Consider the following 144,179-nt stretch of genomic DNA (forward strand, 5'->3'; position numbering starts at 1 on the left):
AATTCATGATATTACCTAAAGTCGAACAAAATATAATTCTATATTAAAAAATCTATTTGTTAAACGGTCGTCTTCAGTTTTTGGTCAAGTGCATCCTGCATTTTCGGTACCAAAATTTTCATTCTGTACACCACCTACATTGTACCCAAACTGTCCCAGTCCTGCTGATGGGAAATCTGATGCTGACCCACAGCACAGAGGGTCTTCACTGGCAGCTCCAGCTGCACTGTTACACCCTGATAAGCCGCATAGCTTGCAGGCCTGCTCCATGCACTGCTTGATAGAAGATGGGTAGCTGATAGCAGCCACCTTTACCCTCCCTATGGGGGGGGGGAGTCATAGCAGCCACCTTTTACCTTCCTTATTGGGGGGGGGGAGATCATAGCAGCCACCTTTACCCTTACAGTTTGTGCTTTTGAAGTGCTTACAGACGGATTTTACAAAGCATTTGTACAGTTTTGAGCAGCTTTGTGGAAGCATTTAACCAGCTTTCTCTTATATTCACCGACTGGCACAGCTTCTCTATTTAGAGGACTAGGCATTACATGTTAACATGTGATAATAAAACTAGAACTTTCTAGTTCCGCCCAAGGGGTGGTCCCTTAGCTGACAACCCCTCAGCATGCTACTGCAGCCTTCGTTTTAATTTGCCTAGTGAAGGAGAAGGACCTAGGAACCCTGACTGGCCCATCGGTCTGTATTGTTTCTATTTTTTATTTTATTTTTTTTCTGCAGAAGCTGTTTGCACAAGATGATCCTGTGATCTGCTATAAACAGCTGGCTGGGTGACAGGCTGGATACCCTTATCCTTGTAGTCTCCCTAGCCTGGCCAGCTAGCGTGTGCAGGTCGCAGCTACGTGCTAGGCTGGCCACAACATATCTCAGCTCCAGAGGTGGTCATGAACTTTTATGCTCTGGGGTGCGCACATATGACCGGGCTACTGATGTCTGCATCACAGTGTGCCGAGGCCAGCAGCCACCCTGTACTGATCAGAGAGTGGGTCTGTGATGGAATGTCTCCCAGCTCTTCAGGACTGGCAAGTACAGCTCTCCCTGCCTCTGTGGGGCTGGGCATTCCCTGGGAGGTCGATTTGGTGGTCCCTCTCTTCTCTCCCTGTCGCTATCTTCCCACCCTGTGGGGGATGCTGCTGAGCTGTGTGTGTGCCTTTACAGGGGCTCTCACCCCTTTGGGGGCTGCGCTGGCTGGCTGGCTGTGTCCGGTGATGTGTGTGTGTGTGTGTGGTGTGTTTTTTTTTTTTTTTTTTTATATTTCCCTGGAGGTGCCTGCGAGGCTGTGTCTGTGATCTCTGCAGTGCTGATCACTGCCATTTTCAGTCACTGTACCTCATGGTTTTTCAGTGTCAGTGGCCATCTTGGGTATGGGCAAGGGGCAGCATGCTCTCCTGTTTCTTGGCGGCTATTTTCCCTGTGGTTTTGTCCTTTATACTGGACACCCAGCGGCCATTTTCTCAAAGCACGTTTTTCAGCATTCTCTAGAGACAGCATGTGTCCCTGTAGGCCGGCGGCCATTTTCTCAGCGCTTTATGTCCTTATGCTGGATGCTTGGCAGCCATTTTCTTTGAGCCCAAGCACATTGCAGAGCGGTTTCAGCCCCATAAGCAGCAGCTTTGAATGAGACAGAGCGAATTCCTCTGCACCTGGGAGCTGTCAGAACACGGGCACTACTTGCTGGACAGCGCAGAATCTGTCAGGGCGGCGAGTCCTGCGGGAAAGAGCCCCTCAGCCAGCAGCAGTAAGGAGGATGGGACAATCACTGAACTAAGTCCCCCAACAGGTGGCAGATAGGGTATGGTCAGAATGGCTTCAGAAACGGGTGTTTCTTCCCCCGAAATTAAGGCAATTGCAACCGGTTCGCCTGCAGAATGTGCAGTGCCCCTGGGCGCCTTGTCGGCGGTCCTCAATTTGTTTATTGCCAAGATGGAGGCGGTGCGTGAGCTCAAGGTGCTATAAAGCGTCCACCCGGAGCTTCGAGCCAATGTCCCCAGCCCGACATGGATGGCTTCTGAAGGACAAAAGTGTCCCTGGAACCACAAGCCTGCGAGCAAAGGTGCTACCGCACGGGGGGTCGCCTTCGGGAGTTTGCAGCCCGGTGGTCCTCTCGGCTGTCCGACCAATGGGTCTGCGATCTGATTTCCTCCGGCTACAGGATGGAGTTCCTCTCTTGGCCGCAAAACAGATTCTTCCCCTCCAACATACCTGTACTCCCAGAAAAATTTAAAATTACTGCGCTCCTAATCTAAAAAAGAATAATTCACCTAACTTCATATAGCTGCAGCTACCAAGATGTGATGCACATCCAAAATATCAGTAAACGCAAAAATGTGTAGCTGCGCTATCTAAATGCTCCCACCCGGCTGAATCGGAATTACTGATGTTATCACAACATACAAACCATCACCATGATAGATAAATTAAATAAAAATAAGTGACTGTTTTCCCAAATTTATTCATCAACATATAGAAAGAGTAATAAAGTATTACACTAAATTCATGAATGTTACTAATAGTGAACGATAAGAGTAGAGAAATGGTGAATAAATAAAAAATTGCACAAATTGATAAACAATACTGATATGTGACAAACAATGAGGGTGAAAAAAGATGACTGAATCAATCTAAAAAAGGGCACCAATACATAAAAAAAGTGAAACAGTAACCCACAACCCAAAGTGAAACAGTCCACATAAAAGTCCTTTCAGTGAGAGGAATGTCTCCTTCAAATGATATCAAACGTGTAATCCTCCTTCACCAACAAACTGTGCTGATCACCAATAAAAATGCATGCTTACCAGAGGGAAGCCTGTAAATCATGGGTCTTCAAACTACGGCCCTCCAGTTGTTCAGGAACTACAATTCCCATCATGCTTAGTCATGTCTGTGAATGCCAGAGTTTTACAATGCCTCATGGGATGTGTAGTTTCGCAACAGCTGGAGGGCCGTAGTTTGAGGATCCCTGCTGTAAATGCTCGCTAAATATGCAACTGGGTCTGCTGGATGGCTCGCAAAATCCCCACCAATTCTGACTGGAACCTCTCCTGGGGAAACTCGCATGTACGTAGATGGTAACTCCAAATGGTGAAGATCTCAGAAGCGGGCAGGTTACATTTTAATTGTGGGCATCTGAAGCCCTCCTGTGTTTATTTCCTGGCTTTCTGTGGAGCTGACTACCCAACATGCACCTCCAGATCTTGCACATTCTCAGTAATACCCGTACTCCTGGCTCGCCGGGAGGCACTCTTGGGGGGCGGTAAGAGCTGCTGACTCGTGGGGTGATAGTACCTGTTCTGGAATCGGAACATTTCCAAGGGTTCTACTCAAACTGTAAGTAGTCTACAAGAAGGAAGGGGTACGTCCAATCTTGGACCTAAAAGCCCTCAATCACTTTGTAAAAGTACAGGGGTTCAGAATGGAATCAGTTCACTCCGTAGTCGCTGCACTCCATCAAGGGGACTCCTTGGCGTCTTTGGACATCCAGGATGCGTACCTGCACATACCCATATGCCTTCAGCATCAGATTTCTGCGATTTGCAGTCGGGAAAGCCCACTACCAGTTTGTGGCTCTTGCCTTTTGGTTTGGCCCCCCAAGTCTTTACCAAGGTATTCGCTCCTGTTTTGGTGCTGCTGCTGCGACAACGTGGGATTGCGATCGTGGGTTACCTAGACAATCTCCTCCTGAGAGCATCTGCCACCTCCAGAGTTAGGAGGCGATCACCATGCAGACCCTGCAGGAATTTGGGTGGCTATTGAACCTAAAGAAGTCGATGATCATTCTGATTCAGCGTTTTTGGAGTACCTAGGCTTGTTGCTGGACTCCATGGAAGCGAGAGTGTTTCTCCCTTCAGACAAGCTGCAGACTCTCAGAGCTGCTGTCAAACTGCTGATGAACCGCAAGTGGTTGTCGCTACGCTTCTGCATGCGAGTCCTGGGACTCGAGGTGGCCTCCTTTCGAGGCAGTACCATATGCCCAGTTCCACACCAGAGTCCTGCAGAAGGAGATTTTGACAAAATGGGACAAATCTCCGTTGTCCCCGGATCGACAGATGTTAGTGGTGTTAGCGGCGATTCAGAAACCACCATTTGAATATATCAGATTCCCCTGTTGACTCTTTCCCAGAAAGTGGCGGCCTTGTCTTGCAATTCGCCCTATCTGGTTATCCACAGGATAGGGTGGTGTTGCGTCCGCAACCGTCTTTTCTGCCAAAGGTGTTTTTGGCGTTCCACATCAATGAATCATTGTGTTTCCATCTGTGTGTCCTAAGCCAACACATCCTAAGGAGGTGGCCCTCCATTCCCTGGACGTGGTTCGGGCTCTGTGGGGTATTTGTCACGGCTCCCTTCCAGAAATCAAACTCCTTGTTTGTTTTTGGTGACTGGTCTAAAGGCATGGCGGTCTCGACGGCCACTTTTTTTTTTTTTTTTTTTTTCCAGGTGGATTAGACAGATTATAGTACAAGCCTACGCCTTGAAGGGCCAGGTGCCCCCTTTCCGGTCACAGCCCATGCTACAAGGACAATCGGAACGTCTTGGACCTTCCGACATCAATTGTCTGTCACTCAAGTGTGTAAAGGGGCGACTTGGTCATCACTTTTACAAGGTAGATGTCAGTGAATCGGCGGCTGCCTGTTTTGGCTGCAAAGTTTTGCAGGCGGCTGGTATAATGGCAATTGCACATACAATATTTTTTTTACCTATTTTTTATTTTTTTTTTGCTTTTTGCCACTGCTTGGGGACATCCCAATAGTCTAAAGAGAGAAGCTTTCAGTCGGTGAAATATAAGAGAAAATATAATTTTTTTTTTTTCTTTTTGTACTCTCCATAAAAACCTTTTCTCTGTAATTCACCGTCTGACACAGCACCCACCCCTCATATTTTTCTTTATGTTATACTGCTTGTTGTTGATGCACTGAGGCTGCAGTAGCATGCTGAGGCATTTCTACCCAAGGGCAGAACTAGAACATGTAATGCCTAGTCCTCTCATGAAGGTGGCGTAACAACCCAATGGTCTAAAGAGAAGCTGTGTCTCTTGGTGAATTATAGAGAAAAGGATTTTACTTTTTGTTTACATTGCAAAAATAAAAATGTATTTATTTGATTTCTACAGAGGCCCTAGAGAATAAAATGGTGGGTTTTGCAATTTCATGTTGCACAACATTTGCGCAAATACTGTGACATAAAATTGCAAAACCCACCATTTTTATTTTTTTTTCTCTCTAGGGTAGTGATGGCGAACCTTGGCACCCCAGATGTGTTGGAATTACATTTCCCATGATGCTCAACTACACTGCAGAGTTGCATGAGCATCATGGGAAATGTAGTTCCAAAACATCTGGGGTGCCAATGTTTGCCGTCACTGCTCTAGGTCCTCTGCTATAGATAGAGATAGAGAATTGTACATGTTTGGGTGTTCTAGCTTTCTAACAAAAAAAGGTGTTACGCTGAGTAAATAGATTCTGAACACAGCACGCTTCAAAATTGCAAACGCCCATGCCACAAACTAAATTCTACTATACAATAATGCTTTAGACACCTTTTACAGGTTACCACTTAAGCTTTACACAGGAGGTCTGGTGCTAGAATTGTTGCCAGTGATCTGATGTTCACAATTATACCTCACATGTGGGACAAATGGGATCACCATAATTGTCCCAAGGAATGCAAACCTGCTTTTGTGACAGGTCCTCTTTATGGAGAGATGTGGGGTCTTTGTGTGGCTCTTCGGTCATCCGGCTGATCGATTGGGACTTTTGGTGGGACAGGAGATCCCAGTAAAGCCATTAGGAGGGAGGGTTCTTGTATAAAGCAATACAGCGGCTAGTTTGCAGCTACGATTGCTTTTATTTTACAAAAGAGCGGACTGCCGACTCTAAAGAAAAAAATAAAAAAGTTTTGGGAGCTGCAGCCATCATTCTGGTATAACCACTCGTACGTCACTGGTCGTCTCCCTTCAGATCTACTTTGAGGATATTGACCTCTTCGTGCTGAGCCAGTGCAAACATACACACCGTACCTTGGTGCAGTGCAATAGAGCTGTGCCGAGAGCGTGCTCCTGGCACAGTTACTGGCGGCTAACTGAAAGCTCTCTGCTGCAATCGGAAGCTTTTCTGATTATATGACCACCAATCATGGCGGTCACATGACTATAAGCCCGACCTACCAGCATTCTGCAAACCTAAAGGGCCAGCAGGCGCTGGCTCAAAGGGGTTAAACACAGATTTTAATGGGGAGTGTGTGGTGTCACTGATCTGCCAGCAGGCATAAAGGACTGATCTCTGGAAGCGGTGCCTACAAGTCTGAATCAAAGCAATGGGACTTCAGGCCTTTTCAGAAGATCAATCAAACCAAATAAGGGTATAGAAGCAACCCGAGGGTGCTGGCTTTAAAAAGATTCAGCCTTCCCCTTCTATCTTGCACAGTTGCACCAGCTCCTCTCCTACTGAAATGGCTTGCTCTGATTTCACTGTACACTGTGAGCTTCTCACAATGTGCATTAGATGCTGCAGCAAATCAGCTTGCCTCATGTCCTGGCTGGAGGACGCCCAGCATCCTTTTCCACTCCAGTCTGACTCTGGCCCACCACCTTCATTGATTGGATTTCAGTTATGTAGGGTTAGCATCACATGTGGGTGTTGTCTTGGGTGGTTTACATACAAATGCAGCCTGCCTAGGAGCGCCCAGGCTGGCATCCACCCATCAAGGCTTTTTTGATATTTGCAAAACTATAGATACTTGTGCCTTTGCCCCAGAGCTTGGAGTGGCAGGTCATGTACTAGGTATGTGAGCTGGCGCAGTGCGGCTGCATTGTCACATTAAATGTACAGTGGGCGGTCCACAAGGGATTAATACATAATGTAATTTCGTAAGTGCGGTGTAAGCACCTACATTTGACTTGATATTTCTCTTGCCATGCTGTGTACAGCAGGGCTTGGACGCATAGAGGGAGAAGCAACACAAGAAGCTGATTGGCAGCACTCCTGTGGTAATGTGCTAATGCTAGTAGGAGAGGGCAGATGCAAGAGCTTATCCTGCTGCTTCTCCTTTCACTGTGCAGTCACAGGCTGGGGGAGGGACAAGATCTGCCGGTTTTAGGTGCAGCAGAGAAAGATCCGATTTACTAGACGGGGCTGTGTAAAAGTTAAGACTGAATGGACAGAAATACAAATCCCTTGGTCAGGTACAGTTGCTCCTGTATAATTATTAGTTTGCCTGCAGTTGACTTTCTGCTGATCCTATAAGTATATAACATTCTTTTCTGCCTCCTCCTAGGTTGACCTACGGTTTCCTTCCTTCCTATCCGAAGGATCCAAAGACCTCATCGGCAAGCTCTTAAAATACAACCCGTTACACCGCCTGCCACTCAAAGGCGTCATGGAACACCCGTGGGTGCGTGCCAACTCTCGTCGGATTATGCCCCCAAGCTTTGACTCCGTTGTGGCCAAATAGCCCCCCGTCAGTGATGTGTACATTCTCATACCTGTAACCTGGTCACATGACACAACTCGGCTCCTGACTTCCATCAAATGTATATACTGTTGAATGGAGCGCTCTGATGGGTTGTGGGGTGTGCTGCACATATTACGTGTATATGAGTTGGGGTAATATGGGGCCAGCTATTCATGTTTATAGGGAAAAGATGGTGTGCTGTATAATACTCTGGATATTTATATATATTGGGCGCGCAAGTGTTTTTTTGTTTTTTTTTATCGGTGAATGAGCAGAATGATTGCTGGAACAAGTCTAACACCTTGCTGGCTTGTGACTGCTGCAGAACTACATATCCCAGCAAGCCCTGGTGGCATCTGGCTGTTAACACACTGGGATCAGTTGTTCTCCAGCTCAAGGGGTGGAGAGAACTAAAGACCTTTTTACATGCAAAGCCAAGTGAATTCTCTTTTTTATTTTTCCAATGTGAGTTTTTCAAGCTTGAATCTCCTCCTTTTTTCTGTATCTTTAATAGGTTTTGTCTTGTTTTTAGTGTTCTGGTTCTGGGGCACTGTGTATTACCTTTTTACTGTCACATGTAATGTTTTTTTGGTTTTGTAAATAAAATCATATGTTTTTTTTTCTACATAAAATGAGTTTTTATTACTTGTATAGCGAGGGTTGACCAAACCTCTGCTCAGTGCAACCTCCTTCTTTTGGTCCTGGGTGTGGCTCAACCAAAGAACACGCTGACTTTTGGCATTTTAATGGGCTGGGATTTAAGTTGGCCATACACCTATAGATTATCTGCAGATTTTCTATGGTTAGATGGAAAAGGTGCAACAGATTTGTCCATGTATACTAAATTGTGGATGTAGGAATCTCTCACTTTTTCCATCTAACCATAGAAAATCTGCAGATAATCTATAGGTGTATGGCCAACTTTAGAGTCCTTAAGATTTCGTCACAAGTGTTGTGGGTTTATTCTATTCAGTATAGTATAGAGGGGTTGAAATTAAGGCTGTCTTTAAAGCGGAGTTCCGCCTAAATTGTTTGTGTGTTTTTTTTTTTTTTTTTTTTTTTTTTATACATATGACTTTTAAAATATGGAATCTTACCTGTCCAGGGCACCCGCGATGTCCTCACCCCGAAGCTGGGTCTATCTCTCGGGTGGAGGCGCTGCCATCTTCAGCAAGGGAATTGGAGAGTGAAGCCTTGTGGCTTCACAGCCTGGTTCCCTATTGCGCATGCACAAGTCGCACTGCATGCCCTCACTGGTCCCTGATATCTTCTGGGACCTGTGTGTCTCCCACAAGACAGCGGGGGGGGGGGGGGGGGCGGACGGAGGAGGGGTCGGACATGGCGTAGATCACCGGGGAGCCTGTAGTGATCTATGGCCGGAAGTGGGAGCTAATGCCTGGATTAGACAGGTATCTGCTCCCCCCTGAAAGGTGCCAAATGTGACACCGGAGGAAGGGAGGAATACGAAAAGCGGAAGTTCCATTTTTGGGTGGAACTCCACTTTACTATTAGACCCTGGGCAAACTTTTTATTTATTTTTCTTGGGGGGGGGGGGCCCCCCCCCCAATTCCATTTTTACTCTCCACCCCAACATCCCCCATCATTGCACAAGACCCCCATAGTACCCCATCATTGCACAGTATTTCCCGTCCCATACCTACCCCCATGATTACACCATAACCCCCTCCCCATACTACAGCCCATTATCGCACAGAATCCCCATAGTACCCCCAACATTACACAGTACCCCCCCCCCCCCCCATACTACCTCTATCGTTACACAAGACCCCCATAGTACCCCTATCATTACTGTGTCCCCCCCCCCCCCCCCCCCAAATATTACACACAACCTCCATCACACAGTACCCCCCCTCCCCTTATACTACCTCTATCGTTACACAAGACCCCCATAGTACCCCTATCATTACTGTGTTCCCCCCCAAATATTACACACAACCTCCATCACACAGTACCCCCCCCTCCCCTTATACTACCTCTATCATTACACAAGACTCCCATAGTACCCCTATCATTACTGTGTGCCCCCCTCCCCATACTACCCCCAACATTACACACAACCTCCATCGTTGCACAAGACCCCACCCCCATCATTGCACAGGATCCACCTCTCCAGACCCCTGTATTGCCCCAACCCCAGCAGTCTCGCCTTGATGGTGTCCAGAGGATGTCGGGCAAACATCAGGCACATCCCACCGAACCCTCCAAAGATGTTTTTCAGTAGGCTGATAGTCTGCGGCTTGTTGGACATGGTGAGGGAGAGGGATTGGTCTGACTGTACCCGGGACTGACGGGCACTCTTCCTGGATAAGGTTTACCTTACCAGGCTGGCCAATCGCAGCATAGACCCCCAAACAATCACCAGTGCCCCAGCTTTCAATTCCGCCCTCATCTCCTGAGTGATGGCCAAATCAACTTAACTATTTTCGGGCAGCACAAGCTGAAGGGGCAGCTCGACTGCTTTGGGCCCAGGGCAGCTTCTCATTTTGCCCCACAATAAAGACTGCTTTGGTTATAACCTATGTTTTATGCCATCTGTGTTCAATGGGGAAATTCTCATGTGCTGTAGACGCACAAGGAAATGTGAAATCTCTCCATAATAAGGGAAATCATCTATAGACAGCTGATGCAGGAACAAGTGTCCTTGCTGGAAAATTTCCTCTATTGTGAATCTTGGATTCTTCCCTTCCATATTTTGGATATATATATATATATATATATATATATATATATATATATATATATATATATATATATATAATTTTTTTTTTTTTTCTCCAAAATATGGAAGGGAAGAATCCCAAAATTCACAATAGAGGAAATTTTTTTTTCTTTGGCTAAAGGATGGATACCAGAGTGTGGTTGTATATGGGGTTCATTGGGAACAGAGCAATCACTAGTGAGGTGCCACAAGGCTCTGTACTGGGTCCTGTTCTATTTCATTTCTATGTAAGTGATATAACTAAAGGTTTGTAGGGTAAGGTATGTCGTTTTGCTGATGACACAGATGTGTGTAAAAGGGTTGATATCCCTGGAGGTGTCTGTATGTGATTTGGCATTGCTGGAAGCAGTGGAGACTGCATTTCAATGATTCTACATGTAAAATAATGCACCTAGGGAGAAAGAATTCCCTGGGAGAGTACATTGGGGGAGCAGTGTTGGCCAGCACTACAGAAGAAACATATTTAGGGGTACTTATTTCAGGTGATTGCAAAATGAGCAAACAGTGGGAAAAGCAAATATAATTCTAGGATGCATCACTAGAGAAGTCACTAGCAGGAGGAAGAAGGTCCTGATTCCTCTATATAGATCTTTAGTTATCACTAGAAGAGTCACCAGCAGGAGGAAGAAGGTTGTGATTCCTCTATATCAGCCTTTCTCAACCTTTTCAACACAGAGGAACCCTTGAAAAAGTTCTCCATTCTCGGGGGAACCCCTCCTTAAAATTAGAAATCTACAACTTATGATACGTTAGTGTGATAATCAATGGGAAGAATGGTCCTTACACTTGTGGTCATTGGGAAGAATTACCTCCTTTACAGATAGCTAAAAAGATCAATAGTGTAAGTGGGAACTTGTGCGAGAGGCAGAAATGGCCTAATGCTAAAGGAACCCCTAGCAACCTCTGGAGGAACCCTGTTTGAGAATCACTGCTCTATATAGTTCTTTAGTTATTACTAGAGGAGTAACCAGCAGGAGGAAGAAGGTCCTGATTATTCTATATAGATCTTTAGTTATCACTAGAGGGGTCACCAGCAGGAGGAAGGAGTTCTTGATTCCCCTGTATAGATCTTTAGTTATCACTAGAGGGGTCATCAGCCGGAGGAAGGAAGTCCTAATTCCCAGTTATAGATCTTTAGTTATCACTAGAGGGGTCACCAACAGTACATGTACTGTGACATACTGAAGCAGAGCATGATCCTCTGCCTTCAAAGACTGGGCCGCAGGGCAGTATTCCAGTATGATAACGACCCCAGACACACCTCTAAAATGACTACTGCCTTGCTAAAGAATCTGGGGGTAAAGGTGGTTGACTTGCCAAGCGTGTCTCTTGACCCTATTGAGCATTTGTGGGGCATCCTCAAACGGAAGGTGGAAAATAATGGTGGCCACACAAAGTATTGACACTTTGGGTCCCAATTTGGACATTTTCACTTAGGGGTGTACTCACTTTTGTTGCCAGTGGTTTAGACATTAATGGCTGTGTGTTGAGTTATTTTGAGTGGACAGAAAATTTACACTGTTATACAAGCTGTGCATTCACTACTTTACATTGTAGCAAAGTGTCATTTCTTCAGTTTTGTCACATCAAAAGATATAAAATGACTTATAAAAAAATGTGAGGGGTGTACTCAGTTTTGTGATTTACTGTAGATCTTAGGTGAGACCTCATTTAGAATACGGTGTCCAGTTCTGGAGACCTCACTTACAAAAAGATATTGATAAGATAGCATGAGTCCAGGGACAGGTAACAAAGACGATGAAAGATCTGGAGGATAGAACATATCAGGAGAGAATTCAGGAACTTAAAATGTACAGTCTGGACAAAAGAAGGGTAAGGGGAGACATGATTGAAACATTTAAATACATCAAGGGGGTTAATAAGGTTTAGGGGGGAAGGATTTTTAATACGAAACCAAAATCAAGAACACAGGGACATGACCTCAAACTAACTGGAGGAAAGTTTAAAACAAATCTTCTTTTACTGAAAGGGTAGTTGATACTTGGAACAAACGTCCAGCAGAGGTAGTGAGTCAGTCAACAGTAAATGGCTTCAAACATGCTTGATCTATACTCAGACAAAAAAGTTAAGGAAAAAATAAAACAAAATACAAAACATCTTAAAAAAAATGGGCAGACTCGATGGATTTTCTGCTGCCACTTATGTTTCTATGAAGCACTTCACACTAAACAAACATGAAAGTAGATATAAAACAGCAAATTGCAATAATGCCAAAAAAAAAGTCCTAAATAAAATCCCAAATGCCACACATGTGAAATATGAAGTGATTAAAATGGAATTTTAGTCAGAAAATGTAATCCTGCTAGATCACTTCAGTCTGGCCCCTTTTATGGGTATATCTATGTAAAACAATAAAAATAAGTGCCTATACTATTTAAAATACACTAATACACTGTCTCACCCTGCTCTGCACATGCTCGGTTGCTGAGTTTGTAGAGGCCGATCTGCTGACAGCCTTAAAACAGAATTAAACCCTCCTATTCTTTACAGCCAATGAAGCTGCTTCTGTTTGATCTGCAACTGCCATGGCGCTGCATATGTGATCAGTTAGTACACCAGTCATTTGATAGTTTGACAGTCTGTTTAAGGCCCGGTTCACACCGCTGCGGGGGGAGATCCGGATGTGATTCGCACAGCAAATCACATCCGATCTCCGTAGCGATGCGAGTTCAGCCATACAGATAGTATGGCTGAACTCGCAGCAGTCCCGCAGCAAACTCGCACGGGACCCTTTTTTGGGTCCGCAACAGAATCGGATCGCATGGGGGTTCACACCATGCGATCCGATTCCTGTGCAAGTCGGCAGATCGCACTGCGATATGCCGACGGATCTGGGGGTGTCATTAACATAACATTGACACTCCCAGCCGTCCGCATAGGGCAGTGTGAACTGCCGGCGGGAGGTGTGCGATGCGGGTAAACGCCGCGGATTCGCGGCGTTCCCGCATCGCTATAGTGTGAACCCGGCCTAAGGAACACAAGCAAATGTGACAGCGATCTCAGAATTCCAAACTGTTAAATCGATGAGTTTAGTTCTGCTTTATGATTTACTGCTGTCCAGGGGCTCTGGGCTTCAGCAAAATGGCTACCTCAAGCAAGAAGAAACAGGAGCAATGCTGGAGGCAATTTACAGCAAACACTAATGTTGGTAACATAATTATTAATGTGGAATGTATGTTCCCTGCTAAAGAACATTATTTTTTATCAAGTTGTTATGGGTAAAGTTCCACTTTAACCACAAAAACCTAGCCTTACTCAGTCAACCACAAGAGCAAACTTGGGGGCGCACAAACTCCATTAGAATCACATGACTGTTGGTGAACGAACAGAAGCTTCAGCCACAGTTCCCACATCTTGACTACGTCTTTCGTATGGAGTAAATGTGCTCCTAAAGAGGCCGGCATCTACTGTGGGAGGAGAGCCGATGGAAGGGTGAGCAAGAGGCTTTTCAGTGGTGCTATCTTTTGTATATAGCCCTAATGAGTGCATTGACTTAAACACTTGTCTGTGTTGCTGAGCTATGCAATGAACTAGGTTTTTTTCAACAAAGAAAAGAAAAGGTGGTAAAGAAAAGCCAGACAAATTTAAAAAGGAGGCATACAGCACCACCTGCTGGCTAATAATAAGAATACAGGATAATACCACACCATATTTTGTACTTACAGTACATGTTTTTTTTGTAATAAAAAAGAAATGTATACACTATATATTTTCTTTAGAACACGCAATAATACTAAATGGTAGCTGTAAGGGGTGCTAGTTTTCATCTAGAGGCCCTCTACTCTTCTCTTTGGCCACTGGATAGTGCTGCACATAGAGCAAGTACTGTATATGATCTGTAGCACTGATAGAAAAAAACATATCCTAGAGATGCTGGGATGTCGTCATTCCCAGAACTCTCTTCTTTCATCTCCCAAGAGAGCAGCCATGACTCATTTGACAACAACTAATTATTCTGGTAGTCTGGTTAGTGGGAGAGCTTATTTGCATTTTGAGGACTTGACTAGATCTCAACAGGTATAAAAATATTAGTATATCTGTGCATGTTTAACGCATTGCTATGTATATATATATATATATATATAAAGATTTCTTTAACACCTAGACCCCGGTAACCTGTAGACAAACCTTCTCCAGCATGCTTTACCATGTTGAGTCAGAATGTTATTACATTATATTTTGGAGCTGTCACTGACAGCTTCTGCTCTATATGAACATCGATGAACTGTCATCACTGTGGTTCCCGAACATATGATCATCATGTCAGCCAATCATGCTGATAATATGGTCTTTGCATCTCACAGAGATACAGTGACAGCTGAAGCCAGAAGGCTCCAGCTGTCATCATTAGACATGTCAGTCGTGACCCCCGGTTTGGTTTGCGGCAGAACTTTCGAACATCGCAAAAGTTTGGAACCAAATATTGAAGTCTATGGGACCCAAACTGGAAAGATCAAAGGTGCCCATTTTGAAGGCTTATGTGCAAATAATTGAGCATACAATGGTTATGGGGGTCTGGGTACTGCCCTGGGGACATGTATTAATGAATAAAAATATTTTTAAATAAGCAGTGATTTATTGATGCTTAAAGCGAAACCATAAAAATGAGAAATAACAATAAAAATGAAAATTTCCTTTAAATATAGTGCCTGGGAGTCCCCTTAGTCTGGCTGTAAAGTAGCACATCTGTACCATGTATAGAACCTGCTGCAGCAATAATGACATTTATAAAGCGAAAAAAAGACATTTTCCCTGCAAGCTTTCTTTATTTTGTAAACAACGGCACAAATCTAAACAGCCTAGAGCAGTGATGGCGAACCTTGGCACCCCAGATGTTTTGAAACTACATTTCCCATGATGCTCCACTACACTGCAGAGTGGATGAGCATCATGGGAAATGTAGTTCCAAAACATCTGGGGTGCCAAGGTTCGCCATCACTGGCCTAGAGAGTCTTTCCAAGATTCTAGATCCAGAAAGCACTTAATTAGCAACATCAGCATCAGAGGTTTGATAGCTGCTGCTAATCTAAGACTGATTCATTTTGATAAATGTCAGCCGGCCCATGGAGTCTGTGGACAGACGCACTCTCTTATCTGTCACAAAACCTCTGGCAGCACTAAATGCCCATTCAGAAAGCTTGCTGGATGAAGTTCAACCCAACAGCTCAACTGCATACTGGGGAAGTTCTGGTCAGTTGTCTATTCTCATGACAGAGTAACCTAGTGGATCGTCAACTGGAAAGCTTTCCATGTCTGTTCTCGCCCCTGGGCACGGAGGACTAATTTTTTTTTGAAAAGCGTTATTAAGCGGCCCTCTTCTCCACCGCTCCTCTTTTGACCAACAGAAGCCTCAAAACTACATTTTCCATGAGACTGTACCCTACCAGAGTCTGAGAAGGCGTTACATAAACTCCTCTTTAAGGTGTCCTCAAGAGATTTCATCTTCTGCTTCCTCTGTGGGGACAGGATGAGTTCAGAGAACAGTGGTCAAGGAGGTTTGCCAACCATGTACTACTCCCAAGGGTTCTGGGGATGGAAAACCATCTTTTAAGGGTTGATGTATGTCTTCCTCTGCTTCTATGCCTCCAAAACTGCTAGAATCCTCACCCTCCTCCCTCTCCTCTTGTGTGTTGTGTGTCATCGCAAGAATGGTGTTTGCATAAAGTGGGCCTTGAGAGTAAAGAAAGTCCTCGTCTTCCTCCCGCTGCTCTGCCTCGAGTTCCCTGTTCATAATGCCATGCAGAGTCTGCTCCAGGAGAAAAACAACAGGGATTGTATCCCTAATGCATGCATTGTCACGGCTCATCATCCTTGTCGTCTCCTCAAATGGTGACAGTACAATGCATGCATCCTTAATTAGAATCCATTGGTGTGGGGGGAAAAAAATCCAAGCTGGCCTGTGCCTGTCATTGTGCCATACTCACACAGGTACTTGTTGATGGCCCTCTGCTGCATGTGCAGCCGCTGTGGCATTTCCAGAGTCAAGTTCCACCTGGTGGGCATGTCACAAATCAGACGGTTTATGGGTAGGTGAAATTCCCGCTGAATTTCAGCCAGCCGAGTACTAGCTGTGTATGACCACCTGACAGACTCTTCTGGCCCGTTTTAGTAGATCTTCCAACCCTGGGTACCTGTTTACGAAATGCTGCACCATCAAATTGGGGACATATGCCAGGCATGGCACATGTGTCAACTTTCCTTGTCTAAGGGCAAACAGGAGGTTTGTGCCATTACCGCACACCACCATTCCTGGCTCCACCTGGCATGGCGTGAACCACCTCTGGGCCTGCCCCTGCAGAGCTGCAAGAATCTCTGCTCCGGTGTGGCTCCTGCCCCCTACACAAACCAGCTGAAGCACTGCATGGAGCCTTTTAGCCTACACTCATTGAATAGCCCCTTGAACGCTTAGGGGGTACTGTAAGTCATAGGACAATTTAGCAGAGGAGGAGGAAGAGGGTGGAGCTGACAAATCTCGCATCATCACTAGTAGCTGTATGGAGATGTGGTGGCACAACAAGCTGCAGCACCAGAGTTGCAAAGCCAACAGCTTCGACAAGCTTGAAGTTCGACGAAAGGTATGTGGGTGGCAGTGACTATTTTTTTTCTTTTTCGCTGCAGCAGATGGGGCAGAGAAATTTGCCTGCTATAGTCTACAGCTGGTGGTGTGCTACTGGCAGAAGTACCTGGGACACCCTGCGCCAAACCATCATCCCAGTCAGTGGAGGCTGCTGAAAGGTCATGAAATATAGTGGGGGTAGACCGGAAAGGTGAGGAATGAGTTGGAGTAGAATTGCGTCCCTTTTGTGTGACTTTCAGGTGCTCTTGCCAACGGAAAAGTGGTGGTATGTTAAATGCCTTGTCAAACATGTGGTAGCTAAATGGCTGGTGTTTTTGCCACACTTGATCTGCTTGAGGCAAAGTTTGCAAATGGCAAAAGTGCGATCGGCTGCACATGTGCTAAAAAAGGTCCAGACAACTGAGCTGTGGGAAGTGGGCCAGGGAATAACAGCTCCACAATCTGGTGGAATAGGGTATCTGCTCTCTACTCTTCCATGATTTCTGCCTTGTTGGGGTTGTGCCTCACCCTCACTTTCCTCCTCTGCTCTATCAGGCACCCAAGTTACGTCAGTGACCTCATCATCTCCTCCATCCTCATCATCACTGGAGCCAACTTGGTGATACGTTGTGGCTGGGGGAACGTGACTGCCAATTTGTTGTTTACCACTGTTATGCCCTCTCTGTAGGCTCATGTTCCTGCCTTCCTCAGCCTCAGAACCAACATCTGAATCAATTAATGGCTGTGCATCGTCAAGTGGCTGACACTGTGTTCAAATAAGTCAGCTGACTCCTCCATGCCTGATACTAGGGCTATGGCTGGAGTAGCTGTGAACAAGGAGGCAGAATAAACTACTCACTTCTCTGCCAGTGACATTTATACAGTAATCAGTGGCTATTTTAGCTCTGATCACTGTATAAATGTCACTGGTCCCAAAAAAGTATCAAAAGTGTCCGATCTGTCTGCCGCAATGTCGCAGTCCTGCTAAAAATTGCAGATCACCACCATTACTAGTAAAAAATATATATATTTTTTTTATAAATCTATCCCATAGTTTGTAGACGCTATAACTTTTGTGCAAACCAATCAATATACGATTATTGCAATTTTGTTTACCATGGATATTTATTGTAGAAAAAAGTTAAAAATATTGTTTTTTTTCTCTCTGCCTCCGCCCAGCCCCCCTCCTTCCCTGCTGGAATGACCTCCAAAAAAGTACCTATGCAGCAGCCAAAGTAGGCTGGGGACAGCCTCAGCTCACAGCGTCTTACATCCGCCTATCACTCAGCCACAGACAGCGTGGTCATACTCCATTCGGCTGCTCAAGCTGCTCTGTCTGTGGCTGAGTGACAAACCCAGCCGGGAGATCGTCCTGTGCTCGTGGGTGCCCAGGAGCCCGCAGCCAAATGCAGGAGACTTGAGATGTCTGAGGTCCTCTCTGGTGGGGAGGGACAAGATATGGCGTCTGATGTCCTCACCCCCAAAGAAGTCAGGCACTTCAGAGCCTTTATCTGGGGAGGCAGGGGAAGCTGATTCACTCACAGACCCTGGGAAGCTGTGGTCTTCTGGAGCTGAGCTGCAGCGAGCTGGGAGTATTTTTGTATTTTCTTCTGGGCCTTCCTGGTCGACGCCATCTTGGAAGCCTCGCGGCCTTGCTCACAGGTCCCGGGGAAGTAGGATTCTAGCTGTCGCTGCCTCGAGCGATCGGTCCGTGACAGCTGCGAAGAAAGCCGTTGTCCCTAGGACATTGGAGGAGCCGTTGGAGGTAAGAATCCCCCTTCAGAGCTGTGCTGTATGCGGCGGTGGTACGGAGCTGAGGCGATACATGTCCTCACTACTTCATAGCCAGGACAGTACCCCATTATTAGAGCATTTGCATGAGTACAAGTACTCATGCAAATGCTTAGTATCGGCACATCCTTTCTCCTGTGATACCAGACTAGATGTCCACGTTACAGCCCCTCAGTCAGCTCTCTGCAACTCCAGCCTAGCCTAGCTGAGGCCTCACAAACAACAAGCACATGGTAGGGCTGTCCACAGGGCAGTAAGCCCTACAGGTACAGGCTGGACTTTACCTCTCTGGGACAAGACTTTACTGCTGTGTCTCAGAGAGAGTATTTATACAGACTCCCAGCGGCCTTCAGGACCACCCTTCCTGGGACTGGCCAGGGCTGTGTAAATATTCATACTGCTCATTTGTCTTGCTCCACACCTACAGTGGTGTGAAAAAGTGTTTGCCCCCTTCCTCATTTCCTGTTCCTTTGCATGTTTGTCACACTTAAGTGTTTCAGAACATCAAACCAATTTAAACAATAGTCAAGGACAACACAAGTAAACACAAAATGCAATTTGTAAATGAAGGTGTTTATTATTAAAGGTGAAAAAAAATCCAAACCATCATGGCCCTGTGTGAAAAAGTGATTGCCCCCTAAACCTAATAACTGGTTGGGCCACCCTTAGCAGCAACAACTGCAACCAAGCGTTTGCGATAACGTGCAATGAGGCTTTTACAGCGTCCTGGAGGAATTTTGGCCCACTCATCTTTGCAGAATTGTCCTAATTCAGTTACATTAGAGGGTTTTCGAGCATGAACGGCCTTTTTAAGGTCATACCACAACATCTCAATAGGATTCAGGTCAGGACTTTGGCTAGGCCACTCCAAAGTCTTCATTTTGTTTTTCTTCAGCCATTCGGTGGTGGACACGAGGAGTACACGAACAGATGGTCGGACATTCTCCTTCAGGATCTCTTGGTAGACAGCAGAATTCATAGTTCCTTTTATCACGGCAAGTCTTCCAGGTCCTGAAGCAGCAAAACAGCCCCAGACTATCACACTACCACCACCATATTTTACTGTTGGTATAATGTTCTTTTTATGAAATGCAGTGTTCCTTCTACGCCAGATATACTTGGACACACACCTTCCAAAGAGTTCCACTTTTGTCTCATCGGTCCACAGAATGTTGTCCCAAAAGTCTTGGGGATCATCAAGATGTGTTGTGGAGAAATTGAGACGAGCTTTGATGTTCTTTTTGCTCAGCAGTGGTTTTCTCCTTGGAACTCTGCCATGCAGGCCATTTTTGCCCAGTCTTTTCCTGATGGTGGAGGCATGAACGCTGACCTTAACTGAGGCAAGTGAGGCCTGCAGTTCCTTGGACGTTGTTGTGGGGTCTTTTGTGACCTCTTGGATGAGTCGTCGCTGCGCTCTTGGGGTAATTTTGGGCGGCCGGCCACTCCTGGGAAGGTTCACCACTGTCTTCGCCATTTGTGGATAATGGCTCTCACTGTGGTTCGCTGGATTCCCAAAGCTTTGGAAATGGCTTTATAACTCTTTCCAGACTGATAGATCTCAATTACTTTTTTTCTCAATTGTTCCTGAATTTCTTTGGGTCTCGGCATGATGTGTAGCTTTTAAGGATCTTCTGGTGGACCTTACTGTGTCAAGCAGCTCCTATTTAAGTGATGCCTTGATTGTGAACAGGTGTGGCAATAATCAGGCCTGGGTGTGGCTAGAGAAATTGAACTCAGGTGTGGACAACCACAGTTATAGTATGTTTTAACAAGGGGGGCAATCACTTTTTCACACAGGGCCATGATGGTTTGGATTTTTTTTCACCTTTAATAATAAACACCTTCATTTACAAATTGCATTTTGTGTTTACTTGTGTTGTCCTTGACTATTGTTTAAATTGGTTTGATGTTCCGAAACACTTAAGTGTGACAAACATGCAAAGGAACAGGAAATGAGGAAGGGGGCAAACACTTTTTCACACCACTGTATGTTCCAGAGAGATCCAAAGTTCTCTGGAGAGCAGAGGAAGCAATCAAACCTGCAGCAGGTGAAACACTGAACAGACCTAACTAATCACATGCAGCAGTACTGATTACAGCAATCACAAATAAATGTACCGTATATACTCGAGTATAAGCCGAGATTTTCAGCCTCTTTTTTGAGGCTGAAAGTGCCCCCCTCGGCTTATACTCGAGTCATCGCTGTCTGCCCGCTCGATCAGCGTGTCGAGCAGACAGACAGCGGCCATTCTATTCAAAAGCCGCGCCTCCGGCTCCGCCTTCGCCTGTGATAGGCGGAACACTGAATTTCCCAGCAGCCTGTGTTCCGCCTATCACGGACATCGTATCATCCTCGTACTACGGACGAGGATGATACGACGTCTGTGATAGGCGGAACACAGGCTGCTGGGAAATTCAGTGTTCCGCCTATCACAGGCGAAGGCGGCGGCGCAGCTTTTGAACTTTACAATGGCCGCCGACGAAGAGGGCACGGGACGGCACGGCACGGGACGGGACGGGACGGGGGCAAGGCAAGGCACGACACGGGACGGATGCAAGGAGGCAAGGCACGGCACGGGACGGAGGCAAGGAGGCAAGGCACGGGACGGAGGCTCGGGACAAAGGTAGGCTGGACACACACACACACACACACACACACACACACACACACACACACACACACACACACACACACACATGGATGGAGACACACACAGGGATGGATGGATGGATGGATGGAGACACACACACACAGGGATGGATGGATGGATGGAGACACACACACACACAGGGATGGATGGATGGATGGATGGAGACACACACACACAGGGATGGATGGATGGATGGACACACACACACACAGGGATGGATGGATGGATGGACACACACACACACACAGGGATGGATGGACGGACACACAGGGATGGACGGACACACAGGGATGGACGGACACACAGGGATGGACGGACACACACACAGGGATGGACAGGCATGTCTCACCCTCGGCTTATACACGAGTCAATAAGTTTGCCAGTTTTTTTGGGGGTAAATTGGGGGCCTCGGCTTATATTCGGGTCGGCCTATACTCGAGTATATACGGTACCTAAAAACAAAACAGCAGCTCCACTGAATACACTGAGCCAAACTACTTTTACCTAATCCTAGCACCTATTATTATTATTATTAATATTATACAGGATTTATATAATGGAAACAGTTTGCCGTGCTCGTTAGAGCTTACAATATAGGAGGGAGGGTCAAGTGATACAAAAGGTAATAGCTGTGGGGGAGGATCTGATGGAGAAAGTAAAAGTACAGTTGTTAGGTGTGGGCAGGATAGGCTTCTCTGAAGAGGAGTGTTTTCAGGGACTGTCTAAAAGCAAGCAGAGTAGGAGATAGTCGCACAGATTGGGGTAGGGAGTTCCAGAGGATGAGAGAGGCTCAGGAAAAGTCCTGGAGGCGAGCATGGGAGGAGGTGATAAGGGAACTAGAGAGCAGGAGGTCATGGGAGGAATGAAGGGAATGAGTAGGCTGGTGTTTTGAGACTAGGTTAGTGCAGTACCCGGGGGCCACGTTGTGGATGGCTTTGTAAGTCATTACACCTATCTAGGATGGTGCTACAATTATTTAGGTGGGCAAATTGGTCACACAGGAAAAGTCATAGACGGCTTGAATTTGCCTGCCTACTGCGAAATTCAAGCTGTGGGTGGCCCTGACCGAATAGTGACTGCATCCAATCAGATGCAATCACTGTTTGGGTGTTCTGACAGCACAGATGTGGGCTATCAGAATACAATGGCCGTCAGGAGAGATTCCTCCATCCACTAGCTCTTTTGGCACATTTGCTTCAGACATCTGGTCATTAGGGGTCAAACTATGCTGAAAAGTATAAACTCCGTCAAAAAAACTCCTTGGACCACCTTGAGCAAAGTCTCCTCTCCCAGCTTGATTTTTGAAAACCAGCAGATCTTTGTATATTGGTGTAGCGGCCACAACCTTTGCTGTGCGGCCTTGACTTGTTGGGCTTACCAGTTACCTTCTCTCGGCCTGCTCTTCCACGTCTAAACATCTAGGGGTTCCCAGGGTTGATACCCAACGACTTGAACACTGACACAGATGAAGTCCTCTTTAAAAGGTTTTATTTTGCGATAATAACTTCCAAACAACACAGTCTCTTAGGGAACAGAGGCCACGGGTGAAGAACTCAGGCACACTGAACTGCAGGTCTAGCAAAGTCTCTAATTCCACCCAGAGAGTAGCCACTTGCAGCTGGGTATTTCAAAGCTGAACAGATCTCTAGCCAGAGATCATGGCAGTCAGCATGTTGACTCAAAACTTGAAACAGTCCCGTGAACGTAGACAAATTGTAACTAAAGGTGAACAGGAACCTTTTCTTCAGTAACTGGAACGTTTCCCATCTCCTCAATGGTACTAGAAAAGCGTGAATTTGTCAATGTCCTTCCCAACTCAGTAACCAGGCACTTCCCAGGTAGGGATGAGCTCGGTGTTCGACTTGAACGCATGTTTGACTCGAACATCGGCCGTTCGTCTGTTCGGCGAATTCAGAACTTTTTGGACCGTTCACACCAAATTTGTGTGTTACGAACGGCCCACAATGCACTACGCCATCACAGTGCACTGCTGGCTCATGATTGGCCAAGCATGCAATGTGACCCCGCATGCTTGGCCAATCACAGCGCCGGCAGCGAGGAGAGCCATAATTGGCCACAGGCAGGATGCCTGTGGCCAATTATAGCTCAGGGGGTTTAGTACACGCCCCACACTATATAAGGCCGCCAGCGCGGCGGCCTTGTGTAGTGTGTTCTGGCGTGCAGGGAAACAGCAAGATAGGCAGGGACAGTGTTCTTTTTTTAGGCATTTGCAGGAGTTAAAGTGGGTGTTGTGTGCCTCCAGCACAGTATACACCTGTATCTACCCTTTTATGCTGGTGTTCTCTAATACAGGCATCTGCAGGAGTTAGTGGGTGTTGTGTGCCTCCATCACAGTATACACCTGTATCTACCCTTTTTTTTTGGTGTTCTCTAATACAGGCATCTGCAGGAGTTAGTGGGTGTTGTGTGCCTCCAGCACAGTATACACCTGTATCTACCCTTTTTTGCTGGTGTTTTCTAATACAGGCATCTGCAGGAGTTAGTGGGTGTTGTGTGCCTCCAGCACAGCACAGTATACACCTGTATCTTCTACCCTTTATTGCTGGTGTTCTCTAATACAGGCATCTGCAGGAGTTAAAGTGGGTGTTGTGTGCCTCCAGCACAGTATACACCTGAAGACACCCCTTATTTCTGGTGTTGTCTGTTGCATATCTTGCATATTAGCCTTTAAAATGAACACTTTTGATTTCAAACGTTCGAGTCCCATAGACCTTAATAAGGTTCTAAAGTTCGTACGAATTTTTGGTCCGTTCGAAGGTTCTGGTGTGAACCGAACCGGGGGGTGTTTCGGCTCATCCCTATTCCCAGGATGACACTTGCCGGCCCTCCTCCAAAGAGTCCTCCCCCGGTCACTTCCACGAGCTGTGGTGCCTCTCCAAGCCAAGAGCACACCCAGACACCTTGAATCCTCCCTCAGTTACTGCGCCTTGGACCAGTCGGGTCCGAGACTCGGGAATAGACGGATCCCTACCCCAGACCAGACGGGTCTATCAGGGGCCTGTTGCGGGGTATTAAACACCCCGTGACCAGGACCCCTCATGGGGCTACCCTGGTCCTAGAACCAGACCAGACCCCACAGGTCTCACAAACTTCTCCCCCTCAAACATGTGACCCCCACCCCTTAAGTACCCCTTCCCAGACTCCTCAGCGGGCCCCGGCAATCCCACTGATTGGTTCCGAGATGGCTGATACTTAGACATCCAACCAGACCTGGTTCTAACCTGTCATGTGCACCTCACCATTCGCATGACCAGGCAGAACTTCAAACACAGCCTGGCCAGACTGGTGTTAAGGCCTAACCTACACAATCAACCCTCAGAATCCCTACTGTTCTGAGGCAAAAAACGAAATTTACATACGTATGACATTTGATCCACATTCAATGCAGTATGCATACCACCCAGCTAACTGTCTAACCCACCTGGGAACCTTGACAGCCGATCTCGACGCATCCTGAAAGAGAAACATAATACAAAGGCAACACTGTACACTATACATTTTGGTTTTTGAAGGGCAAAATTCCATCGTTGACACAACGGAATTTCTTCCTTCACAAGTATATGAAATATCTCCTCTAACACACTCTAATCACTGGTGAAAGGAAAAAGTCTCTGCTCACTATCACTATTTTCTGCCGACTCACGCCACCTAGTGGTCAGAGCCGCTGTAACTGCAAGTCCTTTAACAAGTGAACACGTTGGGCCAAAAGCCTGAAGAACTTGACATGCATCTTCTTGTAGGACTACCTGTCTAACTACCCCAGAGTCTTTGTGGATTGCAGAAAAACTGTAAAAAAATTAAAGACACAAGGAAACTTTTCTCCTTTTATTTCAGCAAAACTTCTCAAAGACTTGACTCCAGGAACAGCTCACCAATAGAACCTTGGGTCAGGTAGAGTTAGATCTTTAGCTTGAGCATCAACTGTAGTGATGAAGTAAATGGCGCTCTCTTTATCCGGTCAGCATATTATGATTTTGTCACTGTAGATGTGCCGACCGTAGCTCCAGTGTAGCAAACACCCCTGAAATCTGTCATAAAGCTCCGGTGAAAAGGCCTTTTTCCGAAGGGGCTTTGGTACCTTGAGGTAGTTCCAAGCATCATCTTCGTACCAAGCTTCACAATTTTCCTCAATTACAGTCATGACATCCCTGGGGACATAGGGAAACTCCAACCCATACTCGGCAGCCACCCTTTTGTGTAGAAGCCTCTGTGACCTTGCGAGTTTTGGCAACCCAGGAGCATTTTCCTCTCCAGGTGGTATGCAGGAGTCTGGGGACCGCTGCACCAGCACGGCAGGGCCCCTTTTTAGTGTGGACAGTTTCACAGGCTTGGGGAGAGTCACACTCACCGTGACAGGACCCGCCACGTTCAACACTCCGCTCCTGGAGGTCAACTCTATCCAGTCCGAAACATTTGCACAAGTGGCAGCCACATCGTCTCCCCCTGCCCACAGCAACTCCTCCGACAACACCCCAAAAATGTCCCCATCTTCTAGATCCGACAGAGTCTCTAGCTCTGAAACTCTGTATTACTCTGCCAGTAAATAATTAGACAAGGATGTACTCAGACTCTTTTCCGAAACAACCTTCTTCCGCCGATCGGATCCAGCTGGACTCGGCGTCGGAACTTTGCACGGCTTCCTTGAGGATTTTGTCTGCTTTACTCCTTCCAGTGGAGGCATGGTAACTTCCGAAAGAATGGTAGAAGCCATGTCCATCTGCTCCAGGGTGGTTTCCTCCGCAGTCTCCGTAATGGACGTAGCAGCATCTCTCTCCGGAACATCAACAACTACCGGTGTTGCCTTAGTGGAAGGCCTCACCAAAGGAGCAAAAACAGCCGGTTCATCGTTTATATCAAACCCGTGGCCCAGTCCATGCGGTAGGCCCTTGGTGACCCAATCGACTGCTCCACCTTGAAAACCTATACTCCAGACTTGCCACATCTAGAGAATAGCCGGGGGTTGGCGACCAGACTGTCGCACCTTCCGCACAGCATACCCAGGCCGTCGACATCTCCAGAAGTGTAGAATATGAACCGCCCTTGTGGCAGCAAGCGAATGCCCGTGTCCGTAAACACTGAACCGAGTGGCGCCGTTCCTACGGATCCCCTTCCCAGAGGCATCCTGGGTCCTGGAACAAGTTGCACTCCCGGTACACGGTACATTCCCATGAATTTCTCTTCTCTCCAACTCCGAGAAAGTAAACTCACTCCTTCCTTCCGCAACTCACACTCACGCGGTGCCTCGTGCGGGGAAAAGATCAGCCTAGACACCTCCCACTGGGCGTTGGCTTCTGTGTATTTTTGCGGGCTTTTAATACAGGCTCCTCCCATGCTTACGCACCTCAGTGAAAGTCTCTCCAAAATGGCGCTGATCTTTGTGGCGCAGTTCAAAAAAACATTCTTGCGCACGGGAGCCGCCACGCGCGGCATATCGCCGTTGGCGGCGTGCTCAGTGCGACTGCACGCCGCAGACAGTGGTGCCTGTCTTCCGGCAAATATCTCCTAAACCATGTAGGTTTAGGAGATATTTTTGGACCTACAGGTAAGCCTTAATCTAGGTCAAAGTGTGTTGTAAGGGTTTACAACCACTTTAAGAGAGGAACCTTCCAAAGGGGTATGGAGAGATAAAAGTGGGGGGGTATGTCCGGGGTTGTTGAGATTTCCCCTAAGGCGCCTAGAGTAAGTGTACAAACGCGCAATCAGCAAATTAAATCTATACTTATTTTCAGTCAACATTTTCCGTCATAGCGTTCTGTCCAGCTTTCTCCGTCATTGCGCTCGGTCCAGCATTTCTGTCATGGCGCTCGGTCCAGCAGTTCATTCACGGCGAGTTGTGTTTGTCTCAGCGTTGCTGCCAGCATGTCTGAGACTGAACACCAAGGCTGAAATACTATGATAGAGTTTCTCAGAGGGGCGTCGTTCACTCATGGCATACTCTGGTAGTCTTTCGTCTTTGTTGATTGTCATGTCCCATCGTCCCTCTGTTCCAAGGCCCTGCGAGGTAACTGTAAATCTCGGACTAGGAGCCCCCACATGTAGCGGCCACAGCCTTTGCTGTGCGGCCTTGACTTGTTGGGCTTACCAGTTACCTTCTCTCGGCCGGCTCTTCCACGTCTAAACATCTAGGGGTTCCCAGGGTTGATACCCAATGACTTGAACACTGACACAGATGAAGTCCTCTTTAAAAGGTTTTATTTTGCGATAATAACTTCCAAACAACACAGTATCTTAGGGAACAGAGGGCACGGGTGAAGAACTCAGGCACACTGAACTGCAGGTCTAGCAAAGTCTCTAATTCCACCCAGAGAGTAGCCACTCGCAGCTGGGTACTTCAAGGCTGAACAGATCTCGAGCAAGAGATCATGGCAGTCAGCGCGTTGACTCAAAATTTGAAACAGTCCTGTGAACGTAGACAAGTTGTAACTAAAGGTGAACAGGAACCTTTTCTTCAGTACCTGGAACGTTTCCCGTCTCCTCAATGGTACTAGAAAAGTGTGAATTTGTCAATGTCCTTCCCAACTCAGTAACCAGGCACCTCCCAGGATGCCACTTGCCGGCCCTCCTCCAAAGAGTCCTCCCCCAGTCACTTCCACGAGTTGTGGTGCCTCTCCAAGCCAAGAGCACACCCGGACACCTTGAATCCTCCAGCCGGATCCCTACCCCAGGTCTATCAGGGGCCTTCCACAGGAACATATTGCGGGGTATTGAACACCCCGTGACCGGGACCCCTCATGGAGCTACCCCGGTCCTGGAACCAGACCAGACCCCACTGATCACACAAACTCCTCCCCCTCAAACACGTGACTCACACCCCTTAAGTACCCCTTCCCAGACTCCTCAGCGGGCCCCAGCACTCCCACTGATTTAATTTTACATGCGTATGACATTTGATCCAAAATGTCATCCGCTACATTGGCAAAGTCACCTTTTCGAGCCTGGTGAGGTTCATTTCACCATATTTGTCTTTCCAATATTTCTTTACTTTCTGCTATAAAACATATCCCATAAAAAATAGAAAAAATCAAACCTCCTAATAAATTTAGGCCAAAAATAATCTACTACGTCTTTGGTAAAAAAAAACAAAAAAACAATAAATCAATATTGATTGGTTTGTGTGTATATGGACCAGCGTATACAAACTATGGGATATACACTGAAACTTTGATTTATTAAATTTTTTTATACTAGTAATGATGGCGATCAGTGACTTATAGGGGGACTGCGATCGTGCGGCAAGCCATCTGACACTAACTAACACTCTGTGGGAACTAACTGCCACTGACATCACCAGTGACATTATTACAGTCATTCGTGCTAATAACATACTGTCTCTGTACTAATGACACTGTCTGGGAAGGGGTTAACATCTAGGGCAATCAAGGGGTTAAATATGTGCCTAGCCAGTGTTTATGTTTGTGTAGCGGTGGCTCCTGAAGAGCACGTGCTATGCGTTTTTCGAAAGTTAAGGTTATGCCTAAACTGCAGTTTGGTTTGGGTACAATTGTCTAAATTTGGACTTCAGCATCAGTCTGACTGGACTGTGAGATGTTCAGCCTGGCCACAGGCAGCACTGTCTCTTCTGGCAGGCATGAAACAATGGTCTGGTTAGGTGCTTAAGTTACTCTCTCTTGGAGCCCGCCCAGTGGGAGTGGTGCTCTTGCTGTGCTTTCTGGGAGAGGGTATTTAAGATGCGGACGTCACGTTGTTTTGGGGTTCCGGTCCAGAATGATGTATTGACTTCATGGTCCTGGTCCTCCTGACCAGCCCCCAGGAAGGTGATGGCCTGGGGTGCGGATCCACCCGATCTTGATGTTTCGGGGCTGGCTAGCCCGAGGCAAGGAAACTAAAAGAGGATTCTGAGGTGGTTGGGTGCCGTCTCCGGTTTGGGAGAGACCCAGTAACTTTAAGCATTCCAGGGGAGGACTCTTCAGAAGAAGACCACGTATGGGTTGGTTTCTAAGGGCTGAAGTACCCAAGAGAATCCGATCTCGTGAATATCGCCAAGCTGGCTGAAAGATCCAGGTATCCTATGAGTGTTCTTCAAGTTTAATTTCCCTACGTGTTCTACAACAACGTCTGTGGCAGAGACTTGTTCCTGAGTAAGCACCTGGTTGGCTGCTAGGCCTTCTGAGAGAGGGACTGTCCAACCTGAGGGATCATCCAGCTGTGAATGGCTATTCTCTGGATGCAGTCAAAGTAAGCAAGTTCTTTAACATTTTGACTTTGACACTAAGCCCTTGTATACACGGTCGGACATTCCGACGGAAAATGTCCGATCGGACTGTGTTTTCGGATAATCTGACCGTGTGTGGGCTTCATCTGACTTTTTCCGTCGGAATGTCCGACCAACAAAGTTTGAGAGCTGGATATAAAAATTTTCGACAACAAGATCCGATCCGACTTTGTCCGATCGTTTGTAGAGAATTCCGATCGGACAAAGTGCCACGCATGCTCAGATCAAATTCCTAGACCAAAGCTATTGGCTACTAGCCTGAACTTAGTCCCGTTGTAACTAAATAACGTCATCACGTTACGAATGATCGGATTTTCCCAAAAACAAAGTCCGACTGTGTGTATGCAACACCAGTTTCAGACAAAATCCGTTGGACAAAATCCGATGGATTTTGTTGTCCGAATGTCCGACCGTGTGTACAAGGGCTAAGAGTACCTGAATTTCCTTTCCAACCCTCTGATCCCAATTTAAGAGACTGTTAATTGTCTAAGTTTTTGCAAATAAAATCCATTCAAGTGGATCTGTTGTCAGTCTCTCAAGTTACTGGGCCATCTACCACGGGACACCCCTAGACATGAAGCGAGTGAAACAGAAGGTAACGCCCAATCTAACCAGCAGCTCCTTCGGGGGTACTTCGGGGGCACTCCACAGAAACTGCCCTCCTAAAACTCACTAATGACTTACTAACAGCCAAAACCAATAGTCATTATTCCATACTCTTATTCTTGGACCTTTCTGCTGCCTTTGATACAGTTGACCACCCCCTCCTCCTCAAAAAAACTCAATTTGCTTGGTCTCCATGGCTGCACTCTTCGTTGGTTTGAATCTTACCTATCTCATCGCACCTTCAGTGTCACTTACAACTCCACTTCCTCTTCTCCAACTTCCCTTTCCGTTGGGGTCCCCCAAGGTTCTGTCCTTGGAGCTCTACTATTCTCGATCTACACGTCCTCCCTGGGTCAGCTGATAGCCTCCCATGGCTTTCACTACCATTTATATGCTGATGACGCCCAAATCTATCTCTCTGCCCCTCAGCTCACCCCATCAATCTCCTCACGCATCACTGATCTACTAACAGACATATCAGCCTGGATGTCAAACCACTTCCTCAAACTTAATCCATCTAAAACCCAGCTCTTAATATTTCCTCCCCCACGTGCCCCCTCCCCCGACTTCTCTGTCAAGATCAAGGGCACATCTATCAGTCCGACCCCACATGCCAGGGTGCCAGGGGTAACCTTATGCCCCGTACACACGAGAGGGATTAAGTCTGACAGACTTCCGACGGAGTTCTAGCGGAGTTCCGCCGGAGTTCTGGCGGACTTTTCGACCGAACGGACTTGACCACACACCATCACACCAAACTCCGACGGAGTCGAACGTGATGACGTACGACTGGATTCGACGTAGGAAGTTCATAGACAGTAGCCAATAGCTGCCCTAGCGTCGGTTTTAGTCAGTCGGAGTAGCACACACACGAGCGAATTTTTCGAAGGGGACCGGGTCCGGCGGAGTTCCGTCGGGAAAATTTGAAGCATGCTTCATTTCTAAAGTCCGTCAGACTTTTGCGAAGCTAAAGTCCGTTGCAGCCCACACACGAGCGGATAGTCCGCCGGACTCAGTCCGTCGGAGTTTGGATGTCGAAAAGTCCGCTCGTGTGTACGGGGCATAAGACTCCGAACTTTCCTTTCAGGCCCACATACAAGCCCTGTCCAAATCATGCCGCCTTAGCCTCCGCAACATTTCCAGAATACGCCCCTTTTTAACTAATGGCACCACCAAGCTTCTAATTCACTCTCTGGTTATCTCTCACCTCAGCTACTGCAACTCCCTCCTCATTGGATTACCTTTACATAGACTATCCCCCCTCCAGTCCATAATGAATGCCGCTGCCAGACTCATCCACCTTACCAGCCATTCAGTGTCCTCCACCCCTCTCTGCCAATCCCTCCACTGACTTCCACTCACCCAACGAATAAAATTCAAAGTACTAACAATAATTTACAAAGCCATCCATAACTGACCCTAGTTACATCACTGACCTAGTCCCAAAATACCAACCAAGCCGCCCTCTTCGGTCATCCCAAGACCTCCTGCTCTCTAGTTTCCTTGTCACCTCCTCCCATGCTCGCCTCCAGGATTTCTCTAGAGCTTCTCCCATCCTTTGGAACTCCCTACCCCAATCTGTCCGACTGTCCCCTAATCTATCCATCTTTAGACGATCCCTGAAAACCCTTCTCTTCAAAGAAGCCTATCCTGCTTCTAAATAACACTGTTTTACTTCCTCCATCAGCGCATCTCCCCACAGCTATTACCTTTTATATCAATTGCCCCTTCCTTTTTAGATTGTAAGCTCTAACGAGCAGGGCCCTCTGCTTCCTCTTGTACCAAATTGTAATGTAACTGTAATGTCTGCCCTCATGTTGTAAAGTGCTGAGCAAACTGTTGGCGCTATATAAAACCTGTATAATAATAATAATAATAATAGTGCTACATTTGTAATGTGTGCTGCTTTTACTGGGAATCTAGTGGTTTTCATTCCCTGCTTAGCACTGAACAAAGCTCTGTGTTGTTTACGCTCACAGAGCTGTATTCGGGGAAGATCAGAGCCCACTGCTGGGTTCCATCGGTCAATTAGTGGACGGGACCCGGTGATCACCATGTGCTGTGACGATTAACAGCACAGCTGTCGAGGAGCACGCGTGCGTGCCCCCTTCTCGGAAATGCAGAATCAAGTATATAAACGTGATTCTGCGCAGCCACTGCACACTGTCACAGTAAATGTACAGTGCGCCCAATCAATTGCTGCCAGTGTGCCCAATCAAATGCTGCCAGTGTGCCCCATCAATTGCTGCCACCAGTGTGCCCCATCAATTGCTGCCAGTGTGCCCAATCAACTGGCACCACTATGCCCAATCAATTGCTGCCAGTGTGCCCAATCAACTGCCACCACTATGCCCAATCAATTGCTGAGAGTATGCCACATCAATTGCTGCCAGTGTGCCCATCAATTGCCGCAGGTGTGCCCCATCAATTGACGCCAGTGTGCCACGTCAATTGTCGCTACTGTTCCCTATCAAATGCTGGCAGTGTGCCCCCGCACTTACCTGTCTCGGCACTGTCCTCCACACTCCGAGTCCTCCATGTCTTCTCCCGTCCTCTTTCTGTCATCTCTGCTATGATTGGAAGCCTGATCCAATCACAGTGCCTGTCGCTTCAGCCAATCAGGTGACAGGATAACCAGACCCGAGCACCTGATTGGCTGAGAGGCGGGTCAGTGTTAGGGAAGCGATGTCCGTGGGCTTTCACACTGGAGTGTTGTGCTGGCAGGATGTCAGGAAAAGTCCTGCCAGCAGCTTCTTTGGAGCGGTGTGTTTACCGCTCCTCCACCGCTGCTCCCCACTGAAATCAATGGGGGAGCGCTGCATTACCGCCGGCAAAACGCTGCAATTGCGGGTGGTTTTAACCATTTCTCGGCCACTAGCGGGGGGTAAAAGAGCCCCGCTATTGGCTGAAATGCGCTGCAAATCCGACGGTAAACTGCTGCTAAAAATAGCAGCGTTTTACCGCCGATGATATGGACGGCTTGGTGTGAAAGCCGTCTTAGAGCCGATGGCTCTAATCAGGACATCTATTAGAGCCAACAGCTCTAATTAGGCACTTCCTAAAACACACCTGCCGCTGCAATTCAGATGCCTTGCACCTGACAAGGGGCCGGACACAGGGCTTTTTTTCAGCGGGAACGTGGGAGAACGCAGTTCCGGCACCTCCAGCACTGAATGTATGTACTGGCAAGGGGTGCTGGAAGGTCTATTGCTGCTGGTTGCTGGGGCATCTATTGTTGCTGGTGGGGATCTGTTTTTGTGTGGGGGGGGGGTCTTATCTTGCTGGGGGTCAATTGTTGCTGGGTGGGATCTATTGTTGAGGGAGAGGTCTATTGTTGCTGGGGAGGTATTTTTTTGTGGGGGGTCCATTGTTGCTGGGGGGGAAAGTTATTTATTGTGTGGGGAATCTGTTGTTGCTGGGGGGGGGGGGTCCTTTGTTTCTGAGGTGGAGTCTATTGTTGCTGGGTGGGGTCTATTGTTGCTCATTGTAAGGTATCTGTTTTACTATCTTTCTTGTTTTCATTAAGAAATTTCATAGAAATTACCGAGCAGCACAAAATACTTGGTTCTGTATTCTCTGAAAGGTGCTGTACTTGGAGGTGGGTAGGTGGTGGAACCAAGGGATGGTGCTCAAAGATGGGTAGGGGGCGGAGATGAAGGGTAACTCGGAAGGGTGGAGTTCCTGTACTTATTCCCTGAGAAAAAAAGCCCTGGCCGGACACCTGAATAGGGGGCGGCAGCGGCGACAATAGATAGATTCATGCAATGCATGAATCTATCTATTGGTGATAGAGTGGTGCAGGAGAGAGGGGGCGGCACTCCTGCGCCCTCTATGGACGCACCGCCACTGACAGTAGGGCTTTACGGTGTGTTGTGCTGCCCTGCAATATACACTTACTGGCCACTTTATTAGGTACGCCTTGCTAGTACTGATTTGGACCCCCTTTTCCATTCAGAACTGCCTTCATTCTTCGTGGTATAGATTCAACAAGGTGTTGGAAACATTCCTCAGAGATTTTGGTCCATAGTGACATGATAGCATCACACAGTTGCTGCATATTTGTCAGTTGCACATCCATGATACGGATCTCCGTTCCACCACATCCCAAAGGTGCTCTATGGTGACTGTGGAGGCCATTGGAATACAGTGACCTCATTGTCATGTTCAGGAAACCAGTGGTGAGATGATCTGAGCTTTGTGACATGGTGCATTATCCTGATGGAAGGAGCCATTAGAAGATGGGGACACTGTAGTCATAAAGGGATGTACATGGTCAGCAAATTGCTCAATTGGTACTAAGGGGCCCAAGTGTGCCAGGAAATTACCCCCCCCCACACCATTACACCACCACCAGCAGCCTAAACCATTGATACAAGGCAGGATGGATCCATTCTTTCATGTTCTTTACACCAAATTCTGACCCCACCATCTGAATGTCACAGCTCAAATCGAGACTCATCAGACCAGACAACATTTTTCCAATCTTCTATTGTCCAATTTTTTTGAGCCTGTGCAAAGTGTAGCCTCAGTTTCTTGTTCTTAGCTGACAGGAGTGGCATCCGGTATGATCTTCTGCTGCCGTAGCCCATCTCCTTCAAGATTTTGATGTTGTGCATTCAGAGATGGTATTCTGCATATCTTGGGTGCACGAGTGGTTATTTGAGTTACTGTTGCCTTTCTATCATCTCTGTCCATTCTCCTCTGACATCAGCAAGGCATTTTCCTCCACACAACTGCTGCTCACTGGATATTTTCTTTATTTGGACCATTCTATGTAATCCCGAGAGATAGTTGTGTGTGAAAATTCCAGTAGATCAGCAGTTTTTGAAATACTCAGACCAGCCCGTCTGGCACCAACAACAACCGTGCCATGTTCAAAGTCACATAGATCCCCTTTCTTCCCCATTCTGATGCTCGGTTTGAACTTCAGCAAGTTCTCTTCACCACGTCTAGATGCCTAAATGCATTGAGTTGCTGCCATGTGATTGGCTGATTAGAAATTTGTGTCACCAAGGTGTACCAAATAAATTGTCCGGTGAGTGTATGTGCGCTGGGTTAATGTGTTGGGGATGCCATTGACAATTAAAGTGGCTGTAAACCCTTACAAACCACTTTGACCTACAGGTAAGCCTAGATTAAGGCTTGCATGTAGGTCCAAGAAATATCTCCCAAACCTATATGGTTTAGGAGATATTTACCTGAAGACAGCCACCGCTGTCTACCGCGCAGGCGCACTGGGTAAGCCGCAGATCGTGGCGATACACCGCGAGTGACGTCATCGCTGCTCCGGCGAATCACAGCGCCGGAGCAGCAAGACCCACGGAGACCCACCAAGAAGATGGACGCTCGGAACTACAGGGGACAGCGGTGACTTCGCTGGCTCCTGTGTCAGGTAAGTGACACATAATGGACTACTATGTGATGCATAGTAGTCCATTATGCTTTACCTTTGCAGGGAATGAAAGAGGAAGTAAACCCATCAGGGTTTATTTCCTCTTTAATGACAAGGCAATGCACTGTTGCATATAATATGCTTTAAAAAAAAAACTTAAAATTAAGGTTTACTAGTTGAATTGGTTGTAAGGTCAGTGAGTACCACTGCAGGGGGGGGGGGGGGCACACTGCCAGCATTAGGGAACAATAGCGAAAATTGATGTGGCACACTGGCGTCAATTGATGTGGCACACCTGCGGAAATTGATGGGGCACACTGGTCACTGGAAGCAATTGATGGGGCACACCTGCGGCAATTGATGGGCACACTGGCAGCAATTGATGGGGCACACTGACGGCAATTGATGGGGCACCACCCTCTGTTATAACAAGATATAATAAAGAGTGTCAATGTTTTTTTTAAATTATGCTGCTAAATGCCCTATTTCAGTGCGCCGCTGTACGGTCACGTGACCTCCTGCTGCTCTCCTCCCCCAATCTAAGGACTACAGCCTGATATTCCCCTATGACAGTGATGGCGAACCTTGGCACTCCAGATGTTTTGGAACTACATTTCCCATGATGCTCTGGTACCTTGCATTGTAGTGGAGCATCATGGGAAATGTAGTTCCAAAACAGCTGGGGTGCCGAGGTTCGCCATCACTGCCCTATGATGTCAGCTGTGCGGTCAAGTGACTAATGTGCTGGCTGCTCAGTCCCTCCCACTGTAGTCCTTAGATCGGGAGAGGAGAGCGGTGGGAGGTCAGGTGGCCTATGAATGCAAAAGAGATTTTATTTCTCTTAACAGAACTTTAGGAGAGAGGGTTAGGGTTAGGACAACCTTAGGTAGTTGCAAGATTACTTGGCAGACTCCCAGACTTCAACAGGAGGACAGCCATGCAGGGAAAGGCATCCAGCAAGACGCCTCATCTGCGCGTGTAGGAATGCTGTCTCCTATGGCAACAATCTTTAACAGTTCCTAACACAAAGTGTAACAGTTCCTTCACTTCCACTACAATCACTTCTTGTAGTTCTTCAACCCCCTGAGCTCCTGGTCTCTCACTAGACTAGATGATTCACTGCCCCTGAATCCCTTGAGCTCCTCCAATCTTCACAGTGGTATCTTCCTCCAGCGTCACCCCTGCTTCTCTGCTAGGTCACTAGCTTGTCACAAACTTCACCCCACTGGCCTGCTTAGTCCCTGGCTTGACACACAAGGCTGTTCTGCAACCGTCACCTCCTTTGGCTGGGTCCCTGGCTTGATACTTGCGTAAGTTTAGGCCCTCAGACAGCCTAGCAGCCAGATGTGCCCGGTATAGGCCTCAGACTCTGGCCTAGCAGCCTGGGCAATACAACACATGTCCATCCAGACAGCTGTCCAGATGGCACAGAACCCCGATCACCTGACTCTACCTAAATATATAGGTCTTCGCAGCAGGCCAAGGGATTTAGAAAAACCCCTGCCCATTGGCTGGGATACCCCATATACCCATAATCTGACCTTGCATTGCCCTTCTCATATCTAATGCCACCTAGCAGCAAAAGAGAGAAGTGCAACAATTACAGACTTAGAGTGAAATCAATTGATCCCCAACAAATAGCCAAGGCAGCTATACCTGGCAGGTAAATTTAAGAGCAACCCTGCCTAAACACCAGGGTGCTACATGTAAGAGGGATAAAGGGACACCCTTGCTTAGAAACAATTGTGATCTGTGAATACATGGCTGGCGAATGGGGGAGAAAGGACCCATGTGTTTGGCAACTATTGTAAATCTTTAACAAATAACAGGACCCCTGTGTGGGGCAACCATTGTGTTTGTGAATCTATCAAGAGACCCCTATGCTGGGTAACCAGTGTGCTCTATAAATCTATGATGGGGGAGTGGGATTACAGGGCCCCAGTGCTGAGCAACTATTATACCCTGTGAATATATGACAGGTGGGCGGGGTGATGGGACCCCCGTGTTGAACAACTATTATGCCCTGTGAATATATGACAGGTGGGCGGGGTGATGGGACCCCCGTGTTGAACAACTATTATGCCCTGTGAATATATGACAGATGAGCGGGGTGATGGGACCCCTGTGCTAAGCAACTATTGTAATCTGTTAATCTATGATGGGTGAAATGGTGACGGGACCCCACGCTGAGCAACTATTGTGCTCTGTAAATCTATGAAGGGTGAGTGGGGTGATGGGGCCCCCTTGCTGAAAAACGATTGTGTCCTGTGGATCTATGGCTGGTGAATGGGGTGATAGGAATGTGTTGGGCCACTATCGGGCCTTCTGAATCTATGATGGGAGACTGGACCCCTGTGTGAAACAACTATTGTGCTCTGTGAATCTATGAGAGGTGAGTGGGGTGATGGGACTCCTATGTTAGGCAGCCATTGCGCTCTGTTCATCTATAACGTGTGAGCAAGAGGACCTCCGTGCTGGACAACTATTGTGCTCTGTGAATTCATGATGGGTGAGCAGGGTGATAGGACCCCCGTACCAGGCAAATATAATGGTCTGTGCATCTATGACGGGTGAGCGAGGTCACAGGAATTGTGCTCATTGTTTTTTTGGCCAGTGAGAGCAGTGATGGGATTACAAAACCTCCATGTTGGGCAGCTATTGAGCTCTATAATCTATAACAGGTGATTGGGGTAACAAGACCCCTGTCCTGAGCAAAAATTGTACTCTGTGAATCTATGAAGGGTAAGCGAGGTGACAGGAACCCCAATGCTGGCCCACTGTTGTGCTCTCTGAATCTATAACTATATTGCTCTGTGAATCCTTGATGTGCAAGTTGGGTGATGAGACCCCGTACTGGGTTACTATTATGCTCTGTTCATCTATGACACATGAGCGAGAGGACCCCTGTGCTGTGCAACTATTGTGCTTTGTAAATCAATTATGGGTGAGCAGGGTGACAGGACCCCTGTGCTGGACAAAAATAGTGGTCTGTGCAGCTACACTATGATGGGTGAGCAAGGTTACAGGAATCCCACTACCGGGCAACTATTGTGCTCTTTGATTCTATGACCAGTGAGTGCGGTGATGGGACCCCTGTGCTATGCAACTATTGTGCTCTGTGAATCCTTGATGCCTACATGGGGTGACAGGACCCCTGTGCTGGGTTACTATTCTGCTCTGTGAACCGATAATAGGTGAGTAATGCCCTGTACACACGGTCGAAAATTGTGACGTAAAAGGTCCAATCTGATTGTAAGTCGGAAAATCCGATCGTGTGTGGGCTCTGTCAGACTTTTTCCGTCTGAATTTCAGAGAGCTGGATCTAAAAAAATCTGATCTTACTTTTTCCGATCGTTTGTAGAGAATTTCCGATGGACAAAGTGCCACGCATGCTCAGATCAAATTAGGAGACCAAAGCTATTAACTACTAGCCTCTACGTAGTCCCGTCGTATGCAATGAACGTCACCTCGTTCCAAACAATCGGATTTTCCGACAACTTTGTCCGACCGTGTGTATGCGACACCAGTTTCAGAGAAAAACCATCGGAAAAAATCTGACGGATTTTGTGGTCGGAATGTCCGACCATGTGTACAAGGAATAAGAGGACCCCCGTGTTGGGCAAATATTGTGCTCTGTGAATCTCTGCTGGGTGAGCAAGAGGGACCCTGTGTCGTGTTAGGCAACTATTGTGCCCTGTAAATCTATGACAGGTGAGTAAGATGGCAGAACCCCATGTTTGGTGCTTTGTGTATCTAAAACAATTGAGGGGGATGATGGGACCCCCATGCTGGGCATTTATTGTGTTCTATGTATCCATGACAGGTAAGTGGGGCCACAGGACCACTTGCAGGGCAACTATTGTGCTCTGTGAATCTTGATGTGTAAGTGGGGTAATGGACCCCTGTGCTGGGCAACTCTCATGCTCTGTGAATCTATATTGGCTGAGCAGATTGACAGGACCCACATGCCGAGCAACGATTGCATGCTGAAAAGCTATGGAGGGTTAGCAGAGTGATTGGACCCCCATGCTGGGCAACCATTGTGGTTTGTCAATCTATGACAGGTGAGCTAGGTGACGGGACCCCCGTGCTGGGCAACTATTGTGCTCTGTGAATCTATGAGAAGTGAGTGGGGTAATGGGACCCCCTTGCAGGACAACTATTTTGCTCTGTAAACCCTGACATGTAAGTGGAGTGACGGGACTCCCGTGCTGGGCAACTATTGTGCTCCGTAAACCCTGACATGTAATTGGGGTGACAGGACCCCTGTGCTGGGTATTGAGGTTTGTGAATCTTTGACAAGTGTTCAATGTGATTGGACCTCCTTGCTCTGAAACTTTGCTGACCTATGACGAGCGAATGGGGTGACAGGACCCCCCGATGCTAGGCTACTATTGTGCTCTGGGTATCAGTGACAGGTAAGTGGGGTGACAGGACCCCCCTGTGTTGGACAACTATTGTGCTCTGTGACTCTATAACAGTTGAGTGGGATGAGGGGATCCCTGTGCTGGACAACTATTGTGCTCTGTGAAAATATGATGGACGAATGGGGTGACAAGACCCCTGTGCTGGGCAACTATTTTGTTTTGTCTATCTAGGACAGTTGAGTGGGGTGGCAGGACCCCCATGCTGGGCATTTGTTGTGTTCTGTGAATCCATGACAGGAGAGTGGGGTCACGGGACCATTTGCAGGGCAACTATTGTGCTCTGTGAATCTTGATTTGTAAGTGGGGTGACAGGCCCCTCCTACTGGGCAATTATTTAGCTCTGTGAATGTATGATGGGTGAGCGAGGTGACGGGACCCCTGTACTGGGCAACTCTTATGCTCTGTGAATCTATGATGGCTGAGCAGGTTGACAGGACCCACATGCCGAGCAACTATTGCATGCTGAAAAGCTATGGAGGGTTAGCAGGGACCCCCATGCGGGGCAACCATTGCGCTTTGTCAATCTATGACAGGTGAGCTAGGTGATGGGACCCCCCATTCTGGGCAACTCTTGTGCTCTGTGAATCTATAAGAGGTGAGTGGGGTAATGGGACCTCCTTGCAGGACAACTATTGTGCACTGTAAACCTTGACATGTAAGTGGGGTGATGGGACCCCCATGCTGGGCAACTGTTGTTCTCTGTGAATCTATGAAAGCTGAGTGGGGCAATGAGACCCCCTTGCATGACAACTATTGTGTCCTGTAAACCCTGACATATAATTGGGGTGACAGGACCCCTGTGCTGAGTACCTATTGAGATTTGTGAATCTATGAAAAATGTGCAATGTGACTGGACCTTCTTGCTCTGAAACTTTGCTGATCTATGACGGGTGAATGGGGTGACAGGACCCCCCCCCCCCATACTAGACTTCTATTTTGCTTTGTGTATAAATGATAGGTAAGTGGGGTGACATGACCCCCATGCTGGACAACTATTGCACTCTGTGATTCTATGAAAGATGAGTGGGGTGATGGGACCCCCACACTGGACAACTATTGCGCTCTGTGACTCTATAACAGTTGAGTGGGATGAGGGGACCCCTGTGCGGGGCAAATATTGTGCTCTGCAAAACTATGATGGGAAAATGGGGTGACAAGACCCCTGTGCTGGGCATCTATTTTGTTCTGTGATTCTATGATAGATGAGCGGGGTGATGGGGGACCCCCACGCTGGACAACTATTGTGCTCTGTGACTCTATAACAGTTAAGTGGGGTGAGGGGACCCCTGTACTGGGCAAATGTTGTGCTCTGCAAAACTATGATGGGTGAATGGGGGTCATAAGACCCCTGTACTGGGCAAATATTGTGCTCGGCAAACCTATGATGGGTGAATGGGGTCATAAGACCCCTGTGCTGGGCAACTATTTTGCTCTGTAAATCTATGATAAAGGAATGGGGTGATGAGACCCCCGTGCTGGACAACTATTGTGCTCGGTGAACCTTCCTTATAGACCTTGCTTGTTTTCTCTTGCAAAATCTATATGCGGTTGCTGCAAGAGATGTACCATGAAGAAATCGCCTTGCTATGGTGCAGCACACACCGTAAGAAATGCTTACTATATATAGCAGCAGATGTTCTAATGTCCCTCTCTTTGTCTTTTTACAGATCACAGCTTGGATTTTTTTTTTTTTTTTTTTTTGGGGGGGCGTTCAGCAAATGCATGGACAGCAAAACACCCTGTACCCCTTCTTCACCCTCCAGCACCCTCAGTGCTATCAGATGTGCCTTGACATGAGACTGGCCTGCGCCGCTTGATCAACGCAACATTGCAACCATCAGCAATATCAGTGTGCTGTGCATCAGAACTGGTCGAGATGCATTGTTATGTCTATGGTCAAAAAATAAATTAATTAAAATAAAGCACCCAATTATATATTTTTGAAAAAAAAATGTTATATATATGTTTTATATATATATATATATATATATATATATATATATATATATATACACTCATACAGTATATGGATCTAACCCTACCCCTCCCCCCCAGCGTCCCTTCCCTCCCTCCTCCACCTCCCCCCCCTCCTCTATCTCCCAGGCCCCGGATGTCAGTGACGTCACTGTGAGCCATCTTTTGTCAGAGGCTGGAGAAGAAGGAGCCGCAGCAGCACCAGAGACTGAACAGCACCCTGCAAAGATGTGAGTGATCCCCTCCCTCCCCTCCCTTGCATCGCACCACAGCACCCACACTGCCACCTCTGCACCGCATCCCACCCTGATCCTCAAAATCTGCCACAATCAGGGAAATCCACACTCACTGCACCCAGCTGGAGGTTGCTAGTGGCACACACACACACACATATACACACATACACACACACACACACACACACACACACACACTGCACCCAGATCTGATGCTTCGCCCATCGCTGCAGCCAGGATCAGGGCTTGTGCTCTGTACCACTGCAGTCAGATGGAGCCCTAGTGTCACCCTGACACCTACATATTTCAGGCAGGGACCCAGGCAAGTCGCCGCACCTTGCAAATCCATCGTTTCAATGCAATGGAGGGAGAGGGACGCCAATACACGACACCCAGGGCTGGGATTGTGCATTGCACCTTGCAGATTGCAGGTGGAGGCTCACACGCAAAGAAAGATGGCAACCGAGTAACCGGAGCTGTGTATCACACCTTGGTGGGGAGCGCCGTTTGCCATTGGACGGGGGGGGGGGGGGGGGGGTCACAGGGAAAAGCAAAAAAAAAAAAATGGCAAATCCAGGATTTGTGCATTGCAGATTGTAATTAGGTGGAGTGTCGTGGCTCGCACTGCCCCCAGATGGAGGTTGGTGTCACACGCTTACAGGGATTAGGATTGTGTGTCATTCCTCGTAAATACAGCCATGGCGGTGAGATGAAGGACCATGCTGAAGGGTGCAATCAGCTGGTGTCACACACACACACACACACACACTCTCTGCATCCTTACACACAAACACTGCAATCAGCATTACACATGCTACAAGCACCTCGCCTGTCACACTTACCATTGCATCCAGCCGGAGCACCCCTTGGCATGGGCATTCACCTATATGTTACTTGTGTCACACAGAGACGCATGGCACCCGGCTGTATATTTATTCTCGTACACACACACTTCATTCATTCAGCCATGTTGTTGGTGTTTCATCCACACTGCAAAAAATGGCTGTGTTGCTGATTCCAGAGAGAGATGAGTGTTGCCCATTGTATTCATCGTACAAGAGTGACACACATTCGCAGAGACGTCACTACAGATCATGGGGGCACCATAGCCCCGTGACCTCTGTGACAGCACTGTCATTGATCCTAACATAAAGTATGCCGATATGAAGGACAAGACGCAGGAGAGCTGTCAGTATATTTATTACTAGGGACCAATACTGTCAATAGGTGTGGAGGGGCAACAGCGAACGGAATTCATTTTAACGTTCGTTTTTAATAATAATCAATCTCTTCTCATCTGTCCATTTCTATGGGACCTTCAATTAGGAATCTTCCCACCCCTACCACCGCAGCAAGTAAATGCTGAAAGAGGTATCTGGTAGTCAGCAAAAAGAAAAAACAAAATAAGCGTTATAGGACTAAAACATAATAACCATCAGAATATTTTAAATTATTTCATAAGTCTTAGCGGTAATGGACGAGCAACAGTACAAGGCATGAACTTTTAACATTATTTTTTCCATATAATAATTCTATTCTTATTAGCTCCCACCCCTACCGCCACAGCAAGTAAATGCTGAAAGCGGTATCTAGTAGTCAGCAAAAAAAAAAAAAAAGCGTTATAGGACTAAAACATAATAACCTTCAGAATATTTTAAATTATTTCATAAGTGTTAGCGGGAATAGACGGTTAGCAGTACAAGGCATGAACTTTTAACATTATTTTTCCATATAATCATTCTATTCTAGTTAGCTCCCACCCCTACCGCCACAGCAAGTAAATGCTGAAAGCGGTATCTAGTAGTCAGCAAAAAATAAATAAAAAATAAGCGTTATAGGACTAAAACATAATAACCATCAGAATATTTTAAATTCATTCAAAAGTGTTACAGGACGTTTTTACAGCTGCTGTTAGGGGCAACTGCCTCTAAAAGCCCCTCCATGTTAGCCTTTGTGTCCATGCACACATAAACTATCAGAGGCGTTTGGAGGCATAAGCGTGCAGTAAAAAGAATCGCCAGCCTATGCTTCCAGGAGCAGTAAAAATGAGTAAAAACGCCAAAAAACGTGTCTAGTCGCGTTTAGCCGCGTTTGACGTTTTTAGGCGTTTTTACATTATAGAGAGTGTTTTCAATAAAAACGCGTTTTACTTTTTTAGGTCGTTTTTTTAACATTATAGAGAGTGTCTTCAATAAAAAAACGCACAAAAATGCTAATGCAGCAAAACGTGCAAAAACGCTAATGTAAAAGAATACGACTAAACGCGAAAAAACTGCAGTTTTTAGCACTGCTGTAGCGCTGGCGTTTTTAAACCGTCCTTTGTGCATGAGCCCTTAGAGGGAATGGACAGGCAACAGTACAAGGAATGAACTTTTAACATTATTTTTCCATATAACCATTCTATTCTTATTAGCTCCCACCCCTACCGCCGCAGCAAGTAAATGCTGAAAAAAGTATTTAGTAATCAGTAAAAATAAAATACAAAATAAATAAATAAAAATAATAACCTTCAGAATGTTAGTGAGGATGGAGGGTCAACAGTGCAGAGAATTAACTTTTAACATTCATTTTCCTTATTCTTATTCTAGTTAGCTCCCATCCCTTACCACCACAGAAAGTAAATGGTAAAATAGATGTCTAGTAGTCAGCAAAAAGAAAAAAAAAAAGCGTTATAGGACAAAAAAATAATAATCATCAGAATATTTTAAATTATTTCATAAGTCTTAGCGGGAATGGACGGGCAACAGTACAAGGCATGAACTTTTAACATTATTTTTCCATATAATAATTCTATTCTTATTAGCTCCCACCCCTACCGCCACAGCAAGTAAATGCTGAAAGAGGTATCTAGTAGTCAGTAAAAAGAAAATAAAAAAAATGTTAAAGGTCTAAAAATAATAACTATCAGAATGTTAGTGGGGATGGAGGGGCAATAGTGCAGAGAATTAACTTTTACCATGCATTTTCATTATTCTATTCTAGTTATCTCCCACCCTTACCACCACAGAAAGTAAATGCTGAAAGAGATGTCTAGTAGTCAGCAAAAAAAAAAAAACATCAGAATATTTTAAATTATTTCATAAGTGTTAGCAGTAATGGATGGGCAACAGTACAAGGCATGAACTTTTAACATTATTTTTCCTTATTCTGTTCTAGTTAGCTCCCATCCCCACCACCACAGAAAGTAAATGCTGAAAGAGATGTCTAGTAGTCAGCAAAAAGAAAAAAAAAAATAAGTGTTATAGGACTAAAAAATAATAACCATCAGAATATTTTAAATAATTTCATAAGTGTTAGCAGTAATGGACGGGCAACGGTACAAGGAATTAACTTTTAACATTATTTTTCCATATAAGCATTATATTCTTATTAGCTCCCACCCCTACCGCCGCAGCAAGTAAATGCTGAAATAAGTATCTAGTAATCAGTAAAAAAGAAAAAAAAAAGGTGTTAAAGGACTAAAAATAATAACCATCAGAATGTTAGTGAGAATGGAAGGGCAACAGTGCAGAGAATTAACTTTTAACATTAATCTTCCTTATTCTATTCTAGTTGGCTCCCACCCTTAGCACTGCAGCAATACATGATGAAAGTGATGTCTAGTAGTCAGTAAAAAGAAAGTAAAAAAGTGTTATAGGACTAAAAATAATAACCATCAGAATGTTAGTGGGGATGGAGAAGCAACAGTGTAGAGAATTAACTTTTAACATTTATTTTTCCTTATTCTATTCTAGTTAGCTCCCATCCCTATCACCGCAGCAAGTAACTGGTAAAATAAATGTCTAGTAGTCAGTAAAAAGAAAAGAAAAAAGTGTTAAAGGCTAAAAATAATAACCATCTGAATAGTTTAAATTATTCTCTTAGATTCTAAGCTCTAATGAGCAGGGCCCTCTGATTCCAAATTGTATTGTAACTGTAATGTCTGCCTTCATTTTGTAAAGCGCTGCGCAAACTGTTGGAGCTATATAAATCCTGTATAATAATATTAATAATAATAATAATAATAATAATATAATAATAAAACGTATTACATAAGTGTTAGGTGCTAGTGAGAATGGAGGGACAACAGTGCGGGGAATTAATGTTTAACATTCATTTTCCATATTTTATTCTAGTTAGCTCCCACCCCTACCACCGCAGCAAATAAATGCTAAAAGAGGTGTCTAGTAGTCAGCAAAAAGAAAAAAAAAAGAAGCGTTATAGGACTAAAAAATAATGACCATCAGAATATTTACAATTATTACATACATGTTAGCGTGAATGAAGGGGCAACAGTACAGGGAATGAACTTTTAATATTAATTTCCCATATAATCATTCTAATCGCATTAGCTCCCACCCCTACCGCCACAGAAAGTAAATGATGAAAGAGGTGTCTAGTAGTCAGTAAAAAGAAAAAAGTGTTATAGGACTAAAAATAATTAAACCATCCAAATGTTAGTGGGAATGGAGGGATTAACAGTGAAGGGAATTAACTTTTAACATGAATCTTCTATATAATCATTCTTTTTAAATTAGCTCCCACCCCTACCACCGCAGCAAGTAAATGATGAAAGAGATTTCTAGTAGTCAGTAAAAAGAAAAAAAAAAGTATTATAGGACTAAAAAATAATAAACATCACCATATTTTATATTATTACATAGGTGTTAGTGGGGACGGAGGTGCAACAGTGCAGGGAATTAACGTTTAACATTAATTTTCCATATAATCATTCTGTTCTAATTAGCTGCCACCCCTACCACCACAGAGAGCAAATGGCGAAAGAGGTGTCTAGTAGTAAAAAAAAAAAAAAAAGAATAAGTGTTATAGGACTAAAAACAATAACCATCAGAATGTTAGTGGGGAATGGAGGGGCAACAGTGATGGGAATTACCTTTTAACATTCATTTTCCTTATTCTATTCTAGTTGGCTCCCACCCTTACCACCGTAACAATACATGATAAAACAGATGTCTAGTAGTCAGTAAAAAGAAAGTAAAAAAAGTGTTATAGGACTAAAAATAATAACCAACTTCATATTTTATATTATTACATAAGTGTTAGTGAGAATGGAGGGGCAACAGTGCAGGGAATTAACTTTCAACATTCATTTTTCCATATTCTATTCTAGTTAGCTCCCACCCTTACCCCTGCAGCAAGTAAATGCTAAAAGAGAGGGCTAGTAGTCAGTAAAAAGAAAAGAAAAAATGTTATAGGACTAAAAAAAATAACAAACTTAATATTTTGTATTATTACATAAGTGTTAGTGAGAATAGAGGGGCAACAGTGCAGGGAATACATTTTTAACATTCATTTTCCATATTCTATTCTAGTTAGCTCCCACCCCTACCCCTGGAGAAAGTAAATGCTGAAAGAGATGTTTCGTAGTCAGTAAAAAGAAAAAAAATAAGCATTATAGGACTAAAAAATAATAAACATCAGCATATTTTATACTAATAGATAAGTATTAGTGGTGATGGAGGTGCAAAAGTGCAGGGAATTAACTTTTAACATAAATTTTCTATATAACCATTCTTTAATTGGCTCCTGCCCCTACCACTGCAGCAAGTAAATGATTAAAGCGGGAGTCCGCCGGGACTCCGCGTTTTTTTTTTTTTTAAAAGTCAGCAGCTACAAATACTGCAGCTGCTGACTTTTAAAATAGTGACACTTACCTGTCCAGCGCGCCTGCGATGTCGGCACCCGAAGCCAATCTCTAGATCGACACTCGAGTGCTGCCGCCACCATCTTGGGTATGGGAATCAGGAAATGGAGCCTTTCGGCTTCATTTCCCGGTTCCCTACTGCGCATGCGCGAGCCGCGCTGCGCAATGAGGACGGTCCCCGCTGCCTCTGGGATCTGTGTGTTTCCCAGCAGGCAGCGGGGCACTTGCGGAAGGGGGCGGGCACTTGCGGAAAGGGGCGTAATGTACGCCCGTTTCCGCAGAGAGCTAGCCCGGAAGTGGGTGCAGTTACCTGGATTATCCAGGTAACTGCACCCCCCTCCCCCCTGAAAGGTGCCGATTGTGGCGCCGGAGGGGGGGAGGAATCCGATGAGCGGAAGGTCCATTTTAGGGTGGACCTCTGCTTCAAATAGATATCTAGTAGTTAGTAAAAACAGTGCTCGACAAAACCCGGTCGCCAGGTCGCATTGGCGACTAGAATCAGCGACCTTGCGCCTGGGGCAGGATAGCTGGGGGTATCCCGTCTCCGTGGACCCCCCCCCCCCCCCCCGCGCGCGCGCGCGCGATCGCGTCGGGCCGTGCCGCAGGCGGCCGGTAATTGAGCCCCCGGCTTTGAGGCCTTCTGTGATCCTATGGTTCCTTCTGGAATCTGGCGCCCTCTTGTGGTGGCCGTTGGAATTACAACCAACAATGCTAATGGGCCAGTCTTTCTCCATCCCTTTACTTAGAACCCCTAAACAAAACAAAAAAAAAAATATTATATATATATATATATATATATATATATAATTTTTTTTTTATTATTATTTATTCTAACACCCTAGAGAGTAAAATGGTGGTCGTTGCAATACTGTCTGTCACACCATATTTGCACAGCGGACTTAAAAGCGCACTTTTTTTGGGGAAAATTTTTTTATTTAATAAAAAAAAAAAAAGACAACAGTAAAGTTAGCCCAATTTTTTTTTTTTTATATTGTGAAAGATAATGTTACGCCGAGTAAATCGATACCCAACATGTCACGCTTCAAAATTGCGCCCGCTCATGGAATGGCGACAAACTTTTACCCTTTAAAATCTCCATAGGCGACGTTTAAAAAATTCTTCAGGTTGCACGTTTTGAGTTACAGAGGAGGTCTGGGGCTAGAATTATTGCCCTTACTCTACCGATCGCAGCGATACCTCACATGTGTGGTTTGAACACCGCTTTCATATATGCGTTCGCTTCTGCACGCAAGCTTGGCAAGACAGGGCGCATTTAAAACAATTTTTTTTTCTTATTTTAACTTTTATTTTTATTTTTTTCACTGTTCTTTAAAAAAAAAAAAAAAAATGTGTGTCACTTTTATTCCTATTACAAGGAATGTAAAAATCCCTTGTAATAGAAAAAAGCATGACAGGTCCTCTTTTATATATGAGATCTGGGGTCAGAGAGACCTCACATCTCATATTTACACTAAAATGCAATTTAAAAATGTCCCTCTAAGAGCTATGGGCAATGACTTGGAGACAGGTGAGGGGCTTGGGGCTATCTTCCCCTCACTCGTCTCCATGTCAGGCCAGGGACAGGTCCAGATCGCCGTCACGGACCTGGCTCCTAACTTTTTTAGCTGGCTCCTAGATTCCAAGCAAATTTGTCAACCCCTGAGTAAAAAGAAAGGAAAAAGTGTTATAAGACAAAAAAAAAATCAGAATATTTTTTATTATTACATAAGGGTGAGCCCTTGTACACACGGTCGGAGAATCCGTCGGAATGTGTCCTATCGGACCGCGTCGTCGGATAATCCGACTGTGTGTGGTATGCATCGGACTGATTCCGTCCGAATATCCGTCCGACCCAATTTTCCAACATGTTGGAAATATTTCCCGACCAACTGGGCCGATCGGACATACTCCGAACATGTGTAGAGAATTTTGATCGGACCAAGTGCCACGCATGCTCAGATCAAATTCCTACATCAAAGCTATTGGCTACTAGCCTGAATGTAGTCCCATCGTAACGAAATTACGTCATCACGTTCTGAAAGATCAGATTTTTCGCCAACTTTGTCCGACCGTGTGTAAGCAACAGTTTCGGACAAGATCCGACAGACAAAATCCGACGGATTTGGTTGTGGAAATCTCCGACCGTGTGTACAGGGGGCTTAGTGTTCTTGCAACAACTTTATAACCCTAATACAAACGAGAAGGGACAATGTTGAACTGCAAAATTGAAATAAGTCTCTAGTCTCTCGGGAAAATTTTGCTGAATTGGAAAAAAATAAAAAAATAAAAGAAAGAATACAAACGTCCTTAAACACTGGCTTTTTTCAGAACTATAAGCCCTTGTACACACGGTCGGACATTCCGACAACCAAATCCATCGGATTTTGTCCGTCGGATTTTGAAACTGTTGCATACACACGGTCGGACAAAGTTGTCGGAAAATCCGATCGTTCAGAACGTGATGACGTTATTTCGTTACGACGGGACTGCGTTCACGCTAGTAGCCAATAGCTTTGGTGTAGGAATTTGATCTGAGCATGCGTGGCACTTTGTCTGATCGGAATTCTCTACACATGATCAGAGTATGTCCGATCGGAGCATTTTGTCAGAAAATTTTACCAGCAAGTTGGAAAACTTGGTCCGTCGGATACTCCGATGGAAACAGTCCAATGGAGATCACACACAGTGGGAATATCCGACAAAACGGTCTGATCAGACACATTCCATCGGAATCTCCGACCGTGTGTACAAGGGCTAAGCCTCTGAGGAGACACATATTTTGTACAGCCTGAGGAAGACTGAGTTAGGCTTGCCATACACTATACAATTTTCTTGCTCAACTTTTCTTTAGATTTGCCAAAACCATATAATATGAGGTCACACCTAAGCCCTTTCAGTTTATATGCAATCATGCAGGCCCTTGTACTACATAGTTGAAGGTAAATCTAAAGGAAATTGAATAAGAAAATTGTATAGTGTATGGCCAGCCTTAGGCATACAGGGTTAATTTCAGTGCTGGCTGGGATGGCCAGAAGCATTTAATCTAAACTGCTAAAGCAGCTAAACAAATGACTACACAACCTGCAAAGGGGCTCTGTGACTTGCAATGGTGATTGCTGTATGTCTGAAGTCAGCTGTTCTTGATGGGAAATGTCACAGAGGGTACAGAGTCATAATGGGACCCCTTCCTTCCCCCAGGCCCCACAGCAGCCCCATGGCCTGCTCTGACCATAGTTATACCACTGGGCAGCAGTATTATTATGACAGGTTTGTGTCACACACATACAATGCAGTCAGTGATCAGATTTGTGTTAAGTTGGCCACACATTATAAGATTTCTCTCATTCATCTCCGTCAGCTAAATGAGAAATCACTCGATTCCCCCAGCATGCATGGGCAAATCCTCAGCGCCGACCACAGGCACCCACGGCTGTCAGAATACTTGAACACTTGCTGCGTCTGACTGGATGCAGGTGTTGTTCGGCCAGGAATTTTCTGCCTGGCTCCTGCAATAACGACTTTTGGTGATGCCAGCAGGGCCACCCACGTAAAAAAAAAATAAAAAATTCCTGCTGAATCAGCTGCCATTCGATCCATGGCCAGGTCAGGTTTCACACTCATTAGATTCACGCCGGCCTTATCATCCAGTTCAGATTATTAACATTGGTATTCAGTTGCATTTTTATAGACCTCGATGGTATAATACCAGCCAGGTGCCCACCCTTATGAATGCCCACCAATATACTGTATACACTCCTAGATTGTAAGCTCTGACGAGCAGGCGCTCTGATTCCCCCCTGTATTGAATTGTATTGTAATTGTACTGTCTGCCCTAATGTTGTAAAGCGCTGTAAACTTTCGGCGCTATATAAATCCTGTATAATAATAATAATAATAATAGATACATAGAGGAGTGGCAGTGGTTAGCGTTCATGCCAAAACTGTATACCACTGTCAAAATGTAGTATATGGAGTGACATGATCACTGCAAACAACAGTGGCCCATACCAACCAATTGAGAAACCAAACTAGCGCAAAATGGACTCTGGTTTGCTATGGGTTTCGGCACTTTGTACTAGGCGCTCCATATTTTTATATATTTTTTGGTAAACGTTTATGTACTTCTATACATTCTACAAGTCCCGGCTTGTCTGTGAGGCCTGCTGGGACATGTAGTCCCCCAGGAGCCGCAGTCTGCAGGTTGCACAGGGGGGTGACAGGGACAGCCCACTGCTCTGTGTGACAATGATGCACACCAGTCCAAGCTGGATGCCACAAACACACACAGATGGCCATGTCACGCTGACCTCGAAGGGAGGATTGTGTTACACACCGGAGAGGGGGAGGAGGTGGAGGTTGGGCCTATACACCCTCTTGCCTGAGGCAGCAGTTAAAAGAAGGCCGCATCCTATCACAGGCCTTGCGGTACTATTGCTGTGTACACAATGACACAAGATAAACAACAGGCTCCATTCATAAGCTTTAGGCCTCATGCACACTGGGCTTAAAAAAAGACGGCGCTTTTCCAGGTGTTTGGCATTTTTTTTTTCAGCCTGTAAACACAGCTCTATGTAAGCCTATGTGGCCTCATGCACACTGGGCTTCAAAAATGCCGCTTTTACAGGCGTTTGGTATTTTTTTCAGCCTGTAAACACAGCTCCATGTAAACCTATGTGGCCTCATGCACACTGGCCTTCAAAAATTCTGCTTTTACAGGCGTTTGGCATTTTTTTCAGCCTGTAAACACAGCTCTATGTAAGCCTATGTGGCCTCATGCACAGTGGGCTTTGAAAATGTCGCTTTTACAGGCATTTGGTGTTTTTTTTCAGCCTGTAAACGCAGCTCTATGTAACCCTATGTGGCCTCATGCACACTGGGCTTGCAAAATGCCGCTTTTACAGGCGTTTAGCGTAAACGCAGCTCTATGTAAGCCTATGTGGCCTCATGCACACTGGGCTTGGAAAATGTCACTATTACAGGCATTTGGCGTTTTTTTTCAACCTGTAAACACATGTAAATCACATAGGCGTATTAGAAGACGAGTGTTTGCAGGCCAAAAAAACATCAAAAGCTCATTCAGGAGAGAAGCTGATGAGCAGAAAAAAGCTGAACGTGCCTAAACGCGTTTAGGCGCATTTGAGCATTAATGCATGCCAACGTCCAGAATTTTTTTTAACCAAACCTTCATTCTGATTTCATTCCGATTCCCTGATTCATTTAATTAAGGGTGGTTGCTATGGGCAACGGGTCACCTTTTTTTCCCCCTTTTGCGGTTGTTATAAACCATATTGTCTATGCTGCAACCGTGTATGGAAAATGTTGCCCAGAGCAACCACTCCTGTTCTGTTGCTATGGGCAACCAGGGGTACTCATGTAAACACAGTTTTCATGCATACATCCCAATGCAGGAGCTTATGTATGAGGGGAAATTTTTTGGCTGCTTCCTTTTCTGGGAATAAATCCAGGCCTAACGATCTCTTTCCTATCAATACCATTGGAAATGTGTCCAGTTATTATCGGTTGGTAAGTAAAATGCCGACCAAATGAGATAACACTCCCCGTTTCCCATAGCAACCAATACATTTCCGACTGTCACTTCTATAGTCCAGGTTTAAATATGAAAAAAAAACTGATGCTGGTTACCAAGGGCAATAGGAAGTAGTCTCGTTGAGACTTAATGGCAGGTTCAAACCACAATCATGCAGGAACGCGGTCCGCATTCCTGTGCAATTCCCATGCGTTCCCCTGCAGTGCGGTTTAGCGGCCTATTTATTTGAATGGCCTGCAAATCACATTGGAGGGCAGAAAAGGTAGTTTACGCACTACTTTTGAAAAATGCGCCACATCAAATTGCAAGTTACTTCAGTACACTGCAATCTGGTGCCCACAAAACACACTGCGTTTGCGATCTGCGTTTGGGGTACCATCCACTAACAATGCATTGGCACACACAGCAGATGACAAAGGCAGTGCGTTTTGAACATGGCACAGGAAACATGCACGGGTGCCGCCTTTTACAGCACCGTGTTTTGGTGTGAACACCGGCGTTGACCTCAGTAGATGGGCACTTGGCTGGCGGCAAGAAGGTGTTATGTCATCTTCTCACTTCCTGTTTTAACCCCCAAAAACCTGCATTACCATGCCGCAGCAGCATGCAGCATTGCGTTATGGGCTGAATTCAGTCACGTCCGGCGAGCAGTAATGCCTCCAAACACGGGGTGGGGGTGGGGATAAAAATGTTTGGTTACTATGCACACCCCTGTCCACTGCCTCTACAGCTTAAGGCTCCATTCACATCTGCACATTTTGTGATGTGCATTTTTGGGCGTGGCAAAGAGCGTGAATAACGTGAGGTAAAAAAACGCACGAAACGCGACACCCAAAAATGTCTGGGAGTTTCTTTGTCGTGTTTGCGTTTCATGTTCATTGAAATGACCAGGCTGCCCTACATACACCACGCACAGATGTGAACCAAAGGTTAGACTGCATTCACGCCTGAGTGTCTCGTTAAAGTGCGCAAAATGGCGCATTTTTGCCTGCGTTTACAAAATGTGCGCTCTTGCTAGGGTTGCCACCTGTCCAGGATTCACCTGGACAATTCGGGTTTGGAATCATGCGTTCGGGTTTCAGACTGCCTGAAACCCGGACACATTATTTAGACTGGACTATGGCTTCCCAGCAGGGTTGCTGGCTGCAGTTGTCTAAGCTGAATGTGTCTGTTACACTCTTTCACACTGCTCAAAGCCAGCACTACCCCCCCCCCCCCCCCCCCCGAAACACACACAAAGACGGGAGAGGAGAGAGGGCTCGATCAGCCTCTTCCCCCCACCCCTACCCCTCTGGGTCTACCCACACTCCAATCCCTGGCGCTGTGCCTCAGAAAAGGAAAGTTGGGGCCAGGAAATTTTGAATTCAGCAGCCTCAGATACATCTGGATGAGAGATGCTGACTGCCAAGGGGTGAGTGAGCTCACCATCCATCCCTGTCTGTGACTGAAGTCTCCCCCCTTCTCTCTCCTGCCTCTGAGTGAGTACACTAAGGTAAATCAGGGTTCTCAGAGCACCCCTTACATCACAGTTCCCATTTAAACCAGAGGCCACAGTGTTCCCCCTTACATTAGAGTCCTCTCCGTATATCAGAGTTCTCAGTGTTCCCCCTTACATCAGGGTTCCCAGAGCATCCCTTATGTTAGAGTCCCCAGAGTTCTCCCTTACATCAGAGTCTGCAGAATCCCCCCTTACAGTGAAAGGGAACTCTGCGAGTTCAGATGTAAAAAGGGGAACTCTGTGGGCTCTGATGTAAAGGGGAACTCTTGTTATTAACGTCATATAATTATAAATGTCATTTAATAGCAAAATATATGTATAGTTTTTACTATAAAAAAAAAAAATTGGTGTGCTCCGCTAAAGTGTTCGGGTTTGACTTGAACAAAAGGTGGCAACCCTAGCTCTTGCGATGCCATTTATTCACAACTTAAGCTACAAGAGCTACTTTTTCCTTTCAGGGGGTGGCTCATTGAAATGAATGGGTCACCGGCATGCATGTAGTGTGGAAACACACACAAAACGCACATAAACGTGACACCCACCGCTATATGAGCTGCTTTGGCGTGTTCGCCAAATGTAGGGCAGCCTAATAAAAAGATTGGGCTGCCCTATGCATGCCATATTGTACAAAAAAGCACATGTTCATGTGACGCCTAGATGTGAATGAGGCCTAAGAGTTACCCGTTGGAGGGAGGCAGTAAAATCGCAGCTCAACTGCATGTTTTTTACCACCCCCCAAACACAAGTGCAAACTAGACCTAACACCTTTCATATATTAGTCCAACACGTGATTTTTCACAGTACACCTGCCTCTTTAGGATAACAGGGAATGGTTTGAGTTGAGGTCTCCAATCGCAGTCTGGCCGATCGAAAGGCGATAGATCTGAAAGTGTATGGCCAGTCGAAAATCTCCTTCACACCTGTGCGTTTTAGGTGCAGTGCGCTAACAAAAGTCCTGCATGCAGCCTCTTGATGCACTTCCATCAAAACGCACATTCTGTAAAGTTCATTGATTGGCCGCCTTCACACTGTCGCACTACAAACAGACGGCAGCGTGTGTGCAGCACAGCGTACCTGGGCTTTTCGTGCGGGATAACTGCGGTTTCCCATAGACGATCCATTAGGTCCCACATTTCTTAGTGCATTTTCTGAAAGTGCTGCCTGCTGCGTCTTTTTATGCGCTTTCAGAAAATGCGGCAAAAACACAGGACATCATAGAAAGTCTATGGGGAACCGCGGGGACACGGCGCTGCCCCTGCACTGAGGCCACACTGCAGAATGGCAATATGAAAGCGGCCTAAACCTCTCTGCACACATGTGATCCGTCCCCTATAGTAGAACTATACTGCCCTCCAGCGATGCCCGCAAAGTCCCTTGCCGGCGCCCACATCTTCGCCAGGTGTTCTTCGGGGGTCGAAATTTTCGGTCGATTCGATTGGCTGCATGGGGTAATTCTCGTGGGAGTTTACTCATCCTAGTGGATGCAGAAATTGTATGCTGAGCTGTGAACGAGATTGCAAACAGGCTGTTACAAATTGAAAAACTTGCCGGTTCGTACATTTATTTTATTTTATTTAAAGTTCCACTTTAGGCTGACCATACACCATACAATCTGATTGTGCAATCTCCTGTCGCTCTACCATCCTCTATGTCAGGGATCTCCAAACTTTCTAAACAAAGGGCCAGTTTATTATCCTTCAGAATTTAGGGGGGCCAGGTTGTGGCTATCAGGAATAGAAGATGTCTAGGCAGAAGTGGGATTAAACAATGCCCCATCTTTGGTGTCAGTGTGAGGAATTGTGCCCCATTGTTGGTGTCAGTGGGAAGAATTGTGCCCCATTGTTGGTGTCATTGGGAGGAATTGTGCCCCATTGTTGGTGTCATTGGGAGGAATTGTTCCCCTTTGTTGGTGTCATTGGGAGGAATAGTGCCCCGTCATTGGTGTCATTAGAAGGAATTGTGCCCCATCGTTGCTGTCAATGGCAAAAATTGAGCCCTGTTGTTGGTGTCATTGGGAGGAATTGTGCCCCATCATTGGTGTCATTAGAAGGAATTGTGCCCCATTGTTGGTGTCATTGGGAGGAATTATGCCCCATTGTTGGTGTCATTGGGAGGAATTATGCCCCATTGTTGGCATCATTGGGTGGAATTGAACCACATCATTGGTGTCATTGGAAAAAAATGTGCCCCATTGTTGCTGTCATTGGGAGGAATTGTGCCCCATCATTGGTGTTATTGGGAGGAATTGTGCCCCATTGTTGGTGTCATTAGGAGGAATTGTGCCCCATCATTGGGGCCATTGGGAGGAATTGTGCCATATTGTTGGTGTCATTCAGAGGAATTGTGCTCCATCATTGATGTCATTGGGCCAATATTGTTGGTGTCATTGGGAGGAATTGTGGCCCATCCTTGGTGTCATTTGGGCCCAATTATTGGTGTCATTGGGAGGATATATGCCCCATTGTTGGTGTTATTGGGATGAATTGTGCCCCATCATTGGTATCATTGGGAGGAATTGTGCCCCATTGTTGGTGTCATTGGGCCCCATGGTTGGTGTCATTGGAAACAACTGTGCCCCATCATTGGTGTTTTTAGGGATGAATAGTGCCCCATCATTGGTGTCATTGGGAGGAATTGTGCCCCATTGTTGGTGTCATTTGGAGGAATTGTGCCCCATTGTTGGTGTCATTGGGAAGAACTGTGCCCCATCGTTGGTGTTATTGGGATGAATAGTGTCTCATCGTTGGTATCATTGGGAGAAATTGTGCCACCATCATTGGTGTCATTGGGCACAATTGTTGGTGTCATTTGAAAGAACTATGCCCTATCATTGGTGTTATTGGGATGAATTGTGCCCCATCATTGGTGTCATTGGGAGGAATTGTGCCCTATTGTTGGTGTCATTGGAAGGAATTGTGGCCTATCATTGGGCCCCATTGTTGGTGTCATTAGGAAGAATTGTGCACCTTCGTTGGTGTCAGTGGATGAAATGGTGCCCATCATTGGGGTCATTGTGCCCCATTGCTGGTGTCATTGGGAGGAACTGTGTCCCATCATTGGTGTCAGTGGATAAAATAGTGCCCCAAGGGACAAATAAAAGCAAGCAAAGGGTCACATTGCTGCAGTTTGGAGAGGACTGATCAAATTGGTTGTTTGGGTTTGTCCTCTTACTGCATAGATCTCATGGTGGCCATACACGCTTCTATTAAGGAGTGGCTTCTTTTTTCCAATTGATCTCTACAGATAGGAATAATCGATCTAGAGTTGACAACCCCATTCAATCTATATGCCACACACGGGAAAGTGGATCCATAGCTAAGATAGACAGCTATGATCGTAAATGATTAATCACTATCTCCGTTTACACCATGTACTCTCATCATCTGATTGGTCGGAATACGATCGTATTCATCAACTAAGCATGAATTGTGCCCCATCGTTGGTGTCATTTGGGAGGAATTGGTGTGATTGGGCCCCATTACGATCATATTCATCAACTAAGTATCTTAGCGCTGCTGATCAAAGCAAAATGATCAATGATTTTTCCATAATGGCCAATCGCTAGACTATACAATCAGGTTGTAAGGTGTATGGCCAGCTTAAATTAATCGGAAGGGAAGTTATGGCTATTCAGTTGCTTGTGGATTTGATTGTTTTGATTGCATTGCACATCGATTGGACTAAAGACAAAATCCAACCATGCATGGCCACCATGAAGGAAATTGTACAATCAGAATGTATAGTGTATGGCTGGTCTTAAGGTGACTATACACTACAATCCGATTGAACAATCTATGTACACTCTTTAGATTTACCAAATCGATATAATCGGAGGAAACATCTATCTATCCAATCAGGAATTCTACTACATTTGTTGTTGGTAGATCAAAAGGAAGTTGTACAATGAGATTGAATTGTGTATTTGGCTCACCATACATTATGCAATATGATTGTATAATCTCCTGACAATGACTGTATGTAGTAGATGGTCCTGCCTCATTTCATACCAATTAAAAAAAATTGTGTAGACTTGCCCTCATGGTCCTTACATGGCTTTGGTAAATCTAAAGAAGATTGTACAATCAGATTGTATAGTCTATGGTGGGCCTTATACAGATGCTTTAGAAAGTCATTGCAGGAAAACACAGATACATTCTGTGTTTTATTATTTATAATTTTGATTTTGTTATGAATTATTATTGCTATTATTATTTAGATTAATAATAATCATTATTATTGTTAATTTTATTATTATAATTATTATTATTATTTTTTATTTTTATTTTGTTATGAGTTATCATTATTACTTATAATAATAATCATTATTATTCTTAATTTTATTATAATAATAATAACTATTATTATTATTTTTGATTATGATTTTATTATGAGCTATCATTATTATTTATAGTAATAATCATTATTATTCTTAATTTGATTATTATAATATTTTTTTATTATGATTTTATTATGAGTTATTCTTATTATAATAATCATTATTAATATTCTTAATTTGATTATTATAATAATAATTATTATTATTTTTGATTGTGATTTTATTATGAGTTACTATTATTATTTATTATAATAATCATTATTATTTTTAATTTTATTATTATAATAATACATTTTTTTTATTATGATTTTATTATGAGTTATTCTTATTATTTATAATAATCATTAATATTCTTATTTTTATTATTATAATAATATTTATTATTATTTTTGATTATGCTTTTACTATGAGTTAATATTATTATTTATTATAATAATCATTATTATTTTTAATTTTATTATTATAATAATAATTTTTTATTATGATTTTATTATGAGTTATTATTATTTATAATAATAATCATTAATATTCTTAATTTTATAATTATAATAATAATTATTATTATTGTTGATTATGGTTTTATTATGAGTTTCTATTATTATTTATAATAATAATCATTATTATTCTTAATTTTATTATAATAATAATATTTTTTATTATGATTTTTTTATGAGTTATTATTATTATTTATAATAATAATCATTAATATTCTTATTATTATAATAATTATTATTTTGGTTATGTTTTTATTATGAGTTAATATTATTATTTATAATAATAATCATTATTATTCTTAATTTTATTATTATAATTATATTTTTTATTATTAATTCATTATGAGTTATTATTATTATTTATAATAATAATCATTAATATTCTTATTTGTATTATTATAATAGTTATTATTTTTGATTATGGTTTTATTATGAGTTATTATTATTTATAATAATAATCATTATTATTCTTAATTTTATTATTATTTATGATTTTAGTAATATTAATAGTTGTAATAATAATAATTATTGAAAAATGAGAATGAAAAAACAAACAAAAAACAGGCAATTTTTTCTTCTCGGGAAAAACCACTGCTCGCCCCCGCCATACCCCCCCCCCCGGAATTCTGCATAAGGATTCCCCCCTCTGTCATTTTATTATACATTTGCACAAGATGGCTGGCGGTGGCGCGGGGCAGGCTGGGTGATGGGGGTACACTGCGTTATGTTGGAGAGGCGGAGGGCGTGTAGGGACAGACGGGGCTTATGTCTGCTCAACACCGCCACCAATCACCTTCTCACCGGTGATAGTCAGCTTCCGACGCGCTCATTGCACCTAATCCTTCCCCTAATAAAGAAAGAAAGAAAGAGAGAAATAAAAGGAGAGGAGGCGGCACACTGTCCTGTAATCATGGCAGCAGACAGGAGCCCGGATATTATGCAGCATCATGGGGGGAGAGGACATCTTCTTAAAGGGACAGGCCCTCCGATTATCTCATAGGAGGATACAGCCCCCCCTCCCCCTCCCCCGCTCAATGACATTTCCATCTCTGCTTCAGTTCCCATCATCGCTCCATCGCTGCAATGTACGTAACATGTGTGAGTGCGAGATATACGTGTCCTTATATATTCTATATGTACACTCATCGCTCACACATTACTTCTATCTATTCTATCAGTGCCATCCGTCTTATATTACTCATTAATGGCTGTCTCTGTTCTTCCTATGATTATCCAGCTGTATATACTGATTGATACATCGATCGTCCAATCATCAGTTATATTTACCTTTTATCTATTCAGCCATCTTTCATCCTGATTATTATTCTGCTTTAATATGTAATATGTATCTCTATGGGATCGATCGATCTCTAACTTCCTTCTATCTGTGTGCTCCTCTCTCTCTACTCCTCTCTAATTCTCTCTGTTCTCTTGTCTGTCTCTCCCTGTGTGATCCTCCCATGTCAGATCTCTTCACCTCTCTATATCTCATCTCTCCTCTGTCCTCTCTCTGTATCTACTCATAGTGGCAAATCACCTCTCATATTTATGAATGCATTCTTCTCTCCATTCTTCTCTCCATTCTTCTCTCCATTCTTCTCTCCCTTCCCCTCTCCATTCTTTTCTCCATTCTTCTCTCCCTTCTTCTCTCCATTGCTCTCTCCATTCTTCTCTCCCTTCCCCTCTCCATTCTTTTCTCCATTCTTCTCTCCCTTCTTCTCTCCATTGCTCTCTCCATTCTTCTCTCCCTTCTTCTCTCCCTTCTTCTCTCCTTCTTCTCTCCATTGCTCTCTCCATTCTTCTCTCCCTTCCTCTCTCCATTCTCTCCATTCTTCTCTCCCTTCCCCTCTCCATTCTTTTCTCCATTCTTCTCTCCCTTCTTCTCTCCATTGCTCTCTCCATTCTTCACTCCCTTCTTCTGTCCATTCCTCTCTCCCTTCTTCTCTCCCTTCTTCTCTCCATTGCTCTCTCCATTCTTCTCTCCCTTCCTCTCTCCATTCTCTCCATTCTTCTCTCCCTTCCCCTCTCCTTTCTTTTCTCCATTCTTGTCTCCCTTCTTCTCTCCATTGCTCTCTCCATTCTTCACTCCCTTCTTCTGTCCATTCCTCTCTCCCTTCTTCTCTCCCTTCTTCTCTCTCTTCTTCTCTCCCTTCTTCTCTCCCTTCTTCTCTCTCTCCCTTCTTCTTTTCCTTCTTCTCTCCCTTCCGCTCTCCATTCTTCTCTTCATCCCTTCATCCCTCTTACCTCTCTCTATTCTCCTCTTCCTTTCCTCTCTCACTTCTTTCCCACCCTCCCTCCCTGCCTCTTTCTCTCCCTCCCTCTCTCCATTCTTCTCTCCCTTCCTTTCTCTCTCCCTTCCTCTCTCCATTCTTCTCCCCCTCTCTCCATTCATCTCTCCTTTTCCCTCTCCCTCCCTCTCTCTCTCCATTCTGTTTTTCCATCCTCTCTCCAGTCTTCTCTCCCTTCCTCTCTCCATTCTTCTCTCCCTTCCTCTCTTCCTTCTCCTCTCCCTTCTCTCCTGTCTCACCTTTCCTCTCTCCCTTTCTCTCTCCATTCTTCTTTTTTTTTAGTCTCTTCCTTCCTCTCTCCATTCTTCTCTTTCTTCCTCTCTCCATTCTTCTGTCCCTTCCTCTCTCCGTTCTTATCTCCTTTCCTCTCTCCCTTCCTCTTTCTCATCCTCTCTCCTTTCCTCTCTCCATTCTTCTCTCTATTCTTCTTTCTCTTCCTCTCTCTGTTCCTATCTCCCTTTCTCTCTCCATTCTTCTTTTTTTACTCTCTTCCTTCCTCTCTTCATTCTTCTCTTTCTTTCTCTCTCCTTTCCTCTTCCCGTTCCTCTTTCTCATCCTCTCTCCTTTCCTCTCTCCCTCCTTCTCTTCCTTCCTCTCTCTATTCTTCTCTCCCTTCTTCTCTTCCTTCCTCTCTCCCTTCATCCCTCCCTTCCTCTTTCCTCTCTCCATTTGTCTCTCCCTCCCTCTCTTTTCTTCCTCTTCCCTCTCTCTCTCTCTCTGCCATCCCTCTATGAGATCTCTCTGTCCTCTCTTTGTATTTATCAGGTCATCTCTGTCCCTCTCCCACCATTGATATCACACTGTGTATTGATCCCTCAGACACCTCTGTAGGTGGAGGAGATCTGTTCAGCCAGGGAACCATTCTCTGTATCACAATGTAAACGTTACAAATAATGTCTGATTTCTGTGACACGGGGTGATGAGGTTCTCAAGGTCCTTCTAGTGATGAATGTACACTATATTACCAAAAGTATTGGGACACCTGCCTTTACACGCACATGAACTTTAATGGCATCCCAGTCTTAGTCCGTAGGGTTCAATATTGAGTTGGCCCACCCTTTGCGGCTATAACAGCTTCAACTCTTCTGGGAAGGCTGTCCACAAGGTTTAGGAGTGTGTCTATGGGGAATGTTTGACCGATCTTCCAGAAGCGCATTTGTGAGGTCAGGCATTGATGTTGGACGAGAAGGCCTGGCTCGCAGTCTCCACTCTAATTCATCCCTAAGGTGTTCTATCGGGTTGAGGTCACCCCAAACTCCCTTATCCATGTCTTTATGGACCTTGCTTTGTGCACTGGTGTGCAGTCATGTTGGAACAGGAAGGGCCATCCTCAAACTGTTCCCACAAAGTTGGGAGCATGAAATGGTCCAAAATATCTCGGTATGCTGAAGCCTTAAGAGTTCCTTTCACTGGAACTAAGGGGCCAAACCCAACCCCTGAAAAACAACCCCACACCATAATCCCCCCTCCACCAGATGATTTGGACCAGTGCACAAAGCAAGGTCCATAAAGACACGGATGAGTGAGTTTGGGGTGGAGGAACTTGACTGGCCTGCACAGAGTCCTGACCTCAACCTTGTTTTATGCACTGGTCCAAATCATTTGTTATATCTGCAAAGGGTGCGCCAACTCAATATTGAACCCTACGGACTAAGACTGGGATACCATTAAAGTTCACGTGCGTGTGAAGGCGGGTGCCCCAATACTTTTGGTACTATAGTGAACATGGGGTTGTACAATATGGGACATGTTCTAGTATTCAATCCATACATTGTAGGGATTTACACTATAGATAAGCCTGACACTTTGTACGTCTCAGGATTCTGGATAAGACGTCTTTTATTCTGTGTTTATGATTTCTAAAGACACTTTGGTGCCGATCTGATCATGTGATCATGTACGATGTTCCCATAGAACCCGAGAACATGAATGGCCCTGTCTGTAGCTGGACCACTTGGCATTGCATTGTGGGATGTCGTTGGGGGCGGGGTGTTTAAGTGCTGACTTGGAGAGAAGTCGGTATTTGCATATAAAGTGTGCCCCGGCGTACCTTGTAATTTCTAGTCTAAAAAGTGCCAGCAAGCTTCAGGCGGTCTTTATATCGAGATCGGATCTTGCGGATGCTTTATATCCACTTGGAGTTTGTCTTTATATTGTAAAACGAAATCTTGTGCAGTGTTGATGCTGCACTTTCCCTTTCATCTCTATGGCAGCACAAGGCAGCGGTGGCAGGTGCCCCTTGGGGGCAGGGGGAGGGGGCGTGGGCTTTAAGGGTTGTAAACACCAGAGGAGTTTCATGAGCTTTTCGACTCATGCGATCACTGTGATTGGCTGTCACAGGGATCACATGATCGGGAGCACCTTCTACCAGCTCCCAATCTTTGCTCTATGTGACCCTGATTTGCCGGAGGAGTGCAATTGAGCATGCTCCCGGCACAAAGCACAGACGCAGTGCAAAGATGTGTCAGCACAATATAAGGAATACCTTGGCGCTGTCACATATATGGGGCAGCTGATGGGGAAGGGGTCACATTAAACTTCCAAATAACACTTAGGGGTCTATTTATACATTGTGGACACAATTTTCACCCAGGATTCACACATTTTGAATTTTTTTATTTTAATGGGCAATGATAGGTGGTACTGATGGGCACAAATAAGCACCGATAGGGCACTGATGGGCACTGATAGGTCACGCTGATAGGTGACACTAATGGGCTGCACTGATGGGCACTGATAGGTAGCACTAATGGGCACTGATAGGCGGCACTGATGGGCACTGATAAGCAATGATAGGCAGCACTGATGGGCACTGATAGATGGCACTGATAGGCATCACTTATGGGCACTGATAGGTGGCACTGATAGGCAGCACTGATGGGCACTGATAGATGGCACTGATAGGCAGCACTAATGGGCACTGATAGGTGGCATTGATAGGCGGCACTGATGAGTAGCACTGATGGGCACTAATAAGCACTGATAGGCAGCACTGATGGATGCTGATAGGCGGTACTAATGGGCGGCAATGATGGGCAGCACTCATAAGCACTGATAGGCAGCACTGATGGGCACTGGTAGGTGGCACTGATGGGCACTGACAGGTGGCACTGATGGGAAGCACTGATGGGCACTAATAAGCACTGATAGGCAGCACTGATAGGCGGCAATGATAGGCGGCACTGATGGGCACTGATCAGCAATGACAGGCAGCACTGATGGGCACTGATAGGTGGCACTAATAGACAGTACTGATGGGCACTGATAGGCGGCACTGATGGGCACTAATAAGCACTGATAGGCAGCACTGACAGGCAGCACTGATAGACGGCACTGATAGGCACTGAGCACTGATGGGCACTAATAAGCACTGATAGGCAGCACTGATGGGTACTGACAAGCAGCACTGATAGATGGCACTGATGTGCACTGATAGGCAGCACTGATGGGCACTGATAAGCAATGATGGGTGGCACTGATGGGCACTGATGGAGAGCACGGATGGGAACTTATAGGTGCACTGGTAGGCTGCATTTGAAGGGCGCTGGTGAGGCTGCATTTGATGGGTGCTTCATTATAAAGGTGGGGTTTACAATGGCAAGTAAAAGGGGGTGGGGTCATGGGTAGAGCCAAGGGGGAGGCTCTCAGAGCTCTCCTCACTGAGCTCTGCGGAGTGTGATTGACAGCCTCAACTGTTTCTGTGTGCCGTGTGAGAGGGGGGGAGGGGGGTGTCCCTCCCCTCCAATCAGCTCTCAGAGCTCTCCTCACTGAGCTCTGCAGAGTGTAAATTCAGCTCTCCTTCCCTCTTTTTTCTGAAAGCCCAGAGGAGCTGTATATATTTGTCATCACGCCCCGAAGTCTGAGGTCGGCCATTTTACATGTGGTTCTTATTGATGTTTATGCTTGGAAGATTTTGAAAGGGTACTTTATCTAGTGTACTGTATTTGTGAGTGTTTTTATTCTTTTTGTTAATAAAGCTGAGTGTGTGTTAATGCTACACCATGGCCGGCTATGTATGTATACTTTTCTGCTGAATGGGCTGGATCCTGGGCGGATGGTGCCCAAGATTGAGGGAAGTGGCGGCAGTGAAAAGCGGCGAGATGACAGCGGCAGAACGCATTTATATTGTAGATGATGGACCGGCACGCATGATACTTTATGCACTGATATTTAAAGGAAAAGCACACTTACAAGTAGATTGAAGTTGTGATATAAATAAAGAACTACCCTGGATATATATTATCAATTGACCACATTAGGGTGATTTTTACGATGACATTTATTATTTTGGTATTTTATTAACCACTTGCCCTCCAGAAGATTTATCCCCCTTCATGACCAGGTCATTTTTTGCGATACGGCACTGCGTTATTTTAACTGACAATTTGCGCGACCGTGCGACGCTGTACACAAGCAAAATGCATAGTATTTTTTTCCCCACATATAGAGCTTTATTTTGGTGGTATTTTATCACCTCTGTTTTTTTTTTTTTTTTTTTTTTGTGCTATAAAGAAAAAAAGACTGACAATTTTGAAAAAACAAACAAACAAACAATTCTTTTTACTTTCTGCTATAAAACACATCCAATAATTATTTAAAAAAAAAAAAAAAATCTAATTTCTTCACAAATTTAGGCCAATATGTATTCTGCTACATAATTTTGGTAAAAAAAAAGTCCCAACAAGCGTATATTTTGTATATTTCACAAAATTTATAGCGTCTGTGAACTATGGTATATATACTGGAGTTTAATAGATATTTTTTTTATATTAGTAATTGCGACGATCAGCGACTTATAGCGGGACTGGGATATTGCAGCGGCCAGTCTGACACTAACTGACACTTTGTGGGAACCAGTGACACTAATATAGTGATCAGTGCTCAAAATATGCACTTTCACTGTACTAAGGACACTGGCTGGGAAGGGGTTAACATCAGGGGAGATCAAAGGGTTAAACGTGTGCCTAACCAGTGTTTTTGTGTTTACTATGTGTGCTGCTTTTACTTAGGGTTATGATGGATTCATGATAGTGATTGGCGGCAACATCCATATTTTGTGTATTATTACATTATTTATTAGTGCGGAGATATTTTTTTATTTATTTGGATCAGGGGTCCACCAAACTTTTTAACCAAAGGGCCAGTTTATTGTCCTTCAGACATTGGGGTACGGGTATTAGTGATAGGAGTAATGCCTTACTGTATCATTGGTGTCAGTGGGAGGAATAGTGCACCATTGTTGGTGTCAGCAGAAGGAATAGTGCCCCATCATTGGTAGGCATAGTGCCCCTTTGTTGGTATCAGCGGGAGGAAAAGTGCCCCATTGTTGGTATCAGTGGGAGGAATAGTATCCCGTAACTGGTGTTAGTGGGAGGAATAGTGCCCCATTGTTGGTATCAGTGGGAGGAATAGTGTCCCATCACTGGTGTCAGTGAGAGGAATAGTGCCCCATTGTTGGTATCAGCGGGAGGAATAGTAAACCATTGTCCCTTTAAGGCCGGAGGGCGGAAGTGACGTTTGACATCGCTCCCATCATCCAATTATTATTATTATACAGGATTTATATAGCGCCAACAGTTTACGCAGCGCTTTACAATATAAAAGGGAGACAATACAGTTCTAATACAATAAAATACAAGAGGATTAAGCAGGCCCTGCTCAGAAGAGCTTACAATCTAATAAGGTGGGGGCAGGTGGTACAAAAGTTTGTAGCTGTAGAGAATGAGCTGATGGAAGTGGTAGAAGATTAGTTGACGTGATAGGCTTCCCTGAAGAGATGAGTTTTCAGGGATTGCCTGAAGGTAGCAAGGGTAGGGGATAGCCGGACAGGTTGAAGTAGTGAGTTCCAGAGGATGGGAGAGACTCTGGAGAAATCCTGGAGATGAGCATGGGAGGAGGGGACAAGGAAGAGAGCAGGATGTCTTGGGGGGAGTGAAGAGAATGATTAGGTTGGTATTTTGAGTCTAGGTTAGTGGGTGCGGCAGGTGGTACAAAAGGTTGTAGCTGTGGGAAATGAGCTGATGAAAGTGGTAGAAGATTAGTTGGAGACCTGACAGGCTTCCCTGAAGAAATTAGTTTTCAGGGATAGCCTGAAGGTAGCAAGAGTAGGGGATAGCGAGTTCCAGAGGATGGGAGAGGCTCTGGAGAAGTCATGGAGAAGACCATGGGAGGAGGAAACAAGGGAGTTAGAGAGCAGGAGGTCTTGGGAGGAGTGAAGAGAATGATTAGGTTGGTATTTTCAGACTAGGTCAGTGGGTGGGGCAGGTGGTACAAAAGTTTGTAGCTGTGGGGAATGAGCTGATTGTTGGAAGTGGTAGAAGATTAGTTGGAGATGCGATAGGCTTCCCTGAAGAGATGAGTTTTCAGGGATCGTCTGAAGGTAGCAAGAGTAGGGGATAGCCGGACAGGTGGAGGTAGCGAGTTCCAGAGCATGGGAGAGGCTCTGGAGAAATCCTGGAGATGAGCATGGGAGGAGAGAGACAAGGGCGCTTGAGAGTAGGAGGTCTTGAGAAGAGTGGAGAGGACGGTTTGGGTGATATTTGGAGACAAGTGTGGAGTCGAGTGGGGGGGACACAATTCCCTCACTCGTCTTCCTGCCCATCAGAGGAAAGGATCCGATCACAGATCAGGTGTCCCTCCCGTCGCCGATAAAAGTGATCTCACAGTGAATCCATCGCTGAGACCACTTTTATCTTAAAGCGGACTGCCCGCCACTTAAGAAAATACCAGCTACCTACTGACATAACAACAATGGTATTCTACGTCAAAATTAGCGGCGTCTATATTGACGGTGGGCGGTCTGTAATTACAGTGGGACTGTATTCATTTCCGCTCCGATGATGTGACATCTGCAACCTTTCTCATCGGTTTCTTCCGGGTTCGGGATCATTGGTCATCTTGATTGGCCAAGTTGGCACAATGTAATACTAAAAGGCGATTGCTCAGAGATTGTACAACCAGAGAGTGACATGTAATGGCCAGCTTTAGGTTACTGATCTAGGATTTTGATTGGTCTCTTTGGGTGATTGTATGGTACAAAGCTTTTTTCGATAAAGATGTCATTGTCTGTAGCCAATCACGGTTGTTATATGATTAAATGAGACCTGGAAGGCCAGAATAGGGATTTAAAAGGTACAAACTGTGGGACTGTCATCCCCATCCTTGCTTCACTATCCAACGTGTCGCTGATCTGGAACAAGCACCGGATTCTTCACACTTTGCTGACTTCATACATGTTCCAGGTCAGTGAGTCGCTAGGCAGTGAAGTCATGATGAGTTCGACAGCCCTGGAGCCCGCGCCAAGTCCCCAGCGCCAGCCGCCATACTTCTCCTTTCACAGGATCCATTTCAAGTGGAATTTCAGAGAAAGAGAACCTATTTACATTTGTGCCGTGTCTTAACCACTTGTCCTCTGGAAGATTTACCCCCCTTTCATGACCAGGCCATTTTTGTTCATTTGCGATAAAGGCATTGCGTTACTTTATCTGACAATTGTGCGGTCGTGCGACTCTGTATTCAAATAAAATTGATATCATCTCCCCCCCCCCACACAAATAGAGCTTTCTTTTGGTGGTATTTGATCAGTTTTAATTTTTTTGTGCAATTTTAAGAATTTTGGAAAAAAAAAAAAAAAAAAACGTAATTTTTTTTACTTTCTGCTATAAAAAAAAATCAATAAAAATATATATATATAAAAAAATATATATTTTCTTCATCAATTTAGGTCAATATGTATTCTGCTACATGTTTTTGGAAAAAAAAAATCCCAATAAGCCTGTATTGATCGGTTTGCGCAAAAGTTATCACATCTAGAAACGATGGGATATATACTGGAATTTTGTTTTTTTGTGATACTAGTAATGTCGGCAATCAGCGACTTATATTGGGACTGTGATATCATACCTCCCAACATTTTGAGACGGGAATGAGGGACACCTGCCAGCAAACATATGTAGGTATAGGACACGCCCCCTTGCCACACCCCCTTAAAGGAAAATTAACCAAAAAAAAAAGGTTAAATAAATCAACAAGGGCTTTTTTTTATCACTACTATTCCTTTATATTGGCTTTTAACATTTCTGAATGCAGCAATTTAGAAATCAGACGAAAGATTTAGCGATGGGAAACGCTTTTCGAAAGATAAAAAGTGCATTTTATATACAACTATATCCACTTACAGACCGGAGCATTTTGCTGGTCAAAGACCAGACCACTTTTTGCGATTCGGCACTGCGTCGCTTTAACTGACAATCGTGTGACGTGGCTCCCAAACAAAATTGACGTCCTTTTTTTCCCACAAATAGAGCTTTCTTTTGGTGGTATTTGATCACCTCTGCGGTTTTTATTTTTTGCGCTATAAACAAAATAGAGCGACAATTTTGAAAAAAATGCATTATTTTTTACTTTTTGTTATAATAAATATCCCCCAAAAATATATAAAAAAACATTTTTTACCCTCAGTTTAGGCCGATACGTATTCTACATTTTTTTGGTAAAAAAAATCGCAATAAGCGATTATTGATTGAAAAGTTATAGCGTTTACAAAATAGGGGATAGTTTTATGGCATTTTTAGTAATAATTTAATTTTTTACTAGTAATGGCGGCGATCAGCGATTTTTATTGTGACTGCGACATTGTGGCGGACACATCGGACATTTTTGACACATTTGTGGGACCATTGTCATTTATACAGCAATCACTGCTATATAAATGCAGTGATTCCTGTGTAAATGACACTGCCAGTGAAGGGGTTAACCAGTGGGTGGCAGTGTAGGGGTTAAGTGTTCCTAGGGGTGTGTTACTAACTGTGGGGGGCTGGGCTTTCATTTAGTGAACACTGATCTCTGCTCCAATCACATGGAGCAGAGATCAGCGTCACTAGTTGCTAGGCAGAATGGGGAAATGCTGTTTACAACGGCATTTCTCCATTCAGCCGCCCCGTGAGACGATCCCGGGTATGCCTGCGGCGATCGAGTCCGCGGGACCTGCGACCGGACTCACGGGGGTCCCGACCGGCACGCGAGCGCGTCGCCGGCGCCGCGCTCACGATAGCAGGGCGGCAAATTTAAAGGGACGTACAGGTACGCCCATTTGCCTGCCCGTGCCATTCTGCCGACGTACATCGGCGTGCGCTGGTTGGGAACCGGTTATAGATCAGACCAAAATGAGGGGAAAAGAGGGACAGAGGGACATTGCTCCAAATCAGGGAAAGTCCCTCAAAATCAGGGACAGTTGGGAGCTATGTGATATTCCGGTGGACAATCGCACACTTTGTGGGCATCAGTGACACTAATACAGTGACCAGTGCTAAAATTGTGCCCTGTCACTGTACTAATGACACTAGCTGGAAAGGGGTTAAACATCAGGGGCGATCAAAGGGTTAGCTGTGTGCCTAACCAACGTTTTTGTGTACTATGTGAATTGATTTTACTAAGGGATGTTCTGGATTTTATTCCCTGCTTTGCAGGGACACAAAAGCCATCACTTTCCCCCCTGTTTGGAACGGAGATATGATTTGTTTACACAGGCAGGACTCCATTCTGAGCCTCTGCCTGACGATCGGCGAGTGCCAGTCCGTCAGATTAGGCGACCCATCAGATTTCGTAACGGAAGTGACGTTCCGTCACGGCCATCTTGGTATACCCCGCACTCTGCCAAACTAAGCCTAGAGTCTGAAGTCGCCAAGCAGACATCTTTTTATACCCACCAAAATCTTGCATTTCACACTTATTTGTACCACTAAACTGAGCTTATATCGTGAAATACAGTATTGAGAAGTCCGTGACATTGTTTTGATGAAGTCACTTTTGACGAAACGACGTAGGGTGAGCGGCATGCTGTGGTCACCGCTATTCCCCGTTGACCAGGAAGGGCGGGCAGTGTAAATAGGAGAGAGCCGGCCGGCTCTTGATTATACACACGCGTGTATGCGGCTGGAAATCTGTGAGTTTGTTACTTTATTTTATTACGTTCGGATTAAAATTTTATATGGAGTTACGCTATGGGAGCCTTTCTCTTTTTTCTTACTAAATGATTACGGTGGAACGTGAGACTCTCTGAGAAAGGGGTACAGGAGTTGGAGACGCCAGCAGAGCCTATGGCGGATGAACCTCTCTCTCTGGGCGCACCTGCTATATATCTGAAGGGTGTTTTATGGAGTCACTTTAAGACCCCTTTCACACCACACCGCTGATAGCGTGGGCGGTAAAACGCCGCTATTTTTAGCGGTGTTTTACCGCCGGATTTGCGGCGCATTTCGGCCGCTAGCGGGGCGCTTTTACCCCCCGCTAGCGGCCGCGAAAGGCCGCGTACACACGCGCGGACTGTTCGCCCAACCTTGTCCGCTGAACAGTGTTTGGGCGGACAGTCCGCTCGTGTGTGGGGCTTCAGCGGACAGTTTCAGCGGACAGTTGGCCGAACAAGGTCTTACGGAAATTCCGAAAAACTGTCCGCTGAAACCTTGTTCGCTCGTGTGTAGGCTTGTTCGGCCAACTAAGTCTCGCGCATGCTCAGAAAGGATTTCCACGTCGGAAGGTTGCATTGCAGTGTATAGGACGTCGTATTTTTCGTCCCGTCGTACGTGCCGTTCACGTCATCGCGCACGGTTTCAGCAAACTGTTCGTCCGTCGTGTGTGGCCATGTCCGTCCATGCTAAGTTTGAGCGGACTGTTCGCTCAAACTGTTGGACGGACAAAGTTGGGCCAACAGTCCGCGCGTGTGTACGCGGCCAAAGGGTTAAAACCGCCGGCAATACGCCGCAATAGCGGCATTTTGCCGGCGGGATTACAGCGCTGCCCCATTGATTTCAATGGGGAGCAGCGGTGGAGGAGTGGTAAACACACCGCTCCTTCACCGCTCCAAAGAAGCTGCTGGCAGGACTTTTTTTCTGACGTCCTGCCAGCGCACCGCTGTAGTGTGAAAGCCCTCAGGGCTTTCACACTACAAACAATGGTGCAGCTTCTTTAGGGCGTTTTGCCGGCGCTATTTCTAACGCTATAGCGCCTGCAAAACGCCCTGGTGTGAAAGGGGTCTAATGGACTGAAATTCATCTCCTTGTGTCTCTCTTCCTCCTTTTTTGGACTTTACGTGTTTTCATTTTGAGTAATTTTTGCACCATTTATAGTCACACACATTTTTCATTATTTAAAAACAGGATATATTATGTCACAGGATTATTCTGGTATTTATAAGTTCTAGCGCAGCTTTATTTTTTGGATTTCTGTGTATTGTGGGTATCTCACATTGTGTTGCGGCGAGAATTTATTACTACTATTATTATTATTATTTTAAATCTTGCCTCACTGGCACAGGTTTTTGATTATTTGAGCAAATTTTGGACAGCGCTGTTTTCCAACGATTTTTTTATTACTTGAATTTGAATTTGCACTTACAGTGCCTTGCAAAAGTATTCACCCCTTTGGCATTTTTCATGTTTTGTTGCCTCACAACCTGGAATTAACATGGATTGTTTGAAGATTTGCATCATTTAATTTACAGAGCATGCCCACAACTTTGAAGGTTTTTATTTATTTTTTATTGTGAAGCAAACAACAAATAGGACACAATAACAGAAAAAGCCAATGTGCATAAATATTCACCCCCCTAAAGTCAATACTTTGTAGAGCCTCCTATCACAGCTTTAAGTCACTTTGGATAAGTCTCTATGAGCTTGCCACATCTCACCACTGGTCATTTTTGCCCATTCCTCCTTACAAAACTGCTCCAGCTCCTTTAAGTTGGATGGTTTGCGCTTGTGAACAGCAATCTTTAAGTCTAACCACAGATTTGACTAGGCCATTCCAACACATTTTCATGTTTCCCCTTAGACCACTCAAGTGTTGCTTTAGCAGTGTGTTTGGGGTCATTGTCCTGCTGGAAGGTGAACCTCTGTCCTAGCCTCAAATCACACACAGAGTGGTACAGGTTTTACTCAAGAATATCCCTGTATTCAGCACCATCCATCTTTCAATCAACTCTGACCAGTTTCCCAGTCCTGACTGCTGAAAAACATCCCCACAGATTGATGCTGCCACCACCATGTTTCACAGTGGGGATGGTGTTGGTTGGGTGATGTGATGTGTTGGGTTTGCACCAGACATAGCATTTTCTTTGATGGCCAAAAAGTTCAATTTTAGTCTCATCAGACCAGAGCACCTTCCTCCATACATTTTGTGAGTCTCCCACATGCCTTTTCGCAAACTCAAAACGTGCCATTTTGTTTTTTGCTGAAAGTAATGGCTTTCTTCTGGCCACTCTGCCATAAAGCCCAACTCTATGGAGCGTGCGGCTTATTGTTGTCCTATGTACAGATACTCCAGTCTCTGCTGTGGAACTCTGCAGCTCCTCCAGGGTTACCTTAGGTCTCTGTGCTGCCTCTCTGATTAATGCCCTCCTTGCTCGGTCCGTGAGTTTTGGTGTGTGGCCGTCTCTTGGCAGGTTTGCTGTTGTGCCATGTTCTTTCCATTTGGTTATGATAGATTTGATGGTTCTCCTAGGGATCATCAAAGATTTGGATATTTTTGTATAATCTAACTCTGACTTGTACTTCTCAACAACATTGTCCCTTACTTGTTTGGAGAGTTCCTTGATCTTCATGGCAGTGTTTGGTTAGTGGTGCCTCTTGCTTAGGTGTTGCAGCCTCTGGGGCCTTTCAAAAAGATGTGTATATGTAATGACAGGTCAGGACACTTAGATTGCACACAGGTGGACATCATTTCACGAATTATGTGACTTCTGAAGGTAATTTTGGCTAAAATGAGAATCAGGATTTTTTCCCCTTAGGCCGCGTACACACGAGCGGACTTTTCGACATCCAAAGTCCGACGGACTGAGTCCGTCAGACTATCCGATCGTGTGTGGGCTGCAACGGACTTTAGAAATGAAGCATGCTTCAAATTTTCCCGACGGAACTCCGCCGGACCCGGTCCCCTTCGAAAAATCCGCTCGTGTGTATGCTACTCCGACGGACTAAAACCGACGCTAGGGCAGCTATTGGCTACTGGCTATGAACTTCCTTATTCGAATCCAGTCGTACGTCATCACGTTCGACTCCGTCGGAGTTTGGTGTGATGGTGTGTGTCCAAGTCCGTTCGGTCGAAAAGTCCGCCAGAACTCCGTCGGAACTCCAGCGGAACTCCGGCGGAACTCCTTTGGAGGTCTGTCGGACATAAGTCCTCTTGTGTGTACGGGGCATTAGAATAAAGATCACGATTTTCGCAGTGTAACATCTTTTACATTGCACAATAAAATTGGGCTTACTTTACTGTTTTGTTTTTTTGTGTTTAAAAGACTGCTGCGCAAATACAGTGTGACATAAAATATTGCAGCAACCACCATTTTATTCTATAGGGCCTCTGCTAAAAAAAATATATCATGTTTGGGTGTTCCAAGTAATTTTCTAGCAGAAAATAATGATTTTTACTTGTAATCAACAAATGTCAGAAAAGGTTTGGTCTTTAAATGATTAAACTTCCTTCATTTACAGGAATTCTTTCCTTTGATAAAAGAAAGAAAAGATACTTTGTTTCTACTTATTTGCCTGTTGTGATTAAAGAGGAAGTAAACCCTGATGAGTTTACTTCCTCTTTCATTCCCTGCAAAGGCAAAGCATAATGGACTGCTATGCATCGCATAGTAGCCCATTATGTGTCACTTACCTGACACAGGAGCCAGCGAAGTCACCGCTGTCCCCTGTAGTCCGCCGCATCCATCTTGTTGGTGGGGTCTCGCAGCTCCGCCGCTGTCATTCGGCAAAGCCGCGATGACGTCACTCCCGCGCATGCGCACGGGAGCCGGCACGCGCGGCAGCTCCGTCGCTGAGAATGCCGCGCTCAGTGCGCCTGCGCGCCGCTGTCTACGGCGCATGCGCCGTAGACAGCGGTGCCCGTTTTTGGGCAAATATCTCCTAAACCATATAGGTTTAGGAGATATTGCTTGGACCTACAGGTAAGCCTTAATCTAGGCTTACCTGTAGGTCAAAGTGGTTTGTAAGGGTTTACAACCACTTTAAACTTGGCAAGCTGCAAAGATTTAGTATATTTTTTCTTTCCCAGCTGTGAGAACTCTTTACACTTGTAGAAAGAATGGCGACATGCTGTTTTGAAAATCGGGAAGAGAAAAAGATTGCGATTTTCGACTCTTAATGATTAATCGTGCAGCTCTAATATATATATATATATATATATATATATATATATATATATATATATCTACATACATACACACAGTATATATATACACACACACAGTACCTCACATTTTTGTAAATATTTTATTATATCTTTTCATGTGACAACACTGAAGAAATGACACTTTGCTACAATGTAAAGTAGTGAGTGTACAGCTTGTATAACAGTGTAAATTTGTTGTCCCTTCAAAATAACTCAACACACAGTCATTAATGTCTAAACTGCTGACAACAAAAGTGAGTACACCCCTAAGTGAAAATATCCAAATTGGGCCCAATTAGCCATTTTCACTCCCCGGTGTCATGTGACTTGTTAGTTTTACAAGGTCTCAGGTGTGAATGGAGAGCAAGTGTGTTAAATTTGGTGTTATCGCTCTCACTCTCTCATACTGGTCACTGGAAGTTCAACATGGCACCTCATGGCAAAGAACTCTCTGAGAATCAGGAAAAAAAGAATTGTTGCTCTACATAAAGAGGGCCTAGGCTATAAGAACATTGCAAAGACCCTGAAACTGAGCTGCAGCACGGTGGCATAGACCATACAGTGGTTTAACAGGACAGGTTCCACTCAGAACAGGCCTCACCATGGTTGACCAAAGAAGTTGAGTGCACATGCTCAGCGTAATATCTAGAGGTTGTCTGTGGCAAATAGAGGTATGAGTGCTGGCAGCATTACTGCAGAGAGTGAAGGGGTGGGGGGTCAGCCTGTCAGTGCTCAGACCATACACCGCACACTGCATCAAATTGGTCTGCATGGCTGTCATCCCAGAAGAAAGCCTCTTCTAAAGATGATGAACAAGAAAGCCCGCAAACAATTTGCTGAAGACAAGCAGACTAAGGACATGGATTACTGGAATCATGTCCTGTAGCCTGATGAGTCCAAGATAAACGTATTTGGTTCAGATGGTGTAAAGCGTGTGTGGCAGCAACCAGGTGAGGAGGACAAAGACAAGTGTGTCTTGCCTACAGTCAGCATGGTGGTGTCATGGTCTGGGGCTGCATTAGTGCTGCTGGCACTGGCAAGCTACAGTTCATTGAGGGAACCATGAATGCCAACATGTACTGTGACATACTGAAGCAGAGCATGATCTCCCTCTCTTAAGAGACTGGGCCGCAGGGCAGTATTCCATCATGATAACGACCCCAAACACACCTCCAAGACGACCACTGCCTTGCTAAAAAAGTTGAGGGTAGCTGAGGCTGAAGGTTATGGACTGGCCGAAGCATGTCTCCAGACCTAAACCCTATCCATCTGTGGGGCATCCTCAAATGGATGGTGGAGGAGTTCAAGGTCTCTAACATCCACCAGCTCATGGAAGAGTGGAAGAGTCCAGTGACAACCTGTGAAGCTCTGGTGAACTCCATGCCCAAGAGGGTAAAGGCAGTGCTGGAAAATAATGGTGGCCACACAAAATATTGACATTTTGGGCCCAATTTGGACATTTTCAATTAGGGGTGTACTCACTTTTGTTGCCAGCGATAGTGTAGAGTTATTTTGAGGGGACAGCAAATTTACACTGTTACATTGTAGCAAAGTGTAATTTCTCCAGTCTTGTCACATAAAAAGATATAATAAAATATTTACAAAAATGTGAGGAGTGTACTCACCATTAAGTTGGTGAATACATTATACTTATCCTTTAAAAACGTATTCCAGTCACTTAGTCCCTGTTCACATGAGCACTATCAGGTGACACAAACAAGCATTTGAGACAGGTTTTTAAAGGGTTAGTTCACTTTTCCAAAAAAAATGCCTATGTAGGTAAGGGAGCATCTGTAGATAAAAACAAACTGTGCAGCTTTGACTAAAGTTGAATAATGTCCTTGCTAAAGGTGTAGGCCATTTACTGTCCATACGTCCCAAAGCTGACTGGAATTCTCCCAGGATGTTGCTAGGATGTTGCTAAGTGAAGCCTAGTCCTTACTGATCACCTCCACCATTACAGGAGTGAGCTTTTTATCTGATTCAAACCCCCCTTCACATGCTCTTTCTGTCCCCTGATGCAGTAGCTCTGAGCTCAGCGTTTGAGAGCTCGCGCCTTGTAATGAGGGGGGGGGGGGGGGGGGACCAGTAATTACTAGGCCTCACTTAGCAACATCCTGGGAGTAACCCAGTCAGGCTTCAGGAGATACATAAATGGCCTACACTTAAAGCAAGGGCATTATTCAACTTTAGTCAGCACTGCCCAGTTTGTCTTTACCTACAGACGCCCCATATCTGCATGAGTGTTTTTTTGTTTTTTTGTTTTTGATGAAGGTGAACTAACCCTTTAACTTGCCTCAGCCACCTGTCAAAACCAGGCAATGTCCGTCCCGTACACATTGCCACAGCATGACACAAAGAAATAGGGCATGCGGTAATACTGCTCTGCCACTCTGCCTCATAGAGGTGAATAGGGCGATGTGGTGAAGAGGGAGTTCAGTGTGAAATCTCTCTTCAAACTGGCACGCAGGAGGCGACATATTGCCTGTTAATCGACAGGCCAGTCGCTTGCTGACAATCGGACACACCACAAATCGTGAGCCAGCAGCAAGGCCCAAAGCACAAAACTTTTTTTTTTTAGAAGAAATATGTTCATTATTAGCAAATAATTAAAAAAATAATAATACAATGGCCAAAATACAAACTTTCAAAAACTTTAGATTTTCATTTTTTCTCTTTTTTCTCCAAGCAAATGGTTATTGTTTACAACACATAACAGCAAACTTATTGCTGTTATTTTTCAATTTCTTTTTCTTTTTTTCTGAGGTAATTATCACAGTAATATAGTTATAGCAAGGACAGGTAGCAGCTCTTGCTGTTCAGCCCGCTCAGGATTTATAAACACCATCATCTGAGGTAAATTAAGATGGCTGCTGCTGTCTTGCTAGGCCTGGTAATCCAGAGACAATACAAGTCTAGACTTATATGAACGGTGGCAGATGTAGCCACTCTTTACACACAAGACAATTAGGCAGCAGGGATCGGGTTTCCCTTTTAATCATTTATAGAATGACATCATCGTCCATTGTCTCATGCTCAAAGAGCACCTGTCACACACGTGAGGTAGGAGCAGCCATTTTGATGGACAAATCGCGAGAGCGTTGCTAGAGAGCAAAACAAACATGGGGGCTGTAGACGATGATTGATGACGTCAGCACAGGTCGATGATTTTGTGGTCTTGGTGTGAATAATGCTTGCATATTGTGCAAAATGGCTTCCGTCACTGAGCAAATGTATACGGTTTTGCTTTTTTTTTTTTGTATTTACATCATTATAGTGCTATAGAGTTCGAAATCTGCTTCAAAAGGCTCCTGCACACCGACGTCTAAAAATGCCACATTTTTAGGCATTCTAGCGTTTATATATATTCTATATTTTTATAATATATATATATATATATATATATATATATATATATATATATATATATATATTTACTGATCTAAAGTATTTTTTTTGCCTTGTACACACAGGTGCGTAAACTTACGTTGCGCATAGATCATGCATTACTGGACAGTACTGTACGCATGTCCATGCAAAAATATCCACATTTACTATACAGCCGTTTTTATGCAGGAATTTTCTGTCAGGAATCTGATGACCATACAGCAGTACTGTGTGGAAGAACCCTAATGCCGCATGCACACGATTTGGAATTTTAGTCGGAAAAAGCTCTGATGGTTTTCCCGTCAGAATTCCGACGGGATTTCGCTCAAGCTGTCTTGCATACACACGATCACACCAAATTCCGACTGTCAAGAACGTGGTGGCGTACAACGCATACAACGGGACTAAAAAAAGGAAGTTCAATACCCAGTAGCCAATAGCTTCCGTCTCGTAGTTGAATCTGAGCATGCGTGAGTTTTTGCGCGTCCCAATTGCATACACACGATCGGAATTTCCGATAGAAGGTTTTTCCGTCTGAAAAATTGAGAACATGCTCTCAAATTTTTGCTGGCAGGAATTCGGACAGATAAATTCCAATAGAGCATACACACGGTCACATTTTCCGATGAAAAGCTTTCGTCGTTTTTTTGCTGGCCGAAATTCCGATCATATGTACGCGGCATAAGGCTGGGTTCACACTGCTGCAGTGCGAATTACAACCGTTTTTTGAGTGCGATTGCTTTACGAATTGACGCTGCAATTTTTGTGTGTCAAAGTGCGATTCTAATAAGAATTTGAAGTCTATGGAGCTAAATTCGCACCACACCGGATCAAGCTCGCACAGGAACCTTTTTGTAGCCGCGTCAGAATCACACCTAATTGACATGAACGGCCTTTGTTGAAACCAATGTTATTTCAGATCACATGCAAATATATGTGCTCGGATAGCTGAGGGCAACAGATTTTTGCTGAATGTGGCAATGCATGCTAAAACATGCGCCGTTAACATATGGCGATGCACTTGCTCTATACTGTAGGTGGTGCATTGCCATGTCATTGATTGGGAATGGCCCCCGATGCATTGAACAGTACAGCTTGAAGCCCTACATGCTGCAGTGTGCTACAACGCATATGCCAGTGCAATCTTGGTTAAAAAAGGGTTACACATGTTTTTAGGAGAAAAAAGAATTCCTGGATGGCTGCACATCAAAAAAGGCATCTTTATTGGCAAACAATTAAAATACAAGTACAGTCATCTCAGAAAAATATGGAAAACAGGACAAATAGCTAACGCGTTTCACTCCCCATCATAGCACTTATTCATAGCTTGTTTTTACATCTATAGCACCATCACATGCATCACCGCTCAGGCTAAGTTCACATTCATGCAGGCTGCATTTTGCGTGTAGGGCAGTCCAATTATTTAAATGAGCTCTCCTACCTGCAGAAACACGGTGAAGCCTCCTGACCCTGTTATTTAATATCATGCCACACGGAAATGCATGGTGCGCCACCATGCAGTTCTGCATGTGCAAAATGCAGGCATTTTGCCGATGCATGGGGGTGCCATTAAGAATTGGCCGGTGACTTACTTTCTGCCACATTTCTGGCAGTGGGGGGAGCAACACGTACAAAGTGGCGAGTGCCCTCCTAGTCCCCGCCCATTATAGCGATAATTCTCCAGCGGCAGGATCGCTAATGTGACATCGGCCTTATAATAAAGGACTTTAAGAGACCCAACGCAGCTTGCATTTTATGAATGGTGCATAAACTAAATGTGAAGCCAATACTGCGTTGTCACCAAGACAGGAAGTGAGGAAAAATCTTTAGCAGCAAAACAAAGCTGACGGGTTCTACCCTTCCTTTACTTTCTGTGTGTGTGTGTGTTGCTGTGGGAGATTTTTCCTCACTTCCTGTCTGGTGTCACCAAGACAGGAAGTGAGAGGATATCTCACTAACAGAGCTCCTGATAGCAGTAAAATCCCAAAAGGGTTCTGACTCCTCTCCAGTCTGTTCAAATAGGTTTAGTTTTGGCAAACACTTTCATTTCATTTTGCGAGCTGGATCTTTGAAACCACCGCCGAGGTATATTATCAACTGCCGAGATAAACTCGGTGAGTATTACAGGAAGTATATGGTTTGCAGAGAGGTCTACAATTGTACTGCTGCATGCATTATGGGCTGGAGTGACAGAGTGACACCTAGTGGTTGAACCCTTTCGCTGCAAGAATTTTCTTTCCATTTTTTGATGCAGTTTCTTTTTTTTACCCCCTTAAAACAATATATATATATATATATATATATATATATATATATATATATATATATATATATATATAAGTACGATCGGATTTTATGACAACTTTGTCCGACCGTGTGTATGCAACGGTTTCGGACAAAATCCGTCGGGACAAAATCCAACGGATTTGGTTGTCGGAATGTCCGACCGTGTGTACAAGGGCTTAGAATAAAATGCGTCTTACAATTGTTGTTTATGTACTCATGTGCGCCATTCACGTGCGTTTGTGTTTGTGTGTGCACAGGGGTGGGGAGGCTTTCATTTCTTTGTTTTTTTTTCTAATTATATTAATATATTTTTTAATATCACTTAACTTTGTTGCTATCACAAGGGGGCTGACAAGCTTCCAGTGAGATATTTGGAGTGACAGGTTCTCTTTACAGAGGCATCAGTGGATCCCATTTCCTTCTGAACTCCCTCCATCAGACTGAGTACAGACTCCTTGATTGGTTGTTTTTCTGGTCGCATCAGCCGAGATCTGACAGCTCTGAACCCTGAAGTGCTCACAGCTGAGTGCTTCCGGGTTCACTGATCACAGGGAGAAGCAGGAAACAGGTTCTATGAGTCTTGTGTTTCATAATATATTACATTAATGCATACCTCCCAACTTTTTGAGATGGGAATGAGGGACACCTATCACCAAAAGTAGGCAGGCATAGGACACACCCCTTTCCACGTCCCTTAAAGGAGAATTGTACAAAAAAAAAACAAGATTGGTTAAACCCACAAGTGCTTTTTTTTTTACCACTACTATTCCTTTATATTGGCTTTTGGAATTTCCAAATGCAGCAATTTAGGAATCAGATGAAAGGTTTAATGCTGGGAAACACTTTTTGATAGATAAAGAATGCATTTTATATACAACTATACAGATCAGACCAAAATGAGGGACAAATGAGGAGGAATGAGGGACAGAGGGACATTGCTCCGAATCAGGGACAGTCCCTCGAAATCAGGGACAGTTGGGAGCTATGATTAATGCATTATTTTCATTATTTACATTGGCGGTCACCAAACTATGGCCCAGGGGCCAGATGTGGCTCTTTGCTTGCTTTTATCTGGCCCTGGGGCACTATTTCATTCACTGACACCAGAGAAGGGGCACAATTCCTCCCAATGACACCGACGATGGGGCACAAAGTTACTGCCGCTCCCAGGTGTGTCACAGCCATTTGTCTTTTTTGGTTCACCAACGATGGTCCCCATGACATCAGCGATGGGGCACAATTCCTTCCAATGACACCAATGATGAGGCACAGTTCCTCCCAATGACACCAATGATGGGGCACAATTCCTCCCAATGACACCAACGATGGGGCACATTTCCTCCTCTCAATGACCCCAATGTTCCCAATGATGGGGCACAATTCCTCCCAATGACCCAATGATGGGGCACAATTCCTCCAAATTACACCAATGATGGGGCACAATTCCTCCCAATGACACCAATGATGGGGCACAATTCCTCCCAATAACACCAACTATGGGGCACGATTCCTCCCAATGACACTAACAATGGGGCACATTTCTCTCAATGACCCCAATGATGAGGCACAATTCTTCCAAATGACACCAATGATGGGGCACAATTCCTCCCAATGACACCAATGATGGGGCACAATTCCTCCCAATGACACCAATGATGGGGCACAATTCCTCCCAATAACACCAATGATGGGACACAATTCCTCCCAGTGACACCAACAATGGGGCACAGTTCATCCTCTCAAGACCCCAATGATGGGGCACAATTCCTCCCAATGACACCAACAATGGGGCACAGTTCCTCCTCTCAATGACCCCAATGATGGGGCACAATTCCTCCCAATAACAGTGAATTGCTGTTGTGTGGGAAAACTGTATCATGCCCACATCCCTAATGAATGCAGGCTATGGACAGAAAAAGATCCTCAAGTGGGATTTTTGTGGGCAGTGATACAGATTTAGTGGGTTTAAAAGTTATAATGGTATTTTAACATATAAAGGGCATTAGACAAAAAACGTATGAACATCATAAAAATACAGCGGTTGAGTATCACAGTATGAAAAACAACAACAGGAATAACCATTTGTCGACGGTCTAGAAGGTATAAGACAGTTGAAGTCCAACGCGTTTCGAAATTATAGTCTTATTCTTCTTCAGGGGTAGAGGGTTATATTAGAAACCTTTTTCCTGTAGTAATAAAACAATTGAAGAGAACTGCATAGTTAAAAAACAGATGAAATGAACAAGCTGTTGTGCGCCTAGCACTGACTCAGCCATAGACAGTTTTGTTTCAAATTATTTTTTTAACGCGTTTTGACAAATTTGTTAATTCGGAAACATCCAAATTAACGAAAACCCGTTTAACTAATTTTTTCGACTACTAATAAATTAGAAAATTTTGAACTTCAAAAATCCCAAAACCAGAAAATTCGAAAATCTGAAATAATAAATAACTATTAAATGATAGGTATTGGAATTTACATTCAAATTTGGCGGTTAGTGAAGGTAATTATTATTTAGAATTTTCGGATTTTTGAATTTACGAATTGCGATCATAACGAATGACCCGAAAAAAAAAATATTCGCCGCCATGATAATTTGTGTCCTCGCCAACCCAGCTCCATCCTATGAATGTTATGCTGGCAGTTTATGTCAGCCAATCGCCTTTCCTGCATGCATTACAATGTAGCGACAAATGGGGAATAAAACCGCATATTCCCAACAACAGAGACAAAACTTCCATAAAACAAAGCAGAGATTCCAAATATACTTGAGCCCATCGGAGTCCTCCCTTACATCAAGGTCCCCAGCAGAATCCCCTTCCCCCTTGCATCAGGGTTCCCATCAGACTCCTCCCTTACATCAGAGTCCCCATCAGAATTCCCTATTACATCAGAGTCCACATCAGATTCACCCCTTACACCAAAGCCTCCCCTTCAATCAGAATCCCTCCTTACATCAGAGTCCCTGTCAGATTCCCCCCTCCCCTTACACCAGAGTCCCCATCAAAGATCCTGCATATGCCAGAGTCCCCATCAGTGTCCTACCTTACATCAGAGTCACTCCTTACATCAGATTCCCTGTTAGATTCCCCCTCTCCTTACACCAGAGTCCCCATAAAAGATCCTGCATACCCCAGAGTCCCCAACAAATTCACCCATTATACCAGAGTTCCCATCAGAGTTCCCTATTGCATTAGAGTCCCCATCAGAGTCCTGCCTTACATCAGAGTCCCTGTCAGATTTCCCCCTCCCCGTACATCAGAGTCCCCATCTGATTCACCCGTTACACCAGAATCCCCATCAGAGTCCTCCATTGCATCAGAGTCCCCATCAGAGTCCTGTCTTACATCAGAGTCCCTCCTTACATCAGAGTCCCTGTCAGTTTTCCCCTTCCCCTTACACCAGAGTCCCCATCAGAGTTACTTTTCACATCACAGTCTCCATCAGAGCCCCCCTTACTTCAGAGTTCCCATCAGAGTTCCCTCTTACATCAGAGTCCCCATCATATTCACCCCTTAAACCAGAGCCCCCCCCCCCCATGCATCAGAATCCATCCTTACATCAGAATCCCCATCAGATCCTCCTCCCCTTACACCTGAGTCCCCATCAGAGTTACTTCTCACATCAGAATCTCCATCAGAGTTACTTCTCACATCAGAGTCCCCATCAGAGTTACTTCTCACATCAGAGTCTCCATCAGAGCCCCCCCCCTTTACATCAGAGTCAATAACAGATTTACTTCTTACATCAGAATTCCCATCAGATTCACCCCTTACACCAGAGCCCCCCCATGCATCAGAGTCCCTTTCAGATCCCCCCCTTACACCAGAGTCCCCATCAAAGTTGCCTCATAAATCAGAGTCCCCATCAGATTCACCCCTTACATCAGAGTCCCCATAAGAGTCCTGCCTTACCTCAGAGTCCCTCCTCATAACAGGATCCTTCCTTACACCAGTGTCCCCATCAGAGGTACTTCTTACATCAGAGTCTCCATCAGAACCCCTCCTTATATCAGAGTCCCCATTAAAGTTCCCCCCTTAATTCAGAATCCTCATGAGAGTTCCCCTACAGCTTCCCTTTAGAATTAATGACATAGACAATGAACCAGCATACAAATCTTATCTGACAGTATTTCCTGCACTGAATGACCAGGTTGCTGGCAAATTATATTTCACTTTATCGAAAAATGAGCCCTGTATGCGCTCCCGCTCCAGACGCCATTTTTCTGGACAGACTTCTTCCAATACTGCATAAGAGGTTAAGGCAACAAAGCCAGGTTTTCAGTTTCATCAGTCTCTCTCTTTTTTTCCCCCCTAATTTTCCTGAGTCACTTAGACCGGCTCCTTTCAAGAAAGGCCTCGCTGGCAGAATTTTCGCCCTGAATCAGCTGTTAGGCCTGCGCCAAAGGCCTCTGCCTCTATGGCGCATATTATAGGCCTTCTGCCGCTGCTTGGCTTCGCATCGGCCACCAGAGGGAGCCAGACTCCTCGGCACTCAGCTCATCTGTACTGTATTCCCAAGGCTGAAGATTCTTAATAGAGCCGTCCAATAATCAGCCGCAATCTAATTAGAATTTCAAATGTAATAAAAGCAAACAAGAAAAATCAAATAACATTCCACCTTAAACTGCAAGTTTATTTTTTTTACATAATGTATGTTGAAACAGCCACTTATAGTCTCCATTAGAAACCTGTGCAGCAGGGTAACAACTTAAAAGCACCATTGGGGGACAAAGATGGAGCGTTGTCACCCTATAACAGGAGAAGGGACCTTCACAACAGGAACTCCAGGTACTATTTTAAACTCTTGCCACCCATGTAACGTATACCGTCCACATACCGTATATCAGTGGGCGCTGGAATTTTCTGGGGGGCAGCAAATAACCAAACCCCCCCCCCCCCCTGCCAGGTCGGTAAGCCGACGGCGGCGGCAACCCCCTCCTCCCCCGGGAGGACTGTCGGGACATTGAAGCCCCTCATCTAGGAAGCGGACGAGCAGGCCCAGTGAGCGGCAGCTTTCTTCCTCCTCTTGTGGTGTGCATCCCCTTCCTCCTAGGCGTCCAATTGGATCGGCTGACCTTTCAGCCAATCTGGAAACAAGTATCAGACCTGAGCTTCCTGATTCCAGAGAGGAAGTTCAGTATTAGAAAAGCGAATATTCATTTGCTTTTCTAATACTCATGGGTGGGCTCTGAGCGCAATGCTCTGTGCTCCAAGTCCACCCTATTTTCAAGCCTATTAGAGCCTATGGCTCTATTCAGGTGCTTCAAAAAAACACCCTCGCCGCTGTAATTCAGGCGCTCTGCGCTCTGAAAGGGGCTGGACGCATGAATAGGGGGTGGCTGAGAAGGCCATGGATAGATTCATGCTATGCTATGCTATGCTATGCATGAATCTATCCATTAATCATAGGGGGGAGGCCTGGAGAGAGGGGGCGTCACCCATCCATCCTTAATGGACAGGCTGCCCCTGCCGTACAAAAGCATCCACGGCTAGGGTTGCCACCTGTCCATGATTCACCCGGACAGTTCGAGTTTGGAAGCATGCGTCCAGGTTTCAGACTGCCTGAAACCCGGACACATTATTCAGACTGGACCATGGCTTCCCAGCAGGGTTACTGGCTGCAGTTATCTAAGCTGAGAGTGTCTGTTACACCCTCTTTCACACTGCCTAAAGCCAGCACTAACCCCAAACACGCACACACACACACAGACAGACAGGAGAGGAGAGAGGGCTTGATCTGTACCTCTTACTCTCTTGATTAGAAGTCCAGCAGCCTCAGATACATCTGGATGAGAGGTGCTGACTGCCAAGGGGTGAGTGAGCTCACCATCCATCCCTATCTACGACTGAAGTCTCCCCCCTTCTCTCTGCTGCCTCTGAGAGAGTACACTTAGGTAAATCAGGGTTCTCAGAGCACCCTTTACATCAGAGTTCCCCTTTACACCAAAGGGCACAGTGTTCCCTCTTACATCAAAGTCCTCTCCTTACATCAGAGTTCTTAGTGTTCCCCCTTAAATCAGGGTTCCCAGAGCATCCCTTATGTAAGAGTCCCCAGAGTTCTCCCTTACAGTGAAAGGGAGCTCTGCAAGTTCAGATGTAAAAGGGGAACTCTGTGGACTCTGATGTAAAGGGGAACTCTTGTTAATAATGTCATATGATTAGAAATGTTATTTAATAGCAAAATATATGTATAGTTTATACCAACAAAAAAAAAATTGCCGTGCGCCGATAAAGTGTTCAGGTTTGACTTGAAGAAAAGGTGGCAACCCTATCCACGGCTCGCACGAGCAGGGCCCTCCTAACCCTCTTGTATTGAATTGTATTGTTGCTGTACTGTCTCTCTTTATATTGTAAGGCACTGCGCAAACTGTTGGCACTCTATAAATCCTGTGTAATAATAATAATAATAATAATAATAATAATAATAGACAGCTGAGGCTTCTATACTGGGCACGTGCAACCTGGTTTGCTCCTAGCAAAGTCATCTGTCATAGACCACTCCTGCGCTCTAGTAATGCTGTGATCATGTGATAGGCCAGTCCTGTCCGTGCTGTGTATGTGTATATATATATATATATATACACAATGAAAAAGTAAAGAGTAATAACACTAAATGATTAAATAAATATTAATAATAAAAAAATAAAAATTATATATATATATATATATATATATATATATATATATACACACACACACACATTTTTAATATATGTATTTATTAATTTAGTATTATTATTGTATTGCTTGCGCTACCCTCTCTCAAGATTTCTGACTAGATCAGCTGATATTTTTTTGCTCTTACTGAGCAAATCTAATTGTGAACATATACAGTAATTGTATTTGTTATTCACAAAATATATATCCTGTATAATTATAACAATGCTAATATAATAATAATAAGAAGAAGAAGAAATAATTATAATAATTATAAATAATAATTTATTTGTTATTTGCAATATATATATATCCTGTATAATAACAATGCTAATAATAATAATAATTATAAATAATAATTTATTTGTTATTTGCAATATATATATCCTGTATAATAACAATGCTAATAATAATAATAATAATAATTATAAATAATAATTGATTTATTTGTTATTTACAAAATATATATGCTGTATAATAACAACAACGCAAATAATAATAATAATAATTAATCATTATAATTATAAATAATAATCATCATCATTATAAAAACAATAATAGTAATAATAATGATCATAATACCAAGCATATGTTTTTATAGTGTATTTAAAAGGCCAAAAGGAAGCAAAAATGAGAAGTTTATAGTTTATGTTTTATGAAGTTTAGAGTTTATGTGTTCTTTAAATATAGAGAAAGCTGACTCCTCTCTTGAAGAAGCACTGACTCTGTAGCTACCTCCTGACATACCGGTATATAAGAAAAAAAGAGAAGCGCCTTGTCAATCAGAGAGAGGTGTGAAGAGAGTTGACACTTGGCAGTCAGGCTGTGATCTCACACCTCTGCACACCTCCTGCTATATGAAGATCTTCCTCAGGGCAATTCCACTTGTCATGTGCTTTAACCCTTCACTGCTTGTTTTTTTTTAATTTTTTTTTTATTATTATTATTTGATTTAAACCTTTTTCAGCTTTCTGAAGGTTTACCCATCTTCATGACCAGGCCATTTTTTTTTTTTTGCTTTTTTGGCACTTACTTTAACTGACAATTGCGCGGTCCTGCAGCGCTGTACCCAAATAAAAGTGATGTCTCTTTTTTTTTTTTGCCCACAAATAGAGCTTTTTTTTTTGGTGGTGTTTGCAGGGAAACAAAAACTGGCACTTCCACCCGCTGACAGGGCAGAGCTCTGACCTTTCTTCCCACTCGCCAATCAAAGGGTGCCGGTGGTCAGTCATTGGTTGGGACCTGCTGATCGACTTGTGCGGTGACTAATCACAGCACAGCCAGCGTGCCGGTGTTCTGGCAGATAGTGTCCTGCCATCATATAGTGTCCGCCCTGCATGCGCAGTACGGAGCAGACGAAGCTGAACAGCGCCTGCGCCGTGAGTGGAGGTGGTAGCCCCACCATCCAAGCGGACATAGGGTTGTGAATATTAGAGGGCCCCTCACGGGCGAGCTTCGCTCGTCACGCTTCGGGCTTGGCTCTTTTTTATTCCTACTCTATGTCCACTTGGATGGTGGGGATAGAACCTGGACTCATGGCGCAGGCGCCGTTCATCCTCGGCAATTTTCGGAATCTGTGTTGCTGTGTACTGCGCATGTGCAGTACACAGCGGACACTATCCAATGGGGGACCTTATATGATGGGACATCGGCGGGTGTGTGCGTGCCGACTACCCGGAAGTGCTGGACCATGTATTAGATACGTGATTCAGCACAGGAAGTGGTAATACATCCTTTCATCTCTAAGGCTCGGTTCACACAGCGGGCGGCACGACTTGCAGCGCCGCGACCTGCCGCGACCTGCACACGATCAGCGGCGACTTGCAAAACGACTTCTGTATAGAAGTCAATGCAAGTCGCCAGAAGTCGCCGCAAAAGTAGTACAGGAACCTTTTTTCTAAGTCGGAGCGACTTGAGTCGCTCCTATTAGAACGGTTCCGTAGTACAGAACGGAGCGCGACTTGTCAGGCGGCGAAGTCGCCTGGACAAGTCGCCCCTGTGTGAACCGAGCCTTAAGATTTGTACGTTACACCTAATAATCAGATGTATAGGAGGCTAAAAGGGGACTTGATTTATTTGGTATCTTTTATATTGCACCAAAAAATATATATGCATCATGGCAACACCATGGCTGGGCCAATTTTCTCTGTAATACGCTAAAATGGATTAATTCCTAAGATCGTCAGCTCCATCTAGTGGCCAAAAAGCAGTACCGTTTTCTGAAATACTGCAATCAGTGTTCATTTTGGCAGCAAATTTTCGATTTAGTTTTAGTCTTAGTCTTTTGACTAAAATGGCATTTTAGTTTTAGTCCCATTTTAGTCTTCTGCAATTGTTTTAGTTTTAGTCGTATTTAGTCGATTATATCTCCAGTGCATTTTAGTCTACTAAAACTTATTTTAGTCGTCTAAAATCTAATGGGTGTAGTTAAATTGTAATGCATTATTTAGGCACTTCTCTACAATTTCCAAACTCGTTATATACTGCTGGTGTGAAAAATTTAATATGTTTTTTTTTTTCATGGTATTAAGATTTGAACATGCACTATAGACCAGTGTTCATTTTGACATCAAATTTCAATTTAGTTTTAGTCATACGCTTTAAAATGCCATTTTAGTTTTAGTCGTATTTTAGCCTTTTGACTAAAATGACATTTCAGTTTTAGTCGTAATTTAGTCATCTCAGTTGTTTTCGTTTTAGTCGTTGTGACAGACCTAGCCAGGACCAAGGCTTTTTGAGGGGACTGAACGCGAGCCTCTTGCCCACCGATTATAGGCCCTGGCAATTGGGGGAACGGTGCTCTATCTCTCAGACAACTAGTCTGGGTCAATCATTAGATAATTAGCTCATGCTAATTAGGTTAGGTTTTAGTCATCCTACTCTATATATTTGTGGGACATCTCAAATAAAAAGCTATTCCTGGTTTTATCTAGTTCTTGGGGGTTCCTATAGCCAGATCCATTGGCGTTGTCCAGGACTTAGGAATCAGTATACTGATGGAAAAACTCATGTGGAGTGTGGGATCGGATCCGTCACAGTCGTCTTTTGACTAAAATGCCATTTCAGTTTTAGTTGTATTTTAGTCATCCCAATTGTTTTAGTTTTAGTCGTATTTTAGTCATCTCAATTTGTTTTAGTTTTAGTCGTATTTAGTCGACTAAATCTCCAGGACATTTTAGTCGTCTAAAATCGAATGGGTGTAATGCATTATTTTGACATTTCTCTACACTTTCCAAACTCGTTATATACTGCTGGAGTGAAAAATCAAATATGTTATTATTTATGGTATTAAGGTTTGAACATGCATTACAATTTAGTTTTAGTCATACGCTTTTTAACTAAAATGCCATTTTAGTTTTAGTCATATTTTAGCCTTTTGCCTAAAATGGCATTTCACTTTTGGTCGTATTTTAATCATCTCAATTGTTTCAGTTTTAGTCGTATTTTAATCATCTCAATTGTTTTAGTCGTATTTTAGTCTTTTTGACTAAAATTCCATTTCAGTTTTAGTCGTATTTTAATCATCTCAATTTGTTTTAGTTTTAGCTGTATTTTAGTTGACTAAAATAGTATTCATTTAGTTGATGAAATTAAAGCGGGAGTCCACCGGGACTCCGCGTTTTTTTTTTTTTTTTTAAAAGCCAGCAGCTACAAATACTGCAGCTGCTGACTTTTAAAATAGTGACACTTACCTGTCCAGCGCGCCCGCGATGTCGGCACCCGAAGCCGATCGCTCGCTCGTCTGGCGGGTCCTGCCGCCGCCATCTTGGGTATGGGAATCAGGAAATGGAGCCTTTCGGCTTCATTTCCCGGTTCCCTACTGCACATGCGCGAGCCGCGCGGCGCAATCCGGACGGTCCCCGCTGCCTCTGGGAGCTGTGTGTTTCCCAGCAGGCAGCGGGGCACTTGCTGAAGGGGGCGGGCACTTGCGGAAAGGGGCGTAAGTTATGCCCCTTTCCGCAGAGAGCTATCCCGGAAGTGGGTGCAGTTACCTGGATTATCCAGGTAACTGCACCCCCCTCCCCTCTGAAAGGTGCCGATTGTGGCACCGGAGGGGGGGAGGGTTCCGATGAGCGGAAGGTCCACTTTAGGGTGGACCTCCGCTTTAACACCGACAGCAATGAGAAAATATACTGCGTTTTGGCCACTAGAGGGAGCTGACAATTTTAGCAAATTATCCATTTCAGAAAATAAAGGGAATATTCATGCAACCTGAACGTATGAGAAATGTGTGGCATTTTTCCAACGAAGGTTTAATAAATAGAACACACTAAATAATCTTTAGGCCTAAATTGTGTCAGTTTGACATGTGTGCAGAAAAAAAAAAAAAATAAATAAATTGCGACAATGGCTCCAGCAGCAAAAGTTTTTGAATCAAAAAGGGCTCGGAAGGCTCCTTAGACGAAACACGTCAGTGTATAGCCTGTACCCGTGTACCCATGTAACCAATAAAGGGCTTTTATTCAAGAGCATCTGAATTGCCAGCCCTTTTTGATCCAAGTATTGTATTTGGGGCCTGAACGTCCTGGCTAGAGCACCAATCACAGCTCGTGGACTTTCATATTGGCAGTGGAACTGGGGTAACAATTTTGTTTCTCCAGCAGCAAAAGGGTAAAAGCCCAACTCCAGCCAAAACTTTCTTTTGAAATTTCGGGCAAAATAGTGAAAAGTTCGAACTTCTGCCAATTTTTTGTAATTGATGCGTATGACTCTGGTCCCAAAATAGTGTCAAAAGTGTCCGATGTGTCCGCCATAATGTCGCAGTCATGATAAAAATCACAGATCGCCGCCATTACTACTAAAAAAAAATCAAATAATATAAATGCCATAAATCTATCCTCTATTTTGTAGACTTTTCCACAAATATACGCTTATTGCGATTTTTTTATTTTTTTTTTACCAAAAATATGTAGAGAAATACATATCGGCCTAAACTGAGAAAGAAAATAGTTTTTTATATATTTTTTGAGGATATTTATTATAGCAAAAATAAAATGTTTTTTTTTTTTTTTCAAAATTGTCGCTCTTTTTTTGTTTATAGCGCAAAAAATAAAAACCGCAGAGGTGATCAAATACCACCATAAGAAAGCTCTATTTGTGGGGGGAAAAAAAGGACGTCAATTTTGTTTGGGTGCCACGTCGCACGGCCGCGCAATTGTCAGTTAAAGCAACGAAGTGCCGAATCGCAAAAAGTGCTCTGGTCAGGAAGGGGGGTAAAATCTTCCGGGGCTGAAGTGGTTAATGAAAACTCTGGGTGGAGCCGGGGGTGCAGATGGGGATTTAGGGAAGAGGGAGGGCGACTCATGTTATCCTCATCTATGACGCTATGCGATACACCACATGCCTGGAAATCCGCAGCGCATGCTCCTGACTCACTGCGCCGGGCCCTCCATGTACAACGTCTAATTACACCTGGCAGATTACAGCGCCAATATAACTCTGTGTTTAAATATAGCCGGATTATCCCGATTAATATATGGACAGAGCGCCTATATAGGGCTCATCCTGCTGTGGAGGATATTTCTTTACCCAATATGGTGCTCAGCATCCTTTATTGTACTAAAAACCCCAAATGTCACACACATGGCTCAGATGCCTCTCTTACCGGGCACCTAAACCCCCCTCCTGCCCAGACCAATTTTCAGCTTTCAGCGCTCTCATTCTTTGAGTGACAATTACACGGTCATGCTATAGTTTACCCAAATGAAATTTTTATCATTTTTACAACACAGATAGAGCTTTCTTTTGGTGGTATTTAATCACAGCTGAGGGTTTTATTTTTTGCTAAATACACAACAATTTTTTCAAATTTTGAAAAAAAAAATCATGTGTCATAGTTTGTTATAAGGGCCAGTTCACACCAGATGCAGTTCCATGCAGTTCCATGGAGTTCCATGCAGCTCCATGCAGTTCCATGCAGCTCCATGCAGTTCCATGGAGTTCCATGGAGTTCCATGCAGCTCCATGCAGTTCCATGGAGTTCCATGGAGTTCCATGCAGTTCCATGCAGTTCCGTTTTTTCTACACCAATACAGTCAGTTCCGGTCAGATTCTGTACCAGAAACTGACCGGAAACTGACCAGAAACTGACTGCATGGTGTGAACTAGAGCCATTGGAATACATGGAAAACACTGTGCATGCATTTTTAGTGCAGAAAAAAAAAGCACAGGGAACTGAACGGAACTGCGTCTGGTGTGAACTGGCCCTAAAATTTTGCAAACAGGTAATTTTTCTCCTTCATTAATATGTGCTGATGAGGTGGCACTAGTGGGCACTGATAGGTTGCACTGATGGGCACTGATAGGCACAGATAACACGGCACTGATGGGCACAGATAAAGTGTCACTGATAGGCACAGATAAGGTGTCACTGATGGGCACAGATAAGGTGCCACTGATGGGCACAGATAAAGTGGCACTGATAGGCACAGATAAGGTGTCACTGATGGGCACAGATAAGGTGCCACTGATGGGCACAGATAAAGTGGCACTGATAGGCACAGATAAGGCGACACTGATGGCCACAGATAAGGTGGCATTAATGGCCACTGATAAGATGGCATTGATGGGTGGCACTAATGGGTGGCACTGATGGGCACTGATAAGATGGCACTAATGGGTAGCACTGATGGGCACTGATAGGTGTTACTGATAGGTACCATTGATAGATGGCACTCATGGGCATGGATAGGTGCCACTGATGGGCACTGGTAGGTGACACTGATGGGCGGCACTGATTGGTGACATTGATAGGTGGCACTGTGATCACTGATAGGTGGCACTGGTAGGTGGCGCTGGTGGGCACTGGTAGGAGGCGCTGATGGGCACTGGTAGGCAGCACTGGTGGGCACTGGTAGGTGGCACTGGCAGGTGGCACAAGTGGGCACAAGGTTAATGAAAATAAATAAATAAATAGACAGACTATAGATCTATCTTTATCTCAAGCTTATTTGCAGCCATTTACTGTTGGCTGTCTGACTACCTCTGTTGGTTAGATATGTGCACTGCCAAAAAATTTGTTAGTTTTCGTTTCATTCGTTTTTTTTTTGTTTTGTTTTTTATTTTGCGGGTCATTCGTTATGATCGTAATTCGTAAATTTGTAAATCCAAAATGTGTAAATTCTAAAATTTGTAAATTCATCAATTCTAAAATCCAAAAATAAGAAAGAAAATTCTAAAGAACAAAAATTCTAAAGAATAACTAACTAACTAATAATAACTAACTATTAAACTATAGGTATTGGAATTTCTTTTCAAATTTGGTTGTTAGTGGATGCAATGAACACGAATTTATCCCAAGTTACAAATTACCTAAAATAACGAATGTCTCATCTAAACAAATGGAACGGAACGAATTAATAATAAATCATTTAAAAAAAAAAGTATTATTATTATTGTTATTTATTATTATTATTATTATTATTAATTCATTACGTTCCATTTGTTTAGATACGGCATTCGTTATTTCGGATAATTCGGAACTTTGGATAAATTTGTATTTGTTACGTTCACTAACTGCCAAATTTGAAAGGAAATTCCAATACCTAGAATTTAATAGTTAGGTATTATTTCATATTTTCGAATTTTCGGATTCTCGAATTTCGAATTCATGAATTTACGAATTTTCGAATATTCCAATTTATGAATTTTTGAATATTCAGAAAAATTTGTAAAATGGGATTTTGATTAATTTGGATGTTTCCGAATTAACGAATTTGTTGAAATTCATCAAAAAATAATTCAGAACAAGACGAATGCACATGTCTACTGTTGGTAGTTTATTCCAATCATTAACTACCCTTTCAGTAAAATAATACTTCTTATATACTTATAATCATATTGAAAAGACTGCCTTCCTATTCATTTCAATGCATTACACTTGGCAACACACCACAGACATGTTAATGTGCCCTTATCTTTACTATCTGACCTGAGCTCTTGATTATGGAGCCTTTGGCATTTTCCATTGATGCCTTTGACACACAAACTCTATTTTCATGCTCACTGTAATAATTGTAGGGAAAGAAGAGAAGACCTCTAGGTGGCAGAATTGTTGTTTTTGTGACCATAGAAATCTGCTGACTTCTTTTTAAAGATTTAAGTTTAAAGCACGGTGGATACAAAACAATGATTTAAAAAAAAAAATAAAATCAGATGTTTTATTTTAAATCAGATTATTTTTTTTTTTTATATATATAAATTTTAATAAAATACTTTTGGAGTAAAAATCTATGTAAAAAATAGTTTTCTATTTAAAGCGGAGCTCCGTCAATTTTTTTTTTTTTTTTTAAGTCAGCAGCTACAAATACTTGAGCTGCTGACTTTTAAAATATGGACACTTACCTGTCCAGGGCGCCCACGACGTCGGCACCCAAAGCCGTTGTGTCCCTTGGCTCTCGGGTGCTGCCGCCGCCATTTTCAGTAAGGGAATCACTTCCTGGTTCCCTACTGCGCATGTGTGACTCGCGTCACGCGTTCCAGCTGGTCCCTGCGGTCTCCTGGGACCCGTGTGTCTCCCAGAAAACAGCGGGGGGGGGGGGCGGGACTAGGGTTGCCACCTGTCCAGGATTCACCCGGACAGTTCGGGTTTGGAATCATGTGTCCGGGTTTCAGACTGTCTGCAACCCGGACATGTTATTTAGACTGGCCTATGGCTTCCCAGCAGGTTTGCTGGCTGCAGTTGTCTAAGCTGAAAGTGTCTGTTACTCTCTTTCACACTCCCCAAAGCCAACATTAACAACCCCCCCCCCCCCCCCCCAAACACATACAGACGGGAAAGGAGAGAGGGCTCGATCTGAACCTCTTCCCCCCCCCACCCCTACCCCTCTTTGTCTGCCCACACTCCAATCCCTGGCACTGTGCCTCAGAAAAGGGAAATTTGGGCCAGAAAGGTGCTGACTGTCAAGAGGTGACTGAGCTCACCATCCATCTCACCATCCATCCATCTGTGATTAAAGTCTCCCCCCTTCACTCTCTTGCCTCTGAGTAAGTACACTAAGGCAAATCAGGGTTCTCAGAGCACCCCTGATATCAGAGTTTCCCTTTACACCAGAGGCCACAGTCTTTCCCCTTACATCAGAGTCCTCTCCGTACATCAGAGTTCTCAGTGTTCCCCCTTAGATCAGGGTCCCCAGCACACCCCTTATGTCAGAGTCCCCAGAGTTCTCCCTTACATCAGAGTCTGAAAAGCCCCCCCCCCTCCCCCCGCTTACAGTGAAAGGGAACTCTGCGAATTCAGATGTAAAGAGGAACTCTGTGGACTCTGATGTAAAAAGGGAACTCTTTTTATTAACTTCAAATGATTACAAATGTTTTTTAGTAGCAAAATATATGTATAGTTTATACTATAAAAAAAAATTGCTGTGCACTGCTAAAGTGTTCGGGTTTGACTTGAAGAAAAGGTGGCAACCCTAGGCTGGACAGGAAGTGGCATAGATACCCGTGGGTGGGGCAGGTATCTATGTCCGGAAGTGGGAGCATAACACCTGTATTAGACAGGTATTTGCTCTCCCCTGAAAGGTGCCAAATGTGACACCGGAGGGGGGGAGGATTCTGATAAGCGGAAGTTCCATTTTTGCGTGGAACTCCACTTTAAGATACATTGAGTTTATTCAGCATGAAATGGAGCATGGTTATGTAGCATGAGGCTGTATATTCTGCAATATTTATGTTTTTGGTAAACTCATTCAATGAATCCAAGCTCTGCCAGCTGAGATAACATGCACTGCACTGATGCATTCACACAATTTCACAGTAACCATGAGATAAAACAAAGTTCAGGAATATCCTTTTATCCCATATCTATGTACACTACAAACTGTATGATTGAATTGGTTCTGATATCGATGTTTTACTAACCTGACAGCTTATTATTCTAAATAGGAAACCTTCATTTTGTTTGCAAATATGAAAGATTCTAAGTACCAGCAAGAATAAGTCCTTACATTTAAAGAGCACCTGTCATTTCAGATCCATCATGGCAGCGCCTGTTAGCGGGCGTCCACTCACCTGCTGCCGCCACGTCCCTCACCTTTTTGTGTCCCTGCTGCATCACCAGCCGTCCCATTAAAGTGAATGGGACTGTCGGTGAGTTAACAGCAGGTCAGAGGAGGAGCCCCAAAGGGACAGGGGGGGACAGTTGCTAATTAAAAATGATGATTCAAATCAAGTTGATTTAAATCAAATCCACCCTGGTTTAAAGTTCACCCTTTAGGAGACAAATATATATGCTTTATTCGCTGGTCTTGTTCTTAAAATGCTAGTTGCCTGGTCTTGTCTGTCTGTCTAGTACTTCTGAATCACAAGCTAGCATGTGCAGTAAGTTGAGATATTAGAATAGGAAATAAACCAAAGAATACTTAACCCCTTTACAACCCCCTATTGTAGCTTTACTGCTACAGGGCGGCCACTGTGTTCAGGATCACATATATATATATATATATATATATATAGATATATATATATATATATATATATATATATATACATGATCCCGCTCTTCTGGGTTGATTGTGCACAGCGGATGCCCCGGACTCATCGATCATCAGCCAGAGAGAGAGAGAACTGAAATCTGCATATGTAAACAAGACAGATCGCCGTTCTGTCAGTATGGAAGGCATTGATCCTGTGTCTTTGCAAAGCAGGAACGTGGATCCATGCCTTCCCCTAGTAAAAGCACATCCCACACAGCACACAAACACTGGCTAGGCCCACAGTTAACCCTTTGACCACCCCTGATGTTAACCCCTTCCCAGCCAGTGTCATTAGTACAGTGACAGTGCATATTTTTAGCTGTATTAGTGTCACTATTTCCCAAAAAGTGTCACTTAGTGTCCAATTTGTCTGCCACAAAATATCGTAGTCCCGCTATAAGTCGCTGATCGCCGTCATTACTGTTAAAAAAAAAGATTAAAATTCCATAAATATATCCTATGGTTTTGTGCAAAGCAATCATTATACGAATATTGTTTTTTTTTTTTTAAACCAAAAATATGTAGCAGAATACATATTGGCCCAAATTGAGGAAGAAATTTGATTTTTGAATTTTTTTATGGGATATATTTTATAGCAGAAAGTAAAAAATATTGTTTTATTTTCAAAATTGGAGGTCAGTGTGGTGCCCCCTCACATTGGAGGTCAGTGTAGTGCCCCCCACATTGGAGGTCAGTGTAGTGCTCCCTCACATTGGAGATCAGTGTAGTGCTCCCTCACATTGGAAGTCAGTGTAGTTCTCCCTCACATTGGAGGTCAGTGTGGTGCCCCCTCACATTGGAGGTCAGTGTAGTGCCCCCCACATTGGAGGTCAGTGTAGTGCTCCCTCACATTGGAGATCAGTGTAGTGCCCCCTCACATTGGAGGTCAGTGTAGTGCTCCCTCACATTGGAGGTCAGTGTGGTGCCCCCTCACATTGGAGATCAGTGTAGTGCCCCCTTACATTGGAGGTCAGTGTAGTGCTCCCTCACATTGGAAGTCAGTGTAGTGCTCCCTCACATTGGAGGTCAGTGTAGTGGCCCCTCACATTGGAGGTCAGTGTAGTGCTCCCTCACATTGGAGGTCAGTGTAGTGGCCCCTCACATTGGAGGTCAGTGTAGTGCTCCCTCACATTGGAAGTCAGTGTAGTGCTCCCTCACATTGGAGGTCAGTGTAGTGGCCCCTCACATTGGAGGTCAGTGTAGTGGCCCCTCACATTGGAGGTCAGTGTAGTGGCCCCTCACATTGGATATCAGTGTAGTGCTCCCTCACATTGGAGGTCAGTGTAGTGGCCCCTCACATTGGAGATCAGTGTAGTGCCCCCTTACATTGGAGGTCAGTGTAGTGGCCCCTCACATTGGAAGTCAGTGTAGTGCTCCCTCACATTGGAGGTCAGTGTAGTGGCCCCTCACATTGGAGATCAGTGTAGTGCCCCCTTACATTGGAGGTCAGTGTAGTGCTCCCTCACATTGGAAGTCAGTGTAGTGCTCCCTCACATTGGAGGTCAGTGTAGTGCCCCCTCACATTGGAGGTCAGTGTAGTGCTCCCTCACTTTGGAGATCAGTGTAGTGCCCCCTCACATTGGAGGTCGGTGTAGTGGCCCCTCACATTGGAAGTCAGTGTAGTGGCCCCTCACATTGGAGGTCAGTGTAGTGCCCCCTCACATTGGAGGTCAGTGTAGTGCTCCCTCACTTTGGAGATCAGTGTAGTGCCCCCTCACATTGGAGGTCGGTGTAGTGGCCCCCACATTGGAGGTCAGTTTAGTGCTTCCTCACATTGGAGATTAGTGTAGTGCCCCCTCACATTGGAGGTCAGTGTAGTGCCCCCTCACATTGGAGGTCAGTGTAGTGCTCCCTCACTTTGGAGATCAGTGTAGTGCCCCCTCACATTGGAGGTCAGTGTAGTGCCCCCTCACATTGGAGGTCAGTGTAGTGCTCCCTCACTTTGGAGATCAGTGTAGTGCCCCCTCACATTGGAGGTCAGTGTAGTGCCCCCTCACATTGGAGGTCAGTGTAGTGCTCCCTCACTTTGGAGATCAGTGTAGTGCTCCCTCACATTGGAGGTCAGTGTAGTGCCCCCTCACATTGGAGGTCGGTGTAGTGGCCCTCACATTGGAGGTCAGTTTAGTGCTTCCTCACATTGGAGATTAGTGTAATGCCCCCTTACATTGGAGGTCAGTGTAGTGCTCCCTCACATTGGAGGTCAGTGTAGTGCCCCCTCACATTGGAGGTCAGTGTAGTGCTCCCTCACATTGGAGGTCAGTGCAGGGCCCCCTCACATTGGAGGTCAGTGAAGTGCCCCCTCACATTGAGGTCAGTGTAGTGCCCCCTCACATTGAGGTCAGTGTAGTGCTCCCTCACTTTGGAGGTCAGTGTAATGCTCCTCCACTTTTGAGATCAGTGTAGTGCCCCCTCACATTGGAAGTCAGTGTAGTGCTCCCTCACATTGGAGTTCAGTGTAGTGCTCCCTCACATTGGAGGTCAGTGTAGTGCTCCCTCACATTGGAGGTCAGTGTAGTGCTCCCTCACATTGGAGGTCAGTGTAGTGCTCCCTCACATTGGAAGTCAGTGTAGTGCTCCCTCACATTGGAGTTCAGTGTAGTGCTCCCTCACATTGGAGGTCAGTGTAGTGCTCCCTCACTTTGGAGGTCAGTGTAATGCTCCTCCACTTTTGAGATCAGTGTAGTGCCCCCTCACATTGGAAGTCAGTGTAGTGCTCCCTCACATTGGAGGTCAGTGTAGTGCTCCCTCACATTGGAGGTCAGTGTAGTGCTCCCTCACATTGGAGGTCAGTGTAGTGCTCCCTCACATTGGAGGTCAGTGTAGTGCCCCCTCACATTGGAAGTCAGTGTAGTACTCCCTCACATTGGAGGTCCGTGTAGTGCTCCCTCACATTGGAGGTCAGTGTAGTGCCCCCTTACATTGGAGGTCAGTGTAGTGCCCCCTCACATTGGAGGTCAGTGTAGTGCCCCCTCACATTGGAGGTCAGTGTAGTGCTCCCTCACATTGGAGGTCAGTGTAGTGCTCCCTCACATTGGAGGTCAGTGTAGTGCTCCCTCACATTGGAGGTCAGTGTAGTGCTCCCTCACATTGGAAGTCAGTGTAGTGCTCCCTCACATTGGAGGTCAGTGTAGTGCTCCCTCACATTGGAGGTCAGTGTAGTGCTCCCTCACATTGGAAGTCAGTGTAGTGCTCCCTCACATTGGAGGTCAGTGTAGTGCTCCCTCACATTGGAGGTCAGTGTAGTGCTCCCTCACATTGGAGGTCAGTGTAGTGCTCCCTCACATTGGAAGTCAGTGTAGTGCTCCCTCACATTGGAGGTCAGTGTAGTGCTCCCTTACATTGGAAGTCAGTGTAGTGCTCCCTTACAATTAGTTTAACTTGGAATCCAAGAAAACTGTCCCATATAGACTCTGACCAGTACCATCTATCTTTCAGGTCTGCCCCAGCTGCCGGCCCTCCCGCTGCCCCTGGAGAAGGAGGAGCACCCCCAGCTCCCCCCAACCTCACCAGCAACAGAAGGCTTCAGCAAACCCAGGCACAGGTCGATGAGGTGAGTAGAGAAGACAAGACATAAAGCCATAGTAATCCAGTAGTAGGTGTGTGTATCTTCAGTGTCTTTTCCTCCTGCCCCGCAGGTTGTGGATATAATGCGCGTCAACGTAGACAAGGTGTTGGAAAGAGATCAGAAGCTGTCCGAATTGGATGACCGTGCGGACGCTCTGCAGGCCGGAGCCTCGCAGTTTGAAACCAGCGCGGCCAAACTCAAACGCAAGTACTGGTGGAAGAACCTCAAGGTGAGTTTGGAAGGGGTCTTTAAAAGAGTGTATGGATTCTTCCCCCCGGGGACCACAACAGTCCTGTGAAAGTCTGGGTAGTGGTATGGATCAAATTGGGCCTACTATGTGACAGTGAGATAATGCTTCCCTGCTTGGGGAAGCACAGTAATGCTTGTCGTGTTCCCCAGAAAGCATCTGAGATACTCCTGACTTGGAAATCTTGAGGGAAATACATCCAGCTCCCTAGTGAGAATTGCACAACTGTACTACGGATTCGGCACCTGGCTGATGTATTTAAAGCACCCCTCGTAGTGCGTTACCACCACCAACTTTTATTACATACAAAAGCCAAAAACATACTCATAAACATGAGAAGGAGCAAGCTTTTCAAAACACAACTCCAGCTCCAGCGGTTGAAAGGTTGACACGTTTCAGGGGGACATGTCCCCTTATTCAGGGCTAAACCAACCTTGTGCAGTTCCAAGTGGCTTATCAGCTGCACCCTGGTCATTTTGGAAAGGGAGGTTCCTCGTAATATGTGAAAATTTCAATTGTGGAACTGCACCAGGTTGGTTTAGCTCTGAAAAAGGGGGCATGTCCCCCCGAAACACATTAGTATTCCAACCACAGCAAATTCAGCATTACCTAAAGCTGGAATTGTTTTGAAATGTTTGTTCCTTCTCATGTTTGTGAGTAGTGATGGACGAACTTCCGACGGGACGTTTCGCGAACGCGAAACGCGAACGGACACAAACGTTCGCGAAAACGACCGTTCGCCGCGGGCTCCATTGACTTCAATGGGAGGCGAATTTCGCAAACCTTTAGGTCGAATTTGCGGCCACGGGGTAATTATTAGGGGGTAGCACGTAGTCCCACCACCTGGACAATAGCATAATACATGTATGAGGTGAATTTGGGATCGATAACTACAAGCATTTTTTTTTTATTTGGGAAATTGTTCTGACAATTCAGGACTATGGAGCTAATGAAGGCAATGGAGGAGAGGGAAGGTCAGGGACCAGGGTAGGCAAACAAGAGGGTGCAGGAGATACAGAGCACTGACAGCAGCACCGTAATACAGAGCACTGACATCAGCACCGTGACATACAGCGCTGACAGCAGCTCCGTGACATACAGCGCTGACAGCAGCTCCGTGACATACAGCGCTGACAGCAGCTCCGTGACATACAGCGCTGACAGCAGCTCCGTGACATACAGCGCTGACAGCAGCTCCGTGACATACAGCGCTGACAGCAGCACCGTGACATACAGCGCTGACAGCAGCTCCGTGACATACAGCGCTGACAGCAGCTCCGTGACATACAGCGCTGACAGCAGCTCCGTGACATACAGCACTGACAGCAGCTCCGTGACATACAGCGCTGACAGCAGCTCCGTGACATACAGCGCTGACAGCAGCACCGTGACATACAGCGCTGACAGCAGCTCCGTGACATACAGCGCTGACAGCAGCTCCGTGACATACAGCGCTGACAGCAGCTCCGTGACATACAGCACTGACAGCAGCTCCGTGACATACAGCGCTGACAGCAGCTCCGTGACATACAGCGCTGACAGCAGCACCGTGACATACAGCGCTGACAGCAGCTCCGTGACATACAGCGCTGACAGCAGCTCCGTGACATACAGCGCTGACAGCAGCTCCGTGACATACAGCGCTGACAGCAGCTCCGTGACATACAGCGCTGACAGCAGCTCCGTGACATACAGCGCTGACAGCAGCTCCGTGACATACAGCGCTGACAGCAGCTCCGTGACATACAGCGCTGACAGCAGCTCCGTGACATACAGCGCTGACAGCAGCACCGTAAGCAGCCCCAGGAGGAAGTCAGCACAGCACAGGGATGGTGTGATCCCCTCATAATAAGAACCCCCAGGAGGAAGTCAGCACAGCACAGGGATGGTGGGAGCCCCTCATAATAAGAACACCCAGGAGGAAGTCAGCACAGCACAGGGATGGTGGGAACCCCTCATAATAAGCAGCCCCAGTAGAAATATGACACCGCTCAACCTCTTCAAAGAGGAGGGTAGGGGCATATAGTACGGTGTGCTTTTTTGGGTCAGGGAAGTGAGCCAAATGAATTAAGAAGGTCTGTGTGCTTGATTCCAAAAATTGTTTATAGACATATACATGGTCTACTGATCACATGTGTTGAATTCCTCCGAGATCCATGCCTCATTCATTTTTAGAAATGTGAGGTAGTTAACACTGTCGTGAGCTAGGCGAGTACGCTTATCGGTCACAATCCCCCCTGCTGCGCTGAACGTCCTTTCGGACAGGACACTGGATGAGGGGCAAGCCAACAGTTCGATTGCAAATTGGGCAAGCTCTGGCCAGAGGTCAAGCCTGCCCACCCAGTAGTCTAGGGGTTCATCACTCCTCAGAGCGTCCACATCGGCCGTTAACCCAATGTAGTCGGACACCTGACGGTCTAGGCGTTCCCTGATGCTGGATCCGGATGACACCTGTCGATGGGTCGGCTGAAAGAATGACCTCATATCCGAAGTCACCAACACATCTTCAAACCGGCCTCTTCTTGCAGGCGCTGTTGGATTGGTACCCGCAAATCCTTCTCTGGGAGTGGGAATTGCTCCTCTGCCAGCGCACGCAAAAGCAGAATGCAGCATTTCTCGAAGCAAGGCCTGGAAGTGCTGCATTCTGACAGCCCTCTGCGACGGCGGTAACATTTCCGCCATTTTGTGTTTGTACCGGGGATCTAAGTACGTTGCCACCCAGTACTGGTCCTTGACCCTCATGCTTTTTATACGGGGGTCCCTATTAAAACACTGGAGCATGAAGGCCCCCATTTGCACTCAAGCGGAAGGTATGTGGTGGTGATGGTGTTGTTGGTGGTAGTGTCTTTGGGGGTGCACATAGCAGAGAGTGAAGAAGAGGGTGCAGATCGAGAGGATGAGGAGGGTGCAGAAGAATAAGGCTGAGTGAGCCACTCAACCAAGTCTGGTGCGTCCTTTAAAGTAATTGAACGCACCTTCTGCAACTTCCCACTTTGGCTCAAGGCTGTTGCTCCTGCCCTACCCCTACCACCCCTGCGGAAGGGCCTGCCTCTTCCTCTGCCTGTCATTTTTTAAATCACCCTGTGACAAAACTCTTAGTCCCTATACCGCTGAAGGACTGCTGCAGTATAGGGCAGCGGTCAGCAGTAGTGCACGTCAACCCTATGTATTGTGGACCGATAGCGGTCCTTACAGAACAGCAGACTGTACTGCACTCAGGCCTATGTACCGTAGCACCCTATACCAAGTTACCAGTCCTTATAAAAACTTTTGTGGACCAAGCAGGTTGTGTGTTAGTGTTTAGCAGACTGTGCGTCAGTCCCTATACCGCTGAAGGACTGCTGCAGTATAGGGCAGCGGTCAGCAGTAGTGCACGGCAACCCTATGTATTGTGGACCGATAGCAGTCCTTACAGAACAGCAGACTGTACTGCACTCAGGCCTATGTACCGTAGCACCCTATACCAAGTTACCAGTCCTTATAAGAACTTTTGTGGACCAAGCAGGTTGTGTGTTAGTGATTAGCAGACTGTACGTCAGTCCCTATACCAATGAAGGACTGCTGCAGTATAGGGCAGCGGTCAGCAGTAGTGCACGGCAACCCTATGTATTGTGGACCGATAGCGGTCCTTACAGAACAGCAGACTGTACTGCACTCAGGCCTATGTACCGTAGCACCCTATACCAAGTTACCAGTCCTTATAAGAACTTTTGTGGACCAAGCAGGTTGTGTATTAGTGTTTAGCAGACTGTGCGTCAGTCCCTATACCGCTGAAGGACTGCTGCAGTATAGGGCAGCGGTCAGCAGTAGTGCACGGCAACCCTATGTATTGTGGACCGATAGCAGTCCTTACAGAACAGCAGACTGTACTGCACTCAGGCCTATGTACCGTAGCACCCTATACCAAGTTACCAGTCCTTATAAGAACTTTTGTGGACCAAGCAGGTTGTGTGTTAGTGATTAGCAGACTGTACGTCAGTCCCTATACCAATGAAGGACTGCTGCAGTATAGGGCAGCGGTCAGCAGTAGTGCACGGCAACCCTATGTATTGTGGACCGATAGCGGTCCTTACAGAACAGCAGACTGTACTGCACTCAGGCCTATGTACCGTAGCACCCTATACCAAGTTACCAGTCCTTATAAGAACTTTTGTGGACCAAGCAGGTTGTGTATTAGTGTTTAGCAGACTGTGCGTCAGTCCCTATACCGCTGAAGGACTGCTGCAGTATAGGGCAGCGGTCAGCAGTAGTGCACGGCAACCCTATGTATTGTGGACCGATAGCAGTCCTTACAGAACAGCAGACTGTACTGCACTCAGGCCTATGTACCGTAGCACCCTATACCAAGTTACCAGTCCTTATAAGAACTTTTGTGGACCAAGCAGGTTGTGTGTTAGTGTTTAGCAGACTGTGCGTCAGTCCCTATACCGCTGAAGGACTGCTGCAGTATAGGGCAGCGGTCAGCAGTAGTGCACGTCAACCCTATGTATTGTGGACCGATAGCGGTCCTTACAGAACAGCAGACTGTAACGCACTCAGGCCTATGTACCGTAGCACCCTATACCAAGTTACCAGTCCTTATAAGAACTTTTGTGGACCAAGCAGGTTGTGTATTAGTGTTTAGCAGACTGTGCGTCAGTCCCTATACCGCTGAAGGACTGCTGCAGTATAGGGCAGCGGTCAGCAGTAGTGCACGGCAACCCTATGTATTGTGGACCGATAGCGGTCCTTACAGAACAGCAGACTGTACCGCACCCAAGCCTATGTACCGTAGCACCCTAGACAGACCAAGTTACCAGTCCTGATAAAGAGCTTTGTGGAACAAGTGAGTTGTGAATGATTAGCAGACTGCAGCAGAAGGGCAGCAGTCAAGTATAATATTCTTTCTATATTTGGAAGAAAGAATATTATACGTGTACAAGCCTATTACCGTACCACTGATACCAGTCCTGAAAAGAACCTTTGTGGAACTAATAGTAACAGCAAGTCTTTAAAATTATCCTCACTGCCTGACACACTGCTTCCTGCCTGTCCCTATACAAATTGGCAAAAAAGAGTAGGCTGGAACGATTAGCTGGAACAGCTCTTTTGTGGACCTGATAGTAACAGCTAATGATGATGATGATGATGATGATGAAGAAAGACTAATCTGGCTGAGCTGTCCCTAAAATAGCAGCATACAGCGCTCTGTCCCTTTATCTAAACTGACAAAAGAAACTCAGGCTGCTGACCTAACACCTATACCAGTCCTGAAAAGAACTTTTGTGTACCAAATAGCTAGCGTTTTCTCTGTCCCTACTCCACACAGGATCCTTTCCCTACAGTGACAGAAGAAAGAATGTAAAATGGCCACCGGATCGGGTGTATTTATAGGTTAGGGGGAATGTCCAAGTGTCCATGAGCTGTCATGTCTCAATTGGTTGTCCTGTAACACATGATAAACGTGTCACGAAAGGTTAAAGTTCTTGTATACATTAAACACGTAAGTCCGCCGGGGCGAACGACGGAAAAAGGCGTTCGAACCCGCGGACGGCGAAAGTCGGAAATTCGCCGCGAAACGACCGCCGGGCGAAACGTTCGTCCATCACTATTTGTGAGTATGTTTTTGGCTTTTGTATTTAATGAACGTTGGTGGTGGTAATGTGTCTTTTACAGTTACATAGGTGGTGTTTTGCAAAATGTGACTTAATGTGACATATCATTAAACCATCTCTCTCTTCTCCATCTCACTCTTTGTGTTTTTCTCTCCTCAGATGATGATCATCATGGGAGTGATATGCGCCATCATCCTCATCATAATTATTGGTGAGTTATTGTCCTGTTGTGTGTCAATGTTTTTAGTCTATGTGTTTTATATGTATATATATATATATATGTGCTGCTTGTTATCTGTGCTGTATACAGATGGCTGACTATACTAACCTCTTCTTTTTCTCTCGCTTCTTTCTCCCAATGTTCCCCTGCTGTGCCCATCCCATCCTTGCATCTACTGTACGTATCACACACCTTGTCCTCCATCTTGGTCTTGTTTTTTACATTTATTGCTGGTTTTCTTCTCATCCTCCATCTTGTCTGTTCTTCACCCTCATCCCTTATTTCCTACTACTCCATCTTGTGCTGTTCTTCACTCTTGTTACTTGCCCTTTATTGCACCATCTTGTCTTTTCTTTATCCACATCCCTTGTCTTTCACTACTGTCTGTTCTTCACCCTTATTCCTGCTAATCCTGTTTTTTTTTTTCTTGTGTCCTTTGTTTTGGTTTGTTCTTCCATTTTATACTAATCCTGGGTCTTCCACTTGCCTTCTACCTTCACTAATATTAATGCTTGTCCTAAAACCTGTTCATTCTTCACTCTCATCCCTAATTGTCTTACTCCATCTGGGCTTGTCTGTCTGTAATTCGTGATTCTCTGTGATCCTTTTTATTTCTCACCCTCCTCCCGATGGTCGTGTATCCCCCCTTTGTCTTCCAAACCTCCATCTTGTTTGTTCTTCAACCTTGTTCTTGTTCCTGGGCCTCCCTCTGTTCTTCATCTTGTTCTTGATATTTTTTGCTGCTCATCCTGTTTCTTCTTCTGTCCTTCAACATGCATGTTCTTCATGTTTGTTCCTGCTCATCCTGTGTCTTCTTCTGTCCTTCAACATGCATGTTCTTCATGTTTGTTCCTGCTCATCCTGTGTCTTCTTCTGTCCTTCAACATGCATGTTCTTCATGTTTGTTCCTGCTCATCCTGTGTCTTCTTCTGTCCTCCAACATGCATGTTCTTCATGTTCGTTCCTGCTCATCCTGTGTCTTCTTCTGTCCTCCAACATGCATGTTCTTCATGTTCGTTCCTGCTCATCCTGTGTCTTCTTCTGTCCTCCAACATGCATGTTCTTCATGTTCGTTCCTGCTCATCCTATGTCTTCTTCTGTTCTCCATCTTGTTCTTAATATTTTTTCCTTCTCATCCTGTGTCTTCTTCTTTCTTCCATTTTTCCTGTTCTTCATGTTTGTTCCTGCTCATCCTGTGTCTTCTTCTGTCCTCCATCTTGCCTGTTCTTCATGTTCGTTCCTGCTCATCCTGTGTCTTCTTCTGTCCTCCATCTTGCCTGTTCTTCATGTTCGTTCCTGCTCATCCTGTGTCTTCTTCTGTCCTCCATCTTGCCTGTTCTTCCTGTTCGTTCCTGCTCATCCTGTGTCTTCTTCTGTCCTCCATCTTGCCTGTTCTTCATGTTCGTTCCTGCTCATCCTGGATCCTCTTCTGTCCTTCATCTTGTTCTTTATATTTTTTCCTTCTCATCCTGTGTCTTCTTCTTTCTTCCATTTTGCCTGTTCTTCATGTTTGTTCCTGCTCATCCTGGATCCTCTTCTGTCCTTCATCTTGTTCTTTATATTTTTTCCTTCTCATCCTGTGTCTTCTTCTTTCTTCCATTTTGCCTGTTCTTCATGTTTGTTCCTGCTCATCCCGGGTCTTTTGCTGTCCTCAATGTTTTCTGTTAATTATGTTTCTTTCTATTAATTTTGGGTCTTTCTCTGTCCTTTATCTTGTCTGTTGTTTGTCCCCGATTGCTCTTCACCTTTCCTCATTACTTCTGTGTTCCCGTTCACCTTGTCTTTGTGTTTGCTCTTGCTCACCCTGTTCTCCTTTCCCTCCACTCTGATCTTTTGTCTTTTTCTGGTCTTCTTTATGTCTGTTCCATATCTTTTTCCATTTCTTTGTTCTTCACCTTTTCTTTTGTTGCTGACCCTTGTTCCTGTCCCTCATTCATTTTGGTTTACTCATCCCTGTGTCTGTCATTTTTTTCTATTACTTGGGCTCATTATGTCTCCTGGTACTTATCCTTTTCGTGCTTCCACCCCAATGTTTCATCTCTCCTCTGTATCCCAACATTTCTGCTTTTTTGTCCCCCGCAGTTTATTTCAGCACCTAAGGACAGAGTCACACTATCTCCCCGTCTCTCTGTCTCTTTTTCTTCCCTTCGCCGGATCTGTCATCTACCCCAGCTGGGACCAGACAAAAAAAAAAACTTCTACATAAAACTCCCCCCTCCTGCCTCTCCCCCCTCCCCTTTCTGACATAGGGAAGTGGGGACCCCTGCCCCCATTAATTGTGCAAAAGCTCTCTCCCTCCTTACTCTCCCCTGTAAATACCCATTGACTGAAGGACCCTCTAACTTATATACACACACACACACATATATATATAATATTTAATTTGTCCGTGTGCAGGTTTTTTTGTTCCCCTTGTTTCCCGTGAAGCTGTGTGTCCGTGCTGTTTATAAACCCCCCGAGGGGGGAGGGAGGGGCAATTTCTTCCCAGAACTGGTCTTTATTCACCCCCTACTGAAACAAGTCCGTCTTTTTTTTCTGTTTTTCGTTTTTTAATTAATTTTTGTCAATTCAGCAAGAGTGGCAGTTGAGGATTTAATGGAGGAGGATGGTGTGTGTGTGCGTGTGTACAGTATGTATGTGTGTAAAAAAAAAAAAAAAAAAAAAGATATATATATATATAAATATAAATCCTCTGTATTCCCCCTTTTCCCTTTCTGTATGCCCATGTGTCTCCTCTTCTTATAGATTTCCTAAAAGACGGGGGCACAAGTACAAGACAAATGATCTGTGCTGCCATATTTTCCCTGATTACTCTGCTCAAAAGCATTCTCTTTTTTTTGTTTTTTGTTTTGGGGGGGTCATATGAGTTGGTTATGTGGTGCCCTTCCTTCAACCACTACTCTGGAGGGACGTAGTGTAAGGAAGTGGGCTAAAAACGACTCTGCAGCCCCCTTGTTCTCCCACTTTGACTGTGGTAATCCTCTGGCGTGCCTTGCAGGAGGCAGAATCGCCAGAAGGCGCAGGGATAGCAGAGGGAGCTGGCCGGGAGAGATAAGAGTGTGAGCTGGCTGTGTGTGACTTGGGGATCAGTGCAGGCCGAAACGAAGGGCAGATTTGATTCCCTACCACCTCTTGCCACTTAGGAGGGAAGTGGCACTTAGGGTGGCGTTGGCTTCTGCTTCTGTATACCCCACTGGCAGATAATCCAACGAAAGGGCGTCATAGCTGTTGCCCCGCTGCTACTCGATAAGGTCAAAAAAGGGTATCTTGGTGGGAGTAGCTGTGTCAAATCCCGAAAACCCCTACACCACTCCATGACTGTAATAGCAAGAGAGGCGCCATTTTGTCCCTTGCCCCTTCTAACCAATCCCTGCATGGGACCAGCCATGACGTAGCTGCGACCAGCTTGGGCAATAAGGCACATACCCCGCAGAGATGTCTCTACCCTGGTCCCTTTTCCTCTTGTGCCTGATTGCCCGGTTCGCCCACAATGTCTCATGAGGAGGGAGGGGGTGAGTGTGGCCAGGGGCAATAGGATAAATTCCCCCCCCCTCTCTCCTTTTTACCACCCTCAATTCCCCCTCCTCCTATTCCCACAACATAAATATTAAAATAAATGTTGTTTAACCAAAAATGTTCTGTTTGTGGCTCATTCTTTCTATGGGGAATGAGGGTATGTTTAAAGTGTATGTAAACCCTAGTAAGGAACCTCTTTTTTACTTTAAATATTTGTATTAGAATTGTATATAAAGCCATTCAGAACAAAGAAAACCATCCTACAAAGCTAGCCAGATGGTAACTGAACATTGTCCCATCAGAACAATATAACGATATGCCAAAATAACGCAAAAGCAAGATGTTCCGAGTGGGCTGTGGTAATATGGTGATGCAAAAGTCACATATGTAGCACTAGACATACAGGGGCTGCTGGTAACTGCTTCTCTACCAGCTCACCTGGCTGTTCTGAAGATCTCCTAGGGCAAGGGATAGAAAGGGTTAAGCACAACGCTGTCCTCCTGAAAGGCTTCCTACATGTGGCAGTCTCTCCCCTTGTGAGTCCCCGGATGTGCTGATGTACTTACAATGTCCTCCCTGCTGCTTCTTAGGCAAGATACCTTTCAAACTGCACTGCTGTCAGGATCTTCCCAAGCAAGCCCTCCTAAGCCACTGGCAGTCTCCTCTGCATTCCATCTTTCACCTGACTTTCCTGCTGGCAAGACTCATGCATACTTAAGAGCTGACCTAGCCACCCTGCCAGGACAGTACACCTGGTGTCCAGGTTCCCTCATGTATGCAGATCAACCCGCCTGGCCTCTGCCTACTAACTTCTAGAAATTTCTCCAAACTTCCAGACCCAGGAGACCACCTGCCTCTGTGAGTCATCCAGCCTGACCTGCAGTAAACCCTGACTCAGATTAAGATTCATTTTACCATAAGTCAAACATAAATTTGCCTGCGTTATTCTAGCAGTACACTAGAGGGTGCTACACATTTATTGGATCACTAGGAATCCAAATTAGGGCCCCACCCTTGCCAGGGGTCTTCATCTATATTGCTAGGTTGTACATCAGTCAACAACACATAATTAAAAGGAGAAAGAGATAAAAGGGTAGAGTGAAGGAATAGAAGAGAGAGGGGAAATAGAACAGTAATGGATCCCAAGGACTGTAGAGCCAATCAACAAAGAACTTCTTTTATTTGCTCACTTTTGGTCGGTTAAAGTGTATGTTTAGCCATATTTTTGTGTAATTGGTGGAGTGTGGAAGAATTAGAACTCCTGTCAAGTTTTTATTTTGTGTGTAAAAAGTCTAATGTGTTACGGTGCCCCCTTGCAGGTGACCTGGGCTCACCCAAGGTGCAGGGTCTTACCAACAGTTGGTTTTCACCAAAGTGCCTAAAGGCTGAGTTGGGCCAGAGACTACTAGACTACTTTGCTGCAAACTGTCGCCAGATGATCCCACTGGTTGGCTGGAACGGAGGGGCTATGGTGCAGAGACTGTTCGCAGAGCTGCAGACAATAGAGCAGTCACGTCCAAGCAAGGGTCAAGGCAGGCGAGAAAGTAGTCAGATCTGAGCATGGTTGGGACAAGGTGTGTGCAGGAGAGGCGACTGCCCTGGGCACTGTAGGTATCATATGAAGTGGAGGGGCATCACAAGGAGATTGGGGGGAGGGAATTTGTGTTGAGAAGGGGAGTATGGGGGTGGCAGAGGGTAGGAATTGTTTGAGGAGGGCAAATTTAGGGAGGTGTGCTAGCAGTGGAGATTTGAGGGATTTATATAATGCTCATACAACTTGGGGGGGGGGGGGGGGGCACAAATTGGCATGTTTGCCCTGGGCTCTAGATGACCTTGTCCTGGCACTGGATCTGAGCAAAGGTCTAGGCAGCAGCAAGCAAGAGGGTAGCCAGGTCAATCCAGGTCGGTAATGGTCTGGCAATCTCACAGGCAAGTATTAAAGAATATGTAAACCCAACATTTCATATTCCTGATATGTGGCTGCTGTACCATGTCCTTGCATGAAAAAGTCTCCTGTTATCTATGTATTGCTTCCTTTGTGTGAAATCCCTAAAGTTCCTGTCAGTCCCTCTGCTTTTCTATTAAAAACTGACCACGCTAAGTAGCAGAACATACCGTGGTCAGTTCTCTAGCTGTGCTGGGAACTCAGCCTGCTCTCCCCTAATGATCAGATTTGTCCTGACAAACAACCCTCTTTTACTTATACTGGGAAGACCAATGTGCTGCTGTTTCTCCCCTCGCCCCCCCCCCCCCCTCTTATACAGTTGAGAACAGAGGAAATATGATCACTTATAAAAAAAAAGGGGAAACAAAGAATTTATAATATTTTTTAAATATATATACAAATGTTCTGCCTTTCATTTCATATTTTGAAATGAATGGGTGGTTTTACAGGGTGATCATTTACAATCACTTTAAAGATGGTGAGAAGAAACAGCACCATGCCTCTTTAAGGCTGGGTTCACACTGCTGCGGGGGGAGATCCGGATGTGATTTGCACCGCAAATCACATCCGATCTCCGTAGCAATGCGAGTACAGCCATACAGATAGTATGGCTGAATTCGCATCGCTCCCGCAGCAAACTCGCACGGGACCCTTTTTTTGGTCCGCAACAGAATCGGATCGCATGGGGGTTCACACCATGCGATCCGATTCCTGTGCGAGTCGGCAGATCGCACTGTGATATGCGGACGGATCTGGGGGTGTCATTAACATATCATTGACACTCCCAGCCGTCCGCATAGGGCAGTGTGAACTGCCGGCGGGAGTAATGCGATGCGGGAAAACGCAGCGGATTTGCGGCGTTCCCGCATCGCAGCGGTGTGAACCCAGCCTAAAGGCCGGTGCTTCCTTATCTTTTCTGGTTAGAAGACGCTTCCAGCAACATAACTGGGAACTCTGGAAATCCTGGCAGGGATTCTGCTAGTACCATTGGCAGTCCTTGTAGGAATTCTTAGAGCAGCATTGGATTTCCTGGCAGAAACTCTGGAAGATCTGGTAGAAACCCCTGAAGTTCTGGTAGGGTTTCTGAAAGTAGCAGCTATGGAAATACTGGCAGGAATTCTGCTAGTACCATTGGAAGTACTGGTAGGAATTCTTTGAGTACCATTGGAAAGGACTTCCAATGTTACTCAAAGAATTCGGCAGGGACTCTGGAAGTTCTGGCAGGGTTTCTGAAAGTAGCAGCTCTGGAACAGTGCTGGGACAAGGTCATCCAGAGCCCAGGGCAAACATGCCAAACTGCGCCCCCCACGCCCAAGGTGCATGAGCATTATGTGTCATCAAAACCCCCCCCCCCCCCAAAAAAAAAAAACAGCACTAATCTTTTTCACTCCCCTAAGCATAAATTCCCCCTCCTCCCAGTGAAAATCTGTTCCCCTGCTGAAATCCCCTCCCAGCACAAACCCCCCTATCCCCCAAATCCCCCCAATTCAAGTGCCCTCCCAAAAAAATCACTCCTAGCACATATTATCTACCCCTAAAATTGCCCCTCCCAATAACCCCACTGCAAATCCCCCCCTTCCAGCACAAAGTGCCCCAATCATCCCTCCTAGCACAAATCATCTTCCCCTATTCCTTCTCCCCCTAAATTTTAGCATACCCACCCAAATTTCCCCTCCTAGAATAATACTTACTCTCTGCTGCCCCCCCCCCAAATCCCCCTTTCCAACACAAATCCCCTCCCCCAATTTCCTTGTGGTGCCCCCCCACCTCACATGATACCACAGTGCCCAGGGCAGCCGTCCCTCCTGCCCACCCCTTGTCCCGGCCCTGCTCTGGAAAGCGTGGCAGGGATTCTGCTAGTACTACTGGAGGTCCTGGTAGGAATTTTTAGAGTACCGTTGGAAGTTCTGGGAGGGACTCTGGAAGTTCTTGCAGGGACTCTGGAAGTTCTAGCAGGGTTTCTGAAAGTAGCAGCTCTGGAAAGCTTGGCAGGGCTTCTGCTAGTACCAATGGAAGTCCTGGTAGGAATTCTTGGAGTACCATTGGAAGCCCTGGCAGGGACTCTGGAAGTTCTGGCAGAGTTTCTGAAAGTAGCAGCTCTGGAAATCATGGCAGGAATTCCGCTAGTACCATTGGAAGTCCTGGTAGGAGTTCTGGATGTTCTGACAGATTTTCTGAAAGTAGTAGCTCTGTAAGGCATGGCAGGAATTCTGCTAGTACCATAATATGATGGGAGCACCAGACCAAAGGTCTATTTCAACATTAAAGCGGAGGTCCACCCTAAAGTGGACCTTCCGCTCATTGGAATCCTCCCCCCCTCCGGCGCCACAATTGGCACCTTTCAGGGGGGAGGGGGGTGCAGGTACCTGTACAGTACAGGTATCTGCACCCACTTCCGGCATAGCTATCTGCGGAAAGGGGCGTCGATTCTGCAGAATCTACGCCCCTTTCCGAAAGTCCCCCGCTGCCTGCTGGGAAACACACGGATCCCAGAGGCAGCGGGACCATCCTTATTGCGCAGCGCGACTCGCGCATGCGCAGTAGGGAACTGGGAAATGAAGCCGAAAGGCTCCACTTCCTGATTCCCACACCCAAGATGGCGGCAGCAGCACCCGAGAGACGATCGAGAGATCGGCTTCGGGTGCCGACATCGCGGGCGCGCTGGGCGGGTAAGTGTCCTTATTTTAAAAGTCAGAAGCTGCAGTATTGGTAGCTGCTGGCTTTTAAAAAAAAAAATGGCGGACTCCCGGCGGACTCCCGCTTTAAGTTTTTTTCCATAATAAGAAAACATAAAACATCCAGCATGATTCTGGGGCTCAGAAAACCTCCCTCTCCTTCAGCGATCAGATATTGTATGCAATTATTTACAGGGTGATAAATTACCAGACTTTGCTGTCACATTACTTCTGACAAACGTCCATTTTCTTTTTTATCAGGAGCATAACATTCTATTTTTTAATTTGTTTAATTCCTGTAAACTTTTAATGACACTGATGCTACAATGTAAAGTAGTGAGTGTACAGCTTGTATAACAGTGTAAACTTGCTGTCCCCTCAAAATAACTCAACACACAGCCATTAATGTCTAAATCGCTGGCAACAAAAGTGAGTACACCCCTAAGTGAAAATGTGCAAACTGGGCCCAATTAGCCATTTTACCTCCCCGGTGTCATGTGACTCGTTAGTGTTACAAGGTCTCAGGTGTGAATGGGGAGCAGGTATGTTTTATTTGGTGTTATCACTCTCACTCTCACTCTCTCATACTGGTCACTGGAAGTTCAACATGGCACCTCATGGCAAAGAACTCTCTGAGGATCTGAAAAAAAGAATTGTTGCTCTACATAAAGATGGCCTAGGTTAAGACCATACAGCGGTTTAACGGGACAGGTTCCACTCAGAACAGGCCTTGCCATGGTCAACCAAAGAAGTTGAGTGCACGTGCTCAGGTTGTCTTTGGGAAATAGATGTATGAGTGCTGCCAGCATTGCTGCAGAGGTTGAAGGGGCCTGTCAGTGCTCAGACCATATCCTGCACACTGCATCAAATTGGTCTGCATGGCTGTCGGCCCAGAAGGAAGCCTCTTCTAAAGATGATGCACAAGAAAGCCTGCAAACAGTTTGCTAAAGACAAGCAGACTAAGGACATGGATTACTGGAACCATGTCCTGTGGTCTGATGAGACCAAGATAAACATATTTGGTTCAGATGGTGTCAACCGTGTGTGGTGGCAACCAGGTGAGGAGGACAAAGACAAGTGTCTTCTCTACAGTCAAGCATGGTGGTGGGAGTGTCATGGTCTGGGGCTTCATGAGTGCTGCTGAAACTGGGGAGCTACAGTTCATTGAGGGAACCATGAATGCCAACATGTACTGTGACATACTGAAGCAGAGCATGATCCCCCTCCCTTCAGAGCCTGGGCCGCAGGTCAGTATTCCAACATGATAACGACCCCAAACACACCTCCAAGACGACCACTGTCTTGCTAAAGAAGCTGAGGGTAAAGGTGATGGACTGGCCAAGCATGTCTCCAGACCTAAACCCTATTGATCATCTGTGGGACATCCTCAAATGGAAGGTGGAGGAGCGCAAGGTCTCTAACATCCACCAGCTCTGTGGTGTCATCATGGAGGAGGGGAAGAGGACTCCAGTGACAACCTGTGAAGCTCTGCTGACCTCCATGCCCAAGAGGGTTAAGGCAGTCCTGAGAAAATAATGGTGGCCACACAAAATATTCACACTTTGGGCCCAATTTGGACATTTTCACTTAGGGGTGTACTCACTTTTGTTGCCAGCGGTTTAGACATTAATGGCTGTGTATTGAGTTATTTTGAGGGGACAGCAAATTTACACTGTTATACAAGCTGTGCATTCACTACTTTACATTGTAGCAAAGTGCCATTTCTTCAGTGTTGTCACATGAAAAGATAGAATACAATATTTACAAAAATGGGAGGGGTGTACTCACTTTTGTCAGATACTGTATATAGATTTCTATTGCTGTCTGTGTCCCCATTGGGGAGGATTACCCCCTCTATTTGTCCTAATATCCACTGTCACCAAGGCAGAAGGAATTGGGAAATCCAAACTGTTAAAGCTGTCACCAGAACAGAAGTGGATATCTTCCAATGGGGAGCTTGTGCTGGTGACAACAGTCTTTGGGAGGGAATTCAATAGTAAAAAAAACACTTATGGGGTTTGAAGACTATGTCCAAAACTGATTTTGAATATACTTGGAAATACCATAATATACACTTAGAATATGACAATAAAAGCATTTTGTTTTTATTGGTTACTGAATGCAGAAAAAAAAATGTTGTTGATCCTGCCAGAAATCCAATACTGTTATCTCATACACTGTTATTAACCCAGCCCAGTTCAGCTCTGTGCGCTATAGAACCCCCCCCCCCCATGTTATGGAGATAAGAAGATGGGGAGGTTTCTCCAGTCCTGTCTTAAGGTGACAATGCTTTTCCTCCATTGATACAGTGCAGTAAGTGTTGTCATCCTAGAACAGGAAATGTGTTACTTGGCGGGATCACCAGGTAAAAGGTGAGAGAGAAGAAAATGCCTGGAAGAAGAAAACGAATGCAGCCACCACATGAAAGGATTGGTAAGCAGAAATATAGTACATATTTTTTGGGGGGTTTACATAATTTGGATTTAGATCAGGGGCTTTCCAACATATGGCCCACAGGCCAAATCCGGCCCACTGGAAGATTCTGTCCGGCATCTTTGATTGCTTTGATGGGACCGTGATGTAAGGGAGGACTCTGATAAAGTTCCTGATGTAAAGGAGGACTCTGATGAAGACCCTGATGTAAAGGAGGACTCTGATGAAGACTCTGATGTAAAGGAGGACTCTGATGAAGACCCTGATGTAAAGGAGGACTCTGATGAAGACTCTGATGTAAAGGAGGACTCTGATGAAGACCCTGATGTAAAGGAGGACTCTGATGAAGACTCTGATGTAAAGGAGGACTCTGATGAAGACCCTGATGTAAAGGAGGACTCTGATGAAGACCCTGATGTAATGTATGTAAAGGGGACTCTGATGTAGGGGGAGACTCTAAAGGGGACTGTCATGTAAAGGGGTCTCTGATGGGGATTGCCATGTAAGGGGAGGGGACTCTGATATGTACTCTGATGTAAAAATGCCCTGATGTGGCACATTGGGGAACAGTGATTGTTGTTCTAAACCATATCATACTGATAAAAAATAATAATAATAATTTAAATGGTATTTATTCAAAACCTTTTTTTTCAGCCTGCAAATATTTGTAAAATATATGGTGTGGCCCTCGTACTGAAAAGTTTGGAGACCCCTGGTTTAGATGAATCCCAGGATTGATACAAATGTATACAGAAACATTATACAATATATTAAAGTGGTTGTAAACCTCAGACATGAAATATGAACAAAGCATATACCATCTATAGTGTGTACATGTCTCAGTCCAGAGCACTACTGTAAGTGTCATTTCTGTCTGCTGTCTCCTTCCTCTGCTATCAACATGAGTCACTTCTGACAAGTTTTCCTGAGACCAAAAGAAAAAATATATTAAAAAGTATGTCCACCCACCTAAACCAGCACCCTGGTGACATGGGAGGGAGATCAAGCACACAGGCTGTGGTTGACAGCCTCAGCTCTGTTCCTGTGTGCTGTGTGAAGGGGTGTGTGTCCCCTCTCTCCAATCAGCTGTCAGAACTCTCCTCACTGAGCTCTGCAGTGTGTAATTTCAGCTCTCCAATTGTTTTTTTCTGACAGCTCAAACTAGCTTTATAAATTCTGGCCTTTGAACGGATGTAGAGAAGAAAAGACTACTGACAAACAGGTACAACTTATGTAGGAGGATTTGTTTAACCAGTTCCTGCCCATGCGATAGCCTAAAGATGGCTACAGCGTGAGCTTACATTGCGGGTAGTGCCTCCTGTAAACGCGCCGCCCACGCGCCCCCTGCAGTGCATGGGTGGTGCTCTCTGTGATCGCTGCGTCCTTAGGATGCAGCTGATCACAGATCGGGGGAAAAGGGCCAACCACAGTGCCCCTTTACCACCAGATCCGCTGTGCCAAAGACAGCTGATCATGAAGTAAACACAAGCCGGTTATCCGCATTCCTTTCCTTACGCTGACAGTGTGAGGTGCGGAGAGTTGATAACTGGCTTGTGTGAAAGAGACATCTACAATGATAATCAGGCCACTGGTTATCAGTGTCCTGATTATCAGTGCAGTCCCACCAGTGCTTCCAATCAATGCTCATCAGTGCTGCCAATTAGTGCCCATCAATGCTGCCATCTAGTGCCTCCTCATCGGTGTCACGTATCAGTGCCCTTCTGTGCTGCCTATTAGTGCCAATCAGTGCCGTCTCATCAGTGCCGCCTCATCAGTGCAGCCTCATCAGCGCTCATCAGTGCAGCCTCATCAGTGCCCATCACTGCAGCCTCATCAGTGCCTATCAGTGCTGCCTCATCAGTGCCCATCCCTCCAGCCTCATTAGTGGCCACCAGTGCCCATCACTGCAGCCTTATGAGTGCCCACCACTGTAGCCTCATCAGTGCCATTCAGTGCTGCCTCATCAGTGCCCATCAGTGCAGCCTCATCAGTACCCATCACTGCCGCCTCATCAGTGTCCATCACTGCAGCCTCATCAGTACCCATCACTGCAGCCTCATCAGTGCCCATCACTGCTGCCTCATCAGTGCCCATCACTGCAGCCTTATCAGTGCCCACCACTGTAGCCTCATCAGTGCCATTCAGTGCCGCCTCATCAGTGCAGCCTCATCTGTACCCATCAATGCTGCCTCATCAGTGCCCATCAGTGCAGCCTCATCAGCGCACACCATTGAACGAGAAAAATTACCTGCTTGCAAAATTTTATAACAAACTATGAAAGACGTATTTATTTATTTATTTTTATAATTTTTATGTTTGTTTAGCAAAAAAGAAAAAAAAAACAGTAGTGATAAAATACCACCAAAAGAAAGCTCTAGTTGTGTAAAAAAAAAAAAATATATAAAAATAAAAACGTCATATAGGTACAGTGTTGCATGACCGCTCAATTGTCTTTCAAAGTGTGACAACGCTCAAAGCTGAAAATTGGCCTGGGCAGGAAAAGTGGTGGAACAGAAAGCAGGATCTGGAGCCAGAAGGGACGTCTGCAAAGCCAATCTTTAAACAGGATCGCAGGAGATGTTTCTTGTGATGTGACCAAGGCGAAGGCAGAGCTCCTCTAGACTGGACGGCTTAAGTAGGCAGGACTGACGAGCAGGATATCATTAACAGCTGAGTAACTGTGGAGAGATAGGAGCTGGCAATTAGCTGAGCCAGCTCAGAGAAGGAAGGGCTGAGCCCAGCCCTGACTGTTAGGTGTCTGATTTGTCCGCCGCAATGTTGCAGTCCTGCTATAAGTCGCTGATCGCCGCCATTACTAGTAAAAAGAAAGAAAAAAAAGAAAGAAAAATATCCCATAGTTTGTAGACCTTATAACTTTTGCGCAAACCAATCAATATATATGCTTATTGGGTTTTTATTTTATTTTTTTACCAAAAACATGTAGCAGAATACATATTGGCCTAAATTAATGAAGCAATTAGATTTTTTAAATTTTTTTATTGGGTATTTTTTATAGCAGAAATTAAAAAAAAATTATTTATTGGAAATTCCAATACCTATAATGTAATAATTAGTTATTATTAGTTAGTTATTATTTTGAATTTTTGGATTTTTATTCTTTCGAATTTTCAGATTTTCTTTCTTTTTTTTGGATGTGGGACGCAGACGCCCACACTCGACAAAAGCTTGGCTCAAGGGATGACTTTCAATAGATCACAGCGAGGTAGCTGCTCTGCTACGCACAAAACCCTGACCCAGAATCAGGGACTTTCTTTCTTAATTTCGGATTTTCTAATTTACGAATTTATGAAATGACTAATGTTTTTTGAATTTACGAATTTTACAAATTGCGATTATAACGAATGACCCGAAAAAAGAAAACAAAACGAATGAAATGAAAACTAACAAATTTTTGCGGCAGTGCACAGAAAAAAAATAAAAATATGATTTCAAATATATATATTTGTATGATATCTTTTATTTCTACTCTGTATTCCAAAGTCTGTTTTTTTATTTTTTTTCTGTTTTTTGGACATGTGACCAGCAGCAGAAGACTAGAAGCTCCTCCTGCCTCTGTTTGCCTGCAGACAGGCTGGGAGAGAGCTGGGTCTTGTGTTGAAAGGCACAACATGTTTTTTTTTTTAATCAGATATTTCTGGATTGTTGAAACCTAGTTACACCTTCACGCATACCCCCTGGCGGTGGTGTATGGGAATAGGAGAGCTTTGCTTCGAACCACCTGACGATGGGAAGATTAAAGTGCCTAATTGCCTTGCCTGAAACAAGAACATTAAAAGAACTATAATTGAAATATATGTCCAATAATTACTCTTTGAATCACTTGCATGCGTTAAACATGTCTCATAAAGCATTCAAGAATAATCAAATCAAATATGTATGCTGCGCTATCAGAAATATAAGCATAAAATGCTAGTGGGCAAAAAACTGTGGAATAATAAATATCCACTATAAAGTGATATAAGTGCAAAGCATAAAAGGTATATATAAACATATACTAATCATGTGATAAATAAAACCATTTAAGTAAAGTGACAGTGTGCATTCATGTGAAAAATATCTGTATGTTTAAAACATAAAAGTCCACAGGATCGTGTCTAACAATTGATCCAAAAAACTCAAAAAGAAAAAAAGAAAGGAAATGAAAGTGCTTCTGTGTGCTGTGAAAAATTCAAATGATGTCAGTCCATAAGTGCTCCAAAATCCATGCGATTCAGTAAATGCTGTGAAGGTGATCCAATAGCAAGATGCTGTGCTCAGGAGCTCCCCCTAGGTATTGAACGCTCACTTTAGAGTGTAAGACCTTGCTGTTAAGCTTGATCAATACACGCATTAGAACCACTTCTGGGTTCAGCAGTATATCTGGAATCCTGGATTGGTCACCAGTGTGCCTCGGTATATTATGCCCAGAACCCTTCTCATTCAGCATTGCGATGTACTGGAGCTCCCAGACGACTGCTGATTGGATGGAGAGCGTGTGTAAACAGCAATTTTCAAGATTCTCAATTGGATTTAGGTCTGGACTTTGACTGGGCCATTTTAACATATGAATATGTTTTTATCTAAACCATTCCATTGTAGCTCTGGCTGTATGTTTAGGGTCGTTGTCCTGCTGGAAGGTGAACCTGCACCCCAGTCTCAAGTCTTTTGCAGACTCTAAAAGGTTTTCTTCTAAGATTGTCTTGTATTTGGCTCCATCCATCTTCCCATCAACTCTGACCAGCTTCCCTGTCCCTGCTGAAGAAAAGCATCCCCACAACATGATGCTGCCACCACCATGTTTCACGGTGCGGACGGTGTGTTCAGGGTGATGTGCAGTGTTAGTTTTTTGCATTTTGCTTTTAGGCCAAAAGAATCAATTTTGGTCTCATCTGACCAGAGCACTTTCTTCCACGTTTGCTGTGTCCCCCACATGGCTTCTCGAAAACTGCAAACAGGACTTCTTGTGGCTTTTTTTCAACAATGTCTTTCTTCTTGACACTCTTCCATTAGGCCGGGTTCACACTGCTGCGGGGGGAGATCCGGATGTGATTCGCACCGCACTGCAGTGCAAATCACATCCGATCTCCGTAGTGATGCGAGTTCAGCCATACAGATAGTATGGCTGAATTCGCATCGCTCCCGCAGCAAACACGCACGGGACCCTTTTTTTGGTCCGCAGCAGAATCGGATCGCATGGGTGTTCACAAAATTGCGATCCGATTCCTGTGCGAGTCTGCAGATCACACTGCGATATGCGGACGGATCTGGGGGTGTCATTAACATTTCATTGACACTCCCAGCCGTTCGCATAGGGCAGTGTGAACTGCCGGCGGGAGTCATGCGATGCGGGAAAACGCCACGGATTCGTGGCGTTCCCGCATCGCTGTGGTGTGAACCCAGCCTAAAGGTCAGATTTGTGGAGAGCACGACTAATAGTTGTCCTGTGGACAGATTCTCCCACCTGAGCTGTGGATCTCCGCAGCTCCTCCAGAGTTACCATGGGTCTCTTGGCTGCTTCTCTGATTAATGCTCTCCTTGCCCGGCCTATCAGTTTAGGTGGACGGCCATGTCTTGGTAGGTTTGCAGTTGTGCCATACTCTTTGCATTTTCAGATGATCGATTGAACAGTGCTTCATGAGATGTTCGAAGCTTGGGATATTATTTTATAACCTAACCCTGCTTTAAACTTCTTCACAACTTTATCCCTGACCTGTCCGGTGTGTTCCTTGGCCTTCATGATGCTGTTTGTTCACTAAGGTTCTCTAACAAGCCTCTGAGGGCTTCACAGAACAGCTGTATTTATACTGAGATTAAATTACACACAGGTGTGCCCTGTTGTGGTCTGTTGCCACATCAGAGGATCCGCCCCTACGTGGGCAATGTTTGGCCCCTGTGTGGGCAATGTTGTATGCAACTGAAAAACTCAATAAAAAATGACACACAGGTGGACTCTATTTACTAATTAGGTGACTTCTGAAGGCAATTGGTCCCACTAGATTTTAGTTAGGGGTATCAGAGTAAAAGGGGCTGAATACAAATGCACCCCACACTTTTCAGATATTTATTTGTAAAAAAAATTGAAAAGCATTTATCATTTTCCTTCCACTTCACAATTATGTGCCACTTTGTGTTGGTCTATCACATAAAATCCAAATAAAATACATTTATGTTTTTGGTTGAAACATGACAAAATGTCAAAAATTTAGAGGGCTATGAATACTTTTTCAAGGCACTGTGTGTATATATATATATATATATATAAATTTTGTTATTTAAGGCTTTTTATGATTTTCCCAGTCTTTTGGCTGATTGCATAAAACATCTTAATAAGTGATCAGCAAATAAAGTTCCGAAATAAATCCATGATGTGATTGTGGGAGTTCTTTTGTGTATTTAAAGAAATTCCAATGACTAGGCGGATCCCTTGAGAACGTGCACACGCACGAAACGCGTTTGGATGGGCCTACGTGCTGATGTCATTGCCGCCGAGTCCTCGGAGTAGGAACGGTGGTTATGCTTGTAAGTTTTTTCTGGACAATTTTTTATGATTTTATGCTGCAGCAACTGTAATTGGTTTTATCTGTGATCTCAATAAAATACTACACTATATGAGCACCGTTTGGGCTCCCACTGGCAAGCTTTTTTGTAGAGTGTTGGACCCTTTTGTCCAAAGACATGCAGGTAGGTTAATTTTCTTCTCTCCAAAAAAAAATAAAAAAATTGGCCCTAGTATATGAATGTGGACCTTAGATTGTGGGCTCCTTAAGGGTAGGGACCGATGTGAGTGTGCGATGTACAGGGATAGGGACAATTGTAGACACGCATTCAGGTTGAACTGGATGGACTGGTGTCTTTATTCAACCTAACTAACTATGAAACTATGATATCACCACCTGATCGCTACACCAGAGCAGGAGGCCGCTATGCTTCATAGCAATTGATCAATATGCGTTGATGTTCACGATCGATGGATGATCCCTCTGGAACTCACCATCTGATTGCAACACCAAGACTGGAGGCAACTTTGATTCATGCCATTAGTCCAAGGCACATTATCTGGTGAGTGTCTAGATTGGTGGGGGTGGATGGTCGTACCAGTCATTATATATTCTTTACCTGCTGGGTGAAGTGTGTTTTATTTAATGCTTGACACTATCTGATTTCTGGTGAATGTTTTGGACACAGCAAACCTGCCGTTAGAATTTCTTTAAAGAGGGAGTCCGCCGGGACTCCGCGTTTTTTTTTTTTTTAAAAGCCAGCAGCTACAAATACTGCAGCTGCTGACTTTTAAAATAGTGCCACTTACCTGTCCAGCGCGCCCGCGATGTCGGCACCCGGAGCCGATCTCTCGATCGTCTCTCAGGTGCTGCCGCCGCCATCTTGGGTATGGGAATCAGGAAGTGGAGCCTTTCGGCTTCATTTCCCGGTTCCCTACTGCGCATTCGCGAGTCGCGCTGCGCAATAAGGATGGACCCGCTGCCTCTGGGATCTGTGTGTTTCCCAGCAGGCAGCGGGGGACTTTCGGAAAGGGGCGTAATCTACTCCCCTTTCCGCAGAGAGCTATCCCGAAGTAGGTGCAGATACCTGTACTGTACAGGTACCTGCACCCCCCTCCCCCCTGAAAGGTGCCAATTGTGGCGCCGGAGGGGGGGAGGAATCCAATGAGCGGAAGGTCCACTTTAGGGTGGACCTCCGCTTTAAATACAGGGAAGAACTCCCTCAATCACGTGACGTCACAGATTTATTGCAGAACTTTATTTGCTTATAACTTATAAAGATGTTTTATGTTTGTCGCAATTGAGCGCAGCACACCATTTCTTTTTCATTGATTACTAAAGGTTGTATATTCACTTTTTTATGTGCTAGCTGCTAATCTATTTATATAACGTTCACTTGAATTTTTTCTTATTTTTTTTTTTAGCTGATTACGTTTCCCCCCCTGTATACATGCGTACACCTTTTTCTGTCTTATTGTCTAGTTTCTTTTTTCTTTTCTAGCTGCTGAGTCATTCAGGAAAACCAAACCCCCCCCCCAACCATCTATTGTTGCTTCCCTTTATACGTATTTCCGAATCCCATTATCTATGAAAATCAATTTTTTTTTTATCCATACGCCCACTGATATGAATTCTAGCTTTCTCACAAAATTATATAACATGTTTCTTTGTTTACAGCAATTCCAGGCAACAATTAAAATTATTCAGTGAGCTATTAATTCCATCCAGCAAAAACAGCAACTGAGCGAAAGCCACAAATTTCATTCAGTTCACTTTAATACGGACCTTTGATGATAAGGGAAGGTGTGCTTTGCTCAAAGCCCTACACCACCAAGTATATATTTATGTAGAGCTTGATGTGTTGGGTGCCCTGTTCCTGTGCCCACAACTCTGTGAACAAGACTACACACACATGGACTTACCTGGCTGTGCGGGGAATCTTTACTGCAGATATCTGTATGTAGCGGTGTGTTGCCACTAGATACTACCATCCACCAAATCACCCCGATGCCCGACGTTCATATATCACCTCTGAGACAATGAACAGTCATTTGCTTTGTTTTGTTTTTATTTATTGGGGGGATATAACTTGGTTGGCGAAAGGGGTATATGGGATTCCCATAGATCAAATTACTTTGCCGTCATATTTCTAATTTAGAACGTTGGTTGAGCCTTGAAGAAATGATGCACATGTATGACATTTACAGTCTCTTCCCTCCATCACTCCTCCTTTGTGTAACTTCTGCAGACTATTGCTCCCAGGAATCCTTCCCTGCCGCACAAACGTATTCTGTAGCACATTATGTTTCTTGTCACATCTTCTTCTATATGCAAAAGATCCCACTCTGAATAGTCTCTAATGCTGACACTGATTAGATGCTACTACTAGGCCAGAGGTCTGCAGTACCTCTCCCCGGAGGCCTAGTAGTTTAATAGCATGTGCTGAACAGTGGACTACTGTTCCGCATCGATTTGACACTATTCCCCACAGTCTCTCCTCTGAGCCAGGACTCCTCATCAATGACCATGTAATGATGAGGACTTCATCCATGACCATGTTAAGGACGAAGCTCCCTCACAGACTTCCTTGCATGTCTCCACATCCATCCCTCCACTGTGGTACTCTCACCGACCTTCTTCTGCCCCGAGTCCATGATGGAGAACTTAACCAGACCATATGTTCTGACAGCTTCTCCTACCCTTATGCTCCAGGAACTCCTCATCAATGGCCGTGTAATGATGAGGACTTCATCCATGACGGTGTTAAGGACGAAGTTCCCTCACAGACTTCCTTGCATGTCTCCACATCCATCCCTCCACTGTGGTACTCTTGCTGTCCTTCTTCTGCCCCGAGTCCATGATGGAGAACTTAACCAGACCGTATGTTCCGACAGCTTCTCCTATCTTTCTGCTCCAGGAACTCCTCATCAATGGCTGTGTAATGATGAGGACTTCATCCATGACCGTGTTAAGGACGAAGTTCCCTCACAGACTTCCTTGCATGTCTCCACATCCATCCCTCCACTGTGGTACTCTCACCGACCTTCTTCTGCCCCGAGTCCATGATGGAGAACTTAACCAGACCGTATGTTCTGACAGCTTCTCCTGCCCTTATGCTCCAGGAACTCCTCATCAATGGCCGTGTAATGATGAGGACTTCATCCATGACGGTGTTAAGGACGAAGTTCCCTCACAGACTTCCTTGCATGTCTCCACATCCATCCCCCCACTGTGGTACTCTTGCTGACCTTCTTCTGCCCCGAGTCCATGATGGAGAACTTAACCAGATCGTATGTTCCGACAGCTTCTCCTGTCTTTCTGCTCCAGGAACTCCTCATCAATGGCCGTGTAATGATGAGGACTTCATCCAAGACCGTGTTAAGGACAAAGTTCCCTCACAGACTTCCTTGCATGTCTCCACATCCAGCCCTCCACTGTGGTACACTCACCGACCTTCCTCTGCCCCGAGTCCATGATGGAGAACTTAACTGAACCGTACATTCCGACAGCTTCTCCTGCCCTTCTACTCCTCATCGATGGTCGTGTAATGATGAGGACTTCACCCATGACCATGTAAGGGTGAAGCTTCCTCACAGCTCTCCCGGGCCTCCTCCCGCAATCAGCACTCCCCCCCCCCCCCCAGATGGGGGTGCCCTCCTGCTGCTGTCTAGTACTCCATTCTCCACTTCTCCCGGCTGACAACTCCAGTGGCATGTTACCTCAGCCTATATAGGAGGCCTGCCCACTGCCAATTCCAGTTGGGGATTGGTCAGGACCTCTCAAATGAGCTGCCTGCCACTCCAGTTCTAGGCCCTGCCCCTCTTCCAGAACATTCTCACTGGAAGCAGGGGAGGCACTTCAGAACTAAAGTACAGGTGGTCACACGCACTGCTACACTAACCACTCCCTGCCCCAAATCAAAACAAACAGGCCTAGCTTGCAGCATAGGCTTGCTTAAATTTACCTGTACTGACAGTTCTTTACAAAAAAATCCTCACTCTAGAACCTACCTATGGTAGAATGTGCTACATGTCTATACACCCCAAAGGCTCAAGGTGCATAGACAATATATATATATATATATATATATATATATATATATATATATATATATATATATATACACATACAGTGTCTTGAAAAAGTATTCATACCGCTTGAAATTTTCCATATTTTGTTATGGTACAACCAAAAACCTAAATGTATTTTACTGGGATTTTATGTGATAGACCAATACAAAGTGGCACATACTGTATTTATCGGCATATAACATGCACCTTTTTCCCTTAAAATCAGGGGGAAATTGTGGGTGTGTGTGTTATACGCCAATCCGCTGATTGTGAGGAAAGGAGCGAGTGCCGGCAATACAGAAAGCAGAGTGTACTCGGCTACACTCGGCTCCTCTTGCAATCCCACCCCTGACTGTAAGCAGAGCCGAGTCTAGCCGAGTACACTCGGCTTTCTGTATGTCGGCGCCGCTCACTCCTCTCCTCTCGCAATTAGTGGAGATGGGCGTGACTTTGAGAGGAGCCGAGTCTAGCTGAGTAAACTCGGCTTTCTGTATGTTGGCGGCGCTTGCTCCTCTCCGCTCACAGTCAGTGGAGATCGGCGCCAATTTTAAATAATCAGTGGCTGGGCAATGCTGCGAAGAGACTGGCAAGGCTGCAAAGGCACTGGGCAATGCTGCAAAGGCACTGGGCAAGGCTGCAAAGGCATTGGGCAAGGCTGCAGATGGACACTGGGCAAGGCTGAAATGACACAAGGCTGCAGATGGACACTGGACAAGGCTGCAATGATGGACAAGGCTGCAGATGGACACTGATAAGGTTGCATTGAAGGGCATTTAAATGTAAGTTTTTTTTCCTTAAACTTCCCTCCTAAAAGTTTTTTTTCTTAAAATTCCCTCCTAAACTTGGGGTGCGTGTTATACGCCGATGTGTGTTATACGCCGTTAAATACGGTAATTGTTAAGTTACAATTTTTTTTTCCTAATAAATATGTGAAAAGTGTGGCATACATTTGTATTCATACCCCTTTTCTCTGATACCCCTAACTAAAATCTAGTGGAACCAATTGAAATTGGAACCTTCAGAAGTAACCTGATTAGTAAATAAAATCCACCTGTATAATATTTAATCTCAGTATAAACACAAGTCTTCTGTGAAGCCCTCAGAGGTTTGTTTTAGAAACTTAGTGAACAAACAGCATCATGCATGCCAAGGAACACACCAGACAGGTCAGGGATAAAGTTGTGGAGAAGTTTAAAGCAGGGTTAGGTTATAAAAAAAATATCTCAAGCTTTGAATATCTCATGGAGCACTGTTAAATCCAACATCAAAATGGAGAGAGTATGGCACAACTGCAAACCTACCAAGGCATGTCACCTAAACTGACACGCCGGGTAAGGAGAGCATTCATCAGAGAAGCAGCCAAGAGGTCCATGGTAACTTTGGAGGAGCTGCAGAGATCCACAACTAAGGTAGGAGAATCTGTCCAGAGGACAACTATTAGGCTGGGTTCACACTGCAGCGGTTACGAGAACCGGATGTGATTCGCACCGCACTGCAGTGCAAATCACATCCGATCTCTGTGCGATGTGAGTTCAGCCATACAGATAGTATGGCTGAATTCGCATCGCACACGGCCCAAACTCGCACAGGACCCTTTTTTCTGTCCGCAGCAGAATCGGATCGCATGGGTGTTCACACCATGCGATCCGATTCCTGTCCGAGTTTGCAGATCGCACTGCGATATGCGAACTGATCTGGGGGTGTCATTAACGTTTCACTGACACTCCCAGCAGTTCGCATAGGGCAGTGTGAACTGCCGCCGGGAGGTATGCGATGCGGGAACCCGCCGTTGATTCGCGGCGTTCCCGCATCGCTGCAATGTGAACCCAGCCTTAGTTGTGCACTCCACAAATCTGTACTTCATGGAAGAGTGGCAAGAAGAAAGCTAGCGTTGAAAGAAAGCCATTAAAAGTCCATTTGCAGTTTGCGAGAAGCCATGTGGGGGGCACAGCAAACATGTGGAAGAAGGTGCTCTGGTCAGATGAGACCAAAATTGAACTTTTTGGCCTAAAAGCAAAATGCTACGTGTGGGGGAAAACTAACACTGCACATCACCCTGAACACACCATCCCTACCGTGAAACATGGTGGTGGCATATTGTGGGCATGCTTTTCTTCAGCAGGGACAGGGAAGCTAATCAGCGTTGATGGGAAGATGGATGGAGCCAAATACAGGCAATCTTAATAGAAAACCTGTTAGAGTCTGCAAAAGACTTGAGACCGGGGCGGAGGTTCACCTTCCAGAGGGACAACAACCCTAAACATACAGCCAGAGCTACAATGGAATGGTTTAGATCAAAGCATATTTATGTGTTAGAATGGCCCAGTCACAGTCCTGACCTAAATCCAATTGAGAATCTGTGGCAAGACTTGAAAATTGCAGTTCACAGACACTCTCCATCCAATCTGACAGAGATTGAGTGATTTTACAAAGAAGAATGGGCAAAAAATGTCACTCTCTAGATGTGTAAAGCTGGTAGAGACATCCCTAAAAAGACTTGCAGCTGTAATTGCAGTGAAAGGTGGTCCTACAAAGTATTGACTGGGCTGAATACAAATGCATGCCACACTTTTCACATATTTGTTTGCAAAATAATTTGAAAACCATTTATCATTTTCCTTCCACTTCACAATTATGTGCCACTTTGTGTTGGTCATAAAATCACATAAAATCACATAAAAGCCCAATAAAAAACATTTACGTTTTTGGTTATAACATGACAAATGTGGAAAATGTCAAGGTGTATGAAAACTTTTTCAAGACACTGTATATACATATATTGTTATTTATGGATCTTTATAAACCTCCTCGTCTTTTGGCTAATTACTTAATTAGTTCTCCCCCTGTACACATGCGTACACCTCTGGACAACCCTAACTAGGGGGGTATACACTGTATACATATCACAATAACAGTTAGCAGTCAGTAGTATGCCATCCTATTTCTTTTGCAGGCCAGCTCTTTGGGCCCAACCATTGTGGTGGAGCGCTCAAGGAAATGTCCCTTTTAAGAACTGATGCAGGTACTGTCATTGTAGGTCTTACAGACAATGCAACAACTGGTAAAATGGCAAGTGGTAAAATAATAGCAAATAGTATATAGCAACAGGATAAACAAAGAAATACAGTACACTGGAGTAAAGCTTGCCATACATGGATTGAAATTTCACTCCATGTATGGGAAGGCTGGTTGTACAGAAGTTGATCTACTGATCGACTTGTGTACTAGCGAGTTGTCAGGTTGTTGCCAAATGATCAGTGCCACCGGCTATAGCCAGCAACACTGATGATTGAATTATGATGGACGGGAAGTTTCCCCAATGTCAGAATTCAACAGTTTAGTAGGAAGAATTCACCCATCCACATCAAGTGTGTGGCTAGGGAAACCAGCTATTTTTTTTTCCATTTAACCTGCTGGTTGAAAAAAAATATATATATATACACAGACACACACACATATATATATATATATATATATATATATATCATGTATGGCCGGCTTAAGAGAGATATACTGCAACAATCAGGCAATAGGAGTAATATACTGCAGAAACACTGATTGTTATATAACACAAACACTCCTGAGGCCTTTTCTGGACAACCCTAACTAGGGGAATATATACACAACGCAATAGCAGTTAGCAGTCAGTAGTATCCTACCCTATTTCTTTTACTGGCAAGCTCGTTGGGGCCCAACCATTGTGGTGGAGCGCTCAAGGTACAGTCCCTTTTAAGAACTGGTGCAGGCACTGTACTGCAGGGTTAGCCAGTGGCCTCTCACTACTCTGTATCAGCAGGGGATCTCCTTCTGCTGTGTTCCCCGGTCAGTATCCTCAGTCAGGCAGCAGGCCTAAGCAGCATTCAGGGTGTCATCCGATGCTCCAATATGGCTGCCATTGTGTCCCTCTTTCATTCAGGTGCAGGTCTGTTCCCAGCCTCAGTCTTTCTGTAAAATGTCTCCGCAGTATCACAGTGGTCTCTGGCAGGTACAACAGTTCAGTCTAGATCTAAGGACACAAGGAACCCTGGCACTTAGCAGAAACACCAGCCACAGCACACCAACAGCTTCCCCTTCTCTCTTCTCACAACCTGGGTGGAAAAAACTACAACACTCCCCCTTCTCCTCCTCAGTGCCTCTGGGAGTTTAGGTTCATGAACAGAACTGTAGCACAGGCTAGGTCTCTTTGAAGACCATATCTCCCACAATCCTCCTAAGAGTCTCCAACAGGTCACATCCTCAGTGCACCCCTTAGTGGATGGAAGTTGTCTGTGTGAAAGTCCCCTCTGCAGTACAAGCACTGAGTCCTTTTTCTTCTAGAGCTGCAGACTGGACTGCATATAGTAGCTTAAAGTTGTTCTGCCGCCTAAGAAAAGATTACTCTTACTTTGAAAAGATATCCCCTCACTTCTTGTTGTCTCCTGAACCACACCTGCTGATGATGCTCGTAGGCCGGTGCAGATATTCTTCCCAAATGTAGGTGATGCTGTGCCAATTCTACAGGGGAAGTGGAATCTGATACGGTAAATTACCCCCTTGGACTCCGTCAGATCCCTCTGGGAAGGTAGGTGTCTGATTTCTTGCCAAAGCAAATCAAGTGAGAATTCAGGGGGCCATCTTAATAAAGGAGCCCTAAATGGGGGATCCTACATCACTCAGGCGTGCTTTTAACAAGTGAAAGGTTAGGCAAAGGAACGCTCGGGTTAGGGACAGTGCTTAGCACATGCAAAGGTTCCGGGCAAGTAGGGACTGTATAAGAGCCTTCTGAAGACTCCTCCCAGTGAGCCAGTACAGTTGTAGTTATAGTATACAAGATGCCGCCACCCCTCCAGTAGAGCTGTTGTTCAAACTTTTCTGTTCACCAGTATACCATAATGTTCTTCCAATGTGATCACTATAACTCTCAACAACTACTAAAAAATTACTACAGTGCTAAAGGTCCCATGTGTGTGGTTCCTAACATGCAGGTGCCTTGTTCGAGGACCCTCCTACATTCTGAACTACAGCTTTTGGGGATGGTGGGACACACCTGCTGCTATTCCAGGATCACACTCATTGGTATTCTTGAAACACATCTGCTGGTAATCCTGGAACACATCCAGTGGTGATGCTGGAACACATCCAGTGGTGATGCTGGAACACATCCGCTGGTGATGCTGGAACAGGGAGTGAAGGGAAATCTCTGCAGTGGAAAACAGCAGAAACAAAAATGGGTTTTATGCATTCATTACTATAAAAAAATCTAAAATCCTAAACTTTGCTATCCAAAACTACTACCGTATATACTCGAGTATAGGCCGACCCGAATATAAGCCGAGGCCCCCAATTTACCCCCAAAAAACTGGAAAACTTATTGACTCGTGTATAAGCCGAGGGTGAGACATGGCTGTCCATCCCTGTGTGTCCGTCCATCCCTGTGTGTGTGTCCGTCCATCCCTGTGTGTGTGTCCGTCCATCCATCCATCCCTGTGTGTGTGTCCATCCATCCATCCCTGTGTGTGTGTCCATCCATCCATCCATCCATCCATCCATCCATCCCTGTGTGTGTGTCCATCCATCCATCCATCCCTGTGTGTGTGTCCATCCATCCATCCATCCCTGTGTGTGTGTGTCCATCCATCCATCCATCCCTGTGTGTGTGTGTGTCCATCCATCCATCCATCCCTGTGTGTGTGTGTCCGTGCAGCCTTGTGTGTGTGTCCAGCCTACCTGTGTCCCGAGCCTGTGTCCCGAGCCTCCGTCCCGAGCCGCCGTCCCGAGCCTCCGTCCCGAGCCGCCGTCCCGAGCCGCCGTCCCGAGCCGCCGTCCCGAGCCGCCGTCCCGAGCCTCCTCCGTCCTTCCAGGATCGCCGCTCTTCTCGGCGGCCATTCTAAAATTCAAAAGCCGCGCCTCCGCCTTCGCCTGTGATAGGCGGAACACTGAATTTCCCAGCAGCCTGTGTTCCGCCTATCACGGACATCGTCTCATCCTCGTCCGTAGTACGAGGATGAGCGGATGTCCGTGATAGGCGGAACACTGACTGCTGGGAAATTCAGTGTTCCGCCTATCACAGGCGAAGGCGGAGGCGGAGGCGCGGCTTTTGAATTTTAGAATGTCCGCTGTCTGTCTGCTCGATACGCTGATCGAGCAGTCAGACAGCGGTGACTCGAGTATAAGCCGAGGGGGCACTTTCAGCCTCAAAAAAGAGGCTGAAAATCTCGGCTTATACTCGAGTATATACGGTAATTCAGAAACACATTTTTCACACACACTATATTACCAAAAGTATTGTAACGCCTGCTTTTACACACACATGAACTTTAATGGCACCCCAGTTTTAGTCCGTAGGGCTCAATATTGAGTTGGCCCACCCTTTGCAGCTATAACAGCTTCAACACTTCTGGGAAGGCTGTCCACAAGGTTTAGGAGGGTGTCTATTGGAATATTTGATCATTCTTCCAGAAGCGCACTTGTGAGGTCAGGTACTGATGTTGGACAAGAAGGCCTGGCTTGCAGTCTTTATGGACCTTGCTTTGTGCATGCGTGGGTTGGATGCAATGTCATTCTTTCCTAGGTGAGGAAGGAGGAAATGCTTTAAATGTTTCCTGGATTTCAATAGCTGTTCTCTGATTGATTTCACTTGCTGTGTAGAATTGCACTATTATGTGTCTTTTCTGATTATTTTATACTTTACATTTTTTTTTCTTTTTTTAAGCCCCTTTTTACTCCTCGTCCAATCTGTATCCTCTTCTCCCCTTTATCCCTTCGCTCCATATATTTCTTTTTTCCCATCCTACTTCCTGCAATGATTCTCACATTCACTGCCATGATTATCCAGCTGACTGGCGGCCACTGCCATTGGCTGTTGCCTAGTCACACGTACACAATACCATACTGCATAGTGTGACGCATTTCATGAATGTGAGTCATCGGCAAACGCTCTCATTGTCTGCAGCTCACTCTCATGCTCTAAATTTTATGTCCCCCCTTACTGTACAATTTCTCAATCTTGTTTTTCCGAAAATTGGAGATTTTTATTTTTAAAGCTCTGTGACCAAGTTTGAGAAGGTCATATAAGTAGTAAATAAATAGGACACTATGAAGGCACCCTGATGCTGTGGCAACCTAGTTTAATAAAAAGAAGCACCATAGCAGCCCATGGAAAAAATAAGGTGCTTAAAGTAAACCTTTAGGCCCCCTAAATACTGTACATTACAACAATGCATGGTAACCCATGGCACTCTAGGTGTTTGCCATTGATTTAGATTGGCACCCCAATGGCACAATGCAGTAGATGCCAACAGAACCGCACTGCACTGGCGAATCCACATCTGGCATTTATTCTTTTGCCTTACAAAGGGTAAGGACAGAGGCGTAACCAGAACCTTCAGGGCCCAGGTGCCATGAAACCATGAAAGACCCCCCCTGACCCCCTCCGAGGCGGGGGGCCCTTCCCTCTTAGCCTGGTGGCCAAACGCCAAGGCCTGTTTCCTTTGCAACCCTGGTAGTTTCACCACTGGTGTCAGTAGTTTGTTATTTATTTTATTTTTTAATGATTTTTTTTATTTTTTTACTATTTTATTTATTTTTTACAATATTATTTTTTTCCATTTTTTTTCCGGTGTACATTTGGGGGTTTGGTGAGATATCAGGAGTCTAAACAGACCTCTGATGTTCTACCTTTGAGGCTGAGAAAGGAGATTGGGGCCCTCAATCTCCTTTTCTACAGCCTCAGCTGTACAGAATGACTGGACGGGGATAGCTCTGTACAGAGCTTCCCGTTGATTTAAAAAAAATGTAAGTGTTACTGAACCCAGGACCCTGCATTCACTATATCTGGACTCCCACAGTACACAGAACATGGAAATACAATAGTTTTCAGGGACAGTGCTACCACTAGGCAAACTAGGCAGTGGCTGGGCGCCCTAGGCAGCAGTGCGCCCTAGGCGGCTAGGGCGCACTGCTGCCTAGGGCACCCAGCCACTGGTCTTCCTACTCTTTTCTCTCTGCAGCAGGCAAAGTCTCAGCATCACCAGGCAGATGCCGCTCGGTTCGCACATAGTGTCAGAGGCGCAGTGGCGGCAGAGGGCTATGTCTGTGTCCCGACTCCTGAATGAATGGAAGCAAACAAAAACATTCATTGATTGGCACTGGTAGGCTGCATTGATGGGTGCTGGTGAGGCTGCATTTGATGGGCGCTGGAGAGACTGCATTGATTGGCGCTGGGGAGGTTGCATTTGATGAGCGCTGGGGAGGCTGCATTTGATGGACGCTTCAATGAATGGGGGGAGGATGAGGTTTCGCCTAGGGTGTCAAAAATCCTTGCACCAGCCCTGATAGTTTTAGTAAATATAAATGGCTAAATACAGTATCTCACAAAAGTGAGTACACTCCTCACACTTTTGTAAATATATGACGCGTTTCGTCATCAGCAGATGTTGTCAATGGGGAATTCCCCATTGACAACGTCTGCTGGTGACAAAACGCATCTGGAGGAAGATCAATAGGAAGCCAATGGCAGGTATGGTGCTTGTTGTGTGCCACATCCAAAATTCACATAGAGAGAGAGAGAAAAAGGGGGTTCCCCTGGGTGGACTTTATAGGCAACACAGTATATTCATGAAAACCGTAAGAATTTCAATAAAGTAGTATCGAAAAGATTTTTTTTTTATATGTAGTAAAACAATTATTTATTAAAGATCATACATAAAAACAAATTTGCACATTGTTTTTTTAAACATAATACAAATCACTGTGTCAAACATAAATGTGGAACAATCTCCGCATCTGGAGGTAGTGGCGTCACCATGCGATTGGAGTAGGAGGACGTGCTCCATTTGTTTGTGCTGGCCGGCATTCTTTTACGCAATACTACTTTCTTTTAAATGTAAGTGCAATACTTTGTTTTAATAAATCGGAACTTAGACTACATTACACTATGGCTAGTTTTCTCTTTTCCTGAACATCCAATTGAGTGTATACGGACACTTTAGCGGGACAGATGGAGCGATCTGCACCATCTGATTTACCGTCCGTATTGTGGTCATCTGCAAGCTGAAAGGCCTAGGCTGGGTTATAGCCATCTGCCTTTTAAGCTTGCCATCTCGTAAGCAGAATCTACAGCTATGGCGGTCAGGGCACCCTTCTTGTTTGTGTGTGCACACTGTGGTGGCATTAGTTTTCAAGTGGTTTAAATCGATTTCCTTGTCTTTATGCCAGTTTCTGCGGACTCATCAATTAGGACATTTTAGCTCAGTTTTTTTAATTTTATGTGATTCTCTGTGTTATCGCACTGTATGCTGCTGCTTCTCTACAGGTTTTTAGTTGAATTATTTTCTAGCGCAGTATCCTCCTTTGTTTGATAGTTACAGTCCTGGTCATTGGCAGAGGAAAGTGCCTCAATGCATGCTGGGTGACTGTATATATGCCAAGTTCTCGGGGGCCTTTGGCTGGAGAGCGGGGTCCTGGAGGGAGAAGGCGGCTGCTCCTCCTCTGCACAAGCCGTCATTCAATTTTAGGTGGTCGATGTGAGGGCCTGAATCGGAGCAAAACTGCTACCTAAATGTCCTGCAAGACTGACTGGACACACCAGGAAGAATTTGTTCCTACCTAATGTGAGTACAGATCTAGGGTCTGTCCTGTGAGGACCATTCCTTCAGCTAGTAGAGTCAGTGGACAAGTGTCAGCCAAAGGGGATGAATGTCCAGAACAGAAAACTGTTTAATCAAGTCTGCTGCCAGAGCAAGCAAAGGACTTATTTCTCCCATACGAGTGGCAGTATGGTATAGCAGAGAGTCTGCTACCACATTCAACCGGGTGAGGCCAAGTGAGAGTTGTCCTCATCTGTAAACAGTTCCAGTTGGAGTATGCCACTATTCCCTTCTTCCATCCAAGTTCCAACAATAAATACCACAAAAAAAACACCCTGGATTTAATATTGGATAACTAGCGGAAGGGAGTATGGTTGGTCGTATGAAAACACCTAGTAACTGGCAGCAAGATAATCAGGGGGAGGCCCAGGGAAGTCTACAAACAGCAAACCCTATGTGTGGGGGGGGGGGGGGCAGTGCTACACATGCAATATACATGCGTCTACCCATGCAATATACACAGGGAAACACATTTAATATTTTAAGGGCTATGTACACAAAATACATAGGACAATCCATGCAACATATACATTTAATACGTACAGGGCTACGCATGCAAAATATGCTATGGTGTGTATTACATAGACCTGACCCCTGCACTCCCTACACTAAAATTAGTATTATATAGTCCTGACTTGTGTACTCTATACACTCTATTGTGTATTGCATAAACCTGAGCCCTGCACCCTGTACAGTGGGGGAAATAATTATTTGGTACCCTGCAGATTTTGTAAGTTTGCCCACTTAGAAAAAAAATTAAGGGTCTATAATTTTTTATCATAGGTGTATTTTAAACCTGGAACCAACAATCTAGAAAAAAAAAACACATGATACAAATGTTATAAATTGAGTTGCAGTTCAGTAAGTAAAATAAGTATTTTGATTCCCTATCCCTACCAATAAACAATAATTCTGTCTCCCACAGATTAGTCCTGTCAGTTTAAGAAGGTGCCCCTAACGATAACTCGTTATGTGTATAATAACCCTTTCATGACTAAGCCTATTTTTGGAATTTGGTGTTTACAAGTTAAAATCCATATTTTTTGCTAGAAAATTACTTGGAACCCCCAAACATTATATATATATATATATATATATATATATATATTTTTTAGCAGAGACTCTAGAGAATAAAACGGCGATTGTTGCAATATTTTATGTCACACGGTATTTGCGCAGCGGTGTTTTAAACGCAACTTTTTGGGAAAAGGGACACTTTCATGAATAAAAAAAAAACAAAACAGTAAAATTAGCCCAATTTTTTTGCGTAATGTGAAAGATGATGTTACGCCGAGTAAATAGATACCAAACATGTCACACTTTATAATTGCGCGCACTTGTAGATTGACGACAAAGTACGGTACCTAAAAATCTCAATAGGTGACGCTTTAAACATTTTTTACGGTTACCAGGTTAGCGTTACAGAGGAGGTCTAGTGCTAGAATTATTGCTCTCGCTCTGACGATCGCGGCGATACCTCACATGTGTGATTTGAACACTGTTTACATACGCGGGCGCGACTTCCGTATGCGTTTTCTTTCTTCACGATCTCGCGGGGACGACGGGCGCTTTAAAAAAAATTTTTTTATTTTTTTATTTATTTTATTTATTTTAAAATAACTAAATTGTTTTAAAAAAAAAAAAAAATTGATCACTTTTATTGCTGTCACAAGGAATGTAAACATCCCTTGTGACAGTAATAGGTGGTGACAGGTCCTCTTTATGGAGGGATCGGGGGTCTAAAAGACCCCCCACCCCTCCTTTACACTTCAATGTATTCAGATTGCCGAAAATGGCGATTCTGAATACCGGATATTTTTTTAAAAGCGGCGCCATTGGCAGCCGAGTAAACGGGAAGTGACGTCATGCCGTCGCTTCTGTGTTTACGATGAGGAGTCTGGAACGAAGCCGATTACGGCTTCGTTCCAGTTCCTCCGCAGCAGCCGGAGCCATCGGACACGGAATCGGTGCTCCCGATCGAGCGGGAGCACCGGTAGCAGCGGCGAGAGGCGGCGGGAGGGGGGGACGTCCCCTCCCGCTCCTCCGGCATAACAGCCGAGCGGCTTTTAGCCGCATCGGTTGTTATACCTGGATAGCCAATCGCCTGCAGCAAAAAACGGTACCGGGATGATGCCTGCAGGTGCGGGCATCATCCCGGTATAACCCCCGGAAGCCGAGTACGCATATCTGCATACGCTCGGCGGGAAAGGGATAAAAGACACCTGTCTCTTTCTTTTTCCATTCAAACCTCATTATCATGGGCAAGACCAAAGAGCTGTCAAAGGACGTCAGGAACAAGATTGTAGACCTGGCTGGAGTAGGCTACAAGATCATCAGCAAGAAGCTTGGTGAGAAGGAGACAACTGTTGGAGTGATTATTCACAAATGGGAGAAATACAAAATAACCATCAAGAGCCCTATTTCTGGAGCTCCATAGCAAGATTTCACCTCATGGGGTAAGGATGATCATGAGAAAAGTGAGGGATCAGCCCAATACGCTGCCATGGATTGAAATCGTGCAGCGCCCACAAGGTCCCTCTCCTCAAGAAGGCACATGAGCAGGCCCGTCTGAGCTTTGCCCATGCACATCTAAATGATTCAGAGAAGGATTGGGAGAAAGTACTGTGGTCAGATGAGACCTAAATTGAGCTCTTTGGCAAACGTGTTTTGAGGAAGAAAAATACTGACTATGACCCTAAGAACACCATTCCTACATTCAAGCACGGATGTGGAAACATTATGCTTTGGGGCTGTTTCTCTGCTACAGGCCGACTTTGCTGCATTGAAGGGGCAATGGCTGGAGCCATGTATTGTAAAATCTTGGATGAGAACCTTCTTCACTCAGCCAAAACAGTGAAGATGGGTCGTGAATGGGTCTTCCAGCACGACAATGACCCAAAACATACCGCTAAGGCAACAAAGCAGTGGCTCAAGAAGAAGCACATTAAGGTCATGGAGTGACCTAGCCAGTCTCCAGACCTTAATCACAAGATTTATGGAGGGAGCTGAAACTTTGAGTTGCCAAGTGACAGGCAAGAAAAAAACCTTAAGGATTTAGAGAAGATCTGTAAAGACGAGTGGACCAAAATCCCTGCTGAGATGTGTGAAAGCCTGGTAACCAACTACAAGAAAGTCTGACCTCTGTGCCTGCCAACAAGGGTTTCTCCACCAAGTACTAAGTCCTGTTTTGCTTGGGAATCAAATACCGTATATACTCGAGTATAAGCCGAGATTTTCAGCCTCTTTTTTGAGGCTGAAAGTGCCCCCCTCGGCTTATACTCGAGTCATCGCCGTCTGACTGCTCGATCAGCGTATCGAGCAGACAGACGGCGGACATACTACAATTCGAAAGCCGCGCCTCCGCCTCCGCCTGTGATAGGCGGAACACTCAATTTCCCAGCAGTCTGTGTTCCGCCTATCACGGACATCCGCTCATCCTCGTACTACGGACGAGGATGAGACGATGTCCGTGATAGGCGGAACACAGGCTGCTGGGAAATTCAGTGTTCCGCCTATCACAGGCGAAGGCGGAGGCGCGGCTTTTGAATTTTAGAATGGCCGCCGAGGCGCCGACGAAGAGCGGCGATCCTGGCAAGGCACGGGACGGAGGCAAGGCAAGGCAAGGCACGGCACGGGACGGGACGGAGGCAAGGCACGACACGGGACGGAGGCAAGGAGGCAAGGCACGGCACGGGACGGAGGCAAGGAGGCAAGGCACGGGACGGAGGCTCGGGACACAGGCTCGGGACACAGGTAGGCTGGACACACACACACACACACACACACACACACATGGACACACACACACAGGGATGGATGGATGGAGACACACACACACAGGGATGGATGGATACACACACACACAGGGATGGATGGATGGAGACACACACACACAGGGATGGATGGATGGAGACACACACACACAGGGATGGATGGATGGATGGAGACACACACACACAGGGATGGATGGATGGATGGAGACACACACACACAGGGATGGATGGATGGATGGACACACACACACACAGGGATGGATGGATGGATGGACACACACACACACAGGGATGGATGGATGGATGGACACACACACACACAGGGATGGATGGACGGACACACAGGGATGGACGGACACACAGGGATGGACGGACACACAGGGATGGACGGACACACACACAGGGATGGACAGCCATGTCTCACCCTCGGCTTATACACGAGTCAATAAGTTTGCCAGTTTTTTTGGGGGTAAATTGGGGGCCTCGGCTTATATTCGGGTCGGCCTATACTCGAGTATATACGGTACTTATTTTACTCACTGAACAACTCAATTTATAACATTTGTTTCCTGACAGGCTCCATGGCAGCATACGTGTGGGTTAGCCCCGCCTCCATAACTACCCAATAGGACCCCTCTCCCATAAATCTTTGCTCCAGGCTGCTATACATGTTCCTTTTTTGTCCTCCTCCGTAGGACAGGTGGTTCTCCTACCTGAAGATACCTTCACTATGATCAAAATCGGATTGTCAAGCTATGTTCCTCCGATAGGCCCTGTCTGTTAAGCATGGGTATGGAGTGTATGGCAGAGTAGCGCTGAAACAACAAATTCTCCTGCGCTCTGGTTTCTTGGACTTTAAAGTGTGATATATACAGTTTGAAGTGGTGTTGTCACTAAGTCTTGCAGCCCTCCTTTAGAACATTGGGTGTTCAAATACTAGAGAGAAACAATACCCCACCCCAATCTTTCGGTTTGTGACAGAAGTTACCAGATTCAAAGGTTTTATATCCAGTTCCTATAATATGTTACTAAACGCATCTATGCCGGGTTTCCCCGCAAGGGTGATCGCCTCCTGGGAGAGGGATGTGGGAGTATTTGAAGAGGACCAATGGGTGGAGGCCTTACAG

The 144,179-nt window shown here is 45.1% G+C and overlaps 2 protein-coding genes across 3 annotated transcripts in view; both read left to right on the forward strand.

Annotated features, from left to right (window-relative positions):
* The window catches only part of AURKB (aurora kinase B), a 26,118-nt gene extending 18,036 nt beyond the window's left edge, over window positions 1-8,082 (forward strand). Inside the window, exon 8 of the mRNA XM_077470602.1 lies at window positions 7,285-8,082. Within this exon, the coding sequence (XP_077326728.1) occupies window positions 7,285-7,461 (177 nt within the window). The 3' untranslated portion in view covers window positions 7,462-8,082. The remainder of the gene's footprint in view (window positions 1-7,284) is intronic.
* A 33,894-nt stretch (window positions 8,083-41,976) lies between these two features.
* VAMP2 (vesicle associated membrane protein 2) lies at window positions 41,977-112,151 on the forward strand. 2 transcript variants are annotated; one of them, XM_077470604.1, is made up of 5 exons: window positions 41,977-42,103; window positions 102,327-102,441; window positions 102,527-102,685; window positions 108,457-108,508; window positions 110,600-112,151. In XM_077470604.1, coding segments are annotated over exons 1-5 (345 nt in total). In that variant the 5' UTR covers window positions 41,977-42,101; the 3' UTR covers window positions 110,617-112,151. The 2 variants fall into 2 exon arrangements, with proteins under 2 accessions (XP_077326730.1, XP_077326731.1); XM_077470605.1 differs by lacking the exon at window positions 41,977-42,103 and adding an exon at window positions 60,696-60,714.
* The last annotated feature ends 32,028 nt before the right edge of the window (window positions 112,152-144,179 follow it).

This window comes from Lithobates pipiens, unplaced genomic scaffold (genome assembly GCF_037356315.1).
Source record: "Lithobates pipiens isolate NorthernLeopardFrog02 unplaced genomic scaffold, aLitPip1_a1.2 Scaffold_8, whole genome shotgun sequence".
NCBI classification, from domain to species: Eukaryota; Metazoa; Chordata; class Amphibia; order Anura; family Ranidae; genus Lithobates; species Lithobates pipiens.

Coding starts and splice junctions, on each gene's coding strand:
- VAMP2 (XM_077470604.1), top strand. Junction 102,442..102,526: donor CCCAGGCACAGGTCGATGAG/GTGAGTAGAGAA, acceptor CCTGCCCCGCAG/GTTGTGGATATAATGCGCGT. Junction 102,686..108,456: donor ACTGGTGGAAGAACCTCAAG/GTGAGTTTGGAA, acceptor TTCTCTCCTCAG/ATGATGATCATCATGGGAGT.